General features: G+C 44.6%; 5 protein-coding genes and 1 pseudogene across 6 annotated transcripts; 4 read left to right on the top strand and 2 right to left on the bottom strand.

Moving 5' to 3' along the window:
* Window positions 1-4,324: 4,324 nt before the first annotated feature.
* On the top strand, window positions 4,325-56,355 carry mylk3 (myosin light chain kinase 3; the record flags this gene model as incomplete). The annotated part of the gene is made up of 14 exons (XM_083662171.1): window positions 4,325-4,939; window positions 11,497-11,581; window positions 11,685-11,970; window positions 15,390-15,488; window positions 15,974-16,638; window positions 25,436-25,541; window positions 30,159-30,252; window positions 33,234-33,343; window positions 33,920-34,061; window positions 34,809-34,879; window positions 35,723-35,851; window positions 38,085-38,237; window positions 55,120-55,255; window positions 55,785-56,355. 14 exons carry the CDS (start codon window positions 4,325-4,327, stop codon window positions 55,866-55,868), a joined length of 2,775 nt encoding a protein of 924 aa, XP_083518297.1. The 3' UTR covers window positions 55,869-56,355.
* Window positions 45,641-46,280, top strand: LOC310799824 (cilia- and flagella-associated protein 20 pseudogene; annotated as a pseudogene). The gene has a single exon. The product of its transcript is annotated as a cilia- and flagella-associated protein 20 pseudogene (transcript).
* On the bottom strand, window positions 49,960-52,662 carry LOC310799823 (radial spoke head 10 homolog B-like; the record flags this gene model as incomplete). The annotated part of the gene is made up of 1 exon (XM_083662438.1): window positions 49,960-52,662. One exon carries the CDS (start codon window positions 52,660-52,662, stop codon window positions 49,960-49,962), a length of 2,703 nt encoding a protein of 900 aa, XP_083518564.1.
* Window positions 56,356-58,566: 2,211 nt separating the features above from the next.
* On the bottom strand, window positions 58,567-66,498 carry orc6 (origin recognition complex, subunit 6; the record flags this gene model as incomplete). The annotated part of the gene is made up of 7 exons (XM_083662170.1): window positions 58,567-58,694; window positions 60,085-60,171; window positions 60,950-61,059; window positions 62,038-62,127; window positions 64,677-64,840; window positions 65,588-65,714; window positions 66,494-66,498. 7 exons carry the CDS (start codon window positions 66,496-66,498, stop codon window positions 58,567-58,569), a joined length of 711 nt encoding a protein of 236 aa, XP_083518296.1.
* A 416-nt stretch (window positions 66,499-66,914) lies between these two features.
* Window positions 66,915-92,382, top strand: vps35 (VPS35 retromer complex component). Its single transcript, XM_083662428.1, has 17 exons — window positions 66,915-66,954; window positions 68,541-68,642; window positions 69,275-69,371; window positions 69,894-70,017; window positions 71,001-71,183; window positions 75,517-75,736; window positions 77,444-77,527; window positions 78,268-78,377; window positions 80,010-80,106; window positions 81,866-82,014; window positions 82,115-82,322; window positions 83,055-83,210; window positions 84,887-85,009; window positions 85,139-85,318; window positions 85,787-86,026; window positions 87,719-87,862; window positions 91,138-92,382. The coding sequence occupies exons 1-17, from the start codon at window positions 66,952-66,954 to the stop codon at window positions 91,315-91,317; spliced, it is 2,400 nt and encodes a 799-aa protein (XP_083518554.1). The 5' UTR covers window positions 66,915-66,951; the 3' UTR covers window positions 91,318-92,382.
* Window positions 92,383-93,352: 970 nt separating this feature from the next.
* On the top strand, window positions 93,353-123,846 carry shcbp1 (SHC SH2-domain binding protein 1). The gene is made up of 13 exons (XM_083662289.1): window positions 93,353-93,556; window positions 94,725-94,937; window positions 96,375-96,490; window positions 96,654-96,862; window positions 100,275-100,370; window positions 101,224-101,454; window positions 101,945-102,125; window positions 103,345-103,465; window positions 108,201-108,332; window positions 112,146-112,264; window positions 116,201-116,287; window positions 121,086-121,218; window positions 122,665-123,846. Exons 1-13 carry the CDS (start codon window positions 93,445-93,447, stop codon window positions 122,952-122,954), a joined length of 2,040 nt encoding a protein of 679 aa, XP_083518415.1. The 5' UTR covers window positions 93,353-93,444; the 3' UTR covers window positions 122,955-123,846.
* The last annotated feature ends 20,333 nt before the right edge of the window (window positions 123,847-144,179 follow it).

Here is a 144,179-nt window from a genome sequence, read left to right as displayed (position 1 = left end):
GTACGAGTTTTAGTTTAGGATTTTTTTTTTTTTTTGTTCAAGCAATTTCTCAATTGCTTGAGTGATATCACTCATGACATCACAATTGCTTGAGTGACATCACTGATTTTTTATTTATTTATTAGAATTTTGTTCGCGTTCTACCAGGTGAGCCACCGCGACGGCCCGTGACATCACTGATGACATTACAATTGCACAAGTGACATCACTGGTGACATCACAGTTGCTCGAGTGGCATCACTGATGGCATCACAATTGCTCGAGTCGAGTGACAGGATCTTTCACAGCGCGACGCACTTCACACAGCCCTGCTCTCACTCCCTCTCTCATCCTTACAACACACAGCTTCTGTCTGACTCTGGCTTAACAAGCTCCCTTTATAGCTCGAAGTCCTCTGAAGTCTTTAGAGGTGTAGCACCTACTCTACTAACTCTAGCGACTACAGTACAATGAAAAGTGATCCAGAAAAAGAAGCAGTTCAGAAAGCACAACTGGCACTAAAACAGATATTATAGACAACAAGCAGCCTACAAAAGGTATGTGGAGGTCAGGCGGACTGTTTCAAGCCAGGGGGGGGTCAGCCTTCCTGTTAGCAAGCAGTTGTTGAGGTCAATAGCAAGGTTAAAAATAATTGGGTGTAATGTTGTGAACTATGTTGCAGACCAGGTAGTGGGTGTAGTAGATGAACTTAGCTTTTGGTCAGTGGTGGGTGTGGATGGATGGATGGGTGGTTCAGGGACACTATAACCTATTGGTCCTCCTGGAGGCATGATGGGTCTGATTAATACAAGTGTCAAACTAGCGCAGACCTCCGCCAAGGCCCACATCCACCAGCCACTCCCCCCTACCCACGCCCCGCCCCCGACTCTCTACGACCAATCCTATCCCTCTACGGCCCCTTCTCCCTAGCCCTGCCCCCTCCCATTGATCCCACCCGGATTGGATACGCTCCAAAAATGTTCTGGGTTCTTCCTTGCTCCATGCTACTACACCCTTCCACCAAGTTTCATGAAAATTGGCCCAGTAGTTTTGCCGTAGTCCTGCTAACAAACGGATGGACAAACAGCATTGTAAAAAAAGAAGAAGAGTAATGTATGAGTATATTAATAGGCCTAGCTTCAGCATTAAATACCGATTTTGGATAGATAGAGAGCTGGTTGTGGTCAAGTTTGCCAATTTAAACTAAGATTAGCTACGTTATTAGCATCTCTGTTGTCCCAGGTGCAATTATCAACTTGTAAAACAGTACAGTGTATTGGTTTAGAGAGCCTTTTTTGTCACGTGTGTGCTAGAAAAACAAGCCAAACAAGCGCCACCTGTAACAAGCGGAGAACTTTAACTCCGAGGTCTCAACCTTGGTCTTGACCAGGACCATTTTGCATGTTGTTGACTTACTCGGGCCGCCCCGCTCATAACTGTTGGCAGGGTTACTAACTAAGGCTGCTTTCTCACTGGGAACGATTGCTTTCGTTCCGTTCCGTTCCTCACCCGGGAACAATTGCTCCCCCGCTGGTCAGTTTTCACATTACAATATTTCTTCCTCGCTCGGAAATGAAACAGAGTGCACTTGCGTCATCAACTATGCCTGCAGTGTATGCTCGCCCGTGTGTTGTCTCAGGGGTTCCCAACCTTTTTTGTGCCGCGGACCGGTAGATAGATGGGGAAAAAAGTCGCCGACCGGTTGTCAATTTTAATAAAAAAAAAAAAACATTTTTTTAATAAACATAGGCTATAATATTATAGGCTGTGTGGTAGTTGAAACATAGTTTCAAGTTGACGTTTATTTATGTTTGTAGTTTGTAAAAAAAAAAAAAAAAAAAAAAGTTTTTATTTATTTATTTTGGACCGGGCTCGCGGCCCGGTACCAAATGCGTTGCGGCCCAGTACCGGTCCGCGGCCCGGTGGTTGGGGACCACTGGTCTATGTGGTTCGGAACGGTTGGCTTTCACACTCGCAAGTGTTCCGTGTCCCGGGCACGCCAAAGCGCTCCCCAGACCACCTTTTCAAGTGGATCCTGTCACGGTTCCCTGTTGCACGCCCGGGCGTGGAATGGAACGAAACGCAACGTTTCACACTGGGGACAGGTGTGCTCGGGAACGGTACCTGGGCGCCAGTGAGAAAGCACCCTTAGTCAGTAGTCCAGCATGGAAGAAATATGAGTGCTCTTACTCTATGTGAAAGATGAGTGAACTGAGGCAGAGAGGCGCGTAGTTGGAGTGTGATGATTGAATAATTGAATGAGTGCTTGATTCCTTTTAGTGGACAATAATAAGAGAGGCAAAGTGGAACGTCACTTCCTGCTTCAGCACTGTACCAGAGATTTTCATCCGCCATTTATTTTCCCATAGACATTTCGTAAAATGCTTATAAAATAGTTGTACTTCGTCGAGCCGAACGGTTCAGCTAACGCTATAATCAGGAGAGACCATAGAACATTTCACTCTGACCAAAACTTAAAAAAAACATTAAAAAAAGATTGTCTTTAAAACACGCATTTCTTTTACGTTTTGGTCCCAGTGAAATGTTATGCGATCTCTCTTGTTTCTAAATATATCTGTACCGTTTGGTTTGAACCAGTCAAACTATTTTTATAAGCATTTTACGAAATGTGTATGGGAAAATGAATAGCGGATGGAAATCTCTGGTACAGTGCTGAAGCAGGAAGTAGTCGGTCACTTTTGCCTCTCTATATCGCATTGAAGACTCTCCTAAAAACCGGACTTAAGTCATTGAATGCAGAAATGGATGGTTACATAACATTAGGTGAGGCTAAACAATAAACACTGACCGACACAAGCCGACACAAGACGGTGCAGTGTAATATGATCAGCCTTTTCCCCCCTCCATCTCTAAATCGGACCAGTTGTATTAGGCTACCTTTTTTCCTCTGTCTGTTGCGCTCACTGCATTCACCGCAGCCAGCAACATGTTGCCACTCATTTTCTTTTGAATTGATAATCAGGCTCGTTTATATGCGTTGTAACTTCATGTGGTGATTTGCATTGACCATTGGTTGGATTTGAGCATGCAGGGGACGGGATATGGGGCAGATCCCCGTGCATAATCACTGTGGCAGCTGCTGGTAACGGGGGAATTGCGTTCAGGTGTGTGCGCCGTCACTCAAACTCAACTTCAATGGAAACGCCTACAAGTCGCAATTGTACATTGTCGAAGTTGTAGAAATATCGCAATTATTTTGCGAAAAACTGTAATAGAAACACAGCTATAGAGGAGCAAAGAAACGAGAAAATATTCACTTTTAAGAACCTGGAATCAGAGATTTTTGACTTTTTTTCTTAAAAAATTACTCAAAACGATGAATCGATTATTAAAATAATTGTCAATTATTTTTCTGTCGATCGGCTAATCGATTAATCGTTGCAACCCTACTTCTATCATGAACTTCATGTTCCTGTGCTGTGGCAAAACTGATGGCAGCTGGCAGCGAACAGCATTTCCCCTTGTCGTCTTGGCAAAGAGTTGGGCCTCCACCAGTAAGGCAATTCCTCGCATGCCTGCCAGTCAACAGTCAGACCTTCTGAGATGAATTGAAACGTTTTGGTGACGTCAAAGCCACCACTGGAATCTTGGCTGTGACTTTTGCTTTGGTACATGAGAAGGAGTGGGGGTAGGGGGGCTACAAACAAGTGGAGAGATAAGATAGTGAGGAGGAGGTGTTTATTTAGGGGTGTTGTGTCTGGCATATATAGACGACAGGGATATAGAGAGGCAGAGTGACCGCCTACTTCCTGCTTCAGCACTGTACCAGAGATTTTCATCCGCCGTTTATTTTCCCATAGACATTTCGTAAAATGCGTATAAAAATAGTTTGACTTGTTCAAACCAAACGGTTCAGATATATTTAGAAACGGGAGAGACTACATAACATTTCACTGGGACCAAAACGTAAAAAGAATTGCGGATTTAAAGAAAATATATTTCTGATGTAGTTTTTTTAAGTTTTGGTCCGAGTGAAATGTTCTATGGTCTCTCCCGATTCTAAATATAGCTGAACCATTTGGTGTGACGAAGTAAAACTATTTTTATACGCATTTTACGAAATGTCTAAGGGAAAATAAATGCCGGATAAAAATCTCTGGTACAGTGCTGAAGCAGGAAGTAGGCGGTCACTTTTCCTCTCTATACTGAGAGACAGAGAGAGAGAGACAGAGAGAGAGAGAGAGGGGTGGGACTGTTGTGGGGGAGATGTAAGAGACTGAAGGGCTTCAACCAAAATAGAGCTTATGAAGAACAAACCAAGGTGGATTACTCCACCTCCACTCTCCCACCAACCACCGACTGCTGCTTTGACCCTGAAACAGCCATGAACAAACGGGTCACTTTAGCCAACTGCATTGCTCAAATGTACGACGGGGGCAAGCTGGACAATGCAGGAGCCTCCTCTGGAGCTATGAAGAAAGGCCCTTCCACTGGACTCCTGGCCACTCTGGGAGGTGTGGAGATCAAGCTGACGCGGCTGGAGTGCAGGGTGGAGCAGATCGCCTCTGGCCAGGCCGAGGTGCTCCGCAGGCTGGAGGTAGTCTGCCAGGGCCTGGGCTCCTTGCAGAAGGACCTGGCCCAGATACAAAGGAGCCACGGCAGGGAGGGAGAGCTCCAGGCCGGGGATGGTACTTCGAGGACTGCCTCCCCCAGTGCAGGAGGCGGAGAGCCAAGCTCGCTGTCCGAGGTGAAGGGCCTGCTGGAGAACGTGCAGCAGGAAGGGAAGAGGCAGAGGGAGAGGCTGGAGGGGATCGAGGGCTCGGTGTCGGCCCTGGACACGGTGCTGCGCTACGTGGGCCAAGTGTTTGGCAACTCCAAAGTGGTGGAGTTTATTCTGAAAGGAGTGGTGCCGTGGAGGAGCAAAGGCCTGCTTCAAAGCAGCACTCCCCTGGAGCAGGTCAGTCCATTCCTGGAGCAGGTCAGTCCATTCTTGGAGCAGGTTAGTCCATTCCTGGGCTTCGTAAACAAAAAGTCTCTGATCTCTAAAAGATCTTCCCATTGTCCCATATAAGTTGGCATGTGATGGCAATCACTATGTGTATGCAAATATAGGTTATTGATTATGAAATGAGCCAGATTTTAAGTGGCCCTCGGCTTGTCTCTCAAAATATAATATAATGTGGCCCTCCACACAGTATTGGTTAATCAAGCAAGTTCAATTTGCATTTTTTCCCTTCACCTAACGATGACCAGGTAGGAAAGGTTAAGAAGCTTCTTAAGGAGTTAAGAAGGCTCCAAAGAAGTGTTTCCCAAACGCCTTCTTAACAGCCTTCTTAACACATCGCTAAAGAAGGCTCTTAACACGTTGACTGCCAATGACGAGATATCTCGTCTTACAGAATCCAACCGTTGAGTGCCAAAGACGAGATATCTCGTCTTAAAAAAAAAAAAAAAATTTGACGGTCGGGCGTGGATCAACGCTCCCCCCGTCTCCTATAAAAATATTGGAAGTATTGAATGTGTATAATCTATTTTACCGACCAACTAAGTGGCGACAGTGCTCTCCCGACAGAGAGAAAGCCAACCAAAAACAGCCGCGGGAGCAAGCCATTCTCAAGGAAATGGCTTGGCGATTTTACAGTCATCAGTCACCAGACTCGCCCGAGAGCGGCCGCGCCAGCAGCAGCACACCGAGAGCGGAGAGCGGTGCTGGCGTGGGGGATTGCAAATTTGCATAATAGATTATGGGTGAAACACACTTTGAAACACCCGCAGAAAGGCCAGAATCGCACGCATTCCGAAAACCCAGAAACGAACGAGCCTCATTCTCATACTGTAGGCGAAAACGCTTTCACGCTGCTGCACACCGGCGCACAACGGTGGGGGGTTCCAAAAATAGACTGGGTCGGCAGCATAAAGCCTAGAATCGCACAAAGCTTCATCAAAGCTCTCAACCGAAAATCCAAGAAACGATTGAGTCCCATCCACAGTCGACAGCGCTCATGTAAACGGGGGAGAAGCCCGAGAAGGTGTGAAGGAAAAGGTGTGAAGGAAACGCTATTGTGTCGTTTCTTACAGAAACTGTCCTCGTGTAAAGGGCCCCACAGTCCACACTCGCCACACTCGCCGACGAGGGGCCGCCAGAGAGGGAGGCTGCTCACTGCTCAGACAGGCAGGAGAAACTGGCTTGTGACAAACGCCACCAGACACGCCCACGGAGGGAGGAGTTTAAAGGAGAGGGTGTTCAGAACTATATTGTTCAGATGTCTGATCTCTCACTGATGCCAAAAATAAATGGTTAAAGTGACTGTTCTGCCTGTTTGATTGAATTTCACAAAACTGCGATTATCTCAGCTTCCTGTCTCAGACGCTCAAACCATGCTGTACTCAACGGCTAATATCTACATAACTACTAACTCTACAAACTAACTCTTTTAGACAGAGAAAGCACACATTCTATTAGTACTTTTGTGAACTTCGTGTTCACAAAGTCCAAGCAGAAAATTATCCTCGGCTCTTGTAAAATGAGCCAGAATCCTCAAAAAACGGCTTGGCAGAAGCTACCTACAGTAAAAAAAAAATGGCTGGCAGTGAATGTGTTAAGAAGCATCTTAACTGGAGCTGTCCACCATCTCCATGTGAGAGGTCCTCTGCGGCCCACTAGATGGCACTCTGAGCCCACCAGTGGGCCACGACCCAGTGGTTGAGAAACACTGTTGTAGAATAACCTAATCGTGGTCATGTTAAACAGGAACTTCTTCTATTAAACATTATTTATTTCAGACATGGACTGCAGTTCAAATTGCTTTATATACACAGCATACAACAAAATTGCGAGAAACACTACAGAATTTAAGCGACCTTGGGTTCTGTGAAAGGTGCTATATAAATCCACAACATTCTTATTATCAAAGGAATCCATTCTGATTAGAGGAATATAGCCTACGGTAAAACATTTAAAACACAAGTAACCATACATACAGGGGAGATTTTCAAGTGTTCCCCAATTTTAAACACTAAAGTGTGCATGAAAGAAAGGAAAAATGGAAAAACACAAGAGGAACAGTGGACACAAGTATCTTCTTTTGCCTGATGCGGCTGGATCTGCCAGTGTTTCGTCATTAAGAAGGTGTTAGAATGCCCCAGACCCTTCTTACAAAACCTTCTTAACGAAAGATCATCTAGTGCTAAGAAGCTTTTGGGAAACGCAGCCTTCTTAACGGAAGATAATTTTAGGCTAAGAAGCAATCGGGAAACGTGTTGGCTTCGTTGGCTTCTTACGAGAGCCTTAAGAAGCGTCAAAGAAGCTTCTTAGCGCTAAGAAGCTTTTGGGAAACGCATGCCTTCGTAACGAAAGATCATCTTAGGCTAAGAAGCAATTGGGAAACGCGTTTGCTTCTTAAGGGGGCCTTAAGAAGGGTTAAAGAAGCTTCTTAGCGCTAAGAAGCTTTTGCGAAACCCAACCATTATCATTTACAAAACAGACACCATGATCAAATAAATACTTTGCCTTCTGGATTGAAAACAATTGGTGGACTGGCCATTGGCCAACATGTTTGCATTCATAGTCTAGGGAAAATAAGGTTTGACCTTAAACTAATTGCAACAGAATTTATTTTCACATTTTTATGTTTATATTGATACCCGAAACACTGTAATAAAAATCCCAGAAAATCCCATTAGTGGAAGTATGTTAAAATGACGTTTTTTTTAAATGGCTGCCATTATTAAAATTGTGGCCATATCTTGACTCCAACTAGACCTAGAATTACAAATTTGGTGTCTATTTCCACATTTTCGGGGGCAAGGAATCCACAGAAATGGTTGTTGAGTCTCTAAGTAGAACAGATTTTTTTTCCTCATGTAGTATGAAGTATGTAGTCGTAATACAACATGGCATTTCTCGCAATGTTAGCTACAACTTCGTATTTGTTAATCATACACATTTTGAGTGATACCCTTGAGCATATTGAAGTGCTTGCCATTGGAAAAAAAAAGTTTGTTGTTTCATATTTCCAATTAGAAATGTGTTACGGTAATTAATTTATTCCCTCAGTGTCTCTAAAAGTGTCTGGAAATACATAAAAAATGAGCACATCTATCTATCTAAGGGAGCTAGGGCTCTGTCTGTTTGTCTGTCTGTCCCACTGATGACATCATCAGTGATGTCATAAATCCACTCACTCTCACACAAAGTCTCAGTGATGATGTCATCAGTGATGTCATAAATTGTGACATCATCAGTGATGTCAGAGGCATTGTGATATCAGTCATGTCATAAGAGGTTGTGATGTCATCAGATTCAAGATTCAAGATTTTTATTGTCACTCCGTAGTACAAGTATCATGTGTGAAATTCTTGTGCTGTAGGCTCCGTTACAACATAGTGCAAAAATTTAAAGATATATAAATAAAACAAGAGGCAACAAGCAATAGAGCAGTAAGACACGCCACAGACAGTGGCGTATTCACTGCACATATGTGCAAATGGCATGAACATACTTCAAACATAATTAAACATAATAACATTCTGTTAGGTGCAAATAGCGTATACCTAATTAAACATACTATTGAACATTAGTCATACATAATGGTAGCATCTACAGTGCGGTACAGTGCGGCTACTACACTATTTGTATATGTTAAGGAGTCTCGTGGCCTGTGAGAAGAGACTGTCCCTCAAGCGATTTGTGCGTGCTCTTGGGACCCTGTATCTCCTCCCTGAGGGTAGCAGGGAGAACAGACTGTTGTGGGGGTGGTTTGTGTCTTTGATGATCTTCAGTGATGTCATAAAAGCAGTTGTGACATCATCAGTGATGTCACTTGAGCAATTGTGATGTCATCAGTGATGTCATAAATCCTTCCTGGCTGAGGCTATATAAGTGGTGGAAAACACAAGGCTGCCATAAGAAAAAGAACCCACCTGGCAACACTGATAATACCTTCTGTTTGAGACACAGCATACAAGTCAGTGTGGTACAGTGACACATCTGAAGGAATGGCTGTTCAAGCAGGGTATGTTGACATGCGGCTCTATGCTGCCATCGGGGAAGGAGACCTGGACACACTGAGGAGCCTGCTGCAGGAAGACCACCTCAGAAGGCTGATCAATGTGCTGTGTCTTTACGGGTGGAGGTGGATGACCCCTCTGGTGCACGCAGCCTGGAGGGGTCATGCTGCCTGTGTGGACTACCTGATCACACAGGGAGCACAGGTAGACCTAGCTGATGAGAATAACATGACACCTCTACACCATGCCGTGTGCCACGGTCACCTGGACTGTGTCCAGATCCTCCTGGAAGCCGGGGCCGACCCTAACAGAAGCATATGCGGCTCACGCATCCCTCTCTACATCAGTGCTGCAGCACGCAACAACCTGGACTGCTTCCACCTGCTGCTCCAGTCCGCTGGCGTTCTGACCCATGACGTGGCTTCTCTCCTGCTGGATGTGGTGCTGCGTAACAGGTGGAACACAGCCTTCGTCCAGCTGCTGCTGGACCACGGTGCTGACCCAGCCCTGGTGACCACAGAGCAGGCACGGCTGGAGGAGAGGGCGGATCCCGACGCTCTCAGGGTCTTTCTGGAGGCCAAGAGATGTCCTCGCAGTCTGGCCCATGTGTGTCGGATCCAGATCCGCCAAGCGCTGGGCACACATCGCCTGAACCAAGTCCACTCCCTACCACTAACACAAGTGATGAAGGACTTTGTGCTCCACCAAAACTGACTTGAAGGACTGTCAGTTTATTTATTTTCATTTATAGATTTAGTTCTTCAGTGACTGTGTTTCAAACAACTCCAGGAGCAGATATTATATACCAGCTATACCTAATGATGTGATGTCACTTGAGCAATGACAACATCAGTGGTGTGATGAGCAGACTGGGTGGGTGATGTCATTGTCATAGTTTTGTAGTATCATTCTTTATTATGTTACTATTTTGCATTCAGTTGTTCATTCCTCATTCATTCAGTCTTATTGTTCATACTCTGTTCTAACTCTGCTGTCATTCCAGACCCAGCCACTCCCACCTGCCTGTCTTCCCTCAGTAGTTTCACCTGTGTGCCAATCATCCCCACTCACCTGCTCCTCATTCCCTAATCAGCTCCCTAGTATATCTTCATGTCCATTCCACCAGCTCTCTGCCAGATTGTAATTGCCATCCACCCAGAAACAGCTCAGTGCCATAGCATTCCTATTTTGACCATGATCTGTATTTTCTGCCTCAGTTAACCTTTTGGAATTTTGCCTGTTTTGTTTGTTGGATTTTTGTTTTGAGTAAAGACTTTTTACTTTGGAAACTTGTCTCTTGAGTCGTGCATTTGGGTCCAGGTTTTGTATCTGATCGTGACAGTCATAGTTGTTGCTGTCATGTCATCGGTGATGTCATACATGCCAAAGTATAAATAAGCCATTTTTCAGTCTATCTCTCTCTGCCTCCACTGTCCCTACTCTCTCCGCTTCTATGTTCAACTGCCATGTACTTAACCTGCTGCCTTCTGCCCCAGCCCTGTCATGAACGGCAGTGTTCTAATCTAAGCAGACTGGATTGCATGCAGCAGATGATAGAAAGCTCATCCATAAGAGACTTGAGACTTTCCCCTGTGATGGGCGTGGCCTATTTCATGCAGTGTCTCTATGGCTGATTATGAATGATTATGATTGTTGGGCAGTGGCGGCCTAAAGGTTAGAGAAGCGAACTTGTGACCGGAAGGTCATTGGTTCGATCCCCGGACCCAGTAGCATAAATCTGGGTGGGGAAAGTGAAAAAGCAGCGCTTGCCCCTCCCTCATTACCACCACTGAGGTGCCCTTGAGCAAGGCCCTCAACCCAAAACGCTCCAGTGGAGCTGCTCAGTGGCCAGCAGATCAGACTGTGGTTGTACTGGGCAGCTTTTGTGTGTGTGTGTGTGTGTGTGTGTGTGTGTGTGTGTGTGTGTGTGTGTGTGAGGCATGGCCCACTTGAAAAGAGATGGAAATCCAAATGTGATTACCGTGGATCAGTGTTGGGGGGTAACTCATTACAAAAGTAACATATTACATGTAATATATTACTTGTAGCAGTAACTCAGTAATACAACTTATTACTTATAGGATTTCAGTAATATTATACCAGTTACTTTGTCAAGTTACTCAAGTTACAAATTGAGTTACATTTGATTAAATCAAAGCACATATTTAAAAAAGATACAATCATTTCCTAATCAAACTGTGTGTTTTTATGCAAACAACCACTATAGATGAAAATAACAAAGGAAAAGAATACAATTTAGAATTTTGGATTGTTTACACTGACTTGAAGGCAGTTGAAATTATTTTTCGGGATGGTTCCGGGGCGGCGATGTCATTCTGCTGCTGCTGTTGTTTTGGTAAAAGTAATGCAAAAGTAGTGTAACAAGTAATGAGTTACTCTACACAGACAATAATATTGTAAAGTAACTTATTACTTTCAAATGAAAGTAACTAGTAATATGTAGTATATTACATTTTGAAAGTAACTTGCCCCACACTGCCGTGGATAAATAAAGGTAAAAATCAAATCATGTGGTTTTCTTCTTAGAAAAAAGATCAAGATGGGAGTCCAAAACCACAAGTCCGCCATCAGGGCACACAGGTGGAAGAAGAGGGATCTGAAGCGGCGAAAGGTGAGGCACGCCCACTCTCCCAAATAACACGACTGAATTGTACCTCTAAAGGGTACAATGGCTTGTCATCACTATACGAGGGATCATTCCTCCTCCTCTGCAGACACCAAACAGATTCCCGAGGAGGTGGAGCTGGAAGATCATGGAGCTCCATCATCTCCAGCTTCTCCCACCGATTCTCCTGACTCCCGTCCGTCACAAAGTTCCTCCTCCTCAGCCCAGCAGAAAGAGGCTGCTCCTCGGCTGACGAGAGGCGGGTCCAGCAAAGGCTCTTCTCGCAGGCCCAAGGAGGTCACCCTGAAGAGCCGAGAGCCCACCAGAGTCCAGACCTTCATGCCAGAGCCTCAGGCGGCTACAGCAGCTAAAGCCACAGCCCCTACTATACAGAGGTATGCTTATGACAAGATTCAATTGGATGAAAAATGTGTGTTCCCTGTGCAGAAATTGGGCCATGGTAACAGCAAGTATTCAGAAAATAAGTATGTGATCTGTATAACAATAGATAAATGGGGGATATAGAAAAATCCAACACTTGTGCATAATTCTATTTAGAAAAGTCTGGATTCCAACTTTAAGAGAACATGCAATATGGTAGCAGTAGTGTCAATCAGTAGACGGGAGCGACTATCTCTACGAACGTGGCCTGCATACCCAAGATGCCTCGTGTGTGTGTGTGTGTGTGTGTGTGTGTGTGTGTGTGTGTGTGTGTCATACATGGACACAAAGTTCCACACCCAGTGACTATACAACCATCCAGTTTACAACCCTCACACCCATTTACTGGTTAGTCACCTGGAACTGGTGCCACTGGGCCTCAGCTGTGTGTGTGTGTGTGTGTGTGTGTGTGTGTGTGTGTGTGTGTGTGTGTGTGTGTGTGTGTGTGTGTGTGTGTGTGTGTGTGTGTGTGTGTGTGTGTGTGTGTGTGTGTGTGTCAGGCCGACGGGGCCCGAGGGATTTTGTCACTCGGCCTGTTTCCAGCGTAGACCCCGCCCTAGACAGGAGACAAGCAGCGGAAACAGAATAAGAAAATCAAACGACAAAACAAAAGATGAACAAATTCTAAAAGGCAGGAAGTAAAGCAGGTGCAAGCAGAACACTAACGAGGGTTTCCAACTTCCAATCCGTGTTCCAGTGCCGGGGCTCGAATCAATTTCTTGCTTGTAACCTGTTTTACTCCCTGCCTTTTAGACACAAAATGGGTGAATTGGGGGTGGGATGTGAAATAGGCTAATAGCACTTGTGTAAGGGCCCATTCTCTGCTCAATACATCGTTGGAGGGCCCACTCTCTCTACGGCGCCCCCTACCCGCCACGGGCCCCCAGCGCTACCGCACTGCCTGCACCGTCTATTTATTTACGCCCCCTGCTGCAAGGCATTCTGGGTATGCAGGCCACGTTCATAGCCAGTCGCTCCCGTCAGCAGAACTGGCTGTGAGAATGTCATTTCTGTCAGCGATAATGATTGTGATTCCTGGCTGTTGTATGGATTCAAATATGATACGAGATTTCCAATTGCTTTTGGAAATGCTATTTAAAGGAAATCCATTTAAATCGCTTCACATGCTGAAGTAGCCAAACTCTGACACTGATCAAGTTTAGATACAGTTCAATTACCAAAACACTTTTCTCTCTTTTTACTTATTGATAAAAATTTAAATGATACAGTGGTACATAACACGGACTGATAACTGATCTCCAGTCAGCGATTATCATAAGTCAACCACCAGTTTATACAAAAATCTGTTACATTTTCTAAAATGTATTAGATATGCTTTGTCCCTTCAAAGACCATATCATAATTTCACAGCAGTTTGATACTGTCATGGCTACGGTGAGGTTATCTGATCTGTATAATCTGACTAAAAAAAGGTGGTAAATTGAATTCTGCAAATATAAAACTTTGTAATCTGTGTTTTGGTGGGTTGACCCTTTACTGATATGTCCAAAGTCAGTCATGTGTGTTTGTTTACTCTGGTTCCTGATATTATCTTCCAGCCGCACAATGTACATAAATAGCCAGCAGCCCAACCGCTCCCCAACAGAGCGAGTAAACGAATAGTGACAGACGGTGCTGTTGACAACCAGGGCCGTAGCTAGCTATGAGAACGGGGAGGTCCGGACCTCCCCTAATATTTCAGCCTGCCAAAAAAAAAAAAAAAATTTTTTTTTTTTTTTTTTTTTTTTTTTGCAGGCCAGGCCAGGCCACTCACTGAACAGCAGGCCAGGCGCCGCCTACTGGTTTACTAGTGCTTTTATTACTTTATTCAGGTTTAAAGTGGGTGCATCTCATTGTAAAATTGGACTTGGCCCAAATTGGGCTTCAAATGGCCCAAATCAGGCTTCAAACGGCCCAAATCTGGCTTTAAACGACCCAAATAGGGCTTCAAACGGCCCAAATCTGGCTTCAAACGGCCCAAATTGGGCTTCAAACGCCCCAAATTGAGCTTCAAACGCCCCAAATTTTTTCGCGCGCGTCGGCCCGTATCGGCCTGGCCTGCTTGGTATCTAATGCCCGGCCTGAATTATGATCCCAGTCCGCCCCTGGTGGTGAGTGATGACTGTCTGTCTGCCTGGCGAGATAATTGAAGGTGAGCGAGCTGCGAGACAGTGAGCGAGTGAACGACAGACAGTGAGTGACACTGACAGATTTTTTAGCAACAACCAAGAAAGTAAGTGTCTAGTCTGTCTCTTAAGTAATGTTACCTGTGTGACACGTTGGGATGCTACTGGCTAATCATGCATGATGCCAATTGCCAAGCTCCCGAAGTCAGGTATGCAGGTGGCTATATGCATGGTTTCAGTTTCATGACCCAATAAGTAACAAAAAGAGGTGGTGTAAAGGTAAAAACAACATAATATATTTTATTTTATTTTTCAATCGTTCCTATCAGGAATAAATAAATGTCCCTCTGTATGTTTTTTTTATTATCGATGATGACTTTGTGTGTTGTGTACGGCTTGGGTTGTGTACCTGTGTTTGTAGGTGTCATTTTGATATGAATTTGGCTAAAACAGTTTGTGTTTGTTAGTTACAATTATGTTGACAGGAGAGCTGAGCAGGTGGTGACATGAAAGAGAATATACTGAATAATGACATCACAACAGTATAATCCTAATGTTGATTTAAAATTATATATTACTCTAAATATGGCTTAAAAAGGGGGAAAAAAAAGCTCAATTTTTTTTTCCGCCTTGCTGGACCTCCCCTATTTTGGAACCCTGGCTACGGCCCTGTTGACAACCAGTTGTCAACAGTCTTGCTCAACAACAACACAACTTATTTAGTTTCCTCGTACAATACAATACACCAACAATATCTCAAATGTGACACGGACGGTAAATATTTGCCATTTTGGAAGGCTGTTAAACCATCAACACCAATCAATACCCTGGAATTCATCTAGGACATTTTGATTCGTCACTACCTGTGTATTGGCCAAATCAACACAAATGAGTTTGAATGAACACTCAATCACAATCACTTTCTTTTAAATCAGCGAAATTGAGATGTTTTAGCCAAAGTGTGGCATTCCGATCTCAAAGGGAATCTGTCATTTGATTAGTCTGTTTCTGGCAGTAAATGTAATGGATTACCGATGCAAAACCTACCAAAAAAAGCTTAGATTTAGAGCAGCTAAGTAATGTTTTAGATACTGATACTTAGTACGGTAGCCTTAACTTGCATTTGACAAATCTTTTGAAAAGAGAACCAAACAATATTGTATCTTTTTTGCCGTCTACTGTTCCTAATGTACCCTCATCCCCCGCCTCTCCTCCCAATTGTTCATCTATAATTGCTGCTCTGACAGGAAACCAGTGGGAACGTTGACGTCCAAACAACCACGACAACCAGCTGGGCTCCAGTCATTTCAAAGAACTGAGAAGAATGGAGAGCACCTCTCGAGCAGGTCAACCATTTAGTCTGGGAAATCTCCTCCTCAACATACAGAGCTCTGTCACATGACATCACATTTTCATCATCTTCACTCAAAAAAAGATTAATTTCCTGATGCACTTGCATGTATTTTCATTCGCAATGCACTATTTAATTAACTGCTACATTTTGGACATAATGTTTCTGCTGTTACCCGTGATTTAGACAGGCTTGCTTTGCTACACTGTAACTTTCATCTCATCATAGGAGTGCAGGTTCAATGTTGATCATCTCTCACAGTTATTGAAAACAAAAGCATAACCAGTTTGCAGATACTTTACAGACACTGAAACGTTCATTCACTTTCAGCAAAGCAATCAGGAATCTCTACTGAATGGAATTCCGAAAATAACCTTCCCACTTTAACCCATCCTGTGTCAGCCAGTGCATTTGTGGAGGACATGTTGTACAATTAATTCCCCAAAGATTGAACCCTGGTGATTGCGCTGTGTTTTCTAGCAGCGGTCCCGGGATGGCTGCGGAAACGGTTGCTGAGGCTGTCACCATGGAAACGGGGACTCCGAAATCGGCCCCGTTACCCATGACAACCACCAGTACCGAGGAACCCAAGTCGGGGGTCAACCATGAGGCCATCTCCCTGCTACCTGCCAACCAGCAGAAGACGTTATCTCCAGTGACAGAGCCAGCACTGAGCCACAACGACAACGTGGGTGCCGGCCCAGTGGACCCAGAGCCAGAGACTGAGGTTCTTCATCTCCAGACTGTGCGAGCGGAGTCAGGACAGCAGTGCTCTGTACAGCCGAACCTTCAGCCAGCCCCTTCCACCCCAACACCAGCCTCCTCCACCCCGACACCAGCCTCCTCCACCCCGACACCAGCCTCCTCCACCCCGACACCAGCCCCCTCCACCCCGACACCAGCCTCCTCCACCCCGACACCAGCCTCCTCCACCCCGACACCAGCCTCCTCCACCCCGACACCAGCCTCCTCCACCCCGACACCAGCCTCCTCCCCCCCGACACCAGCCTCCTCCACCCCGACACCAGCCTCCTCCACCCCGACACCAGCCTCCTCCACCCCGACACCAGCCTCCTCCACCCCGACGCCAGCTCCCTCAGCTAGCAGACAGGATGCTGCCTCTGCGTCCCAGTTTGCAGTCATAGGTAAGCTTGGCACATCATCCGAAAGCTTGAAGCTATGATACACATTTTAAAAAGTTCAAACTAGCTCGTTAGTTTTGCAAGTGTGAAACTACATTTTGAATCTTTTTGCAGGAATGAATCTGTCTTTTTGTGTTTGGAGGTCTGAGGATCTGTGGTAATCAGATTTTTTCAGAGCTATGAATCCCCTGGGATTGCTGTGAGCTCCTCTCTAGGCAGAAACAGTTACAGTAACTTCAGTTGTGTCAGCTCGTACATGATGTCCCATAACCTACTTTGCTCTTGGTCAATGTAGCTGTAGGACCGATGGGCCTTGCCTCCATCTACAGTAGGGTACAATACTGTGAATGTGAATTTGATCAGGGGTTAGAAATGGCCGAAGGGTGCTTCATTCTAGTAACATTCTGTAGGCTATTCTAATCTGCAGACTGGTTTTCAAACTGTATTATCAGTTAAAATTGTAAACTAGTGCAATTACTGTAAAATAGACAGTTTCAACTTGACAACATACGTTTACTTCCTGTTGCAGTGCTTGCTAATACAATAGCTGACATGAAATGTTTGGGTCCAAACCAACTTTCCAGTGAAACCATCTATCTATATATATTTTGTTCCATGGTATTATTAAAAGCTGACTGCGGCAGCTGGTTGACTGCAGAGTCAGTTAGGCTCTGACTGGCTTTCAGAACAGACACAACAATCAACTTCACAACCTGGGAATATTTGCTGTATTTTTGAACTGATGGAAGGAAATGGTAAGAACATTATTGTTACCTGCCCATGTGTTGTGGGCGCTATCCGCTGTTTATTTTCTAGACCAGAAAGCTATGTAATAATCAAGGCGGTCTCTGTGAAGATACTAATTTACCATCGAAGCGATCAGAAGTAGACTTCTAGTACTGCAATTGTGATGACAGTCAATGGTACGATGGTCATTGTTGTGTTGTGTTGTGTTATGTTGTGTTGTGTTGTTTTATGTTGTGTTGTGTTGTGTTGTGTTGTGTTGGGTTATGTTGTGTTGTGTTGTGTTGTGTTGTGTTATGTTGGGTTTTGTTGTGTTGTGTTGTGTTGTGTTGTGTTGTGTTGTTTTATGTTGTGTTGTGTTGTGTTGTGTTGTGTTGTGTTGTGTTGTGTTGGGTTTTGTTGTGTTGTGTTGTGTTGTGTTGTGTTGTTTTATGTTGTGTTGTGTTGTGTTGTGTTGTGTTGTGTTGTGTTGTTTTATGTTGGGTTATGTTATGTTGTGTTGTGTTGTTTTATGTTGGGTTGTGTTGTGTTGTGTTGTGTTGGGTTGTGTTGTGTTGTGTTGTGTTGTGTTGGGTTTTGTTGTGTTGTGTTGTGTTGTGTTGTGTTGTTTTATGTTGGGTTATGTTATGTTGTGTTGTGTTGTGTTGTGTTGTGTTGTGTTGTGTTGTTTTATGTTGTGTTGTGTTGTGTTGTGTTGTGTTGTGTTGTGTTGTTTTATGTTGGGTTATGTTATGTTGTGTTGTGTTGTTTTATGTTGGGTTGTGTTGTGTTGGGTTGTGTTGGGTTATGTTATGTTGTGTTGTGTTGTTTTATGTTGGGTTGTGTTGTGTTGGGTTGTGTTGTGTTGGGTTATGTTATGTTGTGTTGTGTTGTTTTATGTTGGGTTGTGTTGTGTTGGGTTGTGTTGGGTTGTGTTGGGTTGTGTTGTGTTGTGTTGGGTTGTTTTATGTTGGGTTGTGTTGTGTTGGGTTGTGTTGGGTTGTGTTGGGTTGTGTTGGGTTGTGTTGTGTTGTGTTGGGTTGTGTTGTGTTGTGTTGTGTTGTTTTATGTTGGGTTGTGTTGTGTTGGGTTGTGTTGGGTTGTGTTGGGTTGTGTTGTGTTGTGTTGGGTTGTGTTGGGTTGTGTTGTGTTGTGTTGTGTTGTTTTATGTTGGGTTGTGTTGTGTTGGGTTGTGTTGGGTTGTGTTGGGTTGTGTTGGGTTGTGTTGTGTTGGGTTATGTTATGTTGTGTTGTGTTGTGTTGTGTTGTGTTGGGTTGTGTTGTGTTGTGTTGTGTTGTGTTGTGTTGTGTTGGGTTGTGTTGGGTTGTGTTGGGTTGTGTTGTGTTATGTTGGGTTGTGTTGGGTTGTGTTGTGTTGGGTTATGTTATGTTGTGTTGTGTTGTTTTATGTTGGGTTGTGTTGTGTTGGGTTGTGTTGTGTTGGGTTATGTTATGTTGTGTTGTGTTGTTTTATGTTGGGTTGTGTTGTGTTGGGTTGTGTTGGGTTGTGTTGGGTTGTGTTGTGTTGTGTTGGGTTGTTTTATGTTGGGTTGTGTTGTGTTGGGTTGTGTTGGGTTGTGTTGGGTTGTGTTGGGTTGTGTTGTGTTGTGTTGGGTTGTGTTGTGTTGTGTTGTGTTGTTTTATGTTGGGTTGTGTTGTGTTGGGTTGTGTTGGGTTGTGTTGGGTTGTGTTGTGTTGTGTTGGGTTGTGTTGGGTTGTGTTGTGTTGTGTTGTGTTGTTTTATGTTGGGTTGTGTTGTGTTGGGTTGTGTTGGGTTGTGTTGGGTTGTGTTGGGTTGTGTTGTGTTGGGTTATGTTATGTTGTGTTGTGTTGTGTTGTGTTGTGTTGGGTTGTGTTGTGTTGTGTTGTGTTGTGTTGTGTTGTGTTGTGTTGTGTTGGGTTGTGTTGGGTTGTGTTGTGTTATGTTGGGTTGTGTTGGGTTGTGTTGTGTTGGGTTATGTTATGTTGTGTTGTGTTGTGTTGTGTTGGGTTGTGTTGGGTTGTGTTGGGTTGTGTTGTGTTGGGTTGTGTTGGGTTGTGTTGGGTTGTGTTGGGTTGTGTTGTGTTGTGTTGGGTTGTTTTATGTTGTGTTGTGTTGTGTTGTGTTGTGTTGTGTTGTGTTGTGTTGGGTTGTGTTGGGTTGTGTTGTGTTGGGTTGTGTTGGGTTGTGTTGGGTTGTGTTGGGTTGTGTTGTGTTGTGTTGGGTTGTTTTATGTTGGGTTGTGTTGTGTTGGGTTGTGTTGGGTTGTGTTGGGTTGTGTTGGGTTGTGTTGTGTTGTGTTGGGTTGTGTTGTGTTGTGTTGTGTTGTTTTATGTTGGGTTGTGTTGTGTTGGGTTGTGTTGGGTTGTGTTGGGTTGTGTTGTGTTGTGTTGTGTTGGGTTGTGTTGGGTTGTGTTGGGTTGTGTTGTGTTGTGTTGTGTTGTTTTATGTTGGGTTGTGTTGTGTTGGGTTGTGTTGTGTTATGTTGGGTTGTGTTGGGTTGTGTTGTGTTGGGTTGTGTTGTGTTGGGTTGTGTTGTGTTGGGTTGTGTTGTGTTGTGTTATGTTGGGTTGTGTTGTGTTGGGTTGTGTTGTGTTGTGTTGTGTTGTGTTGTGTTGTGTTGTGTTATGTTGGGTTGTGTTATGTTGGGTTGTGTTGTGTTGGGTTGTGTTGTGTTATGTTGTGTTGTGTTGTGTTGGGTTGTGTTGTGTTGGGTTGTGTTGTGTTGTGTTGTGTTGTGTTGGGTTGGGTTGTGTTGGGTTGTGTTGGGTTGTGTTGGGTTGTGTTGTGTTATGTTGGTTATGTTGTGTTGGGTTGTGTTGGGTTGTGTTGGGTTGTGTTGTGTTGTGTTGGGTTGTGTTGGGTTGTGTTGGGTTGTGTTGTGTTGTGTTGTGTTGTGTTGGGTTGTGTTGTGTTATGTTGGGTTGTGTTGTGTTGGGTTGTGTTGTGTTGGGTTGTGTTGTGTTGTGTTGTGTTGTGTTGTGTTGGGTTGTGTTGGGTTGTGTTGGGTTGTGTTGGGTTGTGTTGGGTTGTGTTGTGTTATGTTGGGTTGTGTTGTGTTGTGTTGGGTTGTGTTGGGTTGTGTTGGGTTGTGTTGTGTTGTGTTATGTTGGGTTGTGTTGTGTTGTGTTGTGTTGGGTTGTGTTGTGTTGGGTTATGTTGTGTTGGGTTGTGTTGGGTTGTGTTGTGTTATGTTGGGTTGTGTTGTGTTGGGTTGTGTTGTGTTATGTTGGGTTGTGTTGTGTTGTGTTGTGTTGTGTTGGGTTGTGTTGGGTTGTGTTGGGTTGTGTTGGGTTGTGTTGTGTTGTGTTGTGTTGTGTTGTGTTGGGTTGTGTTGTGTTATGTTGGGTTGTGTTGTGTTGGGTTATGTTGTGTTGGGTTGTGTTGGGTTGTGTTGGGTTGTGTTGTGTTGTGTTGGGTTGTGTTGTGTTATGTTGGTTATGTTGTGTTGGGTTGTGTTGGGTTGTGTTGGGTTGGGTTGTGTTGGGTTGTGTTGGGTTGTGTTGGGTTGTGTTGTGTTGTGTTGTGTTGTGTTGGGTTGTGTTGTGTTGTGTTGGGTTGTGTTGTGTTGTGTTGGGTTGTGTTGGGTTGTGTTGGGTTGTGTTGTGTTGTGTTATGTTGGGTTGTGTTGGGTTGTGTTGTGTTGGGTTATGTTGTGTTGTGTTGTGTTGTGTTGGGTTGGGTTGTGTTGTGTTGTGTTGTGTTGTGTTGTGTTGTGTTGTGTTGTGTTGGGTTGTGTTGGGTTGTGTTGGGTTGTGTTGTGTTATGTTGGGTTGTGTTGTGTTGGGTTGTGTTGTGTTGTGTTGTGTTGTGTTGTGTTGTGTTGTTTTATGTTGGGTTGTGTTGTGTTGTGTTGTGTTGTGTTGTGTTGTGTTGTGTTGTTTTATGTTGGGTTGTGTTGTGTTGGGTTGTGTTGTGTTATGTTGGGTTGTGTTGGGTTGTGTTGTGTTGGGTTATGTTATGTTGTGTTGTGTTGTGTTGTGTTGTTTTATGTTGGGTTGTGTTGTGTTGGGTTGTGTTGGGTTGTGTTGGGTTGTGTTGTGTTGTGTTGGGTTGTGTTGGGTTGTGTTGGGTTGTGTTGTGTTATGTTGGGTTGTGTTGGGTTGTGTTGTGTTGGGTTATGTTATGTTGTGTTGTGTTGTGTTGTGTTGTGTTGGGTTGTGTTGTGTTGTGTTGTGTTGTGTTGGGTTGTGTTGGGTTGTGTTGGGTTGTGTTGTGTTATGTTGGGTTGTGTTGGGTTGTGTTGTGTTGGGTTATGTTATGTTGTGTTGTGTTGTGTTGTGTTGTTTTATGTTGGGTTGTGTTGTGTTGGGTTGTGTTGGGTTGTGTTGGGTTGTGTTGTGTTGTGTTGGGTTGTGTTGGGTTGTGTTGGGTTGTGTTATGTTGGGTTGTGTTGGGTTGTGTTGTGTTGGGTTATGTTGTGTTGTGTTGTGTTGGGTTGTGTTGTGTTGTGTTGTGTTGGGTTGTGTTGTGTTGTGTTGTGTTGTGTTGGGTTGTGTTGGGTTGTGTTGTGTTGTTTTATGTTGGGTTGTGTTGTGTTGTGTTGTGTTGTGTTGTGTTGTTTTATGTTGGGTTATGTTATGTTGGGTTGTGTTGGGTTATGTTATGTTGTGTTGGGTTGTTTTATGTTGGGTTGTGTTGTGTTGTGTTGTGTTGGGTTATGTTATGTTGTGTTGTGTTGTTTTATGTTGGGTTGTGTTGTGTTGGGTTGTGTTGGGTTGTGTTGGGTTGTGTTGGGTTGTGTTGTGTTGTGTTGTGTTGGGTTGTGTTGTGTTGTGTTGTGTTGTTTTATGTTGGGTTGTGTTGTGTTGGGTTGTGTTGGGTTGTGTTGGGTTGTGTTCTGTTGTGTTGGGTTGTGTTGTGTTGTGTTGGGTTGTGTTGTGTTGTGTTGGGTTGTGTTGGGTTGTGTTGGGTTGTGTTGTGCTGTGTTGTGTTGTGTTGGGTTGTGTTGGGTTGTGTTGTGTTGTGTTGGGTTGTGTTGGGTTGTGTTGGGTTGTGTTGGGTTGTGTTGGGTTATGTTATGTTGTGTTGTGTTGTGTTGTGTTGTGTTGGGTTGTGTTGGGTTGTGTTGTGCTGTGTTGTGTTGTGTTGGGTTGTGTTGGGTTGTGTTGGGTTGTGTTGGGTTGTGTTGGGTTATGTTATGTTGTGTTGTGTTGTGTTGTGTTGGGTTGTGTTGGGTTGTGTTGGGTTGTGTTGTGTTGTGTTGTGTTGTGTTGTGTTGTGTTGGGTTGTGTTGGGTTGTGTTGGGTTGTGTTGGGTTATGTTATGTTGTGTTGTGTTGTGTTGGGTTGTGTTGGGTTGTGTTGTGCTGTGTTGTGTTGGGTTGTGTTGTGTTGGGTTGTGTTGGGTTGTGTTGGGTTGTGTTGGGTTGTGTTGGGTTGTGTTGGGTTGTGTTGGGTTGTGTTGGGTTGTGTTGTGTTGTTTTATGTTGGGTTGTGTTGTGTTGTGTTGTGTTGTGTTGGGTTTTGTTGTGTTGTGTTGTGTTGTGTTGTGTTGTGTTGTGTTGTGTTGTTTTATGTTGGGTTGTGTTGTGTTGTGTTGTGTTGTGTTGTTTTATGTTGGGTTGTGTTGTGTTGTGTTGTGTTGTGTTGTGTTGTTTTATGTTGGGTTATGTTATGTTGTGTTGTGTTGTGTTGTGTTGTGTTGGGTTGGGTTGTGTTGGGTTGTGTTGGGTTGTGTTGTGTTGTGTTGTGTTGTGTTGTGTTGTGTTGTGTTGTGTTGGGTTGTGTTGGGTTGTGTTGGGTTGTGTTGGGTTGGTTATGTTGTGTTGTCTTGTTTTATGTTGTGTTGGGTTGTGTTGGGTTGGGTTATGTTGTGTTGGTTATGTTATGTTGTGTTGTGTTATGTTATGTTGTGTTGTGTTGTGTTGGGTTGTGTTGGGTTATGTTGTGTTGTGTGTTGGGTTATGTTATGTTGTGTTGTGTTGGGTTATGTTGTGTTGTGTTGTGTTGTGTTGTGTTGGGTTGGGTTGGGTTGTGTTGTGTTGTGTTGTTTTATGTTGTGTTGGGTTGTGTTGGGTTGGGTTATGTTGTGTTGGTTATGTTATGTTGTGTTGTGTTATGTTATGTTGTGTTGTGTTGTGTTGGGTTGTGTTGGGTTATGTTGTGTTGTGTGTTGGGTTATGTTATGTTGTGTTGTGTTGGGTTATGTTGTGTTGTGTTGTGTTGGGTTGGGTTGGGTTGGGTTGTGTTGGGTTGTGTTGTGTTGTGTTGTGTTGTGTTGTGTTGTGTTGGGTTGGGTTGGGTTGGGTTGGGTTGTGTTGGGTTGTCTGGGGTAATGGCGACACTGTCATTGCATTGCTATGTCACTTTGTCATTGTTCTGGTGTTATTTAAAAAAAAATGAAAACAGAAATATTGAATATGAATAAATGAGATAAGATTTGAAAGAGTAGACTTCTTGTTAAGTAGCAAATCAACCGACGTCCTTCTGCGTAGGCTAATAACGTCCAACAGCCAATACAACGTTTCTATGACATTTCTATGATCGCTCAATCATTCCTATAGTAACTGCTTCATATCTGCTTCTGTTTCCAAAATAAGTCAGTCATTTCACCAGCCTAGAATTGGAGAGGGAATAGAGCGGCACAGGGAGGCACAATGACGAGACCTTGAGGGAACACCAACGAGGAGCAATATTGTGACTGTAAAACTCGACGTTTTTCTAGAAATGCATGCAACTGTCATGGCGGCTCTGTGCGCTCTGTTTCTAGTTTCTATAATAATTGCAGCTATAACGTTTCTATAATAATTCAGTGTTAGTCAAAATTGCCAAACGAAAAGCCAACTGTAGAGGGAGAGAAGCACACACACGCACAAACACACACACACACACACACACACACACTGAGTGGAAACGCTGTATGGCCCCTATCGTTGCATCCGCCTATAAACTGTGCTGAGCGCTCAGAATGAATGCAACATGACAACATGAATAAGTGTCCAAATGTTCATGTCATTCTGGCCAATACTCCACTTCTGTTATAGCATTTCAGTCTGGAATATGGAATATCTTTCAATAATCTATGATTTAGCTGCTAAATTGTCTGCTCGCTACCCAGGCACTTATGTATGTACTTAACCTAACTAACTTAACCTAACTAACTATCCGGTGTGCACAACATTGTCAGACTAAACTCCGGCTGACACCCCAAAAAAACCTACAATCCGCTACAGAAAAATGTATATTGTTTGTTTATTAACTGGCCCCTGGCCTTCTATCATTTCACGAAAGTGGCCCCCGGGCAAAGCAAGTTGAGTATCCCTGGAATAGACATTCTAATGAAAGGTGTGAATAGACATTCTAATGGCAGGTGTGAATAGACATTCTAATGGCAGGTGTGAATAGACATACTACTGTACTCTGCACTACCCTACTAACACTACCCAGTACCCTATTAATAGGGCCTTTGTGAAGAGTACTGAAGAGTATGTCAGCATTAATCAGAGACTGATACAGTACAAACCGTAACATTTTTTTTTTTTACTGGAATTGCAAAGACTAATTTTCCAAGGGGTGGGCAGGGTGAGGGAAAAGGTAGGGATAGGAAGGTGGTAGAGAGTCGGGATTCGAGGGGTGCGTTGGGTTTGTGGCTAGGGGCATATGGGGGGGGGGGGTGGGGACAGGTTGCTATAAAGCTGAATGGCTACACACCACTGCGCCGTGGACTTAAAGGTTTGCCGTTGTCATTTCAAGTGTGCAAAACTTTCTTACAACAAGAGAAGCTCAAACACACAAGCACAAAATAACTGAAGCTAGAAGTAATATACCCTGTGGAATGGCCCCGCCCCCTACCTCTGAATAGCACTTGAATTCAATATAAGAACACTTTTAATTGATTTGATTTGATTTGATTTATTGATATTATTTATTAACGGTGCGGTGGAAAGGTTCGGCATGGGCCAAGGAAGAAACTGATTACGTTTCCACGGCCACTGTGCAAAAGGGGGCATGTCTTTCCATACACACACACACACACACACACACACACAAACACACACACACACACACACACACACACACACAACACACACACACACACACACACACACACACACACACACCAGCAATCTCTGTTGCCTTGTCCCCCTCTCCTTAGATGACTGTCCACCTGCACCGGCGCCCTTTGAACACCGCATTGTCAGCGCCAAGCAGGTTCCCATGGGCTCCTATTACAGTGTCAAGCCCAATGAGGTTCTGGGAGGGTAAGTCCGTCCTTTTCACTTTGGCTGGTGCTGTCCAAATGATCCTGTCAAGGCTGATCGTATTATTTGAAACAACCTTCAATCAGCCTGATAGAAAAAGTGCACTAAGTACAAGGAGGTGCTGAGTGACTGAGCAAATTCAACAGAAACAGACAGAGAAAGCTGCTAAAAGGTCAAAAGGTCACTCTTCAAATACTTGGCAAAAAAAAAGGTTTTATTGGAGAGAAGAGGGAGACAGGGGACCTTTGTGTCTCATTACTACGACTCCTGATGTTGATGAGCGTCTGGGGATAAAAACACTGAATATGTCAGCTCGACTTCGAAGGGCAGTGCTGAGTAGGGGTGGGGGAAAAAATCGATATACCATAGTGTCGCGATATTTTGCCTGACGATATTGTATCGATATTTGGACACCAAGTATCGATACAAAAAAAAAAAAAAAATGCAGGCCATGCCATGCCAGGCCACCGGGCATCTGCCCGAAGCGCCCGATGTTGCAGTCCGCGCCTGCAGTGGCGTATTGAGTACAGAGAAGCTTAATAATGTAGCCTACATTTTGGGCAAAAACAAAACAAAACAAAAAAACACTGCATGTTTTACTTCCGGTGAGGTCAAGGAAAAGGAGTTAGACAATATATTGAAATATCGCAATATTCAATATATCGCAATATTCAATATATCGCAATATCGGCGATATCGCAATACTATCGTATCGTGACTCAAGTATCGTTTTAGTATCGTATCGTGGGCATCTGGTGATTCCCACCCCTAGTGCTGAGTGGAAACGTTTGCACAGGACACTTGGAAATATCTGTACTCAGCTAGATGCCATCTGGCATTAATATGATGTGCATCCCATAAATGTCTCACTGGTGTCTGTGCACCATAATGTGCGTCATAATAAAATGCTTTGTAAACAAATAAATCACCTTATGATTATGCTTTTCTAGACACTTTTTACTGGCTAAATCACAAATTCTATTTCCTAGACAAAACTGCCATTATCTTGGTGTGACGTACGACTGATATGGGTTTTTGAAAGCCGATCATACCAATACTGATCGTTTTGGACTGACCCTGCTGAATGGCGATAATGTATTCAGTCTTTAATCTTTAATTTCAACAATTTTCAAGCAAAAAGGTTGAGGGCGTCCCATAGACACCCATTGTACTACTGACCAACTCTATACTTTAGTAATTGATCAAACTACTTCATATCCATCGTATTGGTGGACAACACATAACTGGCCTATATTCAATCTTCCTAAAAGGACATCTGTCCAATTTAGACATCCAATATATCAGTCTAACCCTAGTGTGACAACCACAGAGGGTTCATATATCTCCAATCCTCTCTGGTCCTCTTAAGCCCAAACACAACTCATTAACTGGGGTTGCCCACCGTCTATTTATATGGCAACCCGCGGCTTGATTTGGCTTCAATATATTGTCAGCTTGGCACCTGCTCAGTCATCTCTGTGCTGCGACCGCAGCGCTCCAGATCATAACGAGAGATGAGAGCCCTGCAGTCCCCGGTGGTAACTCGATATGGCATTCACTGGATAGAATCAGAGCGGCGATAGCTAGCGTGGGCAGAGAGATAGCATGTACAGTACGAGCTAGTGCTCAACAGTGTAGGGCAAGTTACTTTGAAAATGTAATATACTACTAGTTACTTTCATTTGAAAGTAATAAGTTACTTTACAATATTACTTTCTGTGTAGAGTAACTCATTACTTAATACACTACTTTTGTTGCATTACTTTTACCAAAACAACAGCACCAGCAGAATGACATCGCCGCCTCGGAACCATCCCGAAAAATAATTTCAACCGCCTTGAAGTCAGTGTAAACCAACCAAAATTCTAAATGTTATCCTTTTCCTTTGTTATTGTCATCTATAGTGCAGTTTGAGTAGGAAATTATTGTATCTTTATTATGTGCTTTGATTTAATAAAATGTAACTCAATTTGTAACTTGAGTTACTTGACAAAGTAACTGGTATAATATTACTGAAATCATATGAGTAATAAGTTATATTACTGAGTTACTGCTAAAAGTAATATATTACATGTAATATGTTACTTTTGTAATGAGTTACCCCCGACACTGGTGCTCAACACTGACTGGAGTTTGAGTTCTACCCACCATGCATTGCAGAGCTGCTCTGGAGGCGGTTCTCATGACGTTAGCGTGTAACTCTAAAGTTCCATCGTTTTTCTGCTTGTTAGACTGAAGCGGTTGAAAATGTCCGAGCACTCTCGCGCTACAAATCCATTTCTTTTTGTTAGTTATATTTTCATCAAAGTTTGTTCTTTGCCGTTTCAAATTTGCGCTCGACAAAACTGTGGTTCTCGTCTCTCCGCCCATGAATGTTTAAGTCAACCAATGAGATGACTTCTGCATCCAGAGCAGCTCAGCTTCCAGCAAATATTTGTATAAGTGAACAGCTGGTAACACAGACATGTCTAAGCCCTGTTCAGGCTACAAATACACTCTGGCTGCTCCTCAGGTTATTTTGGGCAGGCGTTGAGAGGGCTGCATTTGCATGCAACAACATGGTCAATGCCACTTCAGAGGAGACACGGAGACACTGTGTCTGTCCCCCTCTTCTTCTCAGCATGGTCAATGCCACTTCAGAGGAGACACCGAGACACTGTGTCTGTCCCCCTCTTCTTCTCAGCATGGTCAATGCCACTTCAGAGGAGACACTGAGACACTGTGTCTGTCCCCGTCTTCTTCTCAGCATGGTCAATGCCACTTCAGAAGAGACACAGACAGAGATGTCTTGCTTTATAGTATGATTCTAGAACTAGATCACGTAAAGAATGATTATTATAATCATAGGTTTCACTCTCACTCCATGTACAATACAGAAAGTTCAGTAATCCAATACTAAATCAACAATATGTAGGCCTTAAGAGTGTCTATGTGGGGGTCCATGACTTGATTAGGTCTGGTCTACATACAGCTAACTAATAACTGCATCAACCCCATACATCATACCCCATACGTGCTGAAAAGGTGATCGGATGCAGCCTAGCCTGGGTAAACCCAGCCTCCACGTGACCTCTATCTACTGTATGTGCTATCAGTCACAACTGATAGAGGTCACGTGGAGGCTGGGTTTACCCAGGCTAGATGCAGCCCGCCATCCCTTCAGGACCTGAACACTGCCACAATGCCGACCCTTCCCACCCAGGCCACAAATCCTTTGAGGCTCTACCCTCAGGAGACTGAAGTCTGGCAGAACCAGAACATTCACGTCACAGGGACAGCTTCTTCCCGACTGCCATCCGACTCTTCAACACGAGAACCAAAAGCCCCGACAACGGCGTTTCCGCTAGCACTCACAGCTGCAGGACATCGTGTCCTTTAAGATTTCAAATAAAGGACAAAGGGTATAAATTCAGGACACATTAAATCTGTGTTTATTGAGCTTAAAAACCTACGCTGCGCTATGTGGTGTGGCGATGGTCCAGCTGGTCGTCTCGTCCAGGCGGAAAACACTAGCGTCCCGATAATATAATAGATCCATGCGTCCACGTTGACAAGCAGGCAGAAAACACTAGCCTCTAGCTACGTTAGCAAACAGGCAGAAAACACTATCCTCTACATTAGCATCAGGCTACAGTTCTCAGACGATAGGATAGCATGCAAAACTTTAGCCGTACAAACACACTTATTACAAATGAGTCAGGCTAATAAGAGTACTAGAAAATAGTAGACTTGGCTTGCTTTGGGTAGCTACCCACTAAATTAAGAGGAAAACACACGCGCTATAGACGGTTTTCACCTGTGTGTTGCGCAATAGCCACAAGTCCTCAGCACGGCTGTATTCAGACCCGAATTATAAACTGGAAACCGGAGTACGTTATAAACGTTATAGTCACGTTATAAACAACTAACCAATGCTGGGGGTCCGTATGGAAACACTGTTACTCGAAATGGTTAAAAGTTAAATCACTTTGGTTATTCAGTGGTTCGTTACTTTACTGCCATGTAAAGTAACTAACGTTAGCCGCTAGCAGCATTAGCCACAGTATCCGTCTATATCAGTGCCCCGGTGCACAGCAGTGAGCGCAACACAAACCTCACTGCACTGTCAAAATCCCAACACTCAGTCCCGCCCAGCTGCCCCATTAGTCAATAGCATTTTTAGACTGATCTAAACTGATCAATCAGAAGCAGCTAAAGACGAGCAGTACTAGCAACTATAGTGTTACCAAAACTATAAAGTGACAGGTCAATATTCTTGACTCGGGGTTTAACCCCGGGGTTACAATAATTAATAGCATCGGGACTCGGGAGATCATTTACAGGACACGGTGTCCTGCAGATTTGACAACAACGACAACGGAAACCCTGCCCGGCAAATCAGGACTATCACTCCCCCCATCTCCCGGTCCCGCTTGAGCACAGCCAGCTTGGTAACACCCCAAGCCCCCCCCCCCCCCACTGACTTGTTTTTCTAGACAGCTTGATCTTCTACCACTGATGTGATTGCCATGCTGCATACTTGCACTAAGACAAATTCCTCGTTGGTCATTTGATGATTTCCTGTGTCTATGAAAGTGAACGATGAACTTGAACGTGATGTCTGTGTGTGTACTACAGGGGGCGCTTCGGTCAGGTCCATAAGTGTGCCGAGCTTTCCTCAGGTCTGACCCTCGCTGCCAAGATCATTAAAGTCCGAGGAATGAAGGAACGGGTGAGTGAACAACAGCGGGCTCCGCCCCCTCACCGACATACCTTCTGCTAGGGTTGGACCACGATGAGGGTCTGGTGTAGACGGGATCTGGTCCATTCTGTGTCGTCCACCTCTGATATGTTGCACTTGGGGTGGGGTGTGGGGGGGTGCATGAAAATAGTCCAATTTCTGTCGTTGTGTGTCATCCATGCTCGCTGTGGTGTTTACACACACACACACACACACGTGCGCGCGCGCACACACGCACAAGTGCACGCACACACACACACACGCACACACACACACACACACACACACACACACACACACACACACACACGCTCTCAGGTTCAAGTTCAATCGTATGTCCCAGAAGGGCACATTGGGTTGCAGCAAAACATAGCAAACAGGCATAACATCACGCAACATCCTGGATAAAAACACAAAGTGCAGACACAGTTAAACACACTATAGAGACACTGCGTAACGCGTCATCATTCAGAAGCCACGCCCAAGACGGGGGAAAACAGAAAGCCCCCCCTCAAATCCTGGCGTTCTCCTATGTCACGTGCACGGTTGCGTGTTGCACACAAAGATATACGGAAGATGAACACTCCAACTTACTTCCTTGACAGCTAGATCCACATTTTTCTTCTCGCCAATTCTCAACGGCTTCCTTGTTTTGCTCAGGAGTACAAAAAAACTTTAACTGGCGATTTTTTACATTTGTTGTCTGCGCAGCCCACCACACAACAGCTTTTAGCTATGTTTAATTCAAGGAAAATGACGCTGGTGTGTGGAAATGAACGGAGCCTTTCCCCCGTGATGGGCGTGGCCTATTTCATGCAGTGTCTCTATAAGTACCAAGTAGCAGTTTAAAGTGCCAGTGTGGTTTAAAGTGACCAGTGCAAAGTGCAAGGCTATAGGCCAAAGTGGTCATTTTGACACTCAGCAATACACAATTAGAAAAAATAAAAAGCTACAACAGTACATATTGTAGTCCCTATGCTCCCACTCACTCTTGGTGGGTGGGGGACGTGCTGCATTTTATGCAGCTGGAGAAAATTAAGCACACCCTACGAGGCTCCCTGCACAAGGACTATAAAATCTGGCAGCCTTTTTCAGAATATATAAAGGGCATCCAAATTATCCCGCCAGCTCCGGACTGAAGAACCTTTGGTCCCTCTTGATCTTGTCTTGACCCCGATCGACAGTATCTGACCTCTGTATAAGCTACTTCTACTTCTACTTCTTCTAAAAAAAACAGTACATATTGTATAAAGGAACGCAGCAGACCAAAGGCCAAAGTGGTACTCTTTACAGCACTAACTCATTACAAGAAATAAAAAATGCTACAATACATATTGTATAAAAGAACGCAGAAGACCAAGGAAGATTCACAGTTTGCTACTTACATATGTATGCCAGTATAAGATGAGTTCAGGCAAACTGAACATCATCGTCATAAAGGCCTTACCTTCTAGTCTCGCTAGCATTTAGGGCTTTAATAGAAACGCACAAATAAATTTTTGTACCTGTTTTTCCTAGCTAGGGGAGAGCGGAGCCGGAGGCCGGATGGGAGTGGCTCATACTCTGAGCTCTCTCTCTCTCTCTCTCTCTCTCTCTCTCTGTGTGTGTCTCTCTCTCTCTCTCTCTCTCTCTCTCTCGCTCTCTCTCTCTCTCTCTCTCTCACTCTATTTCTGTGTGAGGGCAGATACACACATCTTGATGCCGCGTGAAAGAACACATTCTCATCTTACTCTTCAATCTGCGTAGAACTCAAACCTTTGACATTTGGCTTGCATTACAAATCATAATCTTTTTCAAGTCAACACTATAATGTTGCATTTGACCTTGTAAACAAAAAGCTGCTTTTTATATACGCTATTGGGCCTTCAAAGTGTCCTCTGAAACTAGGCCTGGTTTATATATGGCTTGTGTTCCTGAAATGAGAAGATTAAAACTTTGTCGTAGAGCTAAATTAAATACTTTAAAATGCTTTGAAATATTGACCGTTGAGCCTTGACATCGGTGCATATTTGAAGGCTGATAATTCAGCACCAAAAGGGGTTACAGACATGGGACAGTCACGGTTTTAACTTGACAACATTGACAGACATTCATTTTTACACACACGCACATGCACACACACACACACACACACACACACACACACACACACGCGCGCACACACACACACACAATTTTTTCACATTTTATTCAGAGATTTTTTTGTCAGTTTCAAACGATAGCAGAATGCTAGCCTACTCATGATGTGATGATCGCTGAGGATGATGGGTAGGCTAATGTAGCATTTAGCTATCATTCAAAACTGACACACACACAAAATTCTCTGAATCAAAATGTGAAATATTTCAAATGGATGGCCATAACATGAACCTATCGCATTGTTGAGTATCAAGTACACTTTCATGTTTTTTTGAGAAATGTGACTATCTTACAAACTGCTGTGAGATTGGGTTGTTCAGCGCTAGCCACATCCATAGCAACCACCTAGCAACAATGGAAAGCCTGAATGAATCTTCATAATAACTAACAAACTAAACATCATATAGCCTATTCACTGAAAGCAGACTATAAAAATAAAATTTACATTTCGCACTAGAAATGTTATCAAAACAAATTGTAATGCCGAAACTATGGTATTTTCCAATGAGAATAAAAATAATGTCAGCCATTTTTAGTGTTTTCGTTGCAGTGACAGAAACGTGATAGTCACGTAACACTAACAGCACATCTACCGACCTGCATCTACCGGGCTCCCCCAACATTCACAGGGGCAAAAGGGTGAGAACAGCTTCCTGAACCTACCAGTAGGTGTAGTAGGCCCCTAATAGCCTATATATTTGGCACCGGCAATAAACAATCCTCTGTCACCATTCTTGCCTATTATAAAAGATCCAAATATCAAAAATGAAATGTCATTTGCACTAATATAATTGCATTGTTGTCTTTCTCTCTGTATTTCCCTTAACAATAAGGATGAAGTGAAGAATGAAATTGGGGTTATGAACCAACTCAACCATGTGAACCTGATTCAGCTCTATGATGCGTTTGAGTCACGGACGAACCTAACGTTAGTCATGGAATAGTAAGTTTCCTAACAGCAACAGTTGTACAACACTGCAGTGTTTCCCCTACCATTCTACAGGCCTGGCGGGCCCGCCAGGCCAACGACGCCCCCGCCAGGCCAGATTTTTCTTTGCTCTCCCCAAAATTTCAATAAACCTTTACGGCATATTGTTACAATACAACAATACTGGTGTTGACAGTAATAGAAGATGCCAAATCATTCAAAAACAATAAGAATTTTGCTTTTAGGAGCATCGTGCCAGCGTGCAGCGCTGTTCCAAAACGTGTCAACGTGTGTCGTCGCCTGGGAAACGCACATCCCCATAATGCAACTGTTCGCATCGCATCCCATAATAGTATGATGATACTTGGGATGCCATTGCGAACATAGATGCGAACAGGTTAGCTAAAAGTTTAGCGTCGCCAGCGAGGGCCCCCACCGTTGCGGTCGGGGTACATTTCGAAATCCCTCCAGGCCTGACACATTTTCTAGGGGAAACACTGATTATTTTCCCATCATCTTGCTCTTGTTGTGGCTTTTGGTTGGTATCTTGTCTGATCTGATCTTGTCCTTGTCTCTTTGTGAATCGGACAGCGTGGAGGGCGGCGAGCTGTTCGACCGCATCGTGGATGAAAGCTACCAGCTGACCGAGCTCGATGCCGTTATCTTCACCAGGCAGATCTGTGAGGGGGTCCAGTACCTTCACCAGCAGTACATCCTCCACCTGGACCTCAAGGTAATGGTGATGACGACATTTTCTGAATGCCATGCTCAGTGAAGAGGACTTTACCTCTTATTTTTCATGTCTTTAATATCCTATTGTGGAATGCGTACAATAATCCACTGACCTAAATAATATGGTCGCGGGCCGCCAGTTGCCCACCCCTGGTCTAAGTCTTTTCATTTCATTTCATTTCATTTCATTTATTTAATGTGACTCATTGACCATGATCACATGGTATGGAGCACAAACAAAACATACAAAAACAATATACAATGGCACACGGCATGGCTAGTGCATGTCATTTGAACAAAGGCAGGACATTCTTCAAAAAGGCACCTAATTTACACATGACTTTTTGTCTGTCTGATTGTAGTAGCAAAATCAATTTAAACATAGATGGACGAGTTAAATAATATCTGGGTAAATATAACTGTCTGAAATTCAAAATACTTACATTCTTACATTCAAACAAAACATGATACTCGTCTCCCACACAGTTGTCACTACAGAGATTACAGATCCTCATACTTCTATGCAGTCCTTTATATCTGCCAACAACCTTGGGGATTCTGGTGTTATTAACGCTGAAGTTACAAATTGCATGTCTATGCCTCTGGTTTACATACAGCAGATCATTTTCCAGTTTAAGTTCAAATGTCTGACTCCCTGCAACCAAATCTACCTACGGGTACAAAATAAAGTAACCTTGACCTTGACCTTTGACCCTGGCCTTGTTATTTCCACTTGCGTCCATCTCAGCCAGAGAACATCCTGTGTGTGAGCTCTACAGGAAACCAGATCAAGATCATAGACTTTGGCCTCGCCCGCAAGTAAGTTCCAATCATGTTCCAGTGCTTCTACCACAGTCTCTCCATACTACCACAGTCTCTCCATACTACCACAGTCTCTCCATACTACCACAGTCTCAGATAAGAAAACAAAGGCAGATTCATATAGTTGCTGAGTTCAGTTTGCTTCAAATGTATCGCTCTTGGAAAGCTCACAAGAAAGGGACATATTCTTGAAACTAGACATTTTGAATGTTAAACCAGTGCTGATTTCCTCCTGTTTTCATAACTATAAAAATATATTTTTTTTCTTTATTTCTAGCGTGCCTCATGCACAATAATTGTGAGACTACCATAATAATGCTTTATTATAGTAGTCTCACAATTACTCAAGTGAGATTATCCAGAGTTTCAGATTTTAGGGTGTTTTTGGCATGAAAATGGTCCAATTTAAAGAAAGCGAATATTGACATTTCTCCCCCAAGCCTATAGATTGACTTCTATTTGAACTGTTGGATCTATGTGGTTCCTTCAAGCACAAACCATTTAAACGGATAGATTTGTTTCAGAACATTTTGCCCTTTTAGCATAAACACCTCTGTAGAAGCTCGGTACTAGTCCTTCTCAAACATGAACCTGGATATATAGGCTACAAGGAAATCATGTTACTTGGGGATATTATGCAGTGAGTGGCTCCAGGTACCAAGAATGACATGAAATATTTAGTCCCATTTATCTTCACATCATTGGATACCAGTGCAATTCATAATGATTTCTCCTTTTACATTTTAATAATCATCTGGTGTGTGTGTGTGTGTTTGTGTGTGTGCGTGTGTGCGTGTGCGTGTGCGTGCGTGTGCGTGTGTGTGGCATCTTGTCTCCAAGGTACCGGCCACGCGAGAAGCTGAAGGTGAATTTTGGGACTCCAGAGTTCCTCGCCCCCGAGGTTGTCAACTACGACTTTGTTTCATTCCCTACTGACATGTGGAGCGTTGGTGTGATTACGTACATGCTGTGAGTCTCTCTCTCTCTCTCTCTCTCTCTCTCTCTCTCTCTCTCTCTCTCTCTCACACACACACACACACAAACTTGTATTTACCAGCTCAGTGGCCTTGTGGTCTGAGTGTCCGCCCTGAGACTGGGAGGTCGTGAGTTCGATCCCCGGCCGAGTCATACCAAAGACTATAAAAATGGGACCCATTTGCCTCCCTGCTTGGCACTCAGCATCAAAGGGTTGGAATTGGGGGGTTAAATCACCATGTGATTCCCGAGCGCGGCGCACGCTGCCGCTCACCGCTCCCCCAGGGGATGGGTCAAAGGGGATGGGTCAAATGCGGAGAACAAATTTCACACATTGTGTGACAATCAGTGGGACTTTACCTTTACTTTTCTTTATTTAACTCTAACGTGTGAAGACGCTATTATCAGAGAAACTGTTATCATGTTACTTATAGACCTTATTCGATTGACGTCACTCACGTACGGGCACGCCCACTGCCGCCATGTTGTTGTCATAGCGCAGCCGCTTTAAGTGACAGCCTATGTAAGAGCAGAGTTTATAGGAAGCTAGCCGCCGTTAGCGTTACCTGTATCATTCCAATTGTGTTCGGATGGTGACCTGCGTTACACACGGCTGTAGTAATGACAGCAATAAAGTCCCCGTGGTTTGTTTCTATCTCTACCGTCCTCAGACGTGAAGGGAGCGAGACGGAGGATACGTCAGCAGCACAGGAGATGTGTGGATAGTTAGGAGAGACAGGTGAAACTTTCTGACAGCTCCTCACAGCAAAGTCTGTTCACCTCGTTTTTTCTTTTGTTTACTATTACAGGCATTAACGGCAGCATACAAACAACAACTCTGGGGTTTTTATTGCTGTCATTACCATCGCTATTTTGTAATGGAACAGAAACGACAATAAGGCCGTTACTATAGTTGTCAGCTGCAGGACGGTATGTCAACAATATGGCGCTGTCCGGGGTTAGCGAATAAGGTCTATAGCCCTGCTCTAAACTCAGTGTATTTACCATATGTAATCTATGTAGATGCGTGCATCAACAAAGGCAAGGCATTGCTTAGTAAATCATAAAAGACTGGATTTTGTGAATGAAAAGCACTTCCTATCCAACTACATTAGATTTTTTTTTTTATCAATACATGCATTAAGAAAACCCTCACTGGACAAATGTCTATATGACATTGAGAAAATGTAAACATTGGAATAAGGAAGTAAGCAAAACACCACAGAAACATACATGTGTCACTGGGACAAATTGGGATTCTTGGTAAAAATCAAAAAATCAATCGAGCGATCAATTAATCAATTAATCCCCCCCATTAAAACCAATGGTTCAGCTGGCCTCAGCTGCATGGCATGGATGCAATCCTCGGGCGGGTTGGCGGATTTTGCTTCAATTTCCTTGGAATATGCAGCACTGCTCCTTTTGTATATCCACCAACTAGAGTAGTGCTCCTCAACCTTTTTGAGCCGCGACCCCCATCAAAGTTTAGACTTGGGTTCGCGACCCCCCCCTCCCGCCACTGCCCGACCCAACGACAGCGCGCACACGTTCACACACTGATTTCACTCACTCACTCACTCACTCACTCACTCACTCACTCTTTTTTTATACAGTTTATATATAGTTTATAGGTTATATAGCTTGATAGGTTGAGGCCACGTCTCGTCATAGACGCTGGGTTAGCTGGCTCAGCCTGGCTGGGGGCGGGGTCAGGGTGGGGTAAATTCCCCCGTTCTATCCATTCAGCAAAGTTAGAATTTAGCTGATAGCCCAGCCCAGGCAGACACGATCGGGGATTTAACCACCGCAGTAAACGCACATCTGAGCAGACGTCTTGTGTTCTGCTCTAGAACCCCCAAACATGTAGTTTAGAGCCGCAGCACCGTCTTTTGGTGAGTCAGCCCATGAGATATATCGGCGGTTTTACCCCACTCACGTGCCAGCCGTTTAACATTTTGTGGGCGTTCCCAGACATGCGGACTGTCTCTATAATCTCGCGCCCCCCTTCCCCACCGGAGGGTCCCCGACCCCCAGGTTGAGAACCACTAACCTCAATCTATACTGTGTGTGTGTTGGAACATCCGATTCGGGAAAACCTGGTCAGACAAAGTATACTTGAGATACTTTAAGATCTTTAGAGATCTTTAATGGAGAGAGATGCTTCTAAACAGCTGGCCTTCACAATGAGGACTCACAGTAATGTGTCATATGTTGTGTTTGTGTTCAGACTGAGCGGCCTCTCTCCCTTCCTTGGGGATAACGATGCAGAGACCATGAACAACATCCTCCATGCTAACTGGGACTTTGACAGCGAGGCCTTTGAAAACGTCTCCAACGAGGCAAAGGACTTCATCTCCAGACTGCTCGTCCCAACTAAATGGTATGACTTTTGTTTCTTTTTAACTGATTTCAGTAGCACCTAATCAGTGTTGGGGGTAACTCATTATTACAAAAGTAACATATTACATGTAATATATTACTTTTAGCAGCAACTCAGTAATATAACTTATTACTTATAGGATTTCAGTAATATTATACCAGTTACTTTATCAAGTAACTCAAGTTACAAATTGAGTTACTTTTTATTTTTTTTAATCAAAGCACATATGTAAAAAAGATACAATCGCTTCCTAATCAAACTGTGTGTTTTTATGCAAATAACCACTATGATAACAGGAAAATAATAACATTTAGAATTTTGGATTGTTTACACACTGACTTCAAGGCGGTTAAAATTATTTTTCGGGATGGTTCCGGGGCGGCGATGTCATTCTGCTGCTGCTGTTGTTTTGGTAAAAGTAATGAAAAAGTAGTGTAATAAGTAACGAGTTACTCTACACAGAAAGTAATATTGTAAAGTAACGTATTACTTTCAAATGAAAGTAACTAGTAATATGTAGTATATTACATTTTGAAAGTAACTTGCCCAACACTGCACCTAATAGGATTCAGCGGTTACTTATGAGTTTGCTAGGGATGCAACCAAGCCCCCCCCCAGGAACAGCTCTGGGCTGTGAAACAATTTTGGTGTTGTGGATAAGCCCGGTATTGCAAGTCACATGACCCAGAAAGCTTTTTTCCCATACACACATAAGGGGAAATAAGCAGCTGTAAAACTCTGGGAGAAATCTTCTGCGTGTCCTCCCACGTGCTATGTCCTGCCGGTGAAGCTCCCCGCTGTCAGGTGAAAAGAAGCGGCTGTGAGACAAAGAGTGGGGTGTGTGTGTGTGTGTGTGTGTGTGTGTGTGTGTGTGTTTGTGTGAGTGCATTAACATTGAAACAATCATTTTGTGTGCAGTGTCCACCCTATTTTACAAAAAAGAAGCATTTATTTGATATTATGATGTTTTAGTTTTACATCAAATTAATTAGATGAACTAAATCACTTACATTTATAAGTAAGAATAACAGCCTACTATATATTACCAAAGCACACACATTTTTGCCACAGTTAACTGTCATTACAGATGTAGGTTACATTAACCTCTTAATTTTCTTCTCAGCCCACAATTCAGCAAACTATATGTTATTTAAAAATAAAATACATTTTGTCAATGGCTTTTTAATGCCAGATTTGACAACACATAAAGGTCCGCGATACCGTGAAGCCGTGGTATTTTTGTCCAATGTTAGAGTGTCAAAAACTCTGCACATCTCTACTGGCCCATTTGTCTCTGACACTCGCAGAAGGTCTCCCCTGAAGGACTCGGCCAACTCGGGGGTTTTGAACGTAGCTGCCAGCTGCTCCACTTTGGCCCCGCCCTCTGCGTAGTCAGTGGTCGGTCCAGACCAGTGCGTTGACTGAAGTGTTCATGCGTTTGAGCACCATGGCCTGAGAGATGATGGTGTGGTTGGCACAAACCCTGAGCACCTGCTCCCCTCCTCATCAGGATGCGGTAGAAGCGTTTGATTGGGTGGTCGAGGATTTTGATGTCGCCAAACGCCACGCTCCTTCCACTGACCCAGGTCCCGGTCCCAGTGGTACAGCTCGGTGCGCTCCTTAAACAGAATCTCCTCCTCCTCCTCCTCGCCTGACTTGGTCTCCACCTCTGGTAGATACACAATTGGCTTAAAGGGAATATCCACATTATTAGCATCCTCTTCATCACTCCCCCCCCCTCTTCTCCATTGTTCTTTGGTGCTGAACACACTGCGGATCTAAACACGCTCGGTCCGTTGTTCAGCCACAAGAAGTTAGATTCTAATTCTCCTATGGTGTTGGCCAGGTCAGCCAAAGAAAAGCCTCTAAATGAGTTGAAGCGAAAGGCTGGATCTTGACTAGTAGTTGCAGTAGCAGCTGCAGTTAGTGTAGTAGCTTTATCAGAATCATTACATTACATTACATTACGTCATTTGGCAGACACTTTTATCCAAAGTGACTTACAATAACACATTTTTGTCAACAGTAGAGCAATCAACTATGCAACACAGTCTATGATAGCTACAACTTCTGAAGAAATAGTGGTAAAGTTTAGTTAGTAATTTTTTATTTTTTATTTTATTTATTTTTTAAGAGAGAGCGAGAAATGTTAGCTCAAAAAGGGCCCAGATGGATGGAGCCTGAAAAGGTAGCCTGGGTAAACCCAGCCCCCACATGACCTGCTCTCAGAGTTCTCAGTAACTAGTGTGACTTGTGAGCAGGGTAAGCCTGAGAGCAGGTCACTGGGGGCTGGGTTTATCCAGGCTACTGAAAAGGTGTGTTTTAAGTTTTCGCCGAAAGATTGGCAGTGAAGTGGCCGTCCTGAAGAGTCGCGCTCGGGCTGAGCGGAGGGAGCGGTGAGAGGTTTGGAACATGACCATAGATTGCAGGTACAGAGGAGCTGTCAGGTGTACTGTAGAATCAGGCTCATGGCTCATGTCAATGTGAGAGCTGGTGCTAGGACCTTCATTCTGGGCCTCTGATGGCTGGTCTGAGGTCTGGTCATCTGGCATGGAGGTGCTACGTGCAACTTCCGTGGTGCTGGATGCTGCCTGGCATGAAGTCAGCTCTACTGGTGGCTCAGCAGGGCTGCTGGAAGCTTCCACTGCTGTGTTTAACTGAGCGTCCAAGTCCTGCTGTGCTCTGCGGACTTCCGTGTCAAAGTCTTCAGACTTGTCACGGTCCGGGTCGCCGGTACCCAGGCCACAGAAGAAGGTGGGGGGGAGCTGGAGGCTTTTGGCCTTCTCTTCCTCCAGTGTAGGCTTCTTCTTCCAGACCACCTGGCAGGCTCCTGCCTCTGCCTGGAGGGTTGAGGCTAGCTCTGAAGCTTCCTCTGCCTCGTGGGGTGAGGCATCAGGAAGATCAGGGTAGAGCTTTTCATTCAAGGCTTTTACCGCCAACTCATAGTCCTCATCATCAGTTAGGTCATCGCTGCTGTAGCCGGGGGCATTCTGGTAGCAGGTCACAGGCAGCAGCAATTTCCTCCTGGGTAAAGCAGCCTGTTCGTCGGTAGTCTCCCTGACATACACAACCCCCACCTCAGAGTCTGAGTCGGAGCATGCACTGTCTTCTTCTGCCTGGGGGGGCGCTTTCTCTGGGATTCTAACTGCAGGTGTTGAAGATGATGAAGCCTGGGCAGGCCATCCACCATCTTTGGCTTTGAAGCTGGATGCAGAATCTTCAGCCTCAGAGGAAGGTTTGGGAGTGCCAAAGATCTTCTCAAGGGTATCAGTGCCAAAGACCAACTTAGGAGGTGACAGCACTGCCATTGAAGGGTTGGCTGGGCTGTGTTCCCCAGCTGCAGAGGTCTCACGGTCAGGGGGAAGAAGCTCTGTGCATCCACTGGTGGTCTCCTCCAGAACAGTGATTGCTGCTGTCCCACTCACAATGGGTTCAAAGTGAGGGCCATACTCATCTTCCTCCACACGAGTGCTGTCTCTGTCGCTCTCCCCTGTCCATTCTTCTCCTGCAGACCTGGCCATCCCAAATGCAGGCTGGGGAACATCTCCACATTTAAAAGGCTGCTCCACTGTTCCAAAGAGTCCTCCAGTGCCTGTGCTTTGTGCAACGTCAGCAAAAGAGAAGCCAGTGCCATTTTCACTGCAAAAGATGCCCGTTTGCCCGGGGGGCTGCTCCTGAGCTTTCCGCTCAGGAACTATGTCTATTTTAGTGGGAATGTTTGATGTCAAATGACCAAGCAGGTTCTCACTCTGCTTGGCCTGAGAGGCTGAGACTGAGAGGGTGACGTCTCTATTGTTGGATTTGAAGTTTGAGTTGAATTTAAGAGCAGCTGAAGGTGTGGGCTGGGCAACTGCCCCTGCTCCAAAATTAGGCCCTTGGGGAACTTTGGCAGGTGCCTTCTGGCTGAGAGAGATCTCAAAGTCCATGGGTTTCCCCTCAATGCCCGTTGGTGGCTGAACAGGGACTACAGATGGCTTGGTGAAATAGCCAGGCTGGGGTACTTGGTCTTGAGAAGGATAGATGTTTGTCTGCAAGGGAGGTGTATGAGTGGGCTGCTGGTAGGCATACGTATGCTGGTGTGGTGGCATATAGTTCATCCCATACACTGGGCCCTTGGTAGGGGTTACATTTGCTGCTGTGCGAAGGAGGTGTTGAGTGTTATAAGCAGGAGATTGGTTGTAGTATACAGATGGACCTGTGGTGGAAACTGTTTGAGGGGCCCCGTGGAAGGAACGCATTGGGGTGAAGGGCTCCTGTAGGTCCTCCGTCCCATAGCTCCCAGCGCTCCAATACATCCTGCGGTGAGGAGAGCCTGTGTTGCCAGTGGAGTTTTTTCTCCGATCATGGACCTCATTCTTGAGGGCCTCTACTTGCTGGCAGATCATCTGGATGAGGATGTTTTGGTCCTCCAACCAATGTGGTGGTGGGGTCTTGGGAGAAATCAAGTGTCTTTTGGAAGGAGAGACGATGCTTTTGTTAGGGAAGGGAGTGGAGAACTTGATGTGGGATATGGTGGCGGCAGTTCCAGTGAGGCAAGCAGGGCTGGAGTGGACTGATACTCGTTGGCCCTCTTCCTTCTCATCCATGGCCACTCCACTCTCCCCCAGCTGCTGGTTCACCTCATTCAGGAGGTCCATAACCTCCTCCATGGACACAGGCAGCTTCTCTATATCGTCTGCATTGGCATTGTAGATCTTGGACAGGTAGGTCCTGAACCTCCTGATGATGCGCCTGTCCTGGGTCTTCTCCGCCATGTTGCCTGCCTCCATAGACAGCCGCTGGTAGATCCGGGCCAGATGCCATATCGATGAGATGTTATTGATAGTTTCGAGAATAGCAATGGCCTCCTCCGTCTTGCCTTCGATGTCAAGCAGAATAGCAGACACTATCATAGCTTCCTCTTCATAGCCCTTCACTGCAGATATCTGGATATCTTTGGAGGGGAAGTGCATGAAGAGGGGGTCAAGGGGCTCAGGGATACTGCGCCTGTGTTTGATCCTGTCCAAAAGCGGAAGGGCAACTTTCCAGTAGTGGACGCTGCGGCCGATGTACTCCTCCTGGTCATAGTATGAGTTCACTCCAACTCCCGTCTGGCTGAGATATTCAGCCCAGTGGATGGCCAGTGCTGGTTGGAGACCATGTTTCTCTCCAGCTCTCAGAGTGTTCAGTCCATGCTGCACAATCATCCGCAGTTTGGCGGACATGCCAGGCGCAGCTCGTTTGTGGATGAAGCTGCAGGCGGCGTCCCACCACTCCCTCTGTCTGTCTGTGGAGAGCAGGTGCGGCAGGGGGAGGGGGAGGCAGCGCGGCTTGTACGGTTGCCGGGGTCCAGCGCTGATCTGCTCCGTCTCCTGGAGCTGACTGTGGCCGCAGAACACCACGCCACATACAAACACCTCCATGTCCAGCAGGCAGATGGACTCGGGTGCATCGGTGTCCAGCTTGGATGCTTCCACTGTGAGCCCGGGGAACAGCTGCTTCAGCCAGTCGTGCAGGGCTGGCCTCTGGGCCAGCAGGGCCCACTGCAGCGCCAGCCAGCTCACATGCTGTAGGTCGCCTCCATGCAGCAGGATGGAGCCATTGTCCCACTTGGCCAGGTCGGAGAGCTCTGGAGCCGGTGTGTCGACGGAGCAAATGTTGTCGTTGGCAATGAACGAGGCTCCGGCGGAGGCCCGTGGTCCAAACAGGAGTTCAAACAGAGAGCCCTGACCGCTGCGGTTCCCAAAAGCCTCCACCACCTTTCCGATGAAGGTCCGTATGTCGGTGCTGAGATTGAGCAGCATGTGGCCAGCCTGGCTCTGCCGGTCGTCGGCCAGCAGCTCGAGCAGCCGGGGGGCCGACTGGTCCCATTTGGTCACCTTAGCCTTTGGTCTGGGGACCTGGTATGCCAGCAGGTAGCAGAGTGCAGCCAGGTCCCCGATGGCCCTCCAGGTCTGTTGTTGTTCCTGGGCCATCTTCAACAGCAGGCTGGCGCTGTGCAGGTAGAGGTGACCTCGCATCTCCACAAACACCTCACGCAGATGATCCGTCTGGCTACCTGCCACGCTGCTCAGCGCCTGCATAGCCTGGTCAAAACTTGCGAGGGCAAGGAGGCTGGGCTGCACTCCACTGGCAGACAGAGTGATTCTCAGTAGGTTGCAGTGGGCCAACAGCAGCTCTCTCTGCAGATGGCGACACATCTTCTCGTTGCTGGAGACGCTAGGCTGGGCGAGGTACTCCTGTAGGATGTGCACCAGCGTGGTGTACCAGTCCAGGCTGTGACGCAGCATGCCCCCTCCTCGCTCTACAGACACACAGTGTTTGACAGCCTCCTCCAGTCGGCCATCCTGAGAGTACAGCTGTACCAGCTTCACGTTGACATGGGCATCGGCCGGCCTCACTACCAGCACACCCTGGAGGAGATCAAACAGCTGGTTCCAACCCTGCTGCTGACCCTGCCGTCTCAACAAACGCTCCTTAAGGTTGAAGACAGCTGGGTTTGCCGGCAGCAGCTTGGCAGCTTTCTCCACCCAGAGGTCTGCTGCTCTGCTGTCACTTTCCTCCTGATCCACCAACAACTCAGCCACCTTCAGCACCAGGGCCCTCTGGGCTGGCTTCAAGTCCACCGACCGCTTATAACATCCTACTGCCTTGTTGATTTCCCCCTCTAGCTCATAGAGCTGGCCAAGGAGTTTGTGTGCTTTGGCATCCCTCTCCTGGTCTTTGAGATATTCTGATAAATGTATTTTTGCAAGTTCATACTCCTTAGCTTCAAAATACAGTTTAGCAAATAAAAATCCTTTGATTGGCTTCAGTTTGAGTGAAGGAGACGAACTCTGCACTGACGAGATGTAGCGATCCACTTCGGTCTTACTGCGCCGCGTGGCTCCAAAAATAGAATGTTTCAGCATCAAATGTTTCTAAAAAACAGTAGTTGCATCCAACACAAAATAAAATAAAATTACAAAGTGACAGTATCAGCTGGTCAGTTGCTATGTGACTCAGCCATGGTGACTGTGGTGCGCCCTGGTCCTACTTATAGCCTCTGCAGGGAAGGATTTATGACATCACTGATGATGTCATTGTGACATCATCAGTGTCTGTCTGCCTTTGACTCACATATGGGTCAGACTACGTTTATGAGTCACAGGAAGTGTAAACACAATCAGAACTTCCGATTGTGTTTACACTTCCTGTTATTCTCTCAAGCCAGACTGTCTCTTCTACATAAGGTGAATAGCGATGCTGTAAATCACTGATGATGTCATAAATCAATGATGATGTCATAAGTCACTGCTGATGTCACAGACAGTGATGAGGTCATAAATGACTGATGTCATATAGTTCTAGACGGCTTGGACTGGTCACTACTATACGCGTATAGCTGAGGCTATAAATAGAACCGGTAAAACGTAACATTAACACCAGTTTGGACAGACCCAAACACACGCACATAGGGCCAGTCGTCTAAATCCATAGAAGATGTTTAGAAACACACTTCAAAGTGGATTCTTGTCTATCTTATATAGCATTGGTAGCAAACCTCTTCATATATGGGGTAAAAAGGTGAAGAACGGTCATATCAAGAGACTCACAGACAATGACATCCAATCGATGGTGTTGGAGGTGGAAGGGGCTAATGTCAGTACCACCTACATCAGATGTCCCACAGACCCCAAGAAGACTTTGGGAATCAGACTGCCTTTCCTGGTCATGCTGATCAAGAACCTCCAGAAATATTTAACCATTGAAGTCCAGGTTTTAGACGATAAAAACACGCGGCGACGCTTTCTGGTGAGTACCTGTCGGAGCACGACGCAGGTGAACCCGTTCGTCTGCACCATGCCCATGAGGCTGGACGACGGTTGGAATCAGATTCAGTTCGACCTTTCGGACTTCACCAGGAAAGCTTACAGAACCAACTACATTGAGACTGTATCTGTACAGATCCATGCTAACTGTCGCATCAGGAGGGTGTATTTCTGCGACAGACTTTACGCTGAAGACGAGCTCCCAGCAGAGTTCAAACTCTGGATGAAGGACGGAAGGAAGGAAAGAAGCTGAAGACTGCATGCAGTTTGAATGACATTTCTACCTTCAAGTGAGTGGTTAAGAGTAGTTAAGAGTAGTTAAGAGTTCAACAGACGACCGGGACCATGGTGGTGCAGTGGTAATTGCTGTCGCCTCACAGCTAGAAGGTCCTGGGTTCGATTCCCACCTGGGGCGCTGTGAGCGCTGAAGGAGTGCGTGCCCGTCCGCATGTCCTCGAGTGCCCACCGCCCGGGTGGGGTCGTCAAAAGGGCCTTTCTGCGTGGAGTTTGCATGTTCTCCCCGTGCCCCCTGGGGGCTTCCTTCATATAGGAATCCCTTCACCAAAACATGCAATATCCTGGTCGCTGATGTGGTGCCTCCTCTGGTCGTTAGGGGCGCCTGTTCAGAGGGAGGGGAACTGGTTGGAATAGCGTGATCCTACCACGTGCTATGTCCTACCGGTGAAGCTTCCCCTGTCAGGTGAAAAGAAGCGGCTGGCTAACTGCCCATGTCTCGGAGGAAGCATGGAGCCAGTTTCGGCTCTCCCCAGATTGGCAGAGTGTGGAGCAGCAACCAGGATAAATACATTAAAATGAGTACTAACGGGATAAAAATGGGATAAAAAATAAAAAATAAAGTTCAACAGACGACCATAAAGCACTTTCTTGGACGCCACTGATTCATTGGAGACCAGCCCAGCTGATGCCAGGATCAGTGAATGGCTCAACTAGGAGTCTGACTCACTGGAAGCAGACAGATCAGCTCTGGCATCGCCTCCGATCAGTTCAGTCGGATCGAAGGAAAATCCCTTTCTGCTCCCTGTGTGTCCACGCGTTCAAATGCCTCCTCTGCTGTGAAACAACGACGACGACACCAGCTAGGAAGCTTAGCAACCAACACGCTGAAAATGGCAGGTTTTGATGAAGAAATTAAAGCAGGCGCCTGCTTGGTACTTTTCGTTGATGGTTGTAAAGATAGCGGAGGTCCCCCACCCCCGCTATACCAGAGTGAGAGTAAGAGGAGCCAGACTCTCTCCCTGAGACGGTCTGGTAAGCGAGACTACTCAACCAGGGAAACCGCCTGTGGCAGCCAGTCAACCCGATGGATGGAGAGCGGTATCATCTCCAATGAATGCCTCGCTACCTACCGGCCGTGACCAGCCTGCCGGCCGTGAAACAGCCTGCCAGCCATGATCAGCCTGCCGGCCGTGAAACAGCCTACCGGCCGTGATCAGCCTGCCGGCCATGACCAGCCTTGGGCTGCCTGTGGGTCGAGGAGGGACGCTGTAGGTGTCCATGAAGAGATGGAAAATGGTGACATGGAATTATGTGGCGACCCCCAAACCATGGAACATGTCATGAGATGCATCTCCGCTTCACAATGTAGCTGAGATGATTTAGCCGAGCAGAATGCTCCCCGCCACGCTCGTCTGTGTGATTGGAAGGATACGATATAGACAATGGTCACAGTAAAGATGGCCAACAACACAGTCTAATAACAGGGTGGACTCCCTGCAATCTTTAGCTATGGATAAAGCAAGTTACTAGGTGTTTGTGAACAAAGCCTTAGCTTCACAGCTTCAAAGAGTCCAAGTCGCTGATGATGTCATACAGTTATAGACTGCTCGACCTGGTGGCCAGGTCACGTACGTGTATGTATGTAGGTATGTATGAAGAAATAAAGTGAGTGAGTGGCCAGGTCGCCAATGATGTCATACATGGCTACTAAGAGCTGAATGGCCAGGTCTCCGATGTCATACGTGGCTACTAGGAGCTGAATGGCCAGGTCTCCGATGATGTCATACAGTTCTAAACGGCTCGGCCTCGTGGCCAGGTCACTATAGTGATAGGAATCGATCACCGGTGATGTCATAAATCATTGATGTCACAGACAGATGAGTAAATCGGGCCACGTATGACATCTTCGGCGATCTGGCCGCTTGCAAATAGTCAGTGCCTCAAGCTATTTGTAAGCTCTTGATTTGATTGGTTGATTTTGCTATTTTATATTCTACTTAACCCTTGTACCCCGCAGGCGCGGAATCCTCAATTTACTATTGGTCCATCTGATGGACCTTAACGGGTATCGTGTACTAATTTATAAATATTAATTTAAATTTTTAAATTTTTGACTGTTTATAATTCATTGGTAACTTCTTCCCTAATACCTCATACCAACATTTCATACCTATTGGAATTTTAACCCCTCAAATGCCAGTGTACAGTAAGTACAGTAAAAAAAAAAAAAATTACATAAAAAAAAGTGATTTATTTTTCCATTTCCATAAAGACAAACTGGCTTTGGGTCTGATATTATGGGCAAGTTGGGGTGTTTTACAAAAGTCACCACTGCAAGATGCCTAGTATCAAAGATTCGCAGGCATGATGTCACAATAGCTATGACATCACTAGCCTATGACATCATCAGTGATGTCATGAGATGATTTTTTGTCAATAATATGTCACTGATGACATTACTGATGATGTCACAGACATTGTGACATCATCAGTGGGTTTTTGTATTTTTTGTGATTTTTTGTAAAAATAGTATTTTTTCATATTTTGAGCCAAAAATCCAAAAAGCGCATGTTTTGGACTACCAGCCATTTTCCCCAAAAAACACAAACGAGCTTTAGTCCAGCATCTATCCTGGTCTAAAGGCTTCAAATCAGTAGTGTGGACTGTCAAATTCAGTTTTCTAATATTTTCCCATCTTTGGCATAGGAATCATTTTTTTTTACATTTCATGTAAACTGTATGGAATTGATTGCTATGCCAAAACTGGGGGAATATGGGGAAATAGGCAAACCCATTAGAAACTACAATTTTAACCGCTTGAGTCAAGGTGAGATGTGTAACATCAAGGAAATAATGATTTTTTGAAAAATTTGCTGGAAGTAAAAAAAAAAATGTTCTTTTTGTGCAAAATTAACATTGAAATCAATGGGACAACTATGCAATGGACTTTGAGACCATGTAACTCCCCCAAAATTTCTGCCAACTCCAAGGTTAGATATTAAGGTCAAAGTTCAAGGTATTTGGTCCAGGATGCCCGCTGAAATAAATGAAATAAATTAATTTTGTGAAAATTTGCTGGGAGTACCAATAGAGTGGTTTCAATGGAAGTCAATGGGTCCATCAGATGGACCAGTAGTAAATTGAGGAGTATTTTTGAAAATAGGTCTTAGGATCGTATAAAAATGATAACTATGATTGATTTTTGTCAAATACCCCCAAAAAAATACCTAGCCTTAATTTAAGACCATATACTCAAAAAATGTCGAAACGGCCCATACGCGAATGCAGGAAAAGTCCATCAGATGGACTAGCGGGGTACAAGGGAAATACGTTTGTGGTTTATTCTTTTACTATTCTACCTCATGAGGTAACAACAAATGTAATCTTCTCACTGGGTACATTATATTGCATCCTCTATGTGATGCTGATTTGAGTGACTTATTATTTTAGCTAGACTTTAAATCATCGAATATGTCGATCTTTTTATTGAATAGAGTGGTACAAATTGTGCAATAGGACTTGTGCAATGATCACATCTTGCAGTGCATTATCACTGATCTTCTGAGTGTAATAGTGCAGTGTCTGTGGCTGATGATCATGCTGCACTTGTCTCTGTTTGTTTGCTCGTTTGTCACTGTTTGTAATGTTGTGATGCAGCTGTGATATTATATGTATTATATTATATATATGTATGTTTATTTCTTCTTTTTGGACGTTCTGCCTGTGGGTGATTTAGCAGTGACCGAGGGAGGTCTCTGAGGTTCTGGGGAAGAACGGCTGACTTCATGGTCCTTGACTTCATCGTCCTGTCCATCAGATTCCTCTGCTGCCTCCTCTTCCTCCTTCTGCTGTTTGCCCCCCTCAGCCTCCCGAAGCTCCTCTCTCAGCCTGGCCTGCTCCTGGGCCTTGGCCAGAGCGACGCGTCTCTGGGCCTCCTGGTGGTGGCGCTCTTCTTTCAGAAACCGGGACACTGACTGGTTGTGGACGTAAGCAGGGAAGAAGTGACTGAAGAACCGATGGATCCTCTCAATCCACACTGACAGGTCCATCTCACTTTCTTTGGCCCCCTTTCCTTCATCTCCAACGTCTTCTGTGGTCTCTGTGCTGGGTAGATGGCATGGTTTACTGCTCAGTTTAGTCTCTGGCACCATGCTGGCATCCGCAAAGGACTGTCTCTGAAGGGAAACCTCAATTTTCTCAGTGTCTGGCAATAGTGTAGCAGAATCACTGCCTATCTCTGTCTGAGATTTGATGTTGACTACGGTCATGAGATTCTGTTCAGCGTCCATGTCTTCAGAAGTGGATAACTGCAGGCTCTCTCTGGATTTGCTCTGGATCTCCTCTGACTTGGGGCTGGAGACTTCAGGAGAAATGGGGGACTTCACTGGAGCTACAGCTGACTGGCAATGGCAGCTTGGAGTGTGCAGGCTGCTCTCACTCTCCTGCACTGGCGTATCACTCTTGACCTCTACGTCAGGACTGGACTGGCCCTCCTGAGGTGATTCTTCAACCTGCTGACACTTCACCTCAGCACAAATCAGGAGGGCCTCGAAGAACTCCAGGAAGGTAATCTCTAGATCCAGATTGCAGTACAACAGGTCGCTGGTGTCGACGCTCTCAACGGTGACGATCTCCATTAGCCTGGCTATGGTCAGCTTCGTGTCCAACAGACGGAGATCCTTGAACATCCACAGCAGGTGTCGGTAGGTCATGGTGCGGTCAGCCGAGGGGGCCGGGCTGACCTCGCAGTGAGCTTGGTACGCCTCCCAGCACCTCTCGGTGTAGTCCAGAGCGACCGTCGCACGGACCGGGTGACTGAAGAGCAACCCCTTCACACGCTTTGCATTTGGAAGGACGTTGTCCGTCATCAGCTTGGAGAAGCACGCGGCCAGAATGTTCTTGGGCGACACCGTGTCCCTGTGGTACATGTGGTAGGCCACGACCACCAGGCAGCTGAGGAGGCTGCGGAGCAGCATGGCGGTGAAGGGAGAGTGGACTTCCTCCGGAGGCAGGTGGTCCTCTCTGATCTCTCGGTCCATCTGTGTCAGAGTGACGCCGTGATGGTGGACGTGACAGTCTTTCAGGAAGCGCCAGAGCTGCAGGCGGGACAGCAGGAAGGTGTTGTCCGGCGAGTGGGTGTGGCCAAGTCTGCTGTAGAAGCTGTAGATGGACCGCAGCTCGGCGTTGTGCCGCAGCACCTCGAACTCCACCTGCTTGCGCTCCGTGTCTCGCTGTCTCTGGGGGATCTTCTCCAGCAGGACGTCGATGTCCAGAGCCATGTCCGGTGCCTGCACAGATGAATCGTTACTCGGGTCCGACAGTCTCTTGAGAAATCCACAGTTTGGAGCGTGAGATCGAGTTCCACTTAATCTGGGGGTCGCCATCTGATCGTCCGCAAACTCTCCCTCAAAGACGTGCCCGTTCTTCAAAGTGTATTTTCCCCGGCCGTGCTTTTTGTTGTTCTTCCACTCTCCCTCGTAGCGCGCCCCGCTCGCGTAGAAGAAGGTCCCCCGTCCATGCCTCTGACCCGCGACGAAATCCCCGCTGTACTGGTTCCTCTGGGGATATTGGGAGCCGTCGAAGCGCCTCAGGAACCAGGTGTGCGTGCCTCGCCCGTGCTGGACGCCGTTCCGCCACGTGCCGCTATACTGCTGCCTCTGCTTCAGCCACTTCATGGTGCCCTCTCCGTGCCTGATGTTGTTCCTCCACTCGCCGTCGTACACGTTATCCGAGGGGTAGCTTCTCACGCCGCGTCCCTCTCTGTTGTTGTTCACCCAATCTCCTTTATAGGACGAAGTCTCGTCCTGGTTATAATAGATGGCGCCCTTTCCGTGCCGTTTGCTCCGGAGCCACTCTCCTCTGTAGACCACAGACTTACCGGCGCACGTGTAGGTTCCGGTCCCTTGGCGTAAGGCGTTGTGCACGTCGCCCTCGTAGCAGCTGCCGTCCAGCCAGCTGTACCTGCCGTGGCCCGTGGGCACATTAGACACGAACCCTCCCTCATACGTCACTCCGTCTGCCCACGTGTAGACACCACGCCCGTGCATCCGTCCCTCCGAAAACACGCCCTTATACACGTGGCCTCCTTGAAAATAAGCGACGCCTTCTCCGTGAAACTGCCCGTTACAGCTTTCTCCATCGTATCTCTGAACGATCATATTAGAAATATCGGAGAGGTCATATATGATGTCGTCGGTCTCCGGCGGGCAGTCGGAGACGACAGGCTCGGCTTGTGATGAAAAAGAGGCGGTGAGGTCTGTGTGTTGTTCCCACTCCTGGTCGATATCTGGAGTCTTGGGCATGGAGCTAGCAGAGGCCCTACCGTGCGGCTCTGGCGTTAACGGTGGTGTTTCCTCGCCCTTCTTAGTTTTCTTCTTTTTGTTATCGCCCTTTGCCATCTCCTCTTTGCTGTTTCTCGGACTCCGAGTACAGCAGTGCTCTCTGATCGTTAGTCACTCAGTGAGTGATGCCTCTCCCTTAAGCACCTTGAGATAACTCTTGTTGTGATTTGATGCTATATACATGTCAAATTGATCGATTGATGTCATCAATGATGATGTCAATGATATCACTCAAGCAATTGTGATCTCATCAGTGAGTGATGTCATCAGTAATGCCACACTCATGCTCACTCGAGCAAATTGTGATGTCATCAGTGAGTGATGTTATCAGTGATGCCACACTCATGCTCACTCGAGCAAATTGTGATGTCATCAGTGAGTGATGTTTTCAGTGATGTCACTACCCACAATGCCCTGCTCCAGGACTACCCTATCCACAATCCTTTTTTGCTCCAGGACTACATGTCCCACAACTGCTGCCTAGAAAATGGAATATTTACGAGTTCGGAAGTTGTGTACACGACATTCATGTGATCTCAGAGCGTTCAGAAAACGTCCACTTACCAGGTCGTGAATATGCCACATGAGGGCGCTGTGTCCATATAGCATTCTATTCTCAGTGCCAGCACCCTTTCCTCACTACAAGCAATGAGAAGCGGCCGCAACAGAAAAATGCTCATCAGGTCATAGAGAGGTCCAGGGATGACGTATTTTTGTAGGCTGAATGCGGAAGTCCCGAACTTCCTGGTTCCACACTGTTTCTGTCTATGGGATTTTTGAATGGGTTTTTGGCGATATGCTTCAAATAATGTCTGTGGGCAACGCAAGTTTAATCAAACGCGAACCAAGCAAGGTTCAGCGGGATAATCTTCACACATGAGGACCACTTTCATGAGTTTTGTAGCGTAAATGCGAGCCCTAGAAGTAAAATGCTCGAGCTAAGCTAATCCTGAACTACACACTGTCGCATAGGCTTCACGTCACGTCAGCACTCAACCTGGACTGTTGTTGATGTGTGCACTGATTACCTCGGGCTGAACGGGGCTGAACCAGGTGAGGGAAAGAGAATTTCCGTGTTCGCCCTTTGAAGTGGTGACGTTATTGACGTATATATCCACATCGACTCAGCAGTGTAGTCTCATTTAGCCGTTTGCTAGCTAGCCGCCCGTTTAACGGCATGTAAAAGCTTCAAAACTCATAAAAGTGGTCTTCATGTGTGAAGATGATGTTACTAAACACTGGTTCGCGTTTGATTAAGCCAGCGTTGCCCAGAGAGATTATTAGAAGCATCGCGCCAAAAACCCATTCAAAACTCCCATAGGCGAAAACTGTATGGAACCAGGGGCGTTAGCATCGATGATTTCCGGACTCGTTACTGGACCTCTCTATTCATGTTTTGTTTTTTTGCACAAATGGCTGGAGGTTCACAAAAGTGCTTTTTTGCTGTCTTGGGGCTTTTTCGCCTGATGACGAGGCCTTTTTATGAGCTTTATAACGGGGATTTTTGTTAAATCTGACAGTGCACAAAAAAATCTAAATCAAACGTTGCTCATTTATGCTAACAATCTTTGACATATCCCCGGCACTGATAAATCTTGAATCTTGGAAATCTTGTTTTAAACTGGATGGGACCTTTAACTTTTGTGTTTTTACACAATTAAAAACGAGCTGGCATTTAAAGGGTTTAAATACGGAGTAGGAATGAAATGTTGGTAGCCTACCCATAGGTTGAGGCCACGTCTCGTCATAGACGCTGGTTTAGCTGGCTCAGCCTGGCTGGGGGCGTGGTCAGGGTGGGGTAAAAATCCCCGTTCTATCCATTCAGCAAAGTTAGAATTTAGTTGATAGCCCAGCCCAGGCAGACACGATCGGGGATTTAACCACTGCAGTAAACGCACATCTGAGCAGACGTCTTGTGTTCTGCTCTCGAACCCCCAAACCTGTAGTTTAGAGCCGCAGCACCGTCTTTTGGTGAGTCAGCCCATGAGATATATGGGCGGTTTTACCCCACTCGCACGCCAGCCGTTTAACATTTTGTGGGCGTTCCCAGACATGCAGACTGTCTCTATAATGAGGGCTGAAGTTACTCATAAAAAAGGAACAATACTATTATATACATTCCATGCATTCCAATCAGTCCCCTTTGTGGACTCTAACATGAAGAATAGGCAGAATATTCTGAAGGGGCATGTCATGTTTTAAACCCATCTAAAAAAAAACAATAACCTATGTCTGGGACTGGGAGCATAGTTTAAAAAGACAAGTCTTCAGATAATATTTTGACATCTATCTTCAGATGAAGAGTAAATCCACATCCAGGTGAGCGTTCTTACGCTGATACACTACGTTACTGCATGCTGCAGATCTCTATGCATCTTAGAGGTGTATTGGCAAACTTAGTGCTCTCCAACATGTACTCCAACATGCTCATCATTGTGTGTGTGTGCGTGTGTGTGTGTATGTGTGTGTGTGTGTGTGTGTGTGTGTGTGTGTGTGTGTGTGTGTGTGTTGCAGCGGTCGTCTGAGTGCCTCTGGCTGCATGAAACACAGCTGGCTGAATAACCTGGAGGAGAAAGCCAAACTGCACCGGGTCAAGCTCAAGTCCCAGGTCAAACTACAGTGCTACCTAGCTGCCCACCGCCAGTGGAAGGTGGGGCGCATGCACGCGCGCGCACACACACACACACACACACACACACACACACACACACACACACACACACACACACACACACACTATTCATCATTCATCTAGTTTGACAGTTATTGAGAGTTGATTTGAGTTAATGAGTTATTCATTTGAGTTAGTGTGGACCAGTGATGTCACTGGTCCACACTTTAACACTCAATAACTGTCAAATTAAATGACAGACTTCAAAACCGTTTACAGTTTTCTGATATACTACTGATGTTCTAATGATACAAAGCTGGTTGAAAATGGGCAGAGTGTCACTCTGCCCATTTTCAACCAGCTTTGTATCATTAGAACATGACAGACTTCAAAACCGTTTACAGTTTTCTGATATACTACTGATGTTCTAATGATACAAAGCTGGTTGAAAATGGGCAGAGTGTTCCTTTAAGTGTTTTGATTTGAAAAACGTGACTGTCAGCTAACGGTGACTCGTTTGCATCACTGATTCAATCTGAAATGAGACATCATTTTCTCCCCCATGCAGAAACATTTCTACGTGGTCGCCGCTGCTAACAGACTGCAGAGATTTCGGAAGAATCATCAAGCCATCAACAGCAGCACTGTGTAGCATGCATCTACAGAACGATGGTACTAAGTATTCAACCAGTTTTCAGAAGAGGAGTAGCCTCTGGCCTCTCTGCACTCGTCTATAATTCCACTGGGGGGTGTTTGCTCACTAGGGTCAAACATTCACAAGGTCGGCAGGAGGAAGCAGTAACAGCATCTGTTGTGCTGGGAGCCCCTCTTGATAAATGTACAACAGACCGAGGCTTCAGTGCTGCTCAAATGTGCTTTAAGATGATGTCCAGCAGACATCAGCGCCAGACCGTTTTTTGTCACATTTGACGGGTATTCGAGAAAACAATTAAATTAAATTCACAAATATGTTAAAAAGTTGATGACTTTTGCAAAGCTTTTCTCCCCGTTTATGACTTTCCATAACTTATCCATCCAGGCCTGAAAACACAATTTTGAAATTCAATGATTTTTTTTCCCACCAGGAGGAGTGTGGGAACCCTGACTTACAAAAAGAGCCTTGATTGGTTGAACTATCAGTTTATCTGCACAAGGAAAATATTTTGTCAACAGCATAGACCCTTTTCACGGGAGGCATTTTGTGTTGGAAAGGCAGAATAAACACAGGTGCAAGCAAAACTCTAATGAGGGTTTCCAAATTCCAATCATGGAAGTTTGAAACCCTCGTTAGTGTTTTACTTGCACCTGTGTTTACCCTGCCTTTTCGACACAAAATGGCCCCCATGAGAAGGGTCTATTGGAGCCAGTCAAGATCATTGGGTCCCATGGAGTGGCTATATGAGCTTAGTTCATTTGTCGTAGGTTACTTAAATTACTAGCATGAACAGATCACCATGCTGCATGCAAATACAGTCACTGACAGTATAGTATGAAGGTATAAGGCACTGCGTGATATAGTAATATTGATTGAAACATGACTTAAATCTTAATGTAAGATTGCATTTTTTTGGATCTGTTCTTTGATATTGACTAAATAGCACATTATTCATAGGCAAAGCCATTGGTTTCAATTTGGTACAGCATGAAACAAAGTGTATAGTCGTCTGGCAAGCGAGACTAGTTTATTTAACCCATTGATACCTGATGCAGCATTCGCGTGTATATCCCTCATTTGTGTGTGTATCCCTTTAAGACTGTGAACCGCGTGACGTGGTTCGTGGTCTTAAAGGGATACACACACAAATGCGGCATCAGGTATCAATGGGTTAAATGTATTGTGTGTGTGTGTGTGTGTGCAGTCATAGTCACAGATTACGTTGCATTGAAAGTGGTGGTTTCTGGACACAAAAGGGCAACGCCTAGTCTGGGAGAAATGAATTACACAAAGAACCAAGACCAGAAACGTGAAGATATGACGGGACTGACTGTGCTCAATGTCAGCCAGGAACTAGTCGGGTCAAAGGTCAAGAAGGGACAGTAATCACTCTCAGATCGGGGCTGCCTGCATCTGGAAAAGCAGCCACCAATAGTGCCTTCTGTGAAGGCTTTAGATAGGACACCTCACACGTGTCCATGTGTATTTATGGTCAATAATAACTCCCAACATTAAAATGGAATAATTTATTACCAAAATTCAAGTGTGGGTGTGGTTCCCCCCCCTCCGCTATTTGATATAGCTTCTCAAATGCAAAAAAAAAACATAGGCTATGCATTGTTAACTGGTTACAGCAGGTGCCAATGAAACCTATAACATGTACAATTCTGCAGTATTCCATAATGTAGAACTTTTAACAGTTATATTAAATCAATAGGTCAATATGACTGAATTAGGCTTTCCAAATTCACACTAACATCTTATCGAAGGCATTCACCCCTTAGACATCATTTCTTGTGCAAGACCAAAGGAAACCAATAATATTTAGCATTTTGCTTACCTCTATGGCCTGTACATATTTCTGTGTCACGATGTGGCGGTATAATATTTCTGGCCTACATGATTCAAGCACCGTTTTAATAAAGTCCTTGTTTTACACATTCATATTCAGTTATTTTTGTTTCGTTGTTGTGTTCACCAAGTGGAAAAACGACATCATGTCTGTATTGCAATGGATTGTGGGTAATTAAATCAGTGACGTCTGGTGAAGTCTGCACCCCTCCCAAGCGGACTCTCTGGCAGTCTGCAGAAAGTCCGCTTGTGGTCCCTTGTGGTCTGGATGAGTTGTGGATTTGGAGCCCTCACCACTTGCAGACTTTCACCGGGAACGAGTGTGCACGTGTGGTCAAGTCGGAACATTTGAACTGGGTCTTAGTATGAGCAGCAGTGATAGCCAGCCAGCCACCATGGCTCAACAGACAAAGTAGAGAGCGCCACCTACAGAAAGTCAAACTGCATCAACAGGGAATCCAAGGAGAAAAACCTCTGTGCTGGACACACTGATTGACGGGTGAATAAACGCCACAGCAATGAGCGCTGAGCAACAAAGATGGAGGCAAAATAAACTAAAAAATCCACTTGAACCCATTGACACCTGATGCAGCATTTGCGTGTATATCCCTCATTTGTGTGTGTATCCCTTTAAGACGGTCTTAAAGGGATACACACACAAATGCTGCATCAGGTATCAATGGGTTAAGTCCCATCCATGTGGGAAAAGTCCATCCAATGCTCTCCCTCGTGGCCAATCAATAAAACAAACCAGAACAAGAACCCAAGAAGGAGCCTGGTTAGTGACCGATAGGATAAGCGTTCAAAAATCCTGAACCTTTCCCTTAAGAACGTCCTGGAACCCTCATGCCTTGGCTTGTGTGGATTTCAAAGCGTTTTCCAAGATCTTCCTCTTCCACTCCTCGTAGTCTTGGGCTTGCACCTCTTCATCGCCCTTCTTCTGCTGCTTAACGGATGAAGGTGAACCGTCCTCTGGAGAAAGAGGCAGAATTGTCAATTACATCTCGCAAACAGCAAACCTCGCTCGCACACACATGACAAGTTTCAAGGTTGAAGTTTAGGTTTTTTTAGGTTTTAGGTTTAGGTTTTATTTATTCGCACAGTAGAAACAAAACAAAGGCATATGAACAGTTCAAATTAAAAGTCAGATGAGATATTTACAGAGCTAAAATACAGACAGGAGTACTGTGCAGGAGGAGGCAAAGAAAGCCCAGAGGGCTTATAAGGCGCACTCCACCTCATTTAGCAGTTCAAATGTTTATACATACACAATAACAAAAGAAAGAAATAGAGCAAGATACAGAAGAAGAAAGATTTTACGTATTGTCAGAAGTAATTAAGAGTTCCTTAAGAGCTTTTTTGTAAATTCTTAGGGAAGGTTTTTCAGCTAAAAAGAAAAATTCATTCCGTAGTTTTACTCCTCTAAATTTAATGGAGAATTGGTCTCTAGAGGAAAGAAATTTAGGGAGATGAAGATGTGCAGATTTGCGGGTTGAGTAGGAGTGGGATAATGAATTAAGTTTAAAGTAGGACTTGAAATGCTCAGGGATCTTTCCTTCACTTGATTGGATCTTATAGATAAAAGTGCATTATTTGGAAAATATTAATTTGATAAATGTTTAAAATCTGCAGCTTCTGAAATAGAGGGCTGGATGTTGCAGGTTTTCAAAAGAGAAAGGAGAAGCATACAAACTGTTGGAACTTTTGGAATGAAAACCAGTCCGCACCCGCCCGGTTCCCACTTCTCATGTTAACGCACCTAAGAAGGCTGTGCCCAGTCACAAAAATGGCGTGTCTTAGTCTGATAGTGTGATGCAGTACATCTGTTTTGTAGGCGTCTTGTTGGTGTGTCCTGTCCCTATTATGTGTTAAACTAAACATTGGAGGGACTACTACCCCGGAGCCCTCATACATAACTCAGCGTCAGCTGTCCGATAGGCCTGGGGCTATCAACTCAGCTAGCCAGGTAAGCTAACGCCGTGCTCTGATACCGACAGCTGTTGACATGCCACGGTTTCACTGGCTTACTAGCAAACCCCCCTAGACACATGAGCCTTGATGTTAGCATTACTGTTAATGCTAGGAGCCCTGGCCGTGACAGTCAATGGACTGCATTTATATATATATAGCACTTTTATCCAAAGCGCTTTACAATGTGCCTACATTCACCCATTCCCACACCGATGGAGGCAAGCTACCATCGTGAGGAAACTTGGGGTTCAGTATGTCGCCCAAGGACACTTCGACATGCAGACCGGAGGAGCCGGGATCGAACCACCGACCTCTCTTATCCAAAGCGATTTAGTGGACAACCCGCTGTACCTCCTGAGCCACAGCCGCCCGAGTACTAGCTATGACTTACCTTCATCCACTTGTTCAATGCTTTCCATCAGTGTTTTCTGTCTTTTCTGGGCCGTTTTAGCTGCTTCTTGAAGTGGACACGGTTCCTCTGTTTGACAGATCACAAACACAGATGATCAGACTGAGTAGTGTGGCATCAACGTTCAACTTAAAGATGCACTAGACTAGGGGTGGGACAAAATATCGATACTCACGGTATCGCGATATTTCCACTTGCGATACGTTATCGATACACTGGCACCAAGTATTATTATTATTATTTATTTTTTTAATAAACAGGCTAAAATATTATGCTGTGTGTGGTAGTTGAAACATAGTTTCAAGTTGACGTTTATTTATGTTTGTAGTTGAAACAAAAACAAATACTGTAGGCTACATGAATGGAAATGTTTGATCATTAATATCTACTTTTAGAAAATATATAGGTAGGTAATATAGGTTTTCTTGTTTTAATAATAAAAAGACTTCATGTGTAACTTTTCCTCCGTGGTATCGAAAATGGTATGAGTGAGTGAGCGAACTCAGAGAGTTCATGTCAATTCTGCTAATAAATACATAATACCTGCTTCTTGCCTTTTAGGGGTATTTTTTTCTCTTCAGTTACACAGATATCGTGATGTATCGTAGGTTAAATTTCTTCCAATATATCGATTATCGCAGAATCGCTGTATCGTGATAATATCGTTATCGAGGGCCAAGTATCGTGACCATATCTTATCGTGAGTTACTCCACGATTCCCACCCCTACACTAGACAAGATGTTTTTAAGTACAAAACAACAACAAACAAACAAACTGTAAAACCTCTCACTCATCTTACATAATGTATTGTGACTAACAAACTGCTGCAAACCCTGACCCACTTACTGCAGATGGCCTGTCCCAGCTTCAGCAGCTGGACCACCAGGCGGTCAAAGATGGACTTCTTGGCTCCAGACGATGCTGCCAGCTTCTTGTCAACTTTGATCTTCAGGCATCTGCATGTAGACCACATGGGGGGAGAATTGGTGGACACCAACACCAGCAGAACATGGCCTCATTTTACCGTCTGTATAAACAGTCAGTTATTCAATACACAACATAAACTGATTTACCAAGCTGATTGTTTCACTGGTCATGAAAATCTTTCATGATTGTCGATTGTTGATTTATAAGTTCCAGAATTAGAATTAGACCAAAAGTAATTATAACAATGGCAAGATCTGCGCTATGCACACAAATGTAATGTACACAAATGGGAGAAAGGGGAAACAAATAAAATTGAAATAAATAAAATGTGTGAATGTCAGAAGATGAACTCTCATATTTTGAATTTGCCATGAACAATTATTATCGGTAACACTTTATTTGACAAGTCCCTAACAACAGGCAAAATTGATTCATGCGAAGGCATTTCTGCACAGTCAGTCCCCCCCCCCCCCAGAAAACGATTAGAATGTATTTTATAGTTTACATTTTAAGTCTCTGTGTATAAAAACAAAGCTACGAAGTGACAACAATGACATCTGTCTGACATACGGTTATCCTCTCAAACTCACAAAGCCCCCTGGTGGCCGAGTGGTTAAGGGATATCTAAAACCTAAAACAGATTTTTTTCAGCTTTAAACCAATGTATATGGCTTTTGAGGTGTGTTGCTGAAGGATTCTGGTCAAAATCTCCACATTTGAGACTGTTAGACTTAGAATTCTACACACTATACTTTTCAGGCAGCGAGAGTGCCCTCTATGGGTTCAAACCTGTCAATACATAATGAAGTATTTGTAATTAGACATGAACACCAATGTAATTAATTACATTGGTTTTCACGTCTAATTACAAATAGTTCATACGTTGTTAGGGACCTGTAAACCAATTATCTGAGAATATGCATTTTTCAAATGACCATGGTCCTTCCTGCACATTAAACATGAAAGTCAAATGTGAACATTAATTAAATGTACTGAAGTGTACTGACTTGCAGGCTGAATAGAGAGCAGCGGTGGTGAAGAGGGGTTTGGAAAGGTCCAGATCATGTTGCTGGGCAGCAGGTAGGCTCTCCTCATACCTGGCAGGCACAATGCACATATAAAACAAAGGAGGAGACATCATGTTGCTGGGCAGCAGGTAGGCTCTCCTCATACCTGGCAGGCACAATGCACATATAAAACAAAGGAGGAGACATCATGTTGCTGGGCAGCAGGTAGGCTCTCCTCATACCTGGCAGGCACAATGCACATATAAAACAAAGGAAGAGACATCATGTTGCTGGGCAGCAGGTAGGCTCTCCTCATACCTGGCAGGCACAATGCACATATAAAACAAAGGAGGAGACATCATGTTGCTGGGCAGCAGGTAGGCTCTCCTCATACCTGGCAGGCACAATGCACATATAAAACAAAGGAGGAGACATCATGTTGCTGGGCAGCAGGTAGGCTCTCCTCATACCTGGCAGGCACAATGCACATATAAAACAAAGGAGGAGACATCGTGTTGCTGGGCAGCAGGTAGGCTCTCCTCATACCTGGCAGGCACAATGCACATATAAAACAAAGGAGGAGACATCGTGTTGCTGGGCAGCAGGTAGGCTCTCCTCATACCTGGCAGGCACAATGCACATATAAAACAAAGGAGGAGACATTGTGTTGCTGGGCAGCAGGTAGGCTCTCCTCATACCTGGCAGGCACAATGCACATATAAAACAAAGGAGGAGACATCATGTTGCTGGGCAGCAGGTAGGCTCTCCTCATACCTGGCAGGCACAATGCACATATAAAACAAAGGAGGAGACATCATGTTGCTGGGCAGCAGGTAGGCTCTCCTCATACCTGGCAGGCACAATGCACATATAAAACAAAGGAGGAGACATCATGTTGCTGGGCAGCAGGTAGGCTCTCCTCATACCTGGCAGGCAGAATGCACATATAAAACAAAGGAGGAGACATTATGTTGCTGGGCAGCAGGGAGGCTCTCCTCATACCTGGCAGGCAGAATGCACATATAAAACAAAGGAGGAGACATCATGTTGCTGGGCAGCAGGGAGGCTCTCATCATACCTGGCAGGCAGAATGCACATATAAAACAAAGGAGGAGACATTATGTTGCTGGGCAGCATGTAGGCTCTCCTCATACCTGGCAGGCACAATGCACATATAAAACAAAGGAGGAGACATGTTGCTGGGCAGCAGGGAGGCTCTCCTCATACCTGGCAGGCACAATGCACATATAAAACAAAGGAGGAGACATCATGTTGCTGGGCAGCAGGTAGGCTCTCCTCATACCTGGCAGGCACAATGCACATATAAAACAAAGGAGGAGACATCATGTTGCTGGGCAGCAGGTAGGCTCTCCTCATACCTGGCAGGCCCAATGCACATATAAAACAAAGGAGGAGACATCGTGTTGCTGGGCAGCAGGTAGGCTCTCCTCATACCTGGCAGGCACAATGCACATATAAAACAAAGGAGGAGACATGTTGCTGGGCAGCAGGGAGGCTCTCCTCATACCTGGCAGGCACAATGCACATATAAAACAAAGGAGGAGACATCGTGTTGCTGGGCAGCAGGGAGGCTCTCCTCATACCTGGCAGGCACAATGCACATATAAAACAAAGGAGGAGACATCATGTTGCTGGGCAGCAGGTAGGCTCTCCTCATACCTGGCAGGCAGAATGCACATATAAAACAAAGGAGGAGACATCATGTTGCTGAGCAGCAGGTAGGCTCTCCTCATACCTGGCAGGCACAATGCACATATAAAACAAAGGAAGAGACATCATGTTGCTGGACAGCAGGTAGGCTCTCCTCATACCTGGCAGGCACAATGCACATATAAGACAAAGGAGGAGACATCATGTTGCTGAGCAGCAGGTAGGCCCTCCTCATACCTGGCAGGCACAATGCACATATAAAACAAAGGAGGAGACATCATGTTGCTGGGCAGCAGGTAGGCTCTCATCATACCTGGCAGGCACAATGCACATATAAAACAAAGGAGGAGACATGTTGCTGGGCAGCAGGTAGGCTCTCATACCTGGCAGGCACAATGCACATACTGTATAAAACAAAGGAAGATACATCATGTTGCTGGGCAGCAGGTAGGCTCTCCTCATACCTGGCAGGCACAATGCACATATAAAACAAAGGAGGAGACATCGTGTTGCTGGGCAGCAGGTAGGCTCTCATCATACCTGGCAGGCACAATGCACATACTGTATAAAACAAAGGAAGAGACATCATGTTGCTGGGCAGCAGGTAGGCTCTCCTCATACCTGGCAGGCACAATGCACATATAAAACAAAGGAGGAGACATGTTGCTGGGCAGCAGGTAGGCTCTCCTCATACCTGGCAGGCAGAATGCACATATAAAACAAAGGAAGAGACATCATGTTACCTGGCAGGCAGAAGAGAGACTGCAGGGTTTGCTTCCTACCAAACGGTAGAGCAGCTGATTTCACTGATCAGTATGGTAAGCACAGAGGGAGCACGTCATGAGTGAAAAATCACCTGGTTCAGTGATTGGTTGGAAGGAAAAAGTGCATGGCGTTGGCACTCCACAGCACAAGTCTGGACATCATTATTGTCGGCCATTTTTAGGAATAGCACCATCTGCTCTCACCTTTCAAGTATTTGCGCGGCCACTTTGACGGCCTCCATGCAGCCATACTGGACAGCCAGCTCCCTCAGTCCAAGACGACACTCCAGTCCCAGGAGACACTCCATGGCCTTCAGGCTGCTCTGGTACTGCTTCTTATTCAGCCCAGACAGCTTGACGACATATTCCTAAAGATACAGCATTGCTTATAGAGCCATCTAATGCCATATAACATCAAAGCAATATCCTACAAAAATAAGGTCAAAGCTCTGTAGGTTTTTATGCCGGGCCGGAGGCATTATGGTTTCGGGTTGTCCGTACCTCGGTACGTACAGACAACCCGTACGTTAACGATGTCCGTTAACATGATATCTCAGGAACGCCTTGATGGAATTTCGTCAAATTTGGCTCAAACATCCACTTGGACTCAAGGATGAACTGATTACATTTTGGTGGTCAAAGGTCAAAGTTCAAGGTCACTGTGACCTCACAAACACCATTTTCTAGCTCGTTAACGTGATATCTCAGGAACGCCTTGACGGAATTTTGTCACATTTGGATCAAATGTCCACTTGGACTCAAGGATGAACTGATTACATTTTGGTGGTCAAAGGTCAAAGTTCAAGGTCAATGTGACCTCACGAACGTTATTTTCAAGCTCGTTAACGCGATATCTCAGTAAAGCCTTGACGGAATTTCTTCACGTTTGGCTCAAACGTCAAAGTCTGGACAGACATGGATGTCGACTGCTCACTTGTTGGTGGCAGCATATATCCGCGGTGCGGTCGGTCTAGTTTTATAATGGAAATGAGGTCGTGACATGATGAAATTGTAATGTGGCAAATCAAATCTGTGCATAATCATGAGGTGTGCATGCCATGAGGCCCATTGGCTGAAAGTGTATTGGTTCTAAGATGTAGGAGAAGACGGCTTACTTTGTCCAGGGGGTGCTTCATGGATGTTGCTGCCAAATCAAGGCATATCACCGTTTTACCCATAGCTGTGATGTTACCGAGTGCCGTGCATCTCACCGCAGATAACCGCACGTACTCCTGTGCCTGGCTGTGGGAGGGAGAGAGAGAGAGAGAGAGAGTTTTTCAAGTTTTCTTCCTGTTAATTGTTATTTGTACTGAATAAAAATAACAGATTTACTTTAACACAAAATGTGAAAAGATAGAAACATTAAGATAGCAAAACTCCAAACAGTCGGATTTACTGACACTAAGATTATTACTAGGTGAAGAAAACACATAATGCATTTTATGTTGAGAAATGCCAGCCACGACCTGGGGGACAGCAAGTGACCAAGAGACACATGACACAGATCATCTATTACAAATATTGCTGGTGGGGGCAGAGTCAGATAAGATACTTAAATAAACATACTTATTTATTCGCAATACAGTAATAATGAACCTGTATTTAACATTTCTGACAGATTGTGCCAAAACATTGGTATATTAACCTTAACGTTTAACTTTAGTCTGCCAAATTATTGAATGGAGTTTGGCAAAGCCGTTCTGTCCACACAACACAGGCGAGTCATGATGCGAGTACGCCACTACAGCGGTGTGTGTTATAATCTTACAAACTCACCCAATAATTCTCGCAGATGTGACACCCATCTTTCCAGCGAGTTTACAGAACATCTCGTTTTCCATATTGACTGCGAGAAAGAGCGTCAAGACAGAAATGTGAGTGAACTGGACTGGTTGTCTGTTCGGACAAGAAGAGAAGAGAAGAGAGAGAGGAAACAGTTCGCGGGAGATTTGTCAGACGCCACGATACGTCATCACGTTCCTCACATCTGATTGGCTGTGCGTGTGCATGTCTGTGTGTACGTCATGTTTATGCATTGATGCCGCATTCACTGTATATCGGATTTATGGTGAACAAACAATTGTGAAAAAACAAGCGAACTTCCCAATGGGAAAAACCATTCACGTCAACCTCAATACGTCACAAAGTGAGGTTATTCTTTACAGTTTGTTATCATTATTAACATTTTGACAAATTGCACACACATCGTTAGATCGTTGCTGGCAACATGCTGCTGCTGTCTTCACAGACCGGGGAAGTGGCAGTTGACCATCACCATATGTCCCAAGGAACCTATAAAGATAAACCAATTGGAACATATTATAAATACAGCACCAGTATATTTATTATAGATATATTAATATTTATGTTCCATATCTGTGCCCGGAAATGGGAGCTGAGATGAGACCGTGAACGCAACATACATTAGTCTGAGTCACATGACAGGCCAGCCTTTCCTAGTGACACACATCTGATAATCATGGTAAGTAGCTGTCTAAATAGCGACAATATGATGCATTGTATTCACGTGGTTCCTTCTGATTTCTGTCTGTGTTACATGTTGGTCAATCCAGCAATAACGCGAAGTGTCTTCCTCCGGTTGAAACTTAAAATCAGACTTCAAATGTATTTGTGAATGGTATGGCCTACGCTAGTTAGCCAGCGGCTTGCTAGTTAACAAGCTAAACGGTTTGATTGCTAGCGACTAACGACGCTGACGACTAACGTCAGAATCAGAACCTTCATTCAGATCATCTACAACATATTCCCCATGCAGGTATATTCCAACGTGTGCTTGGTTTAATTAGCTGACCGGCATGTCTATCGGGATATAGCTAGTGTTTAGCTAGCTAGCAGGCGTTAGCAGTCCTGCTCTGCTCTGTCAAATCCGAGCTTGTTTTGATAACGTAACGTTATTCCCTTGATCCTAACGGGTTATAACGTTCCTCAGGAACCCCGTGTGTGTGTGTGTGTGTGTGTGTGTGTGTGTGTGTGTGTGTGTGTGTGTGTGTGTGTGTGTGTGTGTGTGTGTGTGTGTGTGTGTGTGTGTGTGTGTGTGACACTGACTTCTGTCAGAGAAATGGATGTCGTCTGATCTCTGATAAAGTCTGACCGATTGCTCTCCCCCTTGTACACTACGCACACAGGCTCGTCTACACAGGCATGTGTAACCATGATAGGGTCTCAATTTAAGCCTTACAAATAGCACTTCTAGAACTTTTGGATTGTTGTGTGGTAAAACAGGTTTTTGACATAGGACACGTTAATACCTTTACAACCGAATTGCAACGTAGAATTGGTAGAAAAGTGCCTAATTTATGCCCAAGCTGCTGAGTGAAACATCCACCCTCCAAGTGTTCTGAAACCGGCGCTGCACACACCTTGACTAACATTACTGTTTGGAGCGATCACTGAATAACAGGCAATTTATTACAGAAGTTGAGATTTGATTGAATACAAAAAAAAAAGTATGTGTTTCACAGGGAGTCTCTTGTTTACCTGCTGCAGGGTTCCCCCTGGATTTTCCCAGGGGTGTAGAGGAGTAGAACATTATGTAGAGCATTGTGGTATACCCTGTGCCTGCATGGGGTACACGAGTATAAGTAGGGAGAAGAGGACAAGAAGGGACTGAATGTAACTAGGCTAACAGTGGATGGATAAATCCAGAATGAGGCAGTAAATAATGCAACATAAAGGATGCCAACTGCCATAAAACACCACCGAAGAAGAAGAAGAAACGTATGTAAAAAAAAAAGAGCAATTCCAAATCATTTTGGACCATTATTATTACCATATCTGTATTTGGAAAAGTGCAAAATCCAGAGCACATAATAAATAACTAGGACCTACATTGATGTTGCATTTGGCAAGGTGCTGCGCCTAAAGCCTATAATGGTAGGGAAAACCCTGCAGGACCTGTGACTGGATTTGACATACGCGCACACACACACACACACACACACACACACACACACCTTCCTTCATTTATAGTCTACTTTGAGGGGGACAACAGATCCATACAAGCAAAGATTGACGTCAGTGAATGTTTCCTCCTCCCTGGTGTTTCAGCCGACCACGTCGCAGCAGTCTCCCCAGGACGAGCAGGAGAAGCTTCTCGATGAGGCTGTGCAGGCTGTCAAGGTGCAGTCTTTCCAGATGAAGCGATGTCTGGTAGGAGGATCCCAATTTACTTGTAATATTAACACTGTGGCCATTTACACCTGGCGTTAACATGCGTTTTCTGCCATCAGATTGCAATCAGATTGTATTTTATCACTTCAGCCTGATTCCATTTACGCCTGGCGTTAACATGCACTTTCTGCGATTGCAGAAATGGGTGTCCTCTCAATCTGCATAAAGTTGCTGTATGCAGATTGAGAGGACACATTGCATTTACACTTGTGTTCAATGTGTACACAATGCATCCCTGACCACCTCCGGAGGTGGTTTGGCCGATCAGATTGCAATCCTTCTTCAATGCGTTTTGGGGGTGTTTACACCATGTACTTTCAAGTGATAAAACACAATCTGATTGCAATCTGATCACAGAAAACACATGTTAGCGCCAGGTGTAAATGGCCTGAATGGGCTGTAATCACCTTTGAAATAATTCACTCTGTAGATGACCTGAAGGCTTTTTCAAACACACATTTTCATCAAAAGAAAATCTCAAATATTAAGAGCTGCATTACTTGTTGATCAGTGTTTGTACTTGCATGAAGTTGTGAGATGTTTCCAGTATTATTGTAAAAGTAGCGGCCTGTGTCTCCTCAACCTGACCGTGGTGTTGTATGTTCCTGCAGGACAAGAACAAGCTGATGGACGCTCTGAAGCATGCCTCCAACATGCTGGGGGAGCTGAGGACTTCCATGCTCTCTCCAAAGAGCTATTATGAACTCTGTATCCTCTCCAGGTGTAGCTCGTGCATATAGGAATATATACTCTATATGAAACGCAAAAGAACGCTTACAAGGCTATACTAATCTACATTCTTTCCGTGACGTTTCCAGCCCCGGAAGAGAGTTCCCCATTCATTTTCTCCATAGACATTTTGAAAAATCCATATACCTATAACGAGTTTTAAGGCTGGAACCAAGCCAACCCATGAGCTGTTGAATCGTGAGCGACCATAAAACATTTCAGTTGGAGCAAAAACACATTTTTATTTAGTTTTTGCTCCAAGTGAAATGCTTTATGTTCACAGTCACGATTCAGTAGGCCTTAAAACTCGCTACCAAACGAGAACAGGGAAACTTAGCTGCCTTTTAAATAAAATATCCTAAGCCCTATGCTCTGTAGACTAATGTTATACAATCAATATTTAGACGGTAATAATTGCAGCTAGCAGTTATTGCAATGTGTGCTTTTTAGCCATTGTCAGCTCTGCTGGGTCGGTAGCAGTTCCCTAACGGGTCGGTCCAGACATGGCCATCTCTGATGAGCTCCACTACCTGGAGGTTTATCTGACTGACGAGTTTGCCAAGGGGCGGAAGGTGGCTGATCTCTACGAGCTGGTCCAGTACGCCGGCAACATCATCCCTAGACTGTGAGTACCACTTTAGCTCAACTGCCATGAAACCAAATTGTTTTGATTTTAACTAGTGTTTGACTGATGTGGATTATAGGTCATTATTCACCTTATTCACCCCGCCAACTTTTCCTCTCTTCCGCGTTACACGCAATTGTATTTGTTCTTTCGGTTCAGCGCTAGTTGGGGCCAATTTCAAAACAAAACGTCACTATAATAATGAATGAAGTTTGGCAACATTCAGAAGCTACACTGCGGCCAACTTCAGTTACATGTTCATAGCGTTACTGCTGCGAGGAGCCGATGGCTGTTACCCGGTCGGCATTTACCCTTAGTTACAAAAGCACGTCGACAGTGTTTTCTCACTGCCTGTAGCCTACAGTAGGGTTTGACAGATAACGCTAGCTAGTCCGACCGGTGTCAGCAGCACAGCCAGCGCTCCCAGTCCTTGCTGCTCGTTAAATATTTCCAAATAGGCGTTATTCTGATAAACTGGTCACATATATGTTACGTTCTCACCCGAAAAATATTAAAACTTTAAAACAGTTTGGGGTTTTTTCGCTTGAAAACAGCTTTTCGGCAAGTCTAAAAATGACTACGGTAGGCGTACTCTACTTCCGTGTCTAAAACCGGAAAGACGATTACAAAATGGCGTCATGCAGAAGCGTCCTTGTATGGGCAAAGAATAAGGTGAATATATCAATACAGTAATCATCAGTCAAACTGGATTATATACACGTGTATGACTTGACGTGGACTCTAGCTCAAAGACTTGAGACTTGACTTGGACTTGCAAAAAAATGACTTGTGAGCATCTCTGGTTCAATACCTCCCACTTGTTCTATTCTTTGCTGTATCCTATCCTGTTACTATTTTTGCTTCTGCAACAACAAAAGTTTCCCCTCAAGGACCGCCAAAGCTCGGTCCCATCTAACAGTTGTGGCACGCTACAGATGTATGAGCACCATTGATGCTTTGCCCCTCTCTCCCTCTCCCCCCAGCTACCTGCTGATCACCGTGGGCGTGGTGTACGTCCGCTCGTTCCCCCAGTCGCGTAAGGACATCCTGAAGGACCTGGTGGAGATGTGCCGCGGCGTGCAGCACCCGCTCCGGGGCCTTTTCCTCAGGAACTACCTGCTGCAGTGCACCCGCAACATCCTCCCCGACGACGGAGAGCAGCCAGAGTAAGCGGTCTCATCGTCTAACGGTGTCTTTTCCATGCTCTCTTGCAGTGACCTCTACAAAGTCACACTGATGGCTGATTGTCGGACCATAGAGACACTGCATGAAATTGGCCACGCCCATCACGGGGGAAAAGCTCCGTTCATTTCCACACACCAGCGTCATTTTCCTTGAATTAAACATAGCTAAAAGCTGTTGTGTGGTGGGGCTGCGCAGACAACAAATGTAAAAAATCGCCAGTTAAAGTTTTTTTGTACTCCTGAGCGAAACAAGGAAGCCATTGAGAATTGGCGAGAAGAAAAATGTGGATCTAGCTGTCAAGGAAGTAAGTTGGAGTGTTCATCTTCCGTATATACGATCTTTTTGTGCAACACGCAAGCATGCACGCGACATAGGAGAACGCCAGGATTGGAGGGGGGGTTTCTGTTTTCCCCCGTCTTGGGCGTGGCTTCTGAATGATGACGCGTTACGCAGTGTCTCTATAGCAAAAAGAGAAGGTCCGCACACCGAGGCTCCATCAGTGGTTCTCTATTGGAACGTTTCGATCTCCAGGATTTCCTCTCTCAATAGTTCAACAAACATCTCAGTTGCTGGTGCCTGGTGCCAGGGACTTGAGTTATGCTGTATACAGGCAATGGACAAGACTCACTTTGCATCCTGACAGGATGCAAAGTGAGTTTCTGTTCTTGAACACAGGGACATGTGGGGGTGGTCTTCAGCCAGCCACAGGGTGAGGGTTTGGGGTGATGGCAGCACCATCATAGGTTTCTCCAATAATTAGTTTAATCCCATATTCATCCTGTTTCAGAGCACGTTCCAACTAAGATGGTTCTTCTCGGCTCTTTGCCAGTTTATGATTGTCCTGTTTAGCTTCAGAAAGTCTGTTGGTACTTCTTGCTGCTTCCTAAATTTGCCCAGATATTTGCTCAATTACCCGCTTCCTCTTCCTGTTTTCTTATTGCTGCTTTGTTTCATCTAAGTTGACTTCCACCAAGGCGTCTCTGACCCTACTGCACGTGCCCTACACTTGCTAGAGAAGCTACTACCCTTAATAGGGGATAGGACGATGTATTGAAAATTCAATATGTCACAATACATATTACGGGGCCCCCTTTGCTCGGATTACACCCGTTTTCGAACTCGGCCTTCATTTCAATGTCTACTACACACCTGTAAAGTGTCGTGATGACATCTTGCACGGTTTTGACACTATCATGATTGCAGAATTGGTATAAACACGTGGCAAAGTTACTCAAAACGGCTTCTGTGGTAGTTCCCGAACTTCCCGCTACAATAGGTGTCTCCTGGAGCACGTTTTGTCTTGATGAGAGACATACAAAGAGACATACAGACATACAGAGAGACATACAGACATACAGACATACGGAGAGACATACAGACATACGGAGAGACAGAGAGACATACAGACATACAAAGAGACATACAGACATACGGAGAGACATACAGACATACGGAGAGACATACATACGGAGAGACAGAGAGACATACAGACATACAAAGAGACATACAGACATACAAAGAGACATAAAGACATACGGAGAGACATACAGACATACAAAGAGACATACAGACATACAGAGAGACATACATACAGACATACAGATAGACATACAGAGAGACATACAGACATACAGAGAGACATACAGAGAGACATACAGACATACAGAGAGACATACAGACATACAGAGAGACATACAGGCATACAGACATACGGAGAGACATACAGAGAGACATACAGACATACAGAGAGACATACAGACATACAGACATACGGAGAGACATACAGACATACAGAGAGACATACAGAGAGACATACAGACATACAGACTCACAAGGTGAAAACAATTCCAGCCAATGCTGTTGCTGCTTGTAAAAAAATAGAAGGCCATATATAAATATATAATGCATCAATCAATCAATGTCTGTGATGCTTTGCTACGTTCCAGGTGGTAGCACACTACACTTAAACAGCTTTGTAGCAACTTTTGAACAGGCATTCTGAGGGCAGCTTCATGTAGGCTTCTTTGATATTGTTGAATTGCCTGTTTGCAACTGTAGAATCTTTTCTGACAGTTTCCCCATTTACAATAATAATAATAATTCATTTATTTTATATAGCGCTTTTCAATGACCCAAAGCCGCTTACAGTGAGAGTCAGCAGAAAACAAGAGAAATAGAAACAGGCAATAGGCAACAGATACAAAATAACAATGAAGATGTCTAGTCATGGATATATGGAAAACAGAGGGGAGGGAGGGAGCGTGAGGGAGGTGACAGGGGAGAGAGGGAGGAGGAGAGGAGGGTGGTTAAGGGTAGGGCAGGTTGTAAGCATGGGAGAACAGGTAGGTTTGAGGGTGGAGGAGGTGGTTAAGGGTAGGGCAGGCTGTAAGCATGGGAGAACAGGTAGGTTTGAGGGTGGAGGAGGTGGTTAAGGGTAGGGCAGGTTGTAAGCATGGGAGAACAGGTAGGTTTGAGGGTGGAGTTGGTGGTTAAGGGTAGGGCAGGTTGTAAGCATTTGAGAAGAGGTAGGTTTGAGGGTGGAGGAGGTGGTTAAGGGTAGGGCAGGTTGTAAGCATGGGAGAACAGGTAGGTTTGAGGGTGGAGTTGGTGGTTAAGGGTAGGGCAGGTTGTAAGCATTTGAGAACAGGTAGGTTTGAGGGTGGAGGAGGTGGTTAAGGGTAGGGCAGGTTGTAAGCATGGGAGAACAGGTAGGTTTGAGGGTGGAGTTGGTGGTTAAGGGTAGGGCAGGTTGTAAGCATTTGAGAACAGGTAGGTTTGAGGGTGGAGTTGGTGGTTAAGGGTAGGGCAGGTTGTAAGCATGGGAGAACAGGTAGGTTTGAGGGTGGAGGAGGTGGTTAAGGGTAGGGCAGGTTGTAAGCATGGGAGAACAGGTAGGTTTGAGGGTGGAGGAGGTGGTTAAGGGTAGGGCAGGCTGTAAGCATGGGAGAACAGGTAGGTTTGAGGGTGGAGGAGGTGGTTAAGGGTAGGGCAGGTTGTAAGCATGGGAGAACAGGTAGGTTTGAGGGTGGAGGAGGTGGTTAAGGGTAGGGCAGGCTGTAAGCATGGGAGAACAGGTAGGTTTGAGGGTGGAGGAGGTGGTTAAGGGTACGGCAGGTTGTAAGCATGGGAGAACAGGTAGGTTTGAGGGTGGAGGAGGTGGTTAAGGGTAGGGCAGGTTGTAAGCATGGGAGAACAGGTAGGTTTGAGGGTGGAGGAGGTGGTTAAGGGTAGGGCAGGTTGTAAGCATGGGAGAACAGGTAGGTTTGAGGGTGGAGGAGGTGGTTAAGGGTAGCCTGGGTAAACCCATCCCCCACGTGACCTGCTCTCAGACCTGTTCTCAGTCACTATGTGACTGGGAACTGAGAGAGCAGGTCACGTGGTGGCTGGGTTTACCTAGGCTAGGTTAAGGGTAGGGCAGGTTCTAAGCATGGGAGAACAGGTAGGTTTGAGGGTGGAGGAGGTGGTTAAGGGTAGGGCAGGTTGTAAGCATGGGAGAACAGGTAGGTTTGAGGGTGGAGGAGGTGGTTAAGGGTAGGGCAGGTTGTAAGCATTTGAGAACAGGTAGGTTTGAGGGTGGAGGAGGTGGTTAAGGGTAGGGCAGGTTGTAAGCATGGGAGAACAGGTAGGTTTTTAGTCTGGATTTGAAAGTGGAGACTGAGGATGAGTCTCTGACAGTCTGGGGGAGGGAGTTCCATAGTCGGGGTTCTGCTCTGGAGAATGCTGCTCGCTCACCAAAGCTTTTGAGTACAATACTTTCAACCCAGCCCACTTTAGATCACCATTCAATTTAGCCAGCAGCGTTTTTCTTCAGGTCATAAATTATTCTCCATGTATGCCCTGATTGCGGAACTAAATACTGCCCTCTACTGGCGGCCCACTTTGATGTTCTAATAATAACCTCCGTTGCCATGAATGCTAAACACTGTGGACATTGACACAGATTATTTTGCAGATGACATCATGACAAATGACAGCAGAGTTCCGTGTTAAATTGTATCTATAAAAACTAGAGGAAAAGCAATGCTGGTTTGTCTTAGAGGATGTGGAAATGAGGTGTCATTAATGGAAAAGATGTTAATAGTTTTGATTCATAAAAGGAAAAGTAATTAAAAAACTGTCGTGAGGTGCCGCCGACCACTGGAAGCAAACTTCATGTTGAAAAAAGCGTCGCACACTCTGGCTCCATATGCATTTCTTGAATTGAATGAGGTTTCTTCTTCAAGATCAACAATAGTGTCTTAGTTGCGTTGTAGTTTTGATTCGTCTTACCATGCGTCTAAGTTGACTTGAGCCTTTCCCATCTCCCCTTCACAGAGGAACGGAGGAGATGACGGGCGACATCAACGACTCCATCGACTTTGTCCTGCTGAACTTTGCGGAGATGAACAAGCTGTGGGTCAGGATGCAGCACCAGGGCCACAGCCGAGACCGAGAGAAGAGAGAGAAGGAACGGCAGGAGCTCCGCATCCTGGTCGGGACCAACCTGGTCCGCCTCAGCCAGCTGGAGGGAGTCAATGTGGACAAGTACAAACAGGTGTGTGTGTGTGTGTGTGTGTGTGTGTGTGTGTGTGTGTGTGTGTGTGTGTGTGTGTGTGTGTGGGTGGGTGGGTGGGTGGGTGGGTGGGTGGGTGGGTGTGTGCGTTGGGGAACCAGTTTGAGTTTTAAACCTCAGAGTGATGACATTTTTGCAAAGGGAGGTCATTTTGATTGGATCTCTCTTCTTCAAGGGGCTCAAGATTAGGATTTGGGTTTAGTATTATTATTATATTTACAACGAGGTTTTTAGGTAAGGTTTGTTAAGGTTAGTTTAGACTAGAGCAGAGCTGGGTTAGAGATTATATGATTTGGGGTTTGGATTTGGGTTTGGTCTGATCCGGACCGTTTTACCGGATCCGCAACGCAGCCGGTGTACATTAAGTGTAAGTCCATTCAACTTTATTAGTCTCCTCTACAGTACATGCCACTTAGACTTAAGCTTATTCCTTGTGTGCTGAGGGCTATTAATGATGTCATATGGAAACAGAAGGGTATTTTAATATGTTAATGATGTCATATGGAAACTGAAGGGCATTTGAACATGTTAACGATGTCATATATAAAAGTAGACTCCTGTTTTAAGTTCATCCCCTCAAAGCAACAGGGTTCCTTTGAATGTATGAATCTGAACAGAACATTCAGAAACCATGACATGTCTGTTAAGCTTCTTCTTCATGACATGTCTGTTAACACATTGAATGCCAGCCATGTTTTCATTCCTGTAGGTAAGTTGTGCCAGGGGTGTTTTTGACGATTCTGGCTCATTTTAGAACAGCCGAGGATTCTTTTCTGTTAAGAATTCATGAACATCAATCATCTAAAAATAACTAATAGAATGTGTGCTTTCTCTGTCTAAAAGAGTTAGTTTGCAGAGTTAGTAGTTATGTAGATATTAGCCGTTGAGTACAGCATGGTTTCAGCGTCTGGAAATTTATTCAGAGATAAATGGCTTTTTGTGAAACAGTCACTTTAACCATTCATTTTTGGCATCAGTAAGACCGTCAGACATTCTAAACAATAGTTTTGAACAGTAATTTCCTCCATAACAACAGGAAACACCCCTCTCATTCAAACTCCTCCCTCCGTGTGTCTTCTCCTCCTTCCTCCTAACAGCGGGCGTGTCAGAAGCGCGTTGTGCTGCCTGCCTGTCTGTCTGCGTGCCTGCCTGCCTGCTTGCCTGTGTGCGGGGACGAGTCTGAAATGGATTACTGTAAAATCGCCAAGCCATTTCCTTGAATGGCTTGCTCCGCGGTGTGTGTGTGTGTGTGTGTGTGTGTGTGTGTGTGTGTGTGTGTGTGTGTGTGTTCGCGCGTTGATCCGCGGCTCTGGGGGGAAGAGATCTCTGTCCGTTCTGTGTGTGTGTCCGGGCTTCTGACTGTAAAATCGCCAAGCCATTTCCGCGGGAGGCGGCTGCTTTTGGGTCCCGTGGCGGTGGCTTCTCTCGGTCTCTGTCGCCACTTAGTGGTCGGTAAAATAGATTACACACATGCTCTTGCTCCAAATAGTTATCTCGAAGATGTAAAAGGGGTTGATTGATGTCCCACCGTCAAAAAAAAAAAATGTTTATGTAAGACGAGTTAGCTCGTCCTTGGCACTTAAGCGCTGGATTATGTAAGACGAGTTAGGTCGTCTCTGGCACTTAATGTGTTAAGCTTCTTCTTCATGACATGTCTGTTAAACTTCTTCTTCGTCTTCCTCTTCTCAGATCGTACTTGCAGGAGTGCTGGAGCAGGTCGTGAACTGCAGAGATTCGTTGGCTCAGGAGTATCTAATGGAGTGCATCATTCAGGTAGATCTTGACTTGGTTTTATGTCTGTGGTCTGAACCATGAGGGCTGACTTTGTTTACGTCTGTGGTCCGAATGAGGGCTGACTTTGTTTACGTCTGTGGTCTGAACCATGAGGGCTGACTTTGTTTACGTCTGTGGTCCGAACCATGAGGGCTGACTTTGTTTACGTCTGTGGTCCGAACCATGAGGGCTGACTTTGTTTACGTCTGTGGTTCAAACCATGAGGGCTGTCTGTGGTCTGAACCATGAGGGCTGACTTTGTTTACGTCTGTGGTCCAAACCATGAGGGCTGACTTTGTTTACGTCTGTGGTCCGAACCATGAGGGCTGACTTTGTTTACGTCTGTGGTCCGAACCATGAGGCCTGACTTTGTTTACGTCTGTGGTCCGAACCATGTTTGTGTCCAGCAGGATAATCTTCACGAACGTGAATCACTTTTATGCCTTTTGAAGCGTTTTCTATCAATCGCGTTTAAAAACAACAACGCATTTACATTTCAAAAGTCATAAAAGTGATTAACGTTTGTGAAGATTATCCTGCTGCACCCAAATCACCGCTCCCATAAACTTTTATTAGCCACAGACCTTCTTTTATACATTTAAATCCCCGTGTTAAATCCTCATAGACTTTTCCCCTGACGAACCCAAGTGCCACTTCCTGACTCATTCCTTCGGTGCTCTATGAAGCCGCCAGCAGCATGCATCCAATCCAGACGCTAAACTAATCTTGTCCTTTTCCAGGTTTTCCCAGATGAGTTCCACCTTCAGACCCTCAACCCCTTCCTGCGCTCCTGTGCTGAGCTGCACCAGCACGTCAACGTCAAGAACATCATCATCGCCCTCATCGACAGGTACAACTGACTTCCACTCTAAATATGAGCAGATACATCGCCCAAACATCGCCCTCATCAACAGGTACAACTGACTTCCACTCTAAATATGAGCAGATACATCGCCCAAACATCGCCCTCATCAACAGGTACAACTGACTTCCCACTCTAAATATGAGCAGATACATCGCCCAAACATCGCCCTCATCAACAGGTACAACTGACTTCCCACTCTAAATATGAGCAGATACATCGCCCAAACATCGCCCTCATCGACAGGTACAACTGACTCCCACTCTAAATATGAGCAAATACATCGCCCAAATTACATCAAGGTGGATTCTAAAATGAAACCTAGTTATGTCCACTTTTCTCCATTTGATTGACAAGTGCCTACTAACTGTATTTGCTGTCATGATTTGTGCTGATGATAAAGCTAAATCATTAATCATGCCGTCATCATCACAATCACGTCAACGAGTGTGCATGCATGTGTGTGTGTGTGTGTGCGTGCGTGCGAGGGTGTGTGTGTGTGTGGGAGGCACGTAGTTATGAGAGGTGAGGACTTAGAATTTACAGAATTACTTGCAGAATTTTTTTATTGAAATGAAAACGGCTACAATATGTGCAATAACAGGGTATCTGTGGGGTCTTGAAAAGTGGGTACATGACAGGGTATCCATAGTAACAGGGTATCCGTGGTAACAGGGTATCCGTGGTAACAGGTTATCCGTGGTAACAGGGTATCTGTGGGGTCTTGAAAAGTGGGTACATAACAGGGTATCCATGGTAACAGGTTATCCACCATGGTAACAGGGTATCCGTGGTAACAGGTTATCCACCATGGTAACAGGGTATCCGTGGTGTCTTGAAAAGTGGCTACACCAGAAGAAAAACATCTATAATACAGCACTTCATTTTTGTGATTCCAAACTATCACACCCCAGAATACACTGAACATCACGGCTCGTGAACTAGTTTAATATGCAATTTACTATGAAGCTTCCAGAGCCGCTTCCAGTTTTTTACTCTCAAGAGTTCCAGGAAGTAAGGTCCTGGATTAAGCAGCACTGTCGAGTGTCGAGTTGCAGCAAAATGGACAGTTTGGGATGTACGGTACTTAGATTTTTTTTATTCAATTTTTTTTTAATAATCAAATTGTACATTATCAGCTTTATTTTAGCATTCAAAAGTAGCGCGAGACCCCTTCGTGGCTGTTCATTGGCTAATGAGTCACGCATTTTAGTCCTCCGTTGACACCACTCTCTCTCTAAATTGCTCTGGAAGCTTCAAATGACAGTGAGCCTAATTTGAGGCAGGTGGTATGGAAAGCATTTGAAAGCAAAATCACATTATGTATGCATCTGTGTTTCATCGTGCGATGCTTTAGTCTGGAGTATGATGGTGAACCAACAGTCAGTTCCACATTTCATATCGCTGGTACTATACAGCCTTTTCACAGCTACTCTGATTACAGCACAGAACAGGGAAATGTCCAAAGAGCGGGTGGTGAGAAAGAGTGTTGCTGTGGAAAACTAGTGGGGGGAAAAGGGATGACACTTCAACTTCAAAGGTCTTCAGCGTTGAAGGAAGATGAAGAAGACCAATGGGAAATGCAATCTGACGTGTGATCTTTTCTGCTCTGTGCTTCAGACTAGCTCTGTTTGCTCACCGAGAAGATGGCCCTGGCATCCCGGCGGAGATCAAGCTGTTCGACATTTTCTCTCAGCAAGTGGCCACTGTCATTCAGGTATGTTTCCATCAACCTTTTCCCCCCGAAAAGCCCCTTTTAGGAGAATATAAGCAGCTTGTAAACACAGCTTTAACACCGTGTCATACAACACAACTGTCAATCTGAAAGTGAGAAAGAAAGTGAAAAGTCGAAGAATTTTGAGTTCTCCCGTCATTCCCTTTGTTGAGCCTTCATTAGATGGCAGGCAACAGAGTGAGCTCGCCTCAGGTCAGCCTGAATGCTAACGATGCTAACATGCTAACAGTGAATGCTAAAGATGCTAACATGCTAACAGTGAATGCTAACACATTCACTGATGCAATCATGTGTTCACATCTGCTGAGAAGAACACCGGGATAATTGATTGACTTTATTAATGGATATAGAGACAACAACAAGATAACACACGGACCGAACACACCACACGCCGATCCTACGCTGAAGCAACGCAGCGCGGAGGCACTTTCATTTCAGCGTCCTTGTTAAACAGGCGAGACCGATCGATCACACCAGCCGCGCCCAGGCTTGAAGTCAGTGCAAGTTGTGAGCGTGGGGCAGGGCAGCGCCGGGCGAAACAGAGCGAGGCGTGGGGCAAAACAGAGTGATTCTGGTGTGAACGGCGAGGCTCCTGCTGGAAGCTTCCCGTGAAGCGCTGGTTCTGAGATGCTTGTGGCGTGAACCAAGTGTAAAGCTTAATTTATACTTATTAGAAAGTGTCGCTCAGCACATGGTCGCAGACGAAAAATAAAGTGTCGCTCATGTTGCTGCATTTATGCTTCTCTCCGCGGCGCAACGGTCACGTGACGCTAGAGACAGAGGGCGGCAGAGAACTAGTGCAGTGCAGACAGGCAAGAGAGGGAATGCTGTCAGTGAACCCACGTCGGAGGCAAGATGTAACTGCAGCCGCATATAACGACACACAACCACACAATCACCTCCTCTCTCTCTGGGAAGTTGGTCACGGTGTTCTTTGTGATTTTCACAAAGTCATACATCAAGGACATGCTGATAAAAATTCCCGGGGACACGCTCATTAATTTCATTTCAGCGAAAACTAAAACAAGGAAGTCGCGCGTGCCCGTCTATATAGCCAATCAGACTTGCGCGACATTATGTGACGTAGTCAGCGACACTAGACATTTCACCAGGTAGCAGACGCTGCTCGCAGACACTTGAAAGTGTCGACTCAAGTCCTCATTTCTGTCGGCGACCGTTTCAAAAGTGTCGGCAGACGAAGCATAAATTGGGCTTTACGCAACGTTCAGTAAAGTTTCAAACAGAATAATAAGCAGAAAAAAATGGAACACATGCAGTGCTCTTGCATCACAATGTGATCTAATTTATCTGCAACGGAATCCCCCATCGAAAATGCAGGACATTTTAGTCTAGTCGAGGGCTGTGAGAAAATTGTAAACCACTTCAATAACTACTTTTATTTCATATTAAATGAAAATATAAACCATGTTTCCACTCTGACAAGGTTAAATATGACACATATATGATTCTATATGTGTAAACTGTTTTATTAATGTGCACTTTCATGTCCAACTAAACAATAAACAATAAAGTAAAGTAAACATCTAGGCCGGGGAAACATGACGTACTTCTACTTCTAGGAGTTATGCATGAAAGTAGTACATTATAAAGATAATACATTTCGGCACAAAATATCAGCTATCAGCAGCCTCAGTCCAAAAATATTGGTATTGTTAAAGCTGAAAACAAACACTGGTTTTCCACCATCCTGACGTTTTCATCCCGTGGTTTCCTCCTCCAGTCTCGGCAGGACATGCCATCAGAGGACGTGGTCTCTCTTCAGGTCTCTCTCATCAACCTGGCCATGAAGTGCTACCCCGACCGCGTCGACTACGTAGATAAGGTCCTGGAGAGCACCGTGGAGATCTTCAACAAGCTCAACTTGGAACAGTAAGTCATGGCATGCTGCAGGGTTAAGGATGCAGTGTGTTTCCAGTAAAATTGAAAAATACTGAATGTCCTCCCTTCCCCCGTTCTTCCCTCCTTCCAGCATTGCGACCAGCAGTGCCGTGTCCAAGGAGCTGAGCAGACTGCTGAAGATACCGGTGGACACCTACAACAACGTCCTGACGCTGCTGCAGCTCAAGCACTTCCCACCGCTCTTCGAGTACTTTGACTACGAGTCGCGCAAGAGCATGAGCTGCTACGTGCTGAGCAACACACTGGAGTACAACACCACCATCATCACACAGGAGCAGGTAAGAACATGAGCTGCTACGTGCTGAGCAACACAATGAGGCCATTTACACCTGGCGCTAACATGCATTTTCTGTGATCAGATTGCAGTCAGATTGTGTTTTATCACTTGAAATGCCAGGTTGTAAACACCCCCAAAACGCATTGAAGAAGGATTGCAATCTGATCGGCCAAACCACCTCCGGAGGTGGTCAGGGAATGCATTGTGTACACATTGAACACAAGTGTAAATGCAATGTGTCCTCTCAATCTGCATACAGCAACTTTATGCGGATTGAGAGGACAACCATTTCTGCCATCTGATTGCAATCAGATTGCAGAAAATGCATGTTAACGCCAGGTGTAAATGGCCTCTCTGTGTTGCAACAGTGATTAACTTTGATCCATGTCTCAAACTACAGTATGCTGTGTTGGGTCCTTAGATTTGAGGGAATTGGACCTGGAATAGATGAAGAACGTGTGGGAACCCGGATTTTAGCTGACTTAGCTAAACTTAGCCGACTTAGCTAAACTTAGCTGACTTAGCCAGACTTACAATGAGTGCATGGAACAAAGCGGGATGGCCTAGTGTTGAGTGTGGGTCATTTCTGATTTCCTTGAAAGATCATGAATGATCGAAACATGTGCTCTTTTGCATCCAGTCCATTTCTCACTCCCCAACCTCTTTCAAAATGACTTTCTGATTATTAAAGCATTGTCTCTCCACTCTCCTCCCCTTCCATGGGTTTCTCTAGGTGGACGCCATCCTGAGCCTGGTGTCCACGCTGATCCAGGACCAGCCAGACCAGCCGGCTGAAGACCCCGACCCTGAAGACTTTTCTGAGGAGCAGAGCCTGGTGGGCCGTTTCATCCACCTGCTGCACTCTGATGACCCTGACCAACAGTACCTAGTAAGAACTCTCCTCAACTGCATTTATTTAGTTTACGTTTTGGTCCGAGTGAAATGTCATGCGGTCTCTCCTGTTTCTAAATATATCTGAACCGTTTGGTTTGAACAAGTACAACTATTTTTTATAAGCATTTTACGAAATGTCTATGGGAAAATAAATGGTGGATGAAAATCTCTGGTACAGTGCTTGAAGCAGGAAGTGACGTTCACTAGGCCTCTCTATAGACAAGCCACGCGCGGTGGTGGATGGCAAGCAACCGCCACAACCGTGCTGTGTTGTTGTCTGTAATTCAGAGGTGTCACTTTGTGAGATGGCTTCTAGTTTCAAAGGTGAGCAGTATTTGGACCTTCAGGCATTGGCCTGAAGGTCCAAATACTGCCCACAATCACCACAGCGCTTCCCATACACAGCGCAGCGCCCATCCCTCCGCTACGAGCGGAGACTGTAGTTATCGATATGCAAATTGGCATGTGACGTCAGTTACTCTCACTGATTGGCCCAGAGGCAAAGTGACCGCCTACTTCCTGCTTCAGCACTAGGGATGTCACAATATATCGTCCCACAATATATCGCGATATCAAAACGTGACAATATGTATCGTTGAGATGAAAAGAAGCTGAACATGGTGGCACTGGTCTGCATCTGATTGCATGCTCGCTCTCCTTTTCATTGCTTTGTTTGAACAGACGAGGGACGTTACAGACACGGAGGATGAAAATGGTAAAATTACTCAAATTAGCGTGGAGGATGCCCCCTCAACTTACAAATCGATCGCAAAAAAATATTGTTAAAGTATCGTATCGTTATCGTGAACCCAATATCGTGTATCGTATCGTATCGTGAACTGAGTGTATCGTGACACCCCTATTCAGCACTGTACCAGAGATTTTCATCCGCCATTTATTTTCCCATAGACATTTTGTAAAATGCTTATAAAAATAGTTTTCCTTGTTCAAAACCAAACGGTTCATATGTACTTTACTTTATTTGTTTGTTTAGACGGGACAATGCATAATTAATGAACACAGTGATCATTATCGGGTGCAATCACCTGGCTGTAAATGAAGAGAGTGTAAAAAATGCCGGATTTAGCCCGGAGGCTATTTTCCATCCGTAGTCCCCAGACATAAAAACAGGAAATATACAACAGGGCAACATCATAGAAAATGAATATAAAACAGGACAAACAACATAGGAGATAAAAACACTTAATACATCAAGATCAGGACAGTTGACTCTAATGTGTATCTGTATGTGTGCGTGAGTGTGTGTTATGGGTGGGTGGGTGGACGCGTGTATGCTGTATTATGTATGTATTTAGAAACAGGAGAGACCACATAACATTTCACTCGCGAAAAAATTGCGGATTTGAAGAAAATAAATATAATAAATAAATATAGTTTGGTTTGACGAAGTAAAACTATTTTTATAAGCATTTTACGAAATGTCTATGGGAAAATAAATGGCGGGTAAAAATCTCTGGTACAGTGCTGAAGCAGGAAGTAGGCGGTCAACTTTGCCTCTCTATAGAACGCATTTACATTGTGACCTAACTTTGACCTTGTTCACGTTTGTATGAGTTTGAGTTGCAGCTGAATTGGGACAACGTGCGACTGCGTCATTGGTCGGAGGGGAAATGTGTTTCCTGGCATTAACGTGATGACTTGTGTGATCAGATCCTCAACACGGCCCGGAAACACTTTGGCGCCGGAGGAAACCAAAGGATCCGCTACACACTCCCTCCTCTGGTGTTCGCTGCCTACCAGCTGGCCTTCAGATACAAGGAGAACTCCTCAACGGTACAACATGCATGTAGCCTCTATACACGCGACATGTTCTACGATAACACCGTCCTCTCTTTGCTGTATCGTACGGGGTCCTCCTGATATTAAATCGTCCTTCCTGTGTCTTCTAACCCACCTCCCCAGGATGACAAGTGGGAGAAGAAGTGTCAGAAGATCTTCTCCTTCGCCCACCAGACCATCAGCGCGCTAATCAAGGCCGAGCTCGCCGAGCTGCCCCTCCGACTCTTCCTACAGGGGGCGCTGGCTGCGGGCGAGATCGGCTTCGAAAACCACGAGACTGTGGCCTACGAGTTCATGTCACAGGTAGGTCTAACGTAGGGATGTCAGCTTTCGGGTTAATTTGACTTTCGATTAACCGACACCCTTAACCGGTTAATAACCGGTTAAAAAACAATTTAAGACGCCAACATGTTTCAGACTACACTACAGAATATGTCTTCTTCAGGGCTTAAAACACAGACAAACCCAGGTGTGGCCTCACCTATATTTAATTGCAACATCCAATAGGAGGCAGTCACATGACCCGGACAATAACATAACAGGCGAACCAAAGAGGAAATAATGAAAGAAATAAGAAAAAATTGAATAAAAATAACATGAGATGAGATTACGCACAAATACTTCAGCTGTACAATATAAACATACATCTCTTATATATTATAGGGAGATGTATTAGGGCAGTGTTTAAAATGAAATGTATCTGGTCTTCAATGTGTATGTCTGGTTCCCTCCTTTTAACCTCCTCCCCCTCCCTCCCTCCCTCCTCACCAGGCCTTCTCTCTGTACGAGGACGAGATCAGCGACTCCAAAGCCCAGTTGGCGGCCATCACGCTCATCATCGGCACCTTCGAGCGGACACGGTGTTTCAGCGAGGAGAACCACGAGCCGCTGAGGACCCAGTGTGCGCTGGCTGCTTCCAAGCTGCTGAAGAAGCCCGACCAGTGCCGAGCCGTCAGCATCTGTGCCCATCTCTTCTGGTCCAGCCGCAGTACGGACAAACACGGCCAAGAGGTGCGCGATCGTAGTCTCATTTGCTGATCGTGCGGTAGTGGTAACTTAAAAAAGTTGATCAACTGCTGTATTCCATTATGGAGTTGCACTGTCATCTACTGGACAAACTGTAGCATGGCACAACTTGATAAGTCTTTCCGTTACATCAGAATCAGAATCAGAATCACTTTTATTGCCACAGTATGCAAGTTACATACGAGGAATTTATCTTATTGTCTGTATGCAGCGTAGCGGTCACATCAATATACAGAGATAAGAAGTAGGAAGATAACTAAAGACAATCACAAAGTTGCAAGTGCAATCAAATCGAGTAAATATATACAATATGTACATGAGGGGTGAAGTGTTCTGTGGATGATAAATATTAATTTACGTTGAATTTACATGAGATTTACAGACTGAGTTAAATAGGCGTTAAATAGGCATTAGGCAGTGGATTTACATGAATTTACAGTCTGAGTTAAATAAGAGTTTACATTGAATGTACATGAAATGTACAGGCAAAGTTAAATAGGCATTAAATGTGCAGGGAATTTACATGAATTTACAGTCCCAGTTAAACAGGCATTAAATTAGATATCAGTTCCAGTTTTATGGGGGGGGGAGTTCAGTTGAGTTTAGGAGGAGGTAGTGAGTTCATCTCCTTTTATTAGGCGACCATATTTTGTATCTGACATTAGAAATGTTTTTAGGGGTCTGTAAAAACCGGGCGCTATATATATTAAAAAATGATTGGGTCCACTTGAATCTCCTGCCGTTCGACCCGGGCAGGACCATCAACACCGATTCAAACATTTCTTTTAAACTCAAATCTGGACAAGGCTTGACAACCTCCTGTAGAAGCCTACTAGTAGCTGGTCCACTCAAATCTGAACAGGGATAGATCGAACATAGCAACTGAGAGTTAAGTGCCGGGGGTGGTGGTGGGGGGGTTGTACTTTAAGTGTGGAAAGAAAAACACCATTTGGTCTGGTTGGATGATGTTGTAGTGCCAGAGTTTGTGTTCTTGCAAAATGTGTGGTTCATGTAATGTTTGAACTTGGGTTGTGTAGTGTAGTGTAGTGTAGTGTGCGTTTCCCAGACCTATCTGCTCATCAATCGTCAATTGTATGTTCCCACAATTCCAAGTTCATTGAGTATTAAGTCAAAAAATTGACAGTTGTTAAATGTGATGCCAAACCTTTTCAGTCTGTCCAGTCATGTCGTGTGTTTGTCAGCCTCACAAGTAATTAATTTCCCTTCCACAAATGAATGAATGTAAATGTTTTATTTATCCGTTCTGAAGTACTCAAGAAAATAATTCTACATCCTTGTTCCTACCTTTGTGTGAGTTGAAATTGATTGATTGATTGCTGCTGTGCGACACAGCGAGACTTTGCGTGGCCCACATTTGTCTGATTCGGAGGGTTGAGGTCTACTCACATTTAGGTCACACTGTTCAAAATGGAAATTGAAAATACAGTTGTCACAATGATAAAGCCGTCACTCTCATTCTGGATACAGATTGAATTACAGAAGCATTTTCACGGTTATAACCGTCATGTAGCCTGTATCTAAAATGCAAGCTGCAGGTGACGGGTGCAGAAGTTTTATATACAGTATATATATATATATGTGTGTTATTTTTCACCAACATGAAATATGTTGTTCTTTGCTCATGACACTGCAACCTGTCTGATGTCGTGCGTTCAGATCCGTGACGGGAAGCGGGTGATGGAGTGTCTGAAGAAAGCGCTGAAGATCGCCAACCAGTGCATGGACCCGTCGCTGCAGGTCCAGCTCTTCATCGAGATCCTCAACAGATACGTCTGTTTCTATGAGCGGGAAAACGACGCGGTGAGAAACGACCAGGATCCCTCGCTCCCATTCATTTTCCTCACCAACAGCTCTTCGTTTTCAGTTCTCTCTCATGTGTATAAAGATACCCTCAGATTAGGGATTGACTGATTTGGATTTTTGAAGGCCAGTATTCTTGAGTTGATGCCACCAATAGCCATTTATTTGTGTCAATACGCTTAAATTTGACACTTCATGTTCCAACCTCCCTCTGTCTGAATAGTGGTAATTGTGGACTTTGTGTTGTCGTCTGGCCACACGGTACAATATAACGACTATAATGACTGAATAGCTAGAGATCAGCAATTCCAGTTTCACTTAGTCATAGAGCGTAGAGCTCTTGCTTGGTGACTCGACCAGTCAACGATGTTTTAACAGCTACAGAAATGAAACCCTTGTGTGTTCAGCTACAAATACAATTCAAATAGAAAACTACAATACGACAAACAAGGAGTGCGTTTACATGCAGACAATAAACAGTTTATTAGCTGATTTCTGGAGTTACCTGATTATTCAAATGGTCATGTAAACAGCATAAACCGATAAGCTTTATCCGTTTATGGCCGTTATCGGGTTATGAATAAACCGATAAACATACCTAGGTTTTTGGCCAATAACCCGTCTATTGAGAGCATGTATACAGCGTATCAGGTTTCTTGTGGGTTTATACATCTGCGCATGTACAAGTTGCATGTAAAAAGTTGAATTACCGCCGCCTTCTGGAGAGAAATCCGACTAATTGACTGAATCATGTAAACCCGGGTTTTTCCTATTGTCGGATTATTAAAGTGCAGGTAAACGCAGAAATCAGATTATTGCCATAAACTGATTACTCACAGTTATCAGTTTATTGGTGTGCATGTAAACGCACTCATGGTGTTCCCCCAGCTAATATCTGACTTCCTCTCTCAGTGAAGGGTGGCAGCTTTCTGTCCCTTGTGTCCACGCAAACTAGTTCCTTTCCTCGCTCTATTGAAACAAAGGTATTAAGGCCAACTCTTAATCCATTCAGTTGGGTCCCCTCAGCTTTCAGCTTGGATTCATTGGTTGACGATCCATGTTTAATTGACTGTAAAGCATGAATTTAAATGCATTAGCATCACTAAAGCTTGTTTTATACTCGCTGTGTTGCGAAGGGCGTGGGGGAGGAGCTAGGGGCGCAAGCGTCAAATGACGTCAATGTGTTGGGCGCGACCTCCGGAGGCCGCCTACTGCGTACCTGAAGATTTTTCTCGCAGCGCGACCTCCGCACGGCTTCTCTCCATACATGGACGCTTTCGAGCCACTGAGCCCTGGACACTGAGCTGTGTTTTCACCACATTTCTTGACCCATGTGGTAGGCTATAAACTTTGATTTGCAACTGTTCGTTTTTAGTCATTTCTCCAAGTAGATGTGTTGTGTTGAGAGCAGTGTTGGGCAAGTTACTTTCAAAATGTAATATACTACATATTACTAGTTACTTTTATTTGAAAGTAATAAGTTACTTTACAATATTACTTTCTGTGTAGAGTAACTCGTTACTTATTACACTACTTTTGCATTACTTTTACCAAAACAACAGCAGCAGCAGAATGACATTGCCGCCCCGGAACCATCCCGAAAAATAATTTCAACTGCCTTGAAGTCAGTGTAAACAATCCAAAATTCTAAATGATATTCTTTTCCTTTGTTATTGTCATCTATAGTGGTTATTTGCATAAAACACACAGTTTGATTAGGAAATGATTGTATGTTTTTAAATGTGTGCTTTGATTTAATCAAATGTAACTCAATTTGTAACTTGAGTTACTTGACAAAGTAACTGGTATAATATTACTGAAATCCTATAAGTAATAAGTTATATTACCGAGTTACTGCTAAAAGTAATATATTACATGTAATATGTTACTTTTGTAATGAGTTACCCCCAACACTGGTTGAGAGCATGTTTGAGAGAGATTAAAAGCAGCACAGAGTAGGCTATCAGGGCGGAGAACTGAGACGGCTATTCAGTAAAAACAAGTTTGGTGATTCATTCATGTGCTGATGTACGGTCGTTTGAGAGTGAAAGCGCACTCAGTACTGCACATAATAGCGTTTCATTGCGACTTATCACGGGCTGTTCTCACTATTTACCATTGTACAATGTAACATGCTGATCACTTGGCTGCCATTCTGAGTTACCTTTGCTAGTTTCTAGCACTCAGACTCTCCCTTTTTTTCTTTTAATTCCCACTGGGTCAGTACATCAAAGGACATGTTTCAGTGACTCAGTGGTAATTAAAAGAAGAAGAAGAAAAGATTTTGAGTGCTAGAAACTAGCAAAGATAACGCTCGTCCTTGCACCGGGCGTAAGGCCTCGTTCACATGGCACCCAAGCCTTGCCTACGCCTTGCTTTTACCCACGCTTTTAAATAGGCATCCTTTTTAGTCAATGAGGCTGTGTACACAGGGCGCCTCAGCGTGAACCTTGCGTGTACCCACGCCTCGCCTGACCTGCACCGATTTTATCGTTTAGGCGTGAGTTCTATTTTCAAGCTGACTAGGCGCATGAAGGCACACTTCTTCTGTCAAGCCATGAAGGAAAAACGCGACAATATCCGTGGGAAATGGCAAAGTCAACTGAATTTCAAAATAAAATGGTGTTACTACAACAATGTTGAGCAGAGAGAGAGAGAGTGTGTGATTGATTGCTATCACGTGGGGCTTTCTCCCCGTCGGTAAACAAATCTTCAGGAGAGAGAATAGCGACCGAAGAAGCAAGATGGACAATGAAAAGTTAATCCACTTAGTACAACAGCATCCAGTTCTCTATGACAGCAGTCACCAAAGAAGGAGACCTGGTTATATATTATCCAGCATCAATAGCACATTAAATATATAAATTTATTTTATCTACCCATGATAATTCGGGACCACACGTGACAAAAAAAACACTCGGGAGAGAGGAGAGGCGCTTGTGACTCGGCTCAGGTTCAGCGTGGAATAGGCGTGCAGTGTGATCACAAAAGCGTGTGATAGGTTCACGCGCAGCTCAAGGTCTGTAGGCGTAGGCGTGGGTTGAGGCAAGGCGTAGGTGCCCTGTGTGAACGTAGCTTAAGTTAGGGCTCCATGTGTGTTAAGTGTGATCAGCAACAAGCAAAAAAGTCTACAGAAAACTTCAATCATAGCATCTTGACAGCTTCAAGCAAGTATGAGCGACGTGTGCACATCTCGAAATCGTGATACTATACTGCACGTTGTTGAAGCAGCAATTCTCCTCTAACCCTGTCCCTGATCTCCTCCACCCATCCAGGTGACGGTCCAGGTGTTGAACCAGCTGATCCAGAAGATCAGGGAGGACCTGCCCAACCTGGAGGCCAGCGAGGAGACGGAGCAGATCAACAAACACTTCCACAACACACTGGAGCATCTGCGCCTGCAGAGGGAGTCGCCCGAGTCCGAGGGCCCCGCCTACGAGGGCCTGGTCCTTTAAAGCTACGGCCAACGGAAAAAGGGGGTCAAACTCTAGATATTATAACTAGATTGTGAATATATAACGTACACACACACTTTCAAGAACACACTCGCACCAAGGTATCCCATCCAGTAGGTCAGGGTTTTAAAAAGAAATAAATAAAAGTGTGTTGTGATTATGCCGCCGAGAGCTATCTTATCTTCCTCTTGAAATCTTTCCCCTATCGCCCTTCTCCCTTTTATCTTTTATTCCCTCCCCCCCCTGCGCACCGATTCCTCCTCCCCCTGCCTCCCAGGACCCTTTTTTTTTTTTTGCGAGAACAGTTTTGGAATGTTACGTTTTGAGAAACCGGTGCATCGACAACACTGCACTTACAGTATCTTCACCTTGCACTTCCAAAAGCTTTGGCATCATTCCTTTGTGAATAACTACTTGACCGTTTTCGTCCTCCAGAGGTAGCCCCTCCCCCACCCACCCCCCACCCCCCGCACCGAGAGAGATTCTCAGTTTCATAAACGTCTCTCTTTTTCGATTCTCGTTCACTCGTCCATTTATATGTGGCTGCTCCCTCCCGCCCCCAGTGGACAGACCGCTGTGTTCAAAGGGAGGAAAGTTAAGCATGTCTAGTGCATCGTCGGCCAATGGCGACGCCAGGTCATTCTGCGTGTGCGGAACAAAGACAGAGCCAGGCTTGACGCCGACCAGCCGTACTGCTTCGCTCCGGTGTCTTGAGATTGACATTGCTTTGCTGAAATATGTAATCCATTGCCTGGTAATAATGTGTGCGATTCCTCTGCAAATTGCATGGTAGTCGTTGAGCTGCCATACTGAGTGCTTGATCATGTGTGTGCGTGCGTGTATGAGAGATTTATTGCATTGGTAGCTGCAGCTTTCAACTGTCTGCTATAACATCTTTCTTTCTTAGCTGTTAATGTTTCCTTGATTTGTGGGAGGCAGCATCTACCTATTCCTTTCCCCTCCCTGGATCTCTGTCATGTATTGTATGTATAACCTACTTGTAAATCAGAGAAAGAGGAAAAAAGAATAAATATCAATTATCAATGTCATTTGCACAAATAAACAAATTGATATTAACCCTACATGTCTGCATCTTGTTTATTGTACAGTCTGTCACTGCAATCGTTAAATGGAATGCCCCGTACCGAAAGCAAATTCTGCCGACTTTGTTGTGCAGTAGTCCTTAATAAATGAATCTGAATCTGAATCTCAACAGTAGTTTCAAAAGCATAAAATTCATTATGCATTAGTAAATTGCATTAGTAGCCTACTCTATTATTAAAAATGTTTTTGACAATTTGATGTTTAGATTCAGATTCACTTAGAAATTACACTGTGGGGAGTTTCACTGTGTTATTTCCCCACAGATGTGTTCTGGTCATTTTGTGCTATGGGGCAGGAAAAACCTTTGGCTATGTCTTCTGTCTTCTACACTCCCAGGTTGTTTGGCTTGGATATGCACGCTGCACAAACTATATATCCCCCCTCTCCTTTTGGGTTAAGGTTAGGGTTTTTTTTTTTTTACAAAAGCTGCTACAGGGTTGTGTTGCCAACCTCCCCTGGCGTATTTATAAGGACCACCTCACCCGTTTTCACTGGTCTGAAAGTGTGTGTCCATTTTCACTGGTGTGTGTGTGTGTGTGTGTGTGTGTGTGTGTGTGTGTGTGTGTGTGTGTGTGTGTGTGTGTGTGTGTGTGTGTGTGTGTGTAGGGAATGATATAGCGGATCTGATCCATCTCCAGTAGGTGGCGGTAATGCTACTTCTAAGTTAGATGTCAACCGCCCTGTTAAAATACAAGAAGAAGAAGAATCCTCCTCTGTTGATAGGCTGCGTTGGGTGCCGCCGTGACCGACCCGGGTGAAATTTGAAAGTACATGGGTGGAGTGCAGGAGTGAGAGTGAGAGAGTGAGAGAGGAGTGAGAGTTTTGTTTTAACAGACGGGGCGACAAGAGTGAAATTGTCGTTTGAGCTCGAGCTCTCGGGGCAAAGTGTTATTAAGCAGCTTGCTTTATTTCGTCATGGAGCAAGAAAGACGCGCTGAAGCGGCCACAGCAGCAGCAGCAGCAGCAGCAGCAACAGGCTCGGATAGGACTGCGGCTTGTTGTGGGGTTGAACCCGCAGAGGAGATGATGGAAGACATTGATCTGGAGTCCTACGTGAATGTGGAACTCGGAGAGGAAAACAACAACAACAGCGTTTTAGTTGTGGGGCAGAATACTGCTGACGCCGCAACTCGAGGTTTGTTTACAATTATTGATTGTTGCTCATTGTTACAGCTTGCGCAGCGCGGATGTTAACAATCGTTAACGTAGTGTTTTTAGTGCACACTAAACTATTCAAACGTTTGGCAACGTTAATTTAACGTTAATGCCTTGCTTACGGCGAATATAACGTTTGGTGTGGTGCTCTGTCCATTAAAGGATCGTCATATCGGGGCTTCGGTATGTTTATCAAATTAGCTTTGCTAGCTTAGCATACCCTTGTTTTTTTTTTTTTTTTTTTTTTTTTTTTTTTTTTTATACCCTTGTTTTGTCAGCCACCCAATGATATAGCCGTGACGTAGCCAGCCGTGACGCACAACTAGGAAGGAGGTTTTCCTATCTATCTATCTATCTATCTATCTATCTATCTATCTATCTATCTATACATTTGGCAATGTGGGTCATTGCACCCACTGATGATGTCACCAGTGATCTCATAAGGGGACACACACAAGGAGACATTCAAGATTCAAGATTATTTTAATTTGTCCCGAGGGAAATTTGTCTTGGACACACAGGCCACCACATAGGTACACAGTGCCATAACAAAAACAACAAAAACAATAGTGCATAGCACACCAGTGCCGACATGTGCAAACACACAACCAAGGTGCAAACATCAATAATTTACAGTACAATCAACACTACACATTAGCTATGACCTGAGTTTAGGAGACTGACTGATATGGGGACGGAAGAGTATTTGTATCTGTTGAGGTGTCTTTTTTTGTTCTTGATTGGGACTCTGTAACGCCTGCCAGTGACATAACTGATGATGTCATAAGGCTGATGATGTCATTAGTGATGTAATAAGGGGGCACACACACACCCGCACGCATGCATGTAAACTTAATGGCAATAACATTTTATGAGCAACACACACACACGCCAAGCTGCGGGCAAGGCCGCACAGCGGCCGAGCTGCGTATGCGAGCTGCAGGCGAGCTAGCAAGCCCGCGCAGTGGACGAGCCTAGGAATCGAAGGAAACCTCCGTCCTTTCTAGTTGGCTACCAATGATAGTGCCTATTGCAAATAGCCTAAACGCTACAGTTAATCAATGCAGGTCAATCCCTCATAGCCCATTTCAAAACACTAACGTACGTTACACTTAACGTGGTTTCAACTGATGTCTCTATCCCGACAGAGCTGTTTCACAATGAAGAAGTTGAAGGGTTGGAAGATGAAGATGATGATGATGATGACAGTGGCACCGACCACTTCAGCACTGAGAAGCCAGGCACCCAGCTGCAGAGAGCGGAGCGCCTGGCACGAGGCCAAGCATCTGTGCCTGACACCTTCCAGACCAACCACCTCCTGTACTACGAGAGGTTCAAGGCTTACCAGGACTACATGCTTGGTGTGAACACACACATTTTAATACCTTTATTTGTGTTCACATTTAGACAAAAACATCCTTGAACACAAACAATAATAGATGCATAAACATCGGGAAATCTCATAATGACAGATGTATCTAGTCTGAATCTATGGATAAAGGAAACAAGCGCCTCCTCCAAATGTGGCGACTGCCAATTATTGCAGAATTTGGCCAGAACCTTGGCTCTCGGTCCGGGCAGTCCTGCCCTCTGCAGGCCACGTATGACCAGCCTATGGACATTACCAAGGCTTCCAAATATGAATACAACAAGCAATTTACATTTGTACCCAATCATAACATCCTTGAGCAGTTGGTATTTCATAATCTTGGTGATAAAAGCTTCTTCCAGACTGGAATCAAAAGCACACCCCACTTCCAAAACGGTGGCCTCTCTAACTGTCCTCATCGACAACGACAACATCATCAGGTGTATTGGCTGTCACATTTGAAAAGATGTCGTAATCAGTATTATACAGTTTGAACATGGCAGTTGAAACACGGGAGTGTTTATAGATTTCAACAGAGGATGGAACATATGACCATATGTCTTTAACTAACAGGTCAACAATTCTGTCATGTCTTGCAATGTGCATTCCCTTATATACAAAGCAACCATTCAGAATATGAGACATGGATTCAATGACTGGATTATGATCATGGCGCAGACAATGAGGAGGAAAAGTGTTAGGATACCAGAGAGAGATTGAGCCTGGTCGGGAGGACTTGTAATATGGCTTTAACTGTAAAAATGTCCTCATCAACTGCAAGATTCTTAAGTATTGAGTGTGAAAATTTTATGATCTGCAGCAGTCATTTTAAACCAGTCCAATGTTGTCTCTGTTGTTGTAAACTTACAAGGAACGCACACACACACATACACACACACACACACACACACACACACACACACACACACACACACAAAACATTCATCTCATATATTATGCATAATTCAGCCGGTAAATACTGTGATCAAATCTCATCAAATGCCGCTGCGGTACACAAATGCTTGCAGGATTTTTGGTTTGCGGTTGACTTTAATATCTGTAACATATGCTGCGAATTAAATCAAATATATCGGCACTAAGTGTTAAATGTGTCAAACTGGATCAGGAACAATCGACAGAAAACCTGTCGTGATGATAGCCTCAAACGAGTTTGAACGTGTAAACACTTCCAAATCATTACCGTACTTTGAGCCAGTCATTCAAATGGTTATTCCCATATTACTTGAATGCTGCAAGAGTCAACAACACTGCCAATATGCAGAAACAAACAAATGTGTTTCTACAGAGCTGCCACCTTACAAAGATATGAATACTGTTACTTAGAAAATGGAAAAGCAGCTCATGTGATTGTTGACTATTCTGCGTCTCAGACTTGCTCCTTGTTTGTACACGTTGTGTTTGTGTCCAGGTGACTGTAAACCATCAGAGGTGAAGGCGTTCACAGCAGAATACCTGGAGAAGGTTGTGGAGCCATGTGACTGGCAGGCCCTGTGGTCTACTGACGGCTTCGATGTTCTGGTGGAGGTGAGGCGGTGTCTCACTGGACTATTGACACTAGTGCAAACTAATGTTTCTTTGGCTCTGAGGGTTTTTTCCCTTCATATATATATATATATATGTATATGGTATTGGTATATATATATAAGTTCAGACGTTGCTTTTGCTAAAGCCGTGGGCATCTTTTCAGGTACAAGATGTGGCGTTCAAAGATCTGAAGGCCTGTGTGAGTCTGGTACTCCCTCTGCAGTGTGAGGCCAGGGGCTGCGAGCTCGATGAGGAGGCCATGACGGCTCTGCTGGAGGCAACTCAACACAAGGTGGCGCTGCAGGAGCTCCAGGTGGTCTACGAAGAGTCGGGGGACTTTGACCAGACCGCCCTCGCCATTGAACATCTCAGGTATCGCTTCTGCTCGAAAATGGCAAAATTTGGACATTATGTAACAAACACTTTTTTTTGCACTTTACAGCAAATCACTTGTAGGAATATAATGTGTTCTATCAGCTCTCCACTTTGATTACACCCAAATCACACATCTTTAAATCAAATAGACCCTTTTCACAGCAACCGTTTTGAGGTGGTAAAGCAGGTGTAACTGATCTCACTACTAATGGCCCCTGGCACTGGGAGTCTGGGACACCTAAATGGAATGGAACTGTCATTAATGGTATTGGTTACGCCTGCTTTACGTCCTACTTTACCACCTCAAAACGGTTGCTGTTAAAAGGGTCTTAACTGATTTACCAGTTAAGAATTCCTACCTCCGACCTCAGAGCGTTCCGGCTGCACAACACTGTTGTGTGTTGGGTCACGTCAGATAGACAACTGATTGTCTGTGAAGTCGGAGTAGACCCCCCCCCCACCCCCTCCAAAAGTCAGAACTCCGACCTTAAAGGAGAACTTACCTCCAAAACACTTTTTTTCAGCTTTTAACCAATATATATGACTTTGGGGGTGATGTGTGAAGAATTCTGGTCAGAATTTCCACATTTGACACCAAACTGTTGCCATTTTACCATTTGTATCATTTTTCAGCAGCATATCTGGCATAAGCGCCCTCTAAGGGTCGAACACTGCTTTTTTTTTTTTCTCAAATGCATGGGAGATTAGGGGCACACTGACGTCACAGTGCCCCCAAAGACTATGGGATTTCAAGATAATTACTCCCCTACCCCCCCTGTACCCTTTCGGCTCCTCAGAACTCCAAGCCTATTCTTATTGAAGTTTGCTCTTAAAATACTGAACCAAACGTCGTCAAAGTTGGCACATGTCTTAATTATAGTTAGTTTCCCGCTGAATGTGTCACTACTTTATTAATATCTTACCTGGATAAGCTCGAATGATGATGTATATATTATCAGTCCGAGTTGGAAGCAGCTGTCTCCAGCCCAGGCAGGCGGGAGAGAGTCGTACTGTAAACCTCATGCACTAGCTCCAAGCTCCGCGGGCGCGCGCAGCAGAGCAGAGCTCTCTGTGCTCTGAGAGCAGAGAGAGCAGTCTGATATTTCCGCAAACAAATATGGTCGCAGTTTAGCACACATGTAAAATATAACGCTATACTACGACGTGACAACGTGACAAAGCTTCTCTAAACACATCGGCTACTATCATATTTCCCTGCATCCCTCCTACTGAGATTACCGGTATATCGGTAATGATTTTGGACAGACTGAATGCGCGGAGGAGGAGGAGGAGAGATCTGCAGCTGTGCCCTGAGTAACCCTGAGAGACACTCGCCTCGCTCCGACTACTGTGCCTGTCTGTGAAAAGCGTCCTGTCCAGTCGCACCTTCGCAAACAGATGCGGGATTCCCTCAATCCTGTACCCAATCTCAGACTGTATTCTCTAAATCGCACACCAGCTATTTCTGTCTGTGTTTGTTTGTTGCTCCGTGAGGTTAGAGCGCCCCATGCATGCAGCAGGCTGTTTCGCCAGCCGGCGTCTGGCAGGAGGGACTGGGAGGAGGCGCAGGCAGCCTGCACTGCACTGAGAGGAAAACTTTTGCACAACTTTTAACAAGAATCACGAAAAGCCCCCAAACTAAAATGAAAAAGGGACTATATGGCAACTTGGACGAGGGAATGACGTAGAGAAATCTTGCATTGTGTTACCCCAGAACGGGGGGTTTGTCGTATTGTGCGGTGTGCTGCTGTAACGAGCCCATGCCACTTTGCTCTCGTAACGTAGTTTGATACACTGCCATAGAGATACATGCAGAAAAATAATTAAATTTCTAGTTCGCCACTGAATTACCAAATTGATATAACTTTCAACCATTTTGAGCAAAGCTCTTTCCAAACAGGCCACCAGCGTTGGCTAGTTGTTGATATTTATAAAGATATGGCCCCTCTCAAATAAATTATTTTTGAGGCAGTAGGCAAACTGTAATGGCGTCGATTTCCGAAAAAAAATCTGGACTTGAACACAGCCAAAGAGTCTAGTATAGACAAGAGTATATGTCATTTCTTGGTTTTTTCCATAGGTATTTTCAAATCACTGTTCTAATACATATCTAGGGGGTAAGTCCTCCTTTAAGTGGCGTTCCAGTGTACTTTTTCTAGTAGGAGGTCAGCAAATCCAGAGGTGTGAGTTGTCTGGAATGCAGCAGTAGGAGTGTGAAATATGTTCAAATGAGCGGTCCTGCTTTACCCTCCACTCTCGTAACAGCAATGTAGTGATTAATTGGAGGGGTTATTTCTCAGGTTTCCCACTCTGGTCAGTCAGAAAGGTCTCAATTGGGTGGGGTGGGCTCATGGTGTTTCACAGTGGGCGTTAGCGATGGTCTTTAGTCTTCTCAGAGAGGCACCTGGGCCTGAGGGCAGATCAGACTGGAGAAACTGGCTTTACTGCTTTCCTCTGAGCAAGCCATCTCTCAATGCTTTGCACCGCACCTTTCTGTTGACCTCCTCAATACCGCCTACACAGCATCTGCTTTCTAGATACCTGTGTGTGAGGGGGTGTGTGTGCATCTCTCAGACAAGGACAGAATACTGGAAATGTAGAATTGACTGGAGCACACAAAATCACTGGCAAACTAATTGAATAAGGTACAAAAACTAACGTTTCGACGTGAGCAGCGTCTTCTTCAGAGTAAAAAAAAAAGGCGGGGAAAAAGCTGTTTTTCAAACTGAAACATAGCGGTTAGTTTAGTATAAAAACTATATCGCTCGTGGAAGCTCGTGGCATGTCGCCGGTCTTCAGCTTTGCCGGTAGAGAAAGTGACGTCACTTAGGCGACAGTGCATGTAGTCTGTCTGATTTATAACTTCTAGTGCAACAGTTTGGCGACAAACTGTGACTTTCTTGACATGCAAAGTTACGTTTTAAATGGACAAAATTAACGTTGGCACCCCGTGGCACAATTCAAACGGGATCAAAAAAGTAACCTTATTACCGCCATTCATGTTTTTTCAGCGCTGGTACAGGGAGAAAAGCAGGAAGTGACGTTCACTTTGCCTCTCTATATACTGTATAACGTAGAAGCTACCAACCTCCAAAGAGACGCCACCCAGCCCCGGACACTCCCAAAACATCATGTATAAAAGAACCTAAAAGACAAAGAGAACAAAGATCACAAAAAGAGGGTGTAAGCTTGTTGAGGTGTGGAATTAAATCCTTCTTCATGTTTAGTTTTTGTGCACTTTTTGGGCAGTATATAATACAGTGCACTCGCTGTCCTTTGAGCATGAATAATCACTATAGTGAATAAACAGCAGGCAAACCTATCAAGGCCTACTTCCTTGAAGTTCTTCTTCATTGTTTGTGAACATATCCTGCCCTCTTGTTTCATCTCTTCCCTCCTCTGCTCACAGGTTCTTCTACCAGCACATCTGGAGGAAGTGGGATGAGGAAGATGACGACGACGATTTTGACTATTTTGTTCGTTGTGTGGAGCCTCGTCTCAGACTGTGAGTGCAGCTTTGTGTTTCGCTGTTGATCTGATACTGACACGGCTTCGTCCAGCAGCCCCATAGATCCAAAATATGTAGGGCCATATCAAATCAGTTTTAATTTTTTTACAGTGTTTTATTTTATTTTAATTTATTTTCTATTAAAAAATAAAAAAAAATACTTTAGTTTTAATTTAGCGGTTAGGATCGATTCCATGGTTCCGTCCGTTTCTTCTGTTTTGCGGAAATCATATGGCCCTAAAAAATATTTCATCAAACTATCCACATGGAGCAGGAAGCTGGAGTGTGACAAATTAGTCATCCTTACATCACAAAGCTCTGGATCAATTGTATGAGCTGACAATCTGTACACAAACAAATGTTTTTTTATGCAGTAAAAGTGCAGTTGTTATTTTGGCCACAGGATGGCACTATGCACTAGGAAATCACAAGGCAGTGCCACAGCTCCTAAATAGATTTTTTTTTTACAGATATTACTGCTGGGTAGGGAGGAGTGATCGATGGCGTACAGCTACACCTGAAGATCGTTTTAGATGTGCAGAATGTAGAGATATTTGTCAGAACGCTCACTCTATTCTTTATTTTATTTTTGTTGTAGCCCCAAAAACCCAACTTTTCATCTCTGATCTGTACTGTATGTTCCAGACAGTGAGATTGTGAGGAGGATCTGTATTCTTTCAGTATTGCTGCCTCTTATATCATCCGTTCCTAATGACCTTCTCCTGCTTTTCTTCTCATGACTGTTGATTTCTCTCCTCTGCTCCTCTTATCTCACGCCTCTGCACTTCTGTGGATTTCACATTTTCCCTCCTTCCTTTCCCCACTGCTCCTCTTCCTCCCCCGACTCCAGCTACTATGACATCTTGGAGGACCGAGTCCCCGCGGGCCTGGTGGCAGAGTACCAGTCCTTACTGGTCCTCTGCTCGCAGTGCTTCGGCCAGTTCTCCTCGCTCCGCAGCGGCCTCAGCAGCGACTCGGAGTCGGAGCTGGACAACGTGTCCATGGTGGAGGGCCTGAAGCTCTACCAGCAGCTGGAGACGCTCCAGCGTAAGCTGCGCATCGTCGAGAACCCCTTGTTGAGGTAGGGGGATGTGACTCGTTGCTCTTTCAGCTTTTCAAGATTTCAAGATATTTATTGTCACTCTAGCAGTGTTTCCCCTACCATTCTACAGGCCCGCCAGGCCAACAACGCCCCCGCCAGGCCAGAAAAAAAATGACATCTCCCCCCCCCCTGCTCTCCCAAAAATTTCAATAAACCTTTATGGCATATTATTACAATACAACAATACTGGTGTTGACAGTGTTGACAGTAGCCTAATAGAAGATGCCAAATCGTTCAAAACAATAAGCATTTTGCTGGTTGGCCACCGCATGATCACATGGTTTGCAAACAAGCCAATGGTCATTGGTCTCGCCCCGGTCGCCATCTTGACGTGACGTCACCTGGAAACAAGCTATAGCAAACAAAATAACTCCTTGACAGATGTAGGTTTGTGTTTGTGTCCTTCACTGTCACCATCAACCTCCTCTCACCACCTCTACCGACATCTTCTCCTACATTGCACCACCAGGTATGTCCTTGGCTACAGGGGCAACAGCAGGCAGCAGTGTGCCCAGGCTCGGGGGCCCAGGCCCTCAGGGATCAGGGTGGTCCACGTCGTCTCGGGCACCACCACCGCCAGCCAGCTCCAGTCCCTCGTCAACGACAGACTGCTGCCTCTGTGCTCTGCTGCCGACGACACTGAAGTCCAGGTAGGACCGCTCACGTTAGTTCATTTGAGTTGTTTACAGATTCCTTAACGATTAAAAAATAAATTGCACATTTTCTTATTCGTGTCCTAATTTGACGAAGCCGACGAGACGAGTCAGCAACACGGGGGGATTTGAATGCATGTTCTTCACCACTTTGACCGAATACAATTTAGAGAACGAAAGGCCCTTTTTAGAATGTTACTATTCCTTCAGCAAACTGAATAAACTGCATCATAAATGTCTCTTTTCTGCATTCATGTGACACATGCTGTGCTTCCTCAATTAATTGGTGCTCAGCTGGGCTGGGGGGGGGGGGGGGCTGATGTAGAAAATGTTGGTAAGCAAATAATTTTAATTGACGTAGAAAATGTTTTGAAGCGGGGGGCACGATGGCGCGGTGGTAAGCGCTGTCGCCTCACAGCTAGAAGGTCCTGGGTTCGATTCCCACCTGGGACGCTGGGAGCGCTGAAGGAGTGCGTGCCCGTCCGCATGTCCTCGAGTGCCCGCCGCCCGGGTGGGGTCGTCAAAAAGGGCCTTTCTGTGTTGAGTTTGCATGTTCTCCCCTGGGTGTTTCCTTCATATAGGAACCCCTCACCAAAAACATGCAATATCCTGGTCGCTGAAGTGGTGCCTCCTCTGGTCATTAGGGGCGCCTATTCAGAGGGAGGGGAACTGGTTGGAATAGCGTGAACCTCCCACGTGCTATGTCCTACCGGTGAAGCTTCCCCTCTCAGGTGAAAAGAAGCGGCTGGCTAACTGCCCATGTCTCGGAGGAAGCATGGAGCCAGTTTTCGGCTCTCTCCAGATCAGCAGAGGGTGGAGCAGCAACCGGGATAAATAAATTAAAAATTAGCACTAATGGGGAATAAAAAGGGGATCAAAAAAGCTGCTGTATCCATATGCATTTCCGCTCCAAGTAGCCAACAACCGCACGGGCTCGACTTTTTCTTCAGTTTTATGTTTGTGATATTGTCAAGATCGGAAGCATTCGTTTTATTGCGAAAATATACCAATTTCTACCCTGAAGGGAAATGATTCAAAACACTTCAAATCATCTTGTAATAAAACATTGACACAGCAACAGTGCATGATGGGACTGAAGTCAAGAGACAGCAGGACACAGCAAACGCCAAACGTAAGATCTAGTTTGGTGATTGGTGTGTGTGTGTGTGTGTGTGTGTGTGTGTGTGTGTGTGTGTGTGTGTGTGTGTGTGTGTAGTTCCACAGTGACCCGGTGGTGGCAGTGGGTTTGTGCTATCAGGACGACATGGTGATTGTTCTCCCAGGACACTACAGCGTTACCAGCTCCATCTTCCTGCCAGACTCCATCACTCTAGAAGGTATATTGCCGTCTCTGTGGGAAGCCTCGAACATGAGACGTTTCAATCAGTTTCCACACAATTATGCACAATTCATATTGTGCCGCTTTAAATATCATTTGCGCCCACTGAGCTACACTTGAGACCATTCCTGACAAAGACACAAGCTTGATTGGGCGTTGGGGGGGCTGGACACAGGGAGAGAGAGAGGTAGGCTGGATACACAGAGAGAGAGAGAGAGAGGGAGGCTGGAAACAGGGAGAGAGAGGGAGGCTGGAAACAGGGAGAGAGAGGGAGGCTGGAAACAGGGAGAGAGAGGGAGGCTGGAAACAGGGAGAGAGAGAGGGAGGCTGGAAACAGGGAGAGAGAGAGAGGCTGGACACAGGGAGAGAGAGAGGGAGGCTGGATACAGGGAGAGAGAGAGAGAGGCTGGACACAGGGAGAGAGAGAGGTAGGCTGGATACAGGGAGAGAGAGAGGTAGGCTGGATACAGGGAGAGAGAGAGGGAGGCTGTACACAGGGAGAGAGAGAGGGAGGCTGGATACAGGGAGAGAGAGAGGGAGGCTGGACACAGGGAGAGACAGAGGGAGGCTGGACACAGGGAGAGACAGAGGGAGGCTGGACACAGGGAGAGACAGAGGGAGGCTGGACACAGGGAGAGAGAGAGGTAGGCTGGATACAGAGAGAGAGAGAGAGAGAGGGAGGCTGGAAACAGGGAGAGAGAGGGAGGCTGGAAACAGGGAGAGAGAGGGAGGCTGGAAACAGGGAGAGAGAGGGAGGCTGGAAACAGGGAGAGAGAGAGGGAGGCTGGAAACAGGGAGAGAGAGAGAGGCTGGACACAGGGAGAGAGAGAGGGAGGCTGGATACAGGGAGAGAGAGAGAGAGGCTGGACACAGGGAGAGAGAGAGGTAGGCTGGATACAGGGAGAGAGAGAGGTAGGCTGGACACAGGGAGAGAGAGAGGTAGGCTGGTCACAGGGAGAGAGAGAGGGAGGCTGGATACAGGGAGAGAGAGAGGGAGGCTGTACACAGGGAGAGAGAGAGGGAGGCTGGATACAGGGAGAGAGAGAGGGAGGCTGGATACAGGGAGAGAGAGAGGGAGGCTGTACACAGGGAGAGAGAGAGGGAGGCTGGATACAGAGAGAGACAGAGGGAGGCTGGACACAGAGAGAGAGAGAGGGAGGCTGTACACAGGGAGAGAGAGAGGGAGGCTGGATACAGGGAGAGAGAGAGGGAGGCTGTACACAGGGAGAGAGAGAGGGAGGCTGGACACAGAGAGAGAGAGAGGGAGGCTGGACACAGGGAGAGACAGAGGGAGGCTGGACACAGGGAGAGAGAGAGGGAGGCTGGACACAGAGAGAGAGAGAGGGAGGCTGGACACAGGGAGAGACAGAGGGAGGCTGGTCACAGGGAGAGAGAGGTAGGCTGGACACAGGGAGAGAGAGGGAGGCTGTACACAGGGAGAGAGAGGGAGGCTGTACACAGGGAGAGAGAGATAGGCTGGATAGAGAGAGAGAGAGAGGGAGGCTGGAAACAGGGAGAGAGAGAGGGAGGCTGTACACAGGGAGAGAGAGAGGGAGGCTGGATACAGAGAGAGAGAGAGAGGGAGGCTGGATACAGAGAGAGAGAGAGAGGGAGGCTGTACACAGGGAGAGAGAGAGGGAGGCTGTACACAGGGAGAGAGAGAGGGAGGCTGTACACAGGGAGAGAGAGAGGGAGGCTGTACACAGGGAGAGAGAGAGGGAGGCTGGATACAGGGAGAGAGAGAGGTAGGCTGTACACAGGGAGAGAGAGAGAGAGGCTGTACACAGGGAGAGAGAGAGGGAGGCTGTACACAGGGAGAGAGAGAGAGAGAGAGGGAGGCTGTACACAGGGAGAGAGAGAGAGGCTGTACACAGGGAGAGAGAGAGGGAGGCTGGATACAGGGAGAGAGAGAGAGAGAGGGAGGCTGTACACAGGGAGAGAGAGAGAGGCTGTACACAGGGAGAGAGAGAGGGAGGCTGTACACAGGGAGAGAGAGAGAGGCTGTACACAGGGAGAGAGAGAGGGAGGCTGGATACAGGGAGAGAGAGAGGGAGGCTGTACACAGGGAGAGAGAGGTAGGCTGGATACAGAGAGAGAGAGAGGTAGGCTGGACACAGGGAGAGAGAGAGGTAGGCTGTACACAGGGAGAGAGAGGTAGGCTGGATACAGAGAGAGAGAGAGGTAGGCTGGACACAGGGAGAGAGAGAGGTAGGCTGGAAACAGGGAGAGAGAGAGGTAGGCTGGATACAGAGAGAGAGAGAGGGAGGCTGGATACAGGGAGAGAGAGAGAGGCTGTACACAGGGAGAGAGAGGTAGGCTGTACACAGGGAGAGAGAGGTAGGCTGTACACAGGGAGAGAGAGGTAGGCTGTACACAGGGAGAGAGAGGTAGGCTGTACACAGGGAGAGAGAGAGGGAGGCTGGATACAGGGAGAGAGAGAGAGAGGCTGTACACAGGGAGAGAGAGAGGGAGGCTGTACACAGGGAGAGAGAGAGGGAGGCTGTACACAGGGAGAGAGAGAGAGAGAGGCTGGACACAGGGAGAGAGAGAGGGAGGCTGTACACAGGGAGAGAGAGAGGGAGGCTGTACACAGGGAGAGAGAGAGGGAGGCTGTACACAGGGAGAGAGAGAGGGAGGCTGGACACAGGGAGAGAGAGAGGGAGGCTGGATACAGGGAGAGAGAGAGGTAGGCTGTACACAGGGAGAGAGAGAGGGAGGCTGTACACAGGGAGAGAGAGAGGTAGGCTGGATACAGAGAGAGAGAGAGGGAGGCTGGACACAGGGAGAGAGAGAGGGAGGCTGTACACAGGGAGAGAGAGAGGTAGGCTGGATACAGAGAGAGAGAGAGGTAGGCTGTACACAGGGAGAGAGAGAGGGAGGCTGTACACAGGGAGAGAGAGAGGTAGGCTGGATACAGAGAGAGAGAGAGGGAGGCTGGACACAGGGAGAGAGAGGTAGGCTGGATACAGAGAGAGAGAGGTAGGCTGGATACAGAGAGAGAGAGAGGGAGGCTGGATACAGAGAGAGAGAGAGGGAGGCTGGATACAGAGAGAGAGGTAGGCTGGAAACAGGGAGAGAGAGGTAGGCTGGATACAGAGAGAGAGGTAGGCTGGAAACAGGGAGAGAGAGAGGGAGGCTGGACACAGGGAGAGAGAGGTAGGCTGGATACAGAGAGAGAGAGAGGTAGGCTGTACACAGGGAGAGAGAGAGAGGTAGGCTGGTCACAGGGAGAGAGAGAGGGAGGCTGTACACAGGGAGAGAGAGAGGTAGGCTGGTCACAGGGAGAGAGAGGTAGGCTGGATACAGAGAGAGAGAGAGGTAGGCTGTAAACAGGGAGAGAGAGGTAGGCTGGTCACAGGGAGAGAGAGAGGGATGTATCTGGAGAAAATCCCTCAGGCTGCAAATAACACTTGACAGAACAATAAATGCCACGGTAAGAAGAATGAGTCATGACACAGAGACATGTTTATAGTGGTAAACGTTGAGTCTGAATCTGCTCGTTTCTTTGTCTGTTCTGGTATCGCTGCTCATACCAAGTACCCACTTTGACTTCTATTTATTTCAAATGAAGCAGACATTTAAAATGCATCGGTGTTAAGAACAGCACATATCAACGCTTTCATGAACCCACTTAAGCGGTTAATTGCGATGGAGAGATATCATCTCTCCACATAAAATATCGCCGAACGTGACTTTAAGACTTGAATATGAAGTTAGTTTGGTGTTTTAAGTCACAGTGCTGCCTACAGACTCACATGTGACTAACACGCATAAGATCCGCGGTTTTGTTTCTCGCTCTCCCTCTCTGATGCAGTCGCCCCATTTCTTCCTCTGCTTCCGTTGCCTCCTCATATGCATACGTCTGATATGAGCAAGCCTTGGGAGCGGAGATAAAGAGCCGCCTCACTCACACAGCTGAGCAGCAGCCCAATTAAGGCGTCACTGCCAACATTACCATAATACAGTTCAGTTCTCCCCTCCGCCCAAAAGCAGCACCACTGCACGTACACAATGACCAATGTGGATTTTTGAATAATTTTCAAATCGCCGGCGGCGCTGATTACGATATTGATTGCAGATACTCTGCGCTAATATTTCATATCTTTATATTTGACCATTTTCAAGCCGCAGATTTGCAAAAACTTTCAACGTATTCAGTGTTTCTCCTATTTTCTGGTTTTCCTCTTTTCAATCATGAGAGACTAGAAGGAAAGTACGATAAACTTTAATGATAAAACAACACTTAGATTTGGCGAATGACTCCATGGAATGATGACGCTCCTCTGAGACAAGAGGAGGACGTCAGTGATTTATAGGATAGAGAACCCCCATAGGGAGTTCTACTGGAGTCATGACATTGGTGGTGTTCAGGGGAGGAGGAGGGGCGAAGCAGCAGCTACGCAGGAACAGCAGCTATATGGGTGAACAAACAGGGTGAGTTACAACTTGCAAGAGTCTTAAATAGAACTTCATTTAGGTGATTGGCAACAGCCGAAGAGAGGGAAAGCGTGGGAGACATTGATTGGACAGGGATAAAGAGGGCGTGCATATTTATGAATGGCTGATGTAACCTGAGGGCGTTGCTGCAGGGGAGAGAGAGAGATGAATGGAAAGGAACCATGGATTAGTGAATGGGATGGATAAACAATCATTGACTAGTGAAGTAGTCTTCATTATTGAAAACAGTCTAAGACATTATGTGTTTGGTTCTAATGTGTCCTCTTCCTGCGCAGGCTTCGGGCCTCCCGACGAGGTGGTGATCGAGAAGAAAAACAAGGGCGACTCGTTCGTCGAGTCCTCAGGAGCCGCCGTCAAAATCTCCAACGTCAAGTTCATCCAGCATGATGCTATTGAAGGCATCCTCTGTGAGTGTGATGCTACTGAAGGCATCCTCTGTGAGGATGGCTGCCACAGCAGCACCCTTTAAGACAGTGGTTCTCAACTGGTGTAGCCTCAGGACCCACTATTTTCCTTGTCATGAAGTCGCGACCCAAATTTCAGATTTTTCTTTAAACCACTCAAATTTATTGCACAAAAAATAGCGCATTAATTTAATACACAATGCCTTCATGCACTGTTATAAACCTCAAATTAACAAAAAAGTGCAACAGAAGTGCAACTAGGGCTAAAAACCAATTGAAATAAGGCAGACTTGAATTACAGGCCTATATGTTTTTAAATTTAAACAAGTCAAACTGGTCATGCTCAGAAAGTCTTATTTGAACTGTATGAAATATGAAATAAAAGGCAGACCCTATCTTGAATTACATGCCTATATGTTTTTAAACAAGTTAATAATAATAATAATAAAAAAAATAATAATAAAACAAGTTAACCTGGTCATGCTAATCCAGTTTCAGTAGTCTGAATTTAACTAATATGAAATAAAAAGGAATCACAGGCAGGCTATATGCTTTTTAGTTAAACTGGTCATAACTTTTAATTAAACTGGGGCCATGCTAATCCAGTTTCAATCATCTGAATTTAACTAAAATTAAATATGAAATGAAAAGGCAGACTTCTCTTGAATTACAGGCAGAGCATATGCTTCAGCTTGTTAAACAAGTAGAACTGGTCAGGCTAATCCGGTTTCAATAATCTGAATTTAACTCAAATGAAATATGGGGGGAAACTTCTTTTTTTTTTTTTTTTGGCCAATGTCCGCGACCCAATCAAAACGGCCCCACCTTTGGGTCGCGACCCACCAGTTGAGAAACGCTGCTTTAAGACATGATCAGAGGCCTTAACAGCTTCTGAGTTATTTCTGCAAGGGTCTTGCGCACGTCTGGAATCTAAAGGAAATCACTGAAAATGATTTTCATAATTCCCAGGTGTGAATTTGTATGGGAAATGGTGGGAAAGTGGTATTTAAAAAAAAGTATTTGGGAGGAGAATCATGTTTCAATAGACACAACCCAGAGGGGAAGGTAAGATGATGGAGCTGTTGTGAGTGGATTTGAGGCGGGCGTATTACAGGACGGCTCTGCACTTGAACCTGACATTGAAGCTATTGGAAACTGTCAATTTGCAGAGAGCTGGCATAAGCCCTGTCAGGCCAGGATTAACAGGACAACGTTGCTGCTGATGTAATTTAGTGCATTTTGCACCTGAGTGATTCCAATGAACAATCTGGACAGCTTTATGTCATACTTTATTACCGCCATAAATTACCCAGGTGGCCATTCATTCCTGCCAGTTTCCACAATACATTACTACTAAAGGATGTATAATTTATGAATGGCGCGCCATCGATCCAGGCGGCAAGTAGCGTCGACTGAAGATTAGAGTTTGCTGAAAGACAGGAGGTTATTTGCCTGGTGGTAACTATTACTCATAATGCTTGTGTGGCATGCTCTGTAATAATCACAAATAACATAAATCTGCGTGGGATAAATAGGGAAGTTGGTTGTTGAGGACTGCTAAAAAGACAAAATAGTGATTTCTAAAGTTGTGTAAGAAGACATTAGTTATTCAGTGACGTCACTCAGTGTCCTTCTCCACCCTGGCCCCTCTGCCTTCCTTGCTGCCCGTTCATCGGCCATCATCAATAACGTCAGGATCGACTGAAGGCTGGAGCTCAAAGTGGCTGAAAATATCATACTGCCAAACATAATATTGAGCTTGGAGATGGCGACGATGCAGTCTAAAAGGGCCTGTGTCCACCTAGCGTCTTTTTCCGACAATATACAAGGAAGCAGTCTGAAACTAACGTTAGTTCAGTACGGTAGTAGCTTGATAGCTGACAGCTAGCAAGCTAACAACACAGGTAGGCTACGTTATTAAAAGCAGTAAGCACAGAACACTCACCAAAAATATTAAGTGTCTAGCCAATCTGCTCCCACAATTGAGCCTTTCTGTCTCTGTTGCGATAGTTTCTCCATATGATTAGTTGCCAGAAAAGGAGCACCCGACACCAGCGTCTTTCTGAAAAGTTAAATTATTTTCATCTGGGAGCGCTAGGAATCGGGCGCACAAAAACGGCGGATCGCTCTGAAAATAGACGCTGGGTGCAGCGCACTTTCTCTAGACGTCCGTGTGCGCCCGCATACGCTCTCCCCCCATTGGAAACAACTGAAAAAAGACGCTGGACCTGAGGAAAAGACGCTAGGTGGACACAGGCCCATATACTGTATATATATATATATACTAACTGTACCGTGGTCTGAGTGAATAATCTTTTCTGACTGGTGCACACGTAGGTCGCTTCAAGTTTAACCACCCATCTAAATTCATCCGCTACTACCCAACCTGTAACCATAGCAACATAACAAACCAATTTTGATGGCGACACACACACACACACACAAGCTGCAAGAAACACTGCCCCTCTGAACTTACTATCACATTAAGCGATCAGGTGATCGGGCTGTGGCCGACATTCTTCATGAAATTGTTTTTTGATTTGGCGACAATAACATGGCTTAAACGACAACCAAAGGGTTCTATCTATGAGCTGAGCGGACTAGATGACCTCCCGCGGCCAACACGTGTCCAAGGTTCGTCCCATTTCCTGGAGCAGTGAGCAACGTTTCCATTGCATGAGAACCTGATGGGATGGTAACGATTGTAACCAGGTATTAGTCGGTTTCCCAGGTGTCGCCAGGGAAACCGAGACTTTACATTTTGATTTGCAAAACTTGCACACCAAACATTTATGGGATGCTTTTATTTAATATTGTTGGCAAAATGAGCAGCATGGTATAAGCGGGATAATCGAGTAGTTAAAGGCGTTAAAACAGTTTGAATGCACTTTGCGGGCGGTTCTTCGTCTCCGCGTCGTGCAGTAAAAGCGTTTACTGCACACCTACTGGTTGATGATCACGTACTTTAACGTTTTGCCCCCTAAATGTCCACCTGGGTTTCAGTTCAGCTTGCCTTACTACTGTCTTTTAATCAGAGATGTGGCTGCTTCTCTATGCAGGCCACAGGGTGTCTGCGCCCCCATCGCACAAGAGACACAGACAAATCTCTCCACTGACAAGTAGCCTCAATAGACCACAATGCATTGCAGCCACAGGACATGTTGCATTGTGATTAAAGGGTGCAGCTGCCATCAGAAACATGCCCCAGACAGTTGGCCAGCAAGCTAGAGTTTGGTACTTGTTGTTACCCACACGTTTGATTGAAAGCAGCAAGCTCACACTCTGTCTCTGTCTCTGGAGGTGGTTGAGGGGCATTTTGGGACAATGTTCAAATAAACATAGAAGTGAGCAAGGCAGGTTGAGAGAAAGTGAGTACAGCAAAAAATAAATTGCACTGCAAAATAACACCTGGAATTAATTTATTTCAGAGCTGAACGATTAATCGATTAGTCGATCGACAGAAAATTAATCGACAACTATTTTGATAATAGTACAATTTGAAGAGAAAAGGTTCTCTGATTCCAGCTTCTTAAATGTGAATATTTTCTGGTTTCTTTACTTCTGTATGACAGTAAACCGATATTATCATTTGAGGGCGTCATCTTGGACTTTGGGAAACACTGATCGTCATTTGCTATCATTTTATAGACCAAACATTAATCGAGGAAATAATCAACAGATTATTATTATTATTACGCTATCGATAATTGATCGTTAATTTTCCCGATTTTCGATTATGGAAATTGTTCAAAATGAACATCCCTAGTGTGTGAACTCACGCTCACTCTTTGCTGCATGTTCCTGTCTGCTGCTCAGGCGTGCGTCACGGCAGCCTGCAGATGGAGAACTGCGTGCTGCAGTGTGAAACCACCGGTGTGATCGTCCGAACGTCCGCCCAGCTCACCATGACCATCTGTGACCTCTACGGCTCCAAGGTGAGGACCAGGGTCACGGGAATGTGGGGGACGATGAGCAGATTTGTATTTATTTTAAGTAACCGTGTATACCCTGTGACCGTCACCATCTGTCCTGATTGCTGAAATCATAAATCAGCACAAAATACCGGAGTACAACTAAAAGCATACAAGCTTTGAGAAAAAGTTTGTATGCCTCGGCCATTTTCTCCCCAATTGTACTTGGCCAATTTCCCCCCTGCTGCCCCGGTCGCTGCTCCACCCTCTGCCGATCCGGGGAGAGCCGGAGACTAGCACCATGCTTCCTCTGCCACATGCACAGTTGCCAGCCACTTCTTTTCACCTGACAGCGGGGAGCTTCACCGGCAGGACGTAGCAGGATCACGCTATTCCCACCAGTTCCCCTCTGCCCCGAACAGGCGCCCCGACCGACCAGAGGAGGCGCTAGTGCAGCGACCAGGACACATACCCCTAATCCGGCTTCCCACCTGCAGACACAGGCAATCATGCCTGTATGGACCAAGCCGGAGGCAATGGGGGGCGCGAACCTGCGACCCTCGTGTCGGTAGGCAGGGAATCTACCACTACACTACCCGGACGTTCCTCTGTCCCATGCTCGTTAACACGATCTCTCAGGAACGCCTTGAGGGAATTTCTTCAAATTTGCCACAAACGTCCACTTGGACTCAAGGATGAACTGATTAGATCAGGGGTGGGCAACTATTTTTCATGGGGGGCCACATGAGAAACCCAGACTGTTGCCGGGGGCCGAACAAATATTGTCATGCCGTAACCCATGGATGGGCAACTTTGATGATAGAGAGAGCCACAAAAAAAATTCCTCGCTACCAGATTTTGCTGAGGGCTGAACGGCGCCAGCGCGACAAATTTGGGGCATTTGAAGCCAGGTTTAGAGGAATAACTCATTTTAAATTAACAATTGTGATGTCATTATTCAGTCTTAACCACCAATATTTGATCCTTTTCCTCACTCACTCCTATGTCACCACCTGCTCTCCCTGCAGGGCTTGAAATTAACTTTTTTGACCACCTGCCAATATGGCTGCTAGATTTTAAAGTTACCAGCCAATTAGAATTTCCACTAGCCTAAATGTTTTTCTTGAAATAAACCAGAATATGAGTGTGTTAATTTAAGCATAAGTATCAGTAAGTGGCCCGGGATTCTCAAAGCCTGTGTTGAGGGTCACACAAGAACAAAAATGCACTCTTGAAGCTAAATAAATCCAAAACCAACAAGCTAATTATTTAAATTTCTACTTCAATGTAGAACAGTCATTTCTTACACATGAGATTACTTTTAGCCTTTTAGTCATAAATATTATTGAAAGATATTCCATATTCCAGACTGAAATGCTATAACAGAAGAGTATTGCCCAGAATGACATGAACATTTGGACACTTATTCAGCGGGTATATTGCATGTTGCGTTCAAGTGCACTGTAATTTTTTTTTTTTTTTTTGCTTGCAATTCCATCGCGGGCCGCACAGGGGGCGCCCGCGGGCCGGGCCGTATGTTGCCCATGTATGTATTAGATGTTGGCGGTCAAAGTTCAAGGTCACTGACCTCACATCCGTCCGTTTCATCAAGATCAAGGAAGGGGGGCGGGGCTAGGTAAAAGTATTCCCATGATGTCACAAGCATTTTCCTACCAATATGGCGCTATAATACACACAGCTCATTGGCTGTTTGTGTCACTTGATTGTAATCAGCTGTTAATTGATTACAGTCACCTGTTATTTTCCTACCAAGATGGCCGTGTGGTGATGTAACACAATACTATGTATAGGAATAGGAAGGTCGTATAGAGAGTCTGCTCAGGCCTGGGTATAGATTGCAAACTCACACACACACACACACACACACACACACATACATACCGTAAATTCCGGACTATAAGACGCACCGGTCTATAAGCCGCACCTTCAAAGGTGACTATTTTTTTCTTCTATAAGCCGCACCGGTCTATAAGCCGCGGGTGTTTTGATGTTTAATTACCATATGTAAGGCTTCGTGCACAGAGGGGATTGTCGGGATCGATGGCTGTTTGGGGAAGCTCCCATTTATTAACATTTCAACAAAACAAAAGTCAGGTCACTAATCCCCAGACAAAATCACACATTGTGGTATTTTTTGTTTTTTTTACAGTGCACACAGTGTCCGCGGTGTGGTGAAAAGAGGGCAAGAGAGGAAATTAAAACAGAAGTGGATTTATACCTAGTTAGAAAGAGTGCTAAAGATAGTCCGGTCTGGTTATGACGAGTCTCGCTGGGTACAGTACGCCAAAGCGATATCCATTGACTCGATGATGCTGTTGTATGTTGCGCGTTTCTGTTGCACCAACGCGGAGAGGTCCTGCCGGACGAAAAAGCGAAAAAGCTGCTTCTTCCCCGCAGCCTGGAGGATGAGTTGACGGTCGGGCCAGCGGAGTAGGCAGATGAAGATGGCCCTCGGTGGCAGGCCGGGGTCTGGACGTGGCCGAGGCGCCCGGTGTGCGGGAGAAAGGAGGAGGAGGAGAAACCGCCACCTCCACAGCCAGCCACCTCACACACCCCAACTGTTTAATAGTGCCCGGCTCGCATGCCTCTCGGTCGGCTGGCCGGACAATATGCACCCCGCTGCAGCAGCAGCAGCTTCGGGAGGTTTTCTCACTGTGTTCGGGACTTCGGCTCTAACTCGGCCAGATGGCTGGACACGAGTGAAACTCTTCACGGTTGCATTATTTTCTTTAGTGAGTGAGTGGATGGACTTCTGCACGTTTTCAAACTTGTTTTCAAGCTGCTCAAAACCTCTGAGCGATGTCGGACTTAATCGATAGTGTTTCACGGAGTAAAAGTTTAGCCCAAGCGGTGTATCTCCAGCCTCCAGCAGGTGAGTCATTTCCTCATTCATGGCGTGATTGCTTCGTCTTTTTCTTTCTGCTTACCTGTGTTGTGTTATGTTATGTTATGTTATGTTGTTAAAAGAGGGCAAGAGAGGAAATTAAAACAGAAGTGGATTTATAGTTAGAAAGAGTGCTAAAAAAGAGAGATTTTTTTTTTTTTTTGGAAAAAATCCATAGATAAGACGCACCGTTATATAAGCCGCAGGGGGCAAAAAAGGCCAAAAAACGGGAAAAAAGCCGCGGCTTATAGTCCGGAATTTACGGTATATATAAACACACACACACACACACACACACACACACACACACATAAACACACTATACACCCCCAAGCTTCCAGCATACAGCCCTGCTCAGAACTTAGTCATAGTGTTGCAGGACAGCTTTAAATGTACTTTGGTAAATCTGTCTGCTTGTTGCCCAGCAGTTTGTATTCGGGCTTAACTGATATCCCTTTTTGAAGACCAGTACCAACATCTCTGGATTGAAGCTGCTGCTAGTCAATCCTTTGCAGTGATATTCAGTGTCTTTAAATTTGACCCACTTTTCATTCCACCAGCATCAAAACATACGACTGCATAACATATTCATGATTATTATGCACGCAATCAAAATGCTTCATTAGAATCAATTCGAGTTGAGGGTTTTCCACATTAAGGCAAAAGGGCTAGCTGATTTTTATCATAAAAGGCCAACGCTAATGAGGCTTTCCAACTTCCATGATCGTAATTTGGAAACCCTCATTAGTGTGTTGCTGGCACCTGTGTTTACCCTGCCTTTTCGACACAAAATGGCCCCCGTGAAAAGGGTCTATTGACTGATGTCTAAGTCCAGTTAAAATGCTTTTTGTCTTTAGTGACAGAAACTCAAAATCACAAGTGTCACATTAAAATGGGTTTGTCTTGTCATCGCCATCTGTGTACTATTGTGTGTGTTTGTGTAAATGTGGTTGTGTATGTGCTTGGTGATGTTGTGTACCGTAAATGTGCTTGGTGATGTTGTGTAAATGTGCTTGGTGATGTTGTGTAAATGTGCTTGGTGATGTTGTGTGCAGGGGGCTGGTGTGGAGATTTACCCCGGCAGCGTTTGCAGTCTGATAGGCAATGGAATCCACCACTGTAAGGATGGAATCCTCATCAAGGTAAAAGAAGGGTTTCCCATAGAGTTTATCTGCCCATTTCAACTGTACAAGTTATTAACTAGGAAGGGTTTCCCATAGAGTTTAACTGCCCATTTCAACTGTACAAGTTATTAACTAGGAAGGGTTTCCCATAGAGTTTATCTGCCCATTTCAACTGTACAAGTTATTAACTAGGAAGGGTTTCTCATAGAGTTTATCTGCCCATTTCAACTGTACAAGTTATTAACTAGGAAGGGTTTCTCATAGAGTTTATCTGCCCATTTCAACTGTACAAGTTATTAACTAGGAAGGGTTTCCCATAGAGTTTAACTGCCCCTTTCAACTGTACAAGTTATTAACTAGGAAGGGTTTCTCATAGAGTTTAACTGCCCATTTCAACTGTACAAGTTATTAACTAGGAAGGGTTTCCCATAGAGTTTAACTGCCCATTTCAACTGTACAAGTTATTAACTAGGAAGGGTTTCCCATAGAGTTTAACTGCCCATTTCAACTGTACAAGTTATTAACTAGGAAGGGTTTCCCATAGAGTTTATCTGCCCATTTCAACTGTACAAGTTATTAGCTAGGAAGGGTTTCCCATAGAGTTTAACTGCCCATTTCACCTGTACAAGTTATTAACTAGGAAGGGTTTCTCATAGAGTTTATCTGCCCATTTCAACTGTACAAGTTATTAACTAGGAAGGGTTTCCCATAGAGTTTATCTGCCCATTTCAACTGTACAAGTTATTAACTAGGAAGGGTTTCCCATAGAGTTTATCTGCCCATTTCAACTGTACAAGTTACTAACTAGGAAGGGTTTCTCATAGAGTTTATCTGCCCATTTCAACTGTACAAGTTACTAACTAGGAAGGGTTTCCCATAGAGTTTATCTGCCCATTTCAACTGTACAAGTTATTAACTAGGAAGGGTTTCCCATAGAGTTTATCTGCCCATTTCAACTGTACAAGTTATTAACTAGGAAGGGTTTCCCATAGAGTTTATCTGCCCATTTCAACTGTACAAGTTATTAACTAGGAAGGGTTTCCCATAGAGTTTATCTGCCCATTTCAACTGTACAAGTTATTAACTCATTCAGGGCCAGTTTAGGACTGCCAATATTTAGCACAGGCCAAAGATTTTCATAATTGTTGGTCATCTTTCAAGACCCACAGTAAATTATCTATTAGCACCAGAGTGATTTGCAATACCTCAAAATGAAGATGTACGTCTCTGGGTTCACCAGGAAAAAAAAAGTTAGCTTTTAGCATGTTCTGTACTCTACTTATATCCATTTATATACACCCTGTTTTCACCCAAAATGTCTCTCTCTCAGATGACAAACAGGAGCAAATGCAATTTCTGTAAAATATACATTCTCAAGCAGAACTCGCTCTCAATTCTTTTATTTTGAACTGTATTGACATCAGACATGTAAATACTATTCGTTATGACACAAATGAAAAAAAAAAAAAAAAAATATATATATATATACACATGAAGTGCTTTTTTTTTACATTCAACAATACTGCAGTGTGAGTGAGTGTGCAGACAGACACACAGACAGACAGACAGAGAGACAGACAGACAGACACACCGACAGACAGACAGACAGACAGACAGACAGACAGACAGACAGACAGACAGACACACACACACACACACACACACAGACACAAACACACACGATCCCCCTTCGTTGCGTGATTTCTAACCCCACATAGGATAAGCAATAACCACGCCCTGTGGCGCCGGGATTGGCCAGGAGCAACACTGGAGCAGAGACACTACACTGGAGGGCACGCAGTCCAGCGATTTCATGAAGCTCTTGAGAACGGGCAGCGGGCTTCTGCCTGCGTGCCTAGCTGTTCGTGTGCTGCTCGTCCATGTCTCCCCCTGTCATATTCTTCCTGCTATCGTTGCCGTTTTCCCCTCGGCTATTCAACACGTCCTCACCGCCCTCTGATCACTGCTGATCGATCATTTCCTCATTCCTCCGATGATCAAACGCATCTGTGGATTACTTTCTCCGGTTTTCTCCGGCTGGCACACAGGAAGGCTGGCACACAGAAAAGCGACCAGCTCCTGCAGCGCGCGAGGGGCGTTTCAATGGGGTTTCTCCTGTCTGCACAAGGCAAGCTCCTTATCCATTTTCTGATATTCCTCCTGCTCAATTTCAAAACAACAGCTGCGGTATGTGTTTGTTCACGTGTTGTCTTAGATGATAGGGACCTGATACCATGTGACAGGCTGGGGAAGTGTTTTAACTACGCCCTGCAGTAATAAAAACAAAAACACGTCAAACACGTCATTGGCCCTCTGGGCTATTCCTGATAAGACGTCAAAGACGTCATTGGCCCTGAATGAGTTAACTAGGAAGGGTTTCTCATAGAGTTTATCTGCCCATTTCAACTGTACAAGTTATTAACTAGGAAGGGTTTCCCATAGTTTATCTGCCCATTTCAACTGTACAAGTTACTAACTAGGAAGGGTTTCTCATAGTTTAACTGCCCATTTCAACTGTACAAGTTATTAACTAGGAAGGGTTTCTCATAGAGTTTATCTGCCCATTTCAACTGTACAAGTTATTAACTAGGAAGGGTTTCCCATAGAGTTTATCTGCCCATTTCAACTGTACAAGTTATTAACTAGGAAGGGTTTCCCATAGAGTTTATCTGCCCATTTCAACTGTACAAGTTATTAACTAGGAAGGGTTTCCCATAGAGTTTATCTGCCCATTTCAACTGTACAAGTTATTAACTAGGAAGGGTTTCCCATAGAGTTTATCTGCCCATTTCAACTGTACAAGTTATTAACTAGGAAGGGTTTCCCATAGAGTTTATCTGCCCATTTCAACTGTACAAGTTATTAACTAGGAAGGGTTTCCCATAGAGTGTATCTGCCCATTTCAACTGTACAAGTTATTAACTAGGAAGGGTTTCCCATAGAGTTTATCTGCCCATTTCAACTGTACAAGTTACTAACTAGGACGGGTTTCTCATAGAGTTTATCTGCCCATTTCAACTGTACAAGTTATTAACTAGGAAGGGTTTCCCATAGAGTTTATCTGCCCATTTCAACTGTACAAGTTATTAACTAGGAAGGGTTTCCCATAGAGTTTATCTGCCCATTTCAACTGTACAAGTTATTAACTAGGAAGGGTTTCCCATAGAGTTTATCTGCCCATTTCAACTGTACAAGTTATTAACTAGGAAGGGTTTCCCATAGAGTTTATCTGCCCATTTCAACTGTACAAGTTATTAACTAGGAAGGGTTTCCCATAGAGTTTATCTGCCCATTTCAACTGTACAAGTTATTAACTAGGAAGGGTTTCCCATAGAGTTTATCTGCCCATTTCAACTGTACAAGTTACTAACTAGGAAGGGTTTCCCATAGAGTTTAACTGCCCATTTCAACTGTACAAGTTATTAACTAGGAAGGGTTTCCCATAGAGTTTATCTGCCCATTTCAACTGTACAAGTTATTAACTAGGAAGGGTTTCCCATAGAGTTTAACTGCCCATTTCAACTGTACAATTTATTAACTAGGAAGGGTTTCTCATAGAGTTTAACTGCCCATTTCAACTGTACAAGTTATTAACTAGGAAGGGTTTCTCATAGAGTTTAACTGCCCATTTCAACTGTACAAGTTATTAACTAGAGTTTCACTGATGATGGGTTTTTGAAGGCTGTCAGACACTATTTTGAACTGATATTGATCATTTTCAGGCCAAACAATTGCAACTATTCAGGAAGCAATGTTCCACTTAGCTTTAACATGGGCACACTTCTTTTAGACTTTGCAGGCTTTTTAGGGGCAATGGCAGAACAGCTCTGGAATATATTACTGCCTTTTTAAATGAGTACATTTACAGAAAAACATCATTATTGAACAATAAAATAAAATAATGCGCAAAGAATTAAAGAATCCATTGCTGTTTTTACAGACCTTTTTTATTGTAGTCGTGGTCAGGGAGGATCCTCGATTGTATGCGAGATGGATTATATTGACTTTCTAATAAAAGGCTAATATCCACCCAATATATTGGCTGTTATATTGGTCTAAACCACATGACTATTTTTTTACTTGTTTGATCTTGAAATTCAACTGAATGATTGTCTCCAGTATACATGCATGCTGCACTCCAGAATAGGGATGGGCATCGAATTTCGAATTTTCGAATAATCGTTGTTATTATCAAGGTCGACTTTTATTATTGAAATTCGAAATTCGAAAAAAAAAAAAGTTTTTTTTTTTTTTTTTTTATTTTTTTTAGTGAAATGTTGCATTGTCTCCCCTGATTCTAAGTATAGTCAAATCGCTTGGTTTGAGCAAGTAAAAATTTTTTATAAGCATTTTAAGCAAGGTTTATGGAAAAATGAATGGCGGATGAAATCCCATGAAGAGGGAGAGGGGGTGACTTTGGCACCCCTTTGGCACTCAGACCTGAGCCTACTAAATATTTAATGAACCACTCATGATTGTCAAAACTGTTTTTTATTTTCGAAAATGTCAATGTCATGTAACATGTTCTTTACTTCAGTGGTGCAATGCTTGTTTGAGCTAAAAATCCACAGCAGAAGCTTTTTATATTAATTAATAAAGCCGTAGACTTAGAATCAGGGGAGACAATGCAACATTTCACTCACAAAAAAAAAAAAAATTACATTTTTAATTTTTTTTACATTTTTATTTTTATTTTCGAATTTCGAATTAAATTCGAATTTGGCCAGCGAATTTCGAATAGTGTTTTTGCTAGAAATGCCCATCCCTACTCCAGAATAGAGTGTGTTCATATGTGCTGTGCTCTCTTCCTCTCTAGGACTTTGCTGACGAGCTGGACGTGATGCCGTCCATCACCATGGAGAACAATGTTCTCCACAACAACGAGGGCTACGGGGTGATCCTGGTCAAACCCAGCCACAAAGACCAAGCGCCTCAGGGCAACGCCGGAGGTACGAGGTCTTATTACTTAGTATTATTGTTTGCATTGTTTATTATCTAAGGCATTCTGGTTCTGTACGGGGGCCGGTTGCACAAAACACCTTAAAGGCATAGTTGTGATTTTTGATTGATTTTATTTTTTGATGTGGGGTTGTATGAGGTACTTGCATACAGTCAGTGTACTACATGTAGTAGAATGCAGCCGGCGTGGTCCCAGTTTGGAGAAATGGAAACCGGTCGTGTCAGGCAAGTAGAGCTGTCTGCTGAGTGTGAACAGGGTCACCAGCAAAAACGTTAAAAACAACAGGGAAGAAAAAACAAACATTAAAGGTCCCAATTCGTGCAGCTGTAACCTCTTAAAAACGTGTCTCTGGTCCATAAAACATGATTCTGGATTAATTTGTTGAAAATATAGCAACCCCGTTTGTTGTGACGGAGTTGTCACTTCCTCATCTCGTTGCGTCCCAAGAATGGTCTGTTTCTATAATATATTCAGAACTAACAGGTCCCATTGGCCGCTGAGGGAGAGCCCGCCCCAGGCTCCCAGCGGCCAATCAGATTAGCGTCTGTGGACCAGCACGCTAGGTTGTGTCCACAACTAACGTGAGCAACGAGCTATCGCTAACTTAACGGTTGCTACGCTAAAGAGGACATCTCAAAATGCCTAGACTTACCGAATGCACCTCCGCAGTTGCCGGATCACGTACAGTTGGCGTCGCTCCAGCTAGAAGTGTTAATTTTGTGGCTATAGACTAAATGGTGCAGGTAGCTTGTGTGAGAGAGACGCGCGCAGTATGCTTGAGGACCATCGTGACGTCACATTAACCCGTCTGGGGAACAGAGCGTTAGGGGGCGTGGCTTGAAGGAGACTGCAGGGGGAAGCTGGATAGGGACAAATCCAACTGAGCTTGTGACCACTCATTACAGGGAGGGATGACAGCAGTATATATGCATTTACAAGTAAAAACAGCTTTTGCACGGAATGGGACCTTTAAATGATTCCATACTGCTCACCAAGTCTCCAAAAGCCCTGAGATGTGAGGTTGACTAGAAAATACATATTTCAGAGCTGGTTTTTAGCTTCTCCAGTTACTCTCCTCACATTCCTGGAGCACCTGGCTACAGTGAAGATTTCAGCTAGAAAGAATCTGAACTATCCCTTTAAATTTCCTCCTTAAGTATGACACTTTATAGCTTAATAGTTTATTTGAGTTAAGTTGTGGACCAGTGATGTCATTCAGGCACAAATGCCATCACTGGTCCACAACTTATTTCAAATCACCTCTCAATAACTGTCAAACTAAATGAATGCCTGCAAAAACTGTTTACAGTTTTCTGATATACTACTGATATTGTAAATTGGGTTTTTTGTGCAACCGATTTTTATTTTAAGGAAACCTTAACACAGCCTTTAAGGAAAATCTGAACTTATGGTGTTTTGCGCAACCGGCCCCCAGAATGTCCTCCAGGGCCTGTAGAGGAAGAGGGAGGACAGAGGCCAGAGAAACAGGAGGGAGGCGTCACCGCAGCGGACGACTCGACCGCCCCGACGCCCACGACGGAGGAGGGCGACGCGGCCGCCTCCTCGTCCAGGAAGTGGCGTCTCTGCCGCCAGCTGAGCAGGAGCAAGGAGACACCCGGCAGCCGCGCCGTGGACGGCCCCGTGGACTACCGCATGTTTGTCTCCTTCCAGGGAAACCAGTTCAAACGCAACGGTATGGGTGACTTTGGCAACTTCTTCTACTGAAGGACTGGACTCTGGACTGTAGGAGCGGGCCTGGTCGTTTGCACACCTATCAAAGTATAAAGTTACTATTTGACAGCCAGGATATTTTTGTAAGCAAGATTGACTGTATTTCATTTACTGACAAAAAGTTTAATTTTTTTGACAGTGTTTTTGTTTGTCATCAAATCTATATTACCGAACAATATCCTTCGCCATCAACTGAGCCGAATTCCATTTATTTAGGTGGTATTGTGAAAAAGTCTTGTGCGTTTAGTTTTGGTGCGTTCAGCTACGTTGTCTTCTTCCATTTATAACAGCGCATCGAATTTGGTGCGATGGTGAATCGATGCCTGCTCTCCCAAGTTGCACAAATAATTTTTTATTTTATTTATTTCTATCGGCTCTCGACTAAAAATGGCTGCACGAGTGTACGCATAATTGATGTTTTTAAATGCTTTTATTAGAGATGGCTAATTGCAAATCCACAAGGTTCTATTTAGATCTAATCAATTTAATTATCCTTGAGTTGGTTGCTTGTTTAACTTTTCACCAGTGCACTGTAAATGTTGTTGAGTTCCTATATACCGGTACTGTTCTTTCTTCCCACGGTGTTGTGGTAATGTATTATAATAGCCTACATACAGCTCTGGGGGGAATAAGATACCACTATTTTCTCCACTTAAATCAGCATCTCCAGATAGATGAAGTGTAAGATCTTTTTCTCCTGACTGATCATTTTGCAGTGGTCTCTTTTCTTTCCCCCCAGAGCTGTTAACTGTCACATGGTGCCTCCGATTGTCTTAAAAACTTTGAGTGATGTATGTTTTGGTTCAGGGAAGTTCACGTTTTTTTCTTCTTGCTTTGGAAGTTACACGAACAATTTCACACAACTTTGGATTGTTTTTTCTTGCACTTTTGCGACACCACTCTCTGTGAACACTGATAGCCAAGTGCAAATAAAACCAGATCATGATTACGATTACGAAAACTTTATTGTCCACAAGTGGAAATTAATTCATTGATTCATGTGTACGGCTTTGACCTCCCCTACTCGCTGTCGAACAAAAGGTTTTGTATTCTGAGCGGCCGTGGCAGACGGAGCCGACAAATACCATCCAGGTTCTTTGGGATTTAAAAGCTGAAACTTCTGGAAGACAATTTAAAATGGTTTAATTTGAGATGATTAATTTCCCAGAGATTAAAAAGTGTCTGTTGAAACCTCATTATGCGGCGCGGTAGGATTAATGACATACCGGGTAATCCTCCTTCTGTGTGTGTGTGTGTCCCGTTGTAACCTGGTGTAACGCCTCTGTGCAATACATTTTACTGCAGCTCCTCCCTTTGTGCAACACGTTTGACTGCAGCTCCTGGGCTTTTTATTGACTGACCTGACTAGATGACTTGGCTCAAATCCAAAGTGAATTAAATGGCTGTAATCATTATGTCTGTGTGAGAGAGAGAGAGATTGTGTGTCTACCTGCTCAGTAGTCAATGTGGAACTTATGTTCTTTCTCGCGCATGATGGGACAAGTTAGCCCTGAAGCCTTTCTGTCAGAAAGCCACGGTGCAGAACAGAGGAATCGGCATACAACTCGTCAAAACATGTTTCATTGACATTTTATTTTTGTTTTAAGGATGTTGGTTGTTATGGTTCGGGTTATAGGCGAGTAAAAAAAACTAGAACCACTATGCATGTATGCATATAATATGCCTCCGCCAACAAGTGAGCAGTCGACATCCGCGTCTCTCCAGACTTTTGACGTTTGAGCAAAATGTGAAGAAATTCCGTCAAGGCGTTACTAATTATTATTATTATTGACTGATATGGCATTTAGGGATGTCACAATACTAGATTTTCTACTTGGATACCGATACCCAGGAAAATATCAATACTCGATACCATTTTCGATACCACGGCAAGAGGGGATGATGACACATCAAGAGGCATAAAAATAAAGTTAGACAGACGGACGGACAGACGCACACTTCTCCATAATCTAGACCTGATCAAACTTTGAATTTAGACAGCAGATTAGCCCTGCTCGCCATCAGAACACATTTAGCTTGTTGAAGCAACAGATACCCAATGATAGGGAGGGGAAAATCAGTGATTTTTCATTAAAAGAAAGCACTGATAGTATCAAAACTGTTGCAAATGAGTATCCATTTCAATTTTTTAGTATTGATACTTTCGATACTATCGATACCTGTTGCAAATGAGTATTGTATCCGATTCAAATTTTCAGTATCGATACTATCGATACTTTTCACAACCCTAATGGCATTACCTACAATGCCTATATGACAAACTGACAAAGCCCTAAAAATAGCAGAGCATGTGACGCTAAGTAGAGACTGACAGTGTTCAAAATATTTCTGTAGCTTTGAGCAGCCAGCTATGGAATGTTTCTAAGTGCTATGAGGTGCAGGTGTGTAAATGTGTTGGCTGCCCAGTCTCAACTGTCATGAGGTGCAGGTGTGTAAATGTGTTGGCTGCCCAGTCTCAACTGTCATGAGGTGCAGGTGTGTAAATGTGTTGGCTGCCCAGTCTCAACTGTCATGAGGTGCAGGTGTGTAAATGTGTTGGCTGCCCAGTCTCTCAACTGTCACTTGTTCCACACCTCATCCTCTTTCAATGGATCAATCTGGGGGGGGAAATGAAAAGATTCAACTTTGGAAAAAGCAGCAGTTGAAGGTTATTATTATTGATTTCTTTTGCCCAGAGCGGCCCGACTACCACCTGAGCTCTGTGTGCTTTGTTTCATGAACTTCAGAAGCAAAGTGCAGCAATTAATTTGAAAAATATACAATTCGAGTGTGAAAGGATTTACCTCTGCTTCATGGGGGCTGAAGTGCCACTGGCAAAAATGTATATTTCATGTTGTGCTTTCGACTGTTACGAGTGTTGCACAATATTCTCCCTTCAAAAGTGTTTAAATTAAGGGAGGTACGGTGGTGCAGTGGTAAGCACTATCGCCTCACAGCTCGAAGGTCGTGGGTTCGATTCCCACCTGGACCGATGTGAACACTGAAGGAATGCGTGCCCGTCCGCATGTCCTCGAGTGCCCACCGCCCGGGTGGGGTCGGCAAAATGGCCTTTCTGTGTGGAGTTTGCATGTTCTCCCCGTGCCTCCCGGGGGTCTCCTTCATATAGGAACCCCCTTCACAAAAACATGCAACATCCTGGTTGCTTATATGGTTCCTCCTCTGATCGTTAAGGGCGCCTGTTCAGAGGGAGGGGAACTGGTTGGAATAGCGTGAACCTCCCACGTGCTATGTCCTACCGGTGAAACTTCCTCTGGCAGGTGAAAAGAAGCGGCTGACTTGACTGCCCATGTCTCGGAGGAAGCATGGAATCAGTCTCGGCTCTCTCCAGATCGGCAGAGGATGGAGTAGCAACCAGGATTGAGTAATCAAATGAGCACTAAACGGGGGATAAAATGGGATAAAAAAAATCGGGGGGGGAAAAAAAAAAAAAAAAAAAAAAAGTGTTTAAATTCTGTCTTGGCAACAAAGCAGAGACAAGCAGCGCTCAATACGCTGTCGTCACTACTAGGGCATTCACAGACTAGTCGACTAGTAAAACCACTAGTCGACACTGTGCTTAGTAGTCGACTTTTTTTTTTTTTTTTTTCTTTCTTTTTCTATAAGAAAGAACATGAGGTATTTACAGGACATACATGGACTATCATATCCCATATCCCCCACAAAGAACATCAAAACAACAAAACAAAACAAGAAAACTGCATAAGATACACAATAATCCAAGAACAAACAAGACTATTGGACAAACAACCAAACAAAAACAATGCATTCAAAGTAAATACATAGATCTTGCCCTGTTGGCAGCTAGGAAATGCATAGCTTTAAATTGGAATGGTGGAATGAACTCTCAAGCTACCATACGTTGGATAACATTTACTACAAGAGCAAAGGCAGATTCTTAGACATCCCCAAAATATGGCAACCACATACAGAGTTTGACTTTAAGAACTTTTTGCCCCAGTGTCATTAGGCTTATCAGGATAGGAGCTGGATGCATTGTTTTTGTTTGGTTGTTTGTCCAATAGTCTTGTTTGTTCTTGGATTATTGTGTATCTTATGCAGTTTTCTTGTTTTGTTTTGTTGTGTTTTGATGTTCTTTGTGGGGGATATGGGATATGATAGTCCATGTATGTCGTGTAAATACCTCATGTTCTTTCTTAAAGGAGAATTTCGTTTTTTTTTAACCTGCAGCCCTCTCCTCACATTAATTATGATCTGACGACTCACCCAGTGCTCTCCAGTGTTTTTGTCGTCCTAGGCGTTGTTTTGAGATCAATAGTGTCCAAGCCACTCCTAGAATGGAGCTCCGTGAGGGCTAAGTGGCAGCATGCTTTTCCTCCATTTAAATAGACAGTTTTATTCCCGTTTTCGACGCATATCGTCATAAACTGTTCCCTAAGGAACGATCAGACTGCATTTCTCCCCCGGGCTCTTTTCACTAGTTACAGGCAGCCCATTTTTGCCTGTCGGGTCAGTGAGACACAACTCTCGTCAGGAAAGTCTCGAGGGCTGCAGGTTAAAAAAAAACGAAATTCTCCTTTAAAGATTAAAAAAAAAAAAAAAAACGACTGGTCGACTAGTAAAATTCACTAGTCGTGAATGCCCTAGTCACTACAGTGTAGTGGTGGGACTATTTCCCCTGACCAAACAGAAATATGCATGCAGATGCATATTTCTGTTTGCATCATGCAATGCATCTGCATTGCATCACTGTTGAATTGTGTTTACTGCTCTGGGTTCAGCAACTCACTACACTGTATTTAAGCATGTAGCAATTAAAACAAGGAAACGGTAATAAACTGATTTGATCTCCACACTTGCTGTAGCTTAAGAGGATCGTGTGTCTTGTTGAGTGCCCTCACATGATCATCTGTGGTGGAGATGAACACTTGTGTCTTGTTGACTACCCTCACATGATCATCTGTGGTGGAGATGAACACTTGTGTCTTGTTGACTACCCTCACATGATCATCTGTGGTGGAGATGAACACTTGTGTCTTGTTGACTACCCTCACATGATCATCTGTGGTGGAGATGAACACTTGTGTCTTGTTGACTACCCTCACATGATCATCTGTGGTGGAGATGAACACTTGTGTCTTGTTGACTACCCTCACATGATCATCTGTGGTGGAGATGACCCTCACATGATCATCTGTGGTGGAGATGAACACTTGTGTCTTGTTGACTACCCTCACATGATCATCTGTGGTGGAGATGACCCTCACATGATCATCTGTGGTGGAGATGAACACTTGTGTCTTGTTGACTACCCTCACATGATCATCTGTGGTGGAGATGACCCTCACATGATCATCTGTGGTGGAGATGAACACTTGTTGATACACACCTTGCGGCAGGAGATCATATGCATGACTTCAGTCTGAGAGTATTTCCTTAATATTTAGACTATCGTCTTCTCACATTTATTTCGAGTATTTATTAGGATTTTGCTTTTTATCTGAGAAGAGACGAAAGGCAGAGGCAAGATGGTGCGGACGCAGCGGAAATAGATGACATGCCAAAAACAGTGGACATTCTTTCATAACTTTGGACACCATAACAAGATAGCAGACTAGATAGCAGACAAGATAGCATCATCATCGTTGTTTGAGGAATGCCCCCCCCCACACACATTTTGTCCGTCCTCCCAAGGTTGTGTTACATCAGGATTGGAATTACCAGCGGTGACGTTCATTCAAATATCCTATTATTCAACATTAGTCCTGGCGTAACATTCTACACATTAACCAGATTCCTAGAACCCAGCTTGTCCTCTTGTCCAATCAAATTGCTCGGCCGGAACTAACTTGTATAGTGTTTCATATATAATGAAAAACACAGCAAGATGCTCCAGGTTTGAGAGGCCCGACACAAAGCCATGAGTAATGATCGCTGTGTAAATGGAAGAGATTCATTCAGACTTATTTTCATTCCAGCAAAGAAGAAAACGCCAGTGAAGTGCATTGTAAGATTCTCTGTTAATTACAAGCTACTTCCAGCCACTGGCTAATTAGATTGTTGTGCTGAAACTTTCACTCAGCTCTCTGCATAATTCTCTCTCATATTTTCCTCTTTATCGACTCTAAGTAGCAGTAGGACTGTGTGTGTGTGAAGAGGAGCCTAGTTTTATTTCCAGATGCAAATTTAAGACGACACCCTGCAATTTGCAAGCTCTTAATGTAATGTGGTTGGTCATAGCATAATATGGTTAGTTTGGCTACCCTCCAATATGCTTTTGTGAGCTTTCTACCCAGTAGTCTGTTATCTCCACCATGATGGACCATGATCTCCACTGATGATGTCATCAGTGACATCATCACTGAACTATAGCCGTGTGTGTGTGTGACGTCAGAGGCATTGTGACATCAGTGATGTCATAAGTCGTCCTATTAAGCGAGTGACGTCACCGAAGAGGATCATTAGCAACTGAGAAAAGGGCTATGACTACTGCTGAGAAGAAGCGAGCTCCATGGGCCAGATAACCTGCTGAAGCTCCTACAGCCAAGAAGCCCACGACTGATGAGGAGTCACAAAGACAAAAGTACTCACGCGTAGCCACGGGGTGTCTTCCCTCATAATGGACTGGCAACGGTGTTTGTTAACTTTCAGTTTACGAGTATACGATGCTTATTTGTGTATTTCATTTTTCATTTTCATTTTTCATTTGGCAGACGCTTTTATCCAAAGCGACTTACATCACATTTCAAAACAATTCATTCAAAGAAATACAAACAATGAAAACATAACTAAAACCATATATAATCAATAAGGGTTAACCGATTCCGGAGGGGCCCAGGTGTAGCCCGAAAAGGTACGTTTTTAGTCTCCGGCGAAAAATCGGCAGTGTCTCGGCCAACATGACGAAGGGGGGAAGTTCATTCCACCATTGCGGAGCCATGGAGGAGAACAGTCTTGAACGAGACAAGCGTTCACCGGGGTCACGTAGCGATGGAGGGGCGAGGCGAGCCGTGCAGGTGGAGGAGCGGAGGGAACGGTGGGATGTTTGGAAGCTGACCAGGGATTGTAAGTAGAGCGGGGCTGACCGGTGAACTGCACGGTAGGTCAGTACCAGGGTTTTGAATTTGATACGGGCCAAGATGGGGAGCCAGTGAAGGTCACGGAAAAGGGGAGTGACATGGGAGAATTTAGGTAGCCAGAAACGGTATCTTTCCATTTTCAGAGACTCTTCTTCTGGGGGCGTGGCCGCGTTTCAACTGCACAGCAGCGCCACGCCCCCAGAAGAAGAGTCTCTGAAAATGGAAAGATACCGTTTAGCTCATTTGCCACATCCCCCCACATAACCAAGATACACCATGCCTTCTTGTTGGTTCACTGTTAAACCTTCACAGGAAGTTCCAAGCTGAAAATCCAAACAGAGTCCTGTCCTACGCTGTCTTTTGCAGACAACGTCCCTTCTGGGTTGTACGTCCAACCATTCAGGACAGAGATACTTGCATGTGCAAAACTCACGAGAACCTCAGCTTTGTGGTTGACAAGCTGAAGCAACTAGGTTTGCTACCCAACTCAAACCTTGAGAGGCTAACAGAGGAGGTCTCTTGCAGCACCAACAGTAAGGAGTGAGGAGGGGTATAAGTGAGTAAGGAGTGTGATGGGGCCCCCCTCGTCAGGGGGGCCCCATCAATTTTTTTTATTTTTTTTATTTTTTTTTGCAGGCCAGGCCACCGGGCCCGGCTGGCAACCTGTGTTTTTATTTTTCTTCTTCAGAACAAGCTTGTCTGTAAAGTGGCTTCACTGTAGGCTTTCTTGGACATAATATTACTTGGCTCAATGAGTGACAAATTGTGTTTTTCGGATATAGGGGCTATCAGCTATTTTACAGTTGTGACTTAAAATGACTTTATTTAATAAAGTCAGTGGTGTGAGTGTGAGAGGAATTCAATCAATAGACAATAACATTGGTGTGTTTAAAATGAGATATTCCACTAAATATGGCTAAAACCGATTCAAACGTGCAAAAAAGGCAAATTTTTCTTCGCGGCCCGCCCCTGACTGACATTTCTGCACTTATTCAGTTTGCATTCATTTTTTGTGATCTAAGTCAAAATCAAGCCTGTGTTTCCTCGCTCCATCCCTTCAGTATCATGTGTCTCTGTGCAGCTTCTATACAATAGTTTCTACTCATTTCCTCCTCACCTCTCTAGAAGTGGGACTTTTTATTCGACTATATTTAGCCTGGGTGCTGCTCACAGGAAGCTGTTTGAACAGGAAACACTCATTGTGGCAGTTAAGATATTTGTTAAAGTTCTAATTCTTGTAAGACACATAAACTACATGGCATTGTAAATCTGCACTTCATTTGAAATCTATGCATTCATAAAGAAATATGAAATCATAAATGAATCAATCTATTTAGAGGTGATGTCATTTTGCACAATCAAGTGAGACTTCTGTTCAAGTTGCACATGCTCAGAATGCAGTTTTTGCACACTATGCTAAAACTGACTTTTCATAAAAGCATAGAGGCTTGATCAAATGAAGACTGGTTGTTCTCATATGGTTTCAGAACTGATTCACATCCTCATGTCAGCATGGTGATTTTGGCTAATTAGTTTTTGAATGTAAAAGACCAAGCTGTGAGCAAACTGAATCAACTGTTGATGGTTTAGCATCCAATAATATGGTGGTACACTGCACAGGAACTTTAGGCAATCACAGTGGGTTTCGAAAAACATTGTATCTCTCAATCCACACAGAATAATTTGGCAAAATACATTTTATTTATATAGCACTTCTGATGTTGTTTCTCTTAAAAGCAGAGTTTGCAATGTACTTTATCATAAGGCAAAAATGAAAGAATTGTAATGAGTTAGAAATTAGGAAGCACATTGTAAAGGTAATTAAAAATAAAAACACGACAAGAAAATTACACTGTAAAAACATACAAAACTACAGAAGGTTGATGGAAGTGTGAGACATGATTTGAAAGATCATATTGAAGTACTGTAGCTTATCTAAGTTCCTCAGGCAGATCTTGCATGGTCTAGTCTTACTAACTAAAATCACTTTAAGTCTTGAGTCGAGACTGAAGAAAAGAGGAGCTGTTAAATCTACACTTCTACTGAATGCTTAACAAATACTGATCCTGGTCCCAACAGCCATTCTTGTTCTGAAGCTATGATACAAAGATTACAAAGTGTTTTACAAACAATAAAACACAATCTCTTAAAAGGAGCATTTCACGTTCTCTGTGTGAATGACAATGACAGTCTTGGTGTGAGGTGTAAAGTCACAATATGTTTATAATTTGAGATGACACAATGTTAGAAGTCAATCACTTTTTCACAGGCCCAGTAGTGCTGTGAGTCACACCTGACATCATTCCAGCTGTTTAGTTCATACCAATAAGTGTGAACACAGTCCTCTCCATCGTATCCACTGGGCTCACCACTCATCCAGAACCTGTTTAAAAAAGAAAAGAGTCAACTGTACTTGATGGAAAATAAGAAGCACGATGCATCATCAGGCCAACCTGTTCACTGACTGGTAAGACTGAAGAATGGATGTCTTACCCTGTGCTGTTCAGACGTGTCCCATCCACCCATTTCCAGATTCCCTCCTCATCCCTGTCACTCAAACCAATCCAGATGTCCTTGTTCAAGGAAGTGATGAATTTCTGTTGAATTGTTTAAAAGACAAATGACATCAACACACACTTATGAAGCACTGTAGAGAGTAACAGAACTAAACACAAGAGATTCTAAAGAGATTTTTAAAATCAAACAGGAACTGGGGGGGGGGAGTGTTTTGTCACTTTTCCCTTTACCTGTTCTTCTTCACTGTTTATGATGATCAGGTCTCCTCCTCTCTGTATACAGTCCTGCCTGCTGTCATTCCAGCTCTTTACATCATTAGAGATGTAGTAAAAACTGTTGCTGAATGATGTACAGCTTCCATCTTTACAGAAATGAGCTGCAAGAGGAGAGGCTGTTAAGAGTGAGCAGCAAATAAAAGCACAAATGCATTATGCACTCAAATGTACGATACAAGCGTGCTCATGTAAATGCACACACACACACACACACACACACACACACACACACACACACACAGACACACACACACACACACACACACACACACACACACACACATACACACACACACACACATACACACACACACACACACACACACATACACACAGGCAGAATAAGACAGACTCACCAAGCTCAAACCAAGTCTTGTTGAGGGTCTCTTTTAAGATGCGATCAGCTTTTGTACCTGCAGGAAATCCAAAACAGTGGTAGACTTTAGGTAGAAACATGTTATGCACATCATCAACACACACACACACACACACACAGACGACATGTGCGCGCGCACACGCACATGCACACACACACACACACACACACACAGGCAGAATAAGACAGACAGACTCACTGAGGGTCTTTCTGTTTTCAGCCCAGGTCTTGTTGAGGGTCTGCAGTTTGTTGAGCCTCTCTTCTAAGATGCCATCAGCTTTTGTATCTGCAGGAAATCCAAAACAGTGGTGGACTTTAGGTACACACAAATGTGCAAAATGGATGCTGAAGAGAGTGCAAATATATTGTGTGATAGAGGAAATGAATGCCTCACAGTGGACCACAACGCCTATGAGGGCAGCCAGTAGGAGAAAACACATCAGCAGCAGACACACTGTAGTCGGCCTGCAGGGCTTCATCATGGGCTGGATAACAACACCTGTAAGAACAAGACAGGCCAGGTAGAGGTTAGATTCTCTGCCCGAACCTGAGACCCGAATTTCCCCTCTATTCCCCTCCCAAGTCCAACCTCCGCAGTTTTGGTGACAGAGCCTTCTCCAGGGCAGCTCCCAAGCTCTGGAACCCCCCCCCCCCCCCCCCAGACATTAGAGAATCAGACTCCCTCACTGTATTCCAATCCTGCCTCAAGACCCATCTCTTCTCCTCTGCCTTCTCTTAAGTTCCCCCTGCCTATCCCTGTGTGTCTGTGTCGTGTTTGTTCATTGTCTGTTGCACCTTCATTGCCCCGCCCTTTTAGTGTTTAGTGTAAAGCGTCTTTGAGTCCTTGAAAAGCGCTATATAAATCCCATATTTATTATTATTATTATTATTATTATTATTATTATTATTCCTCTGGCTTGGGTCGGGCCGGGCTCGTGGTCAGATATAATACAAATTTTATATTTGGTGTGATCATCAGAATGTTATAACAGTGTAACCTTTAAACCTTATGTATTCATACTGAACAGATAACATGGATATAGTTTAGAGATAAACAGCCAATTTTCTAAGAAGATTTCGGGTTTGGGATGGGCTCGGCCCATAAATGCAGCTAATGGGCCGGGCCGGGCCTGGCTCAGACAGAACATGTATGGAATCGGGTCGGCTTTGTTTTTTTCCGCCCTCTACAGCCAGGTCATGTTTTAGTAACACAAGCACCAGAGGGACTGTTACACAGTTACTGAATATTGCTGTTCATTGCACAGCATGACTGTGTGTGTGTGTGTGTGTGTGTGTGTGTGTGTGTGTGTGTGTGTGTGTGTGTGTGTGTGTGTGTGTGTGTGTGTGTGTGTGTGTGTGTGTGTGTGTGTGTGTGTGTGTTACTCACCTAGCTGTTGATCTGGTGTGTTCTCTGTATTTGATCTGGGGTCAGGACAGCGATAGTTGTCTACCCTTTCATAGATGATCACTGTCCTCTCCTCCGCCTCGTCGCTCCCTCCAGCTGTGATTAAGGCCCTCTGTCTTAGACGCTCCTCTTCTTCCAGAGTATCTTCATTATCGTAGCTGTGAACGTGCTCAGACATCTCCATCTTCTGTCTCAATCAGCTACTTGATATATCCACACTTGTTTTCAACTTGCTGCTTCTTCCTTCAAGTATGTGAAAGTAAAGCTTTGTCTTTCCTTGCTCCACCCAGTATCATGCGTTTCTCGGCAGATACGACAGTTTCTGATCACTTAGACATGAGTGTGTGTGTGTGTGTGTGTGTGTGTGTGTGTGTGTGTGTGTGTGTGTGTGTGTGTGTGTGTGTGTGTGTATGTGCGTGTGCGTGTGTGTGGGGGGGGGGGGCGGGGGTGTGTGTGTGTGTGTGTGTGTGGTGTGTGTGTGTGTGCGTGTGTGTGTGTGTGTGTGTGCGTGTGTGTGTGTGTGTGTGTGTGTGTGTGCGTGTGTGTGTGTGTGAGTGGGGGTGTGTGTGTGTGTGTGTGTGTGTGTGTGTGTGTGTGTGTGTGTGTGTGTGTGTGTGTGTGTGTGTGTGTGTGTGTATGTGCGCGTGTGTGGGTGACAAATGGCAGTGTGCGGTTTGGGGGGGGGTGGGGGGCTGTGGCTGATCAGTCACCCAACTCACAGGAAATACTCTGTGGGAGGAAGCTTTGTTTGCACAATAAGAATAAGAAACAAATGCTCACTGTCCAAAAATTAATGTTATTCCTTCAGTTGTTTCTACTTTGTGATATTTTAGGGCAGTGATATTGGATATTGTTCCCACTGGGCTGACTGACATGCACTTGGGCTTCTACAGTATGTGATATTGCATTGCATAATATGATATATTATTATCATATTTATCATATATCATTATATATACATATATATCAATATATATATCAATATATATATATATATATATATATATATATATATATATATATATATATATATATATATATATATATATATATATATATATATATATATATATATATTTATATATATATATATATATATATTTATATATATATCAATATATATACACACACACACACACACACACACACACACACACACACACACACACACACACACACACACACACACGCGCACACAGTCATACATATTCTGTGTTCTATTGCAAAAGGAAAAGCAGATGAAATATGTGGACTGACTTTCCAGACAGGGAAAGAGATAAATCTCCACACTGTTTCCCAGACGATCCGCCCAAGGCTTTTGAGGCATGGGTGGGTTTAAATACCACAGAATAACGAGCAGAAAAGCATCTACATACAGTGCCTGACAATGGCGACCTGCTGCCACCGGGGTGAACGGTGGTGAGTATAAGCAGCTTGCCAGTAGCTGGAGGAGGGATTGAAGAGAGAGACGGGTAGAGAGAGGTTCAGATGAACAAGAGAGCGGGAGTGTGTGAATTTGACAAACCGATGATCTGCATTCATCCGGAGTCCTGCTGGGTTGGTTTACCGACAAACAAGTGCAATGATGAGGGCGAGGACGTTGGCGCTGGTGGTTAGCTCTTTCATCCTTCCTGCAACAATCATCATTGATTTTGGCAGAGACACGCGACCGCTTACAAGCTAACTGGAAAGTGAGGCTGGTTGTTGATGGAAACGGGCTGAGTCTGGATGCAGGCAGCTACATCCAGGCAGTGACAGGTCGAAACGGATGCTAGCAAAGAGACAGGGTTTCTGCAGGTCCTGAACAATAGTTCTACTCTATCAGCAATTGATATTACATAGCGATTCAACCTATAGTCAATTGCTTTTCATACACAGGCCTCATAATTAGAGTTCTCAGTTTCAGCCCGAGCCCGACGGGACCGACCCAGCCCAACGGGCTTGGGTCGGGTTCAGGCTGGCATGCTAATTATTAGCCAATTAGCTGCTGACCAATTAGCAGCTAATTGGTCGAGTGGGGTCGGCTTCAACTTACCAGGGTCGGGTTGGGTTTGAATAATTTTCAGGCCCGTTGAGAACTCTACGTTATAATGCCAGGAATGAAGCATTTGTCTTCAACTAATTTCTTGGTGCGCTGATCATGCAGATTGTCATAGGTCTACTGCACTCTACAGTTGTTTTCATTCTCATTCTTTCACATGTGAAATGACTGCTTATGTGTTATAAAGTCAAACATTCTTTGAGGGGTTTTTTTGGGCATGAAAATCAAATCAAATCAAATTGAAAGATATTGACCTACTGTCGACTTGTACCGTCATAAATATCAGCTACTGATGGTACATCGAGTACATTTTCCAGTAATATCGGTACTAGTAAGACCTCAATAACTCCACCCCTGTATGACCTGGTGGTATTTTATAATGAGCAGTGAGCTAACCTACTTCTATAACATTTTGTCGTTTTCCATCACCACACAGTAGCCGAAGCTATTTCTGTCCCGTGTAGAGATGCCTGCACCAACCGAGAGCTTACTATGCAATGGAGAAAACACCATTCATTTCTGTCCTTGTTCGCACACATGCACCTGCTCAGTGATATATCGTTGTTATATCTGTTGTCATGTTGTGGTGCCAATTTTGGTGATTTTTGTGTTTTTCCTCTCAATTGCAAGACAATCTACTGTGTGGTGAGAAATTTACCACAATTAATTATTATGAGACCCATTCAAAACCCTTTAAGTAAGTGTAAAAATGCCATATTAGTTGCTTTAGAGTTAATCCCTTCCGATTCAGGATGCAAATTATATTTTTATTTATTAAGGATAAAGTTATTCACAGGCCTCATTAACATGCCTCATTATTCTATTAAATTGGCTTCTTGGAGGTTGTTGGGTGAGTCTAACATTGCACAGCTATCTTTACCTAACAATTAACTACCAGAGGTAAACCACAAGTGACAAGGCAGATCTCTACATTTATTTACTGGTCTTAAAGGAATGCTCCGGCGACATTCATGTGGACATTATGTTAAAGGAAATGAATTCCTGAGTTCATAGCAGCAATTAGGTCCCCCAAGGGCAACTTAGGTCCCCCAAGGGCAACTTAGGTCGCCCAAGGGCAACTTAGGTCGCCCAAGGGCAACTTAGGTCCCCCAAGGGCATTCCCCAAGTTTGAACTCAATCGGACGAACTGTTCTCGAGATAAAATGTTTTTTTGTGTGTGTTTGCCAGTAGGTGGCAATATATCAGATAATATCAGAGGTTGACAGCACACATCGAATGTCGGCCATGATATCGGTCTAACCCTACTATTATTGTGAATTATTGTGGCATTATTTGTCATGGCACTATGTGTATGTGTTTGTGTGTACTGTATGTGTGTTTCTGTATCTCAGTATGTGTTTATGTGTCCTCGTATGTGTTTTTGTATCTGTGTGTACGGTATGTGTGTTTTTGTATCTGTGTGTACTGTATGTGTTTTTGTATCTGTGTGTGTGTGTTTTTGTATCTGTGTGCCTAACTGTGTGCACTCCCCAGTGTTCCTACAGGTATACGAGGAAAATGCAAATATGCTGTGTGAGTGCAGCATCTATTTACACCTACATTCATCACCCTGCCACAGTGCAACCTTCTTTTCTCTCTGTGTGGAAGATCTTCTGTCAAGATGTCAGCTGGTTGCCACCCTCTCCTCCCCCTCCTCCCTGGTCCACTCTGCCCTGCTCACACACACAGAGGAAACAATTACTACCCAAAACCTATAGCCGCATCTATTTATCTTTCTGCCAACGCAATGATGTAACATGCTGAGCTTATGCAAGCCGTCTCTCTGAAGCTTCAGGGCTGGAGGTGGGAAAGTGTGCAGTGTGCAGCATATCGCAGAGTGGAGGCGTGCTTAAGGATAGGCTAGGCACATGATCCAGGTTTGCGTTTGGAAAAGCTTCATTACAGACCATGGGACACTAAAGCGCTCCATTGAAATACAGACTAATGACATGCTTTAAGGAATGGCAGCTCGTTAAAGGGATAGTTCAGATTTTTTTGATGTGTGGTTGTATGAGGTACTTGCATACAGTCCGTGGACTACATGCAGTAGAATGCAGCCGGCGCGGTCCCAGTTTGGAGACGTGGAGAGCGGTCGCGTCAGGCGAGTAGAGCTGTCTGCTGAGTGTGAAGGGGCGCCATGAGCAAAAACACACAGTTCCTAGTTAATCAGTCATTAATGATTAACTAATGATTAACTAATATATTCACAAACTGACATTTATTAATCATTAACGAACGATTAACTACTCTACTCACGGAACTGACCGACTAATCAGTAATTAAATGATTAACTACTATATTCACGAGCTGACATTTAGTAATCATTAAAGGAGAATTTCGTTTTTTTTTAACCTGGACCCATCTCCTGGCAATAATTATGATTTGGCCACTCACCCAGTGATGTCCGCGGCGTTTCTGGCCGTCCTAGCGTTGTTTTGAGATCAATAGCGTCCAAGTCAGTTGTAAAATGGAGCTGATTTGGGGCCAAGTGTGAGCCTGTCTTTCCTGCATCTAAATAGCTATTTTTATTCCCGTTTTCGGCAAATATCGTCGTAATGTGATCCCTCAACATCCAACAGAGTGATATTTCGCCCCAGGCCATTTCCTGGAGTCTCCCAGGCATCAAATTGCCTCAAACGTGATCTCGGTCACCAAGTCTCGTAAAGTCCCGCGATACTTTCCTGCCGACTGCCCAACTACAGGTAGGACGCTTTGCGGTGGTGGTTTTAGCGTAACCTATGTGGGGTTTGGCGTAACCTATGTGGGATTCGAAATAACGAAGGTTACTCTACTCAGGAACTTAGATAGGCTACTAATCATTAACTAATGACTACCTACTCATTAACTATGATTAACTAGTGATTGACTAATGACGAAATATTCATTAACTACTCATTAACTACCTATGAGTTAATGATTAGTTTACTAGTAACTACTACGTTATTCGTGTACCTTATTGTAAAGTGTTAGCGGCTATGGAGGTTGCAGTAAAAAAAAAGAATCACTTAATGATCAAGACACTCAGTTTGGAAACTATATGGAAGATTCATTAAATTTTTTGGCTCTCTGTTTCCACTTTATCTCTCTCTGCCTGTCTGCCAGAGAGAATTGATCTGAGCTTGGCTCGCAGCGAGAGAAAAGTCACGTCGGGCTGAACTGTGAAGACTTTTTAATCAATGCCAAATCTAAAATGACAGCAGCTTCATACACAAATATCGGAACAGATTTTGCCCTTGAGACATTGAGAAAGGAAAAACAGAATTTTTAAAGACATGCTGTTAGGAGTTTTCAGTGGATGAGATCAAGGTAGTAACAAACACTTTGCCTCCATACTTGTTGATACAGGGCGCATGGCCATGGAAGCCGCCCACATCCGTGGCCGAAATGACCGTTCTTCAGAGGCTGTGGCAGACTCATTCTTAAAGCTAGACTGAAGCTACTGGGATCCTATTATAGAAGAAGGCATAAGGCAACCGTTGGTACCAACGACGTCATGCTAGCTTTTCTGAAAGGTGGCTAAATAACACTCCAAATTTAGGCAAACTTTTGGCGAGGGAAAAACTGGCATGTCCATTTTCGAAAGGGTTCTTTGACCTTTCATCTCAAGATATTTGATATGAGAATGGATTCTATGCAAACCCACGAGTCTCCCCTTTACACACATGGTCAGGGATGGTCATCATATACTTCTCATCATAATGTTCGAAGAGCCCATTACCCCATAAACTGTCAACATTTGAGTAGACGCCTAACCAAAACATGTTTATTTATGCAAGATGCACGAATGCTTGTAGCCAATCACTCAAAATGGTTTTATTGACATTTACAGCAAATAAAATGTGGAAAATAAATGCAAAAAAGAAATAAAAAATGGAAATACTCTGCTTTGAGCTCTTTGGGTCTTTTTTTTTAATGTGCTAGGTTACCAGTGGCAATAGAGGAATAATATGACGAGAGGATAGAGAGTGCTTCTATTGAGGTTTGAAGTGTGAAAGCATTTGTTGAAGATGCACTTGGGGAAAAAAAGGAGTTAAATTACAAATTAAATTAAATGAATTAAAAAGCTTTTAATTCACGATTCATGAAAACTCATGTGCATTTCAGCTATGCTAGAGTACCACAGGAATGAGTCCGGAAACTTAGCACTTCCGGATCCATACGTGTAAAAGGCAATGTGATTTTTTTGTTTGTGTTTGTGTGTTTGAGCCAGATAATCTTCCCAAGCGAGGACCACTTCTATGACTTAAGAGTAAATAATGTGTTTTTTTCCCCACGCGATTTTCAGAAAACGCTTCAAAAGTCATCAAAGTGGTCCTCGTTTATGAAGATGATCTTGCTGAACACAACTGTTTCATAAACTTTTGTTAAACCACAGAACTTATTTCATGCATTTAACCTAAATTGCCATACAAAAATCCTATTGCCCTCTACATGTACGAACCAGACTTGCAGGGTAAGCCTGCAAAAATACGTCATCCTCCCTGCAGTACGTCTATGACCCCGCGTATCGGGTTTGATCCAGCCTGCATCTGAGCCCAATGAAAGAGACACTCGGTTTTCACAAAACAACATTTTCGCTTTGAAGATGGTCTTATGTCTGCAGTGAGTAAACAGAAAGACCCAGGGGGAATTATTCTTACAGCTTCCAACTCCATATATTCTAAAGAGTTGGCCACTGCAGAAAAGTTGGATTTTGTACTTTATTGCACACAGGCCAGTTCACAACAGGCTTTGAGCTTTGTTGTTGGATATCTGATGTTAAAAGAGAACAACACATAAAGACATTGAAAGTGGACTGTCAATATGACAATAATACGTTCACTGTTGGACATTTCAGCTGAATAAATGGAAATTTTAAATAAAAATGAGTAGGAGAATTGTGTGCTTGAAATCTGAAAAAATTAAAAAATTAAAGGAGTTTCCTATAGTAGAGGAAATACTCGAATGGATCGGTTCATACTTCTTACCAGGTTTCCGCCTTTCAGGAATGCATTTCCTAGAAAGAGGGTGCCGCCGTCACGGCCCCTGTCACTTCCCCACCCTGAGGAAGTCCTGGAAGGCAGGGAATCAGCCTGGGGGTCAGGGGTCAGGGGTCAGGGGCAACGGCCTCCAGCTGGGAAGTTGTGGAGGATCACTGTTGTCTTCTTCACCAGCTCATCCGCATTTTCTGGCCACACTTCATTCACAGCAGAGATGCATCCCCCATTGTGCTGCCATGATCCTGGAGGTGTCCTGAAGGTATAAGTTATCCTTTATTTATCCCCTTGGGGGGAAATTCATCCTCTGCATTTGACCCATCCTCTACTAGGAGCCTTCCTAGAACTAGGAGCAGTGGGCAGCCACTGTGCAGCGCCCGGGGACCAACTCCAGTTATTTTAGCCAGTGCCTTGGTCAGAGGCACTGACAGGAGTATTAACCCTAACATACATGTCTTTCTTTGATGGGTATCTGATGGGTCATATTTTAACTGCTGTCTGAAGAGCTGGGATCGTAGAAAAATGCTTAAAAGAGGTATTTTGTCAAAGGAAAGTCATGTGATTTTGGCCCAAGATGTTTAGCATTTAGCAGACTGGCTCTCCCCACATCATGTCAATATGGACAGCAATCATCTTTAACTTGACTAAAACAATAGTCTGAATAAGAAATTCCCTCAAAACACCATCTTCTGATCACAATGGAGTAAGCAGAATGACAATAAGATGGGGAGTATTCTGATTTAGCATGACTCTTCGCGGGTATTTGTGACACAACTGGCAATGAAACTGCATGAGCCTCTCCCAAAGGTCAGACACTGTGTCTCGTCTCCATCACTGTCACCTGAAGGCACCTTCATCCAGGCCCGGCGTTGGAGGCGGGTCAGACCGGGCCAGGCCCGCCCATTTCCCGTCTTTGCCCGGCCAGATAATGTGTGTGTGTAAAAAAAGGGAAAAACGACACTTGCACATAAATCTTTAGAGAGATTTACATGCAACGTAAAAACCAAAAAATAAATATACTGTAACTGAATCAAATACATGCCATATATAGGCTATTTTATGATTGACATACATTTAGACCTATCACAAATCATGTCAAAGCATGTCATTAGTGCGAGCTTTCAAGCAAGTTAGTAGATGGGTGGGTCAAAACACCCAGAGAATTTAAAATGTACAGCTGTGATTGGCTTGGAACTTTTCCGGAGTTTGAGGGCTCTGCCTCTGTCTGTCTATGCAGTGGTTCTCAAATGGAGGTCCGCGGACCCCCAGGGGTCCGTGGCACTTTGCCAGGGGGTCCGCGAAAAGTTTTCAGGTAAAAAAATAAAAAATAAATAATAATAATAATAATAAAAAAAAATGCTACATGTTACTTATTCCTTCTCAAACTACTTCCAGCATGGTACTACATGCACTACATGGTGCTAGTCTATCAAAATATCTTGGCTGTCATTGATTGTGTTGCATAGTGGTTTTCTGTACTGTTGACAAATTGTGATATTGTAAGTCGCTTTGGACAAAACGAAAGCGTCTGCTAAATGACGTAATGTAAATGTAATGTAATAAAAAAAATATATATATATAGCCTATATTTTTTTTACATATACAACATAGTTCAACGAAAATAGTTTATGCTTTAAATCTAAAATGGTTCATGGATTACATTCTAATAACAAACATATCAAATTAAAAGTCAAGCACGTTACCGTGGAAACAATTAAGCTTAGCCCAAAATCACAAATCGGAATGAGGGGGTCCCCGGTATATTTTCTATCTTGTAAGGGGTCCTTGGCTGAAAAACATTTGAGAACCTCTGGTCTAGCACTAGGCCTATACTGAGTCATTCCTCACATTCAGGAATGTTTTCCCACAGGGTTTAATGGTCTGCTACCTGACAGGCTCAGGCTAACAGCCATGCCTCCTCTCTCCCATTAGTAACAACTCCGCCATTGCTCTGGACTGGAGAACTTACCAAAGTGATGCTGTACTACTGTGAGCTTGAGTTGTGAGCTGTGGAGCCGCCTAAACATGTCACTAAAATTAGCTCCGGAGTAAAACATGACCCCTGATTAAAACTTGTTCAACCCGACTTGCAATTAGCTATAGGAAACATTTTGTAGTAAAGCACAACTAAAGACACTCACACTGTCATGATGTCAGAAGTAACATCAATGTAAACTGCTGTGCAAGTTAAGATGAATTGATATGGGGAGGAAAAACCCACAGCTTGTTTGGAGAGGAAAACACCCCCACTGTACTTTTAAACATTGGAAACAGTCACTCTGAGTTGATCTTTGCAGCCTGGGGTCTTTCTTCCATGATAAACCTCTGTCTCAACTCCAAATACACATATACCAATACATCTTTTGGAGGTTTTTCCACAGTATAAATGAAGTTTTTATTATGTGTTATGTTGTGCAGGCAGTAATGCAACACTACTCTGTGTCATTTCATTTGAGTATTTTGTAAAAGCTGGTATTGCTTTAAACATTCATCCCTTCTTCTCTCATCTAGTCGACTCAGAAAATAAAAGTCTCCTTTATTTATCCAGGAAGGTCCCATTGAGGTACAAGA

The sequence above is a fragment of the Poromitra crassiceps genome (assembly GCF_964638095.1).
Source record: "Poromitra crassiceps genome assembly, chromosome: 28".
Taxonomy (NCBI): domain Eukaryota; kingdom Metazoa; phylum Chordata; class Actinopteri; order Beryciformes; family Melamphaidae; genus Poromitra; species Poromitra crassiceps.
The sequence above is the reverse complement of the archived record's forward strand: the minus strand, read 5'-3'. Positions and strand labels throughout refer to the sequence as shown.

Excerpts from the sequence above, each read along its gene's own strand:
- vps35 (XM_083662428.1), top strand. Across the intron at positions 70,018-71,000 it reads GGCAACATCATCCCTAGACT|CTACCTGCTGATCACCGTGG; the intron begins GTGAGTACCACT and ends CTCTCCCCCCAG. Across the intron at positions 78,378-80,009 it reads ATCATCGCCCTCATCGACAG|ACTAGCTCTGTTTGCTCACC; the intron begins GTACAACTGACT and ends TCTGTGCTTCAG.
- shcbp1 (XM_083662289.1), top strand. The coding sequence starts at position 93,445 with ATGATGGAAGACATTGATCTGGAGTCCTACGTGAATGTGGAACTCGGA. Across the intron at positions 93,557-94,724 it reads TGCTGACGCCGCAACTCGAG|AGCTGTTTCACAATGAAGAA; the intron begins GTTTGTTTACAA and ends CTATCCCGACAG. Across the intron at positions 121,219-122,664 it reads GCCTCAGGGCAACGCCGGAG|AATGTCCTCCAGGGCCTGTA; the intron begins GTACGAGGTCTT and ends ACCGGCCCCCAG.